Source organism: Mesoplodon mirus (assembly GCF_964341445.2).
Source record: "Mesoplodon mirus genome assembly, chromosome: 3".
NCBI classification, from domain to species: domain Eukaryota; kingdom Metazoa; phylum Chordata; class Mammalia; order Artiodactyla; family Ziphiidae; genus Mesoplodon; species Mesoplodon mirus.
This window is the reverse complement of record NC_138978.1, coordinates 150,722,777-150,863,215: the sequence shown is the minus strand read 5'-3', so window position 1 is coordinate 150,863,215 and position 140,439 is coordinate 150,722,777. Positions and strand designations below refer to the sequence as shown.

General features: G+C 48.7%; 5 protein-coding genes across 12 annotated transcripts in view; all 5 read right to left on the bottom strand.

Annotated features, from left to right (window-relative positions):
- The window catches only part of NUCKS1 (nuclear casein kinase and cyclin dependent kinase substrate 1), a 26,353-nt gene extending 25,076 nt beyond the window's left edge, over nt 1–1,277 (bottom strand). Inside the window, exon 1 of one of the 2 annotated variants that reach the window (XM_082615429.1) lies at nt 1,047–1,277. In XM_082615429.1, coding sequence (XP_082471555.1) covers nt 1,047–1,063 — 17 coding nt within the window. In that variant the 5' untranslated portion in view covers nt 1,064–1,277. The remainder of the gene's footprint in view (nt 1–1,046) is intronic. The other variant, XM_082615428.1, reaches the window with a different exon arrangement.
- A 9,731-nt stretch (nt 1,278–11,008) lies between these two features.
- Nucleotides 11,009–17,653, bottom strand: RAB29 (RAB29, member RAS oncogene family). Of its 4 annotated transcripts, none has more exons than XM_082616013.1 (6): nt 16,904–17,653; nt 16,368–16,493; nt 14,373–14,444; nt 13,502–13,683; nt 13,108–13,229; nt 11,009–12,824 (listed from the first exon to the last, which is right to left on the bottom strand). In XM_082616013.1, the coding sequence occupies exons 2-6, from the start codon at nt 16,489–16,491 to the stop codon at nt 12,713–12,715; spliced, it is 612 nt and encodes a 203-aa protein (XP_082472139.1). In that variant the 5' UTR covers nt 16,492–16,493; nt 16,904–17,653; the 3' UTR covers nt 11,009–12,712. The 4 variants fall into 4 exon arrangements, with proteins under 4 accessions (XP_082472139.1, XP_082472138.1, XP_082472137.1 ...); XM_082616012.1 differs by having other exon boundaries at nt 16,368–16,617; nt 16,904–17,652; XM_082616011.1 differs by having other exon boundaries at nt 16,368–17,652.
- Nucleotides 17,654–27,558: 9,905 nt separating this feature from the next.
- SLC41A1 (solute carrier family 41 member 1) lies at nt 27,559–50,049 on the bottom strand. Of its 2 annotated transcripts, none has more exons than XM_082613499.1 (11): nt 49,831–50,049; nt 46,277–47,299; nt 38,507–38,614; nt 37,310–37,381; nt 36,521–36,665; nt 36,236–36,382; nt 35,474–35,621; nt 34,548–34,627; nt 33,898–34,032; nt 33,441–33,589; nt 27,559–30,140 (listed from the first exon to the last, which is right to left on the bottom strand). In XM_082613499.1, exons 2-11 carry the CDS (start codon nt 46,649–46,651, stop codon nt 29,955–29,957), a joined length of 1,545 nt encoding a protein of 514 aa, XP_082469625.1. In that variant the 5' UTR covers nt 46,652–47,299; nt 49,831–50,049; the 3' UTR covers nt 27,559–29,954. The 2 variants fall into 2 exon arrangements, with proteins under 2 accessions (XP_082469625.1, XP_082469624.1); XM_082613498.1 differs by lacking the exon at nt 49,831–50,049 and adding an exon at nt 48,986–49,375.
- A 9,486-nt stretch (nt 50,050–59,535) lies between these two features.
- PM20D1 (peptidase M20 domain containing 1) lies at nt 59,536–83,893 on the bottom strand. Of its 3 annotated transcripts, XR_014293374.1 has the most exons (14): nt 83,638–83,893; nt 80,978–81,064; nt 78,997–79,229; nt 78,461–78,547; nt 77,287–77,420; nt 76,875–76,994; nt 76,017–76,092; nt 75,583–75,644; nt 75,268–75,346; nt 72,961–73,032; nt 67,236–67,404; nt 65,010–65,109; nt 64,064–64,498; nt 59,537–63,139 (listed from the first exon to the last, which is right to left on the bottom strand). XR_014293374.1 is itself a non-coding variant. In XM_082613500.1 (13 exons), exons 1-13 carry the CDS (start codon nt 83,804–83,806, stop codon nt 64,375–64,377), a joined length of 1,512 nt encoding a protein of 503 aa, XP_082469626.1. In that variant the 5' UTR covers nt 83,807–83,893; the 3' UTR covers nt 59,536–64,374. The 3 variants fall into 3 exon arrangements, 2 of the variants coding, with proteins under 2 accessions (XP_082469626.1, XP_082469627.1); XM_082613500.1 differs by having other exon boundaries at nt 59,536–64,498; XM_082613501.1 differs by lacking the exons at nt 59,537–63,139; nt 64,064–64,498 and adding an exon at nt 64,532–64,779.
- A 5,984-nt stretch (nt 83,894–89,877) lies between these two features.
- On the bottom strand, nt 89,878–109,283 carry SLC26A9 (solute carrier family 26 member 9). Its single transcript, XM_082614599.1, has 20 exons — nt 109,106–109,283; nt 106,260–106,399; nt 106,043–106,153; nt 105,220–105,395; nt 103,503–103,667; nt 102,849–103,001; nt 102,430–102,512; nt 101,536–101,683; nt 101,144–101,257; nt 100,870–100,947; nt 100,211–100,306; nt 98,359–98,465; nt 97,205–97,274; nt 96,991–97,083; nt 96,739–96,852; nt 95,596–95,865; nt 94,453–94,507; nt 93,125–93,270; nt 91,639–91,710; nt 89,878–90,393 (listed from the first exon to the last, which is right to left on the bottom strand). The coding sequence occupies exons 1-20, from the start codon at nt 109,228–109,230 to the stop codon at nt 90,346–90,348; spliced, it is 2,364 nt and encodes a 787-aa protein (XP_082470725.1). The 5' UTR covers nt 109,231–109,283; the 3' UTR covers nt 89,878–90,345.
- Nucleotides 109,284–140,439: the final 31,156 nt, after the last annotated feature.

The following is a 140,439-nucleotide window of genomic DNA, read 5'->3' as shown; positions in this document are numbered from 1 at the left end:
CACATTCCATACGATAGCCGGGAGGACGGCCAAGGGCGATTCCACCGTCCGCTGGGGAACAGCAAACTTGTTGAAATTCTCAGAATAAAGTCTTAACGATTAACCGAATCTAGCCCGTTTATTATTAAACTTATTCGAGGTAAAGATAAGATTACAAAAACATCCGAGACGTGTACGCCGAGGAAGAGGAGAGAGAGGTAGCGGGAACGAGAACCACACGGGATTTAGGTCGTGCAGTTAACCCACACCTCCCTGAGTAGGGACATTTCCGAGGAAGGACATTTCTAGTCGGAGGCAAAGAACGAACTCGAGGCGGGGAGAGCGGGGGTTAACCAGCTCAAAACTCCGAGTTGGGGGAGACACAGCAGTCATTTTCCAGGGCCTAGTCCCGAACTCTCTCTGCTGCGGAGGGAAACAGAACGCGTCCCGCCCACGCCCGGCCCGATCCGAGAGGCGGGGCTCTGCAGCGACCCGGAGGACGGAGGCGGGGCCCGGCGGCAGAGCTGCCCCTCCTGCTTTGCATGGAACACCCCCGTCCGCTAGAGAAAAAGGGCTGAGTCCCCCCCCCACCCCCACGCAAGCCGAGGGGGGAAGGGGCAATACGGCGTCTCCGCCCTCCCCCCACCCAATTAAGGTGGGGTCCGAGACCCAGTCCGCTGGTCCCCGCGGCCGGCTCCAAGGGGCCGGGCCGGAGGAGGTGGGGCCTGGGTGGGGGCGCTGACTTCACACCCCTCCCCCTCCGACCGCTGGCGGTTCGGGGAACACCCCGCCCGCTCCAGTGCGGCGAGTGGGGGAGGCAGCAAAGCAGCCCAGAGCCCTGCAACGGCGCGGGGCGGGGAAGGGCGCGCGCATGGGCGCGCGGCCGCTACCCCCGCGCAGCCCCGCGGGCCAGGAAGGCCCCCCACGCTCAAGGGCGCGCGCGGGCCCCGAAAGGGAGGAGGCCGCGCGTGGCACAGGAGGGCCGACTCTAGGCTTCTGTCCCCCACTCCTTCACCACTCACCCCAACCCCCTCCAACCCGTTCCAGGCCTCGGACTCCGCACTGACCTGACAGGCCGAGACATGTTCGCTGTCGAAACAGGACCGAGTCGAGAAGCCAAAGACCAGGACCCCCCCCACCCCGCGCGCTCGGCGCCCCACCCCCCCAACTTCGGCCGAGGGGGCCGCTGCCGCCGAGCCCCGAGCTGCTGGCTTCTCAAACTCCGCCGCTCCTAGGTTCAGGGCCCCTTAATCAGACGAGCCCCCCGCTCCCCTGTCTCTTCAAAATGGATGAATCAAACCAGCCGAAAATGCGCCAAAGCCGCCGTACAACCAAAGCCACTAGGGCCTGTGGGCTCCGCCCCAACACGACCGGTCATTGGCGGCTTCTGCCAGATGCGCAGAGCTCATTCGTCCGTTTGAATCATCACGTCTCCCAGGTTCCGCCCCTCTCACTGATAGGCTCCGCCTCCTCCGTGAGGTCCTGTTAGTCAAGGTGCTCTGAGAGCGCACGGCCGCAAAACAAAAATGGTCGCTGCTCGGCCCGCCCCCTGGTTTCCACTTCAGAGTTGCAGATTCGTCTTGGGTTGCGTCTTAGGATGACTAGGAAAAAAGATTTATTAAGAGTTTAATGTCATTTAATGTTAGCTTAATGATGTATCATTTCGCCTGCCTTGATCATCTAGAAACTCCACTGATAGCAAAACCCGTGGGATAGGCAGCTGATTCGTCAGTAAGGGACTGCTTCTGAATTGGAGGGAAATTCCATAGGTTCAAAAATTTTGACCTTAAACCCACAAGCCCCTTCTCCTTGCTTAAGCATTAGACCTCAGGAGCCCAACCGCTGCTGGAGCAGGGAGGCAGGATCACAGTCAAGGAATAACTTAACCACCAATTTCCATTCTCCATTCTGGACCTTGAGATCACTTCAGGGTCATTAAAGCCCCAGACATGGACCTTCGGGGCCTAATGATTAGGAGCATGAGCGCTGGGCCAGAAGGTTTTTCAGTTTGAACCTTAGGTCCACCACTTAACAGTTGTATAGCTTTACCTCTTTGTGCCTGCCTCAGTTTTCTCATGTGTAAAATGGGGAACAATAGTACTTAATTCATAGGATTATTAGTATTAAATGAGTTGATATATGAAAAGGCTTTTGGACAGTCTCTGGCAGACAGTAAGTGCAATGTAAGTATTTGTTAAATTCAATCCCTTATCCCTGGGTGGGGATGGGGGAGGGGCTGCCTCAAGACTCAAGTCAAATAACTGAGGGTAACTCAGATCATTCCATTTAAATCCATGAATATTTGTTGGATGCATAAAACTCTCAGAGGCAGAGCTCAGGATCCCTATGGGAAGGCCAAGGTTTACCTGACCATTGTAAAATAGACTTCAATCCCTATCACAGGCAGCCTGTTAATAACCAACTGAAGCTACACTCCATAAACAAACAAACCAACCCATCACTATTGCCTCCTGAAAGTCTCCCCTTGTAAAATCTGGCTTCCCTAAGGGAAGAGAATAGCACAGTCCACCAGTAAAGCATTAAACAAGTTATATATCTCCTCTTCCATGTCACTCCACCCTTTCGCCCCTGAATAGCAAAAAAGAATAGCAAAAAAGAAATGCATAACACAGAATTCACCATTTTTACATGTGTAGTTCAGTGGCATTAAGTACATTCACATCTCCAGAACTTTTTCGTCTTCCCCAGCTGAACTCTATACTCATTAAACACTAATTCCCCATTCCCTCTCTCCCCAGCCCCTGGTACCCACCATTCTACTTCCTGTCTACATGAATTTGACTACTCAAGGAACCACATATAAGTGGAATCATACAGTATTTGTCCTTTTGTGATTTTGTGATTGGCTTATTTCACTCAGCATAATGTCCAAGTTCATTCATGTTGTAGTATGTATCAAAATTTTCTACCTTTTAAAGGCTGAATAATATATCATTGTATGTATATACCACATTTGGTGTATCCATTCAACTGTCAGTGGATACTTGGGTCATTTCCAGATTTTGGCTATTGTGAATAATTTCTGCTATGAATGTGGTGTATAAATCTCTCTTCCAGCCCCTGATTTCAATTCTTTGGAGCATATACCCAGAAGTGGATTTGCTAGATCATATAGTAATTGTATTTTTAATTTTTTGAGGAATCTCCATACTATTTTCCATAGCAGGTGCACCATTTAACATTCCCACCATCAGTGCACGAGTGTTCCAGTTTCTCCATATCTTGTCAACATTTATTTTGCTTTTTTTGATGGAGCATAATGGGTGCTGGAATCTGTTTTGACTAAGTGTATTGTCATCCATATTATTGTCAAAATGCCAGTGCAGAGGCTGGAGTGATCATGAGTGACTTTGTTGGAGGCTCTTTTATTAGGTCAGATTGCCATTATTTAGCAAATACCAGTATTTGTTATCGTGAGATGAGGCAGAGGAATTCTTGTTACTTACTTATTAGGTAATGAAAGGAACTGGCCATAGTCTACATGTCCAGGCAGGTGGAAAGTTCAGAACAGATCTTCCAGGCCTTGGCATTGTAGTTTACTTCAAGGCCTATATATAGATGGCCACTGAAGGAAGGCTCTTCGTCTTCCAAGGTGAGGGTCGTATCCTATCTCTCTCCTCATCTCAGCTCTGGCTAACGTCTTCCCTCTATTTGCTTGTTTATTCGCTCAGTATTTCAACAAACACTGTCTCTTAGGAAGGAAGTAACGTAAGACTTGAACTTCTAGTTTACTTTTTAGTGGGCAAGTACAGAGTTATGCCTACAAGAGCCCTGGCACTGTTTCCCTGCCTGTCAGGAGAACCTGGAGTGCAACCTCCAAGGTCAGATCCTTCCAGTGCATCCCCAGAGAATCTTCAATGGACACGTCTCAAGCACAGCCAGTGTGTAGGAAACTGAAGAAAGACACTGATCATATGACAGGTTATATCTTAGATGCATGTCGGTTAACCTTGAAGAGACAATACATGTAATAAAACTATGAGAAACTGTGAAAACGAAACAGGCTCAGGAGACAGAAAAGACAGTTATTCTTTCTCCCTGGAAATGAGATTTAATGGGCTTTGAAACCCAATGCTTAATTTCTCCTATGATTTTAGTTATATTTTGAGAAGTAGCCTTTTCCTTCTCCCCTGCATATGTTAAAGACAGTAAGAAGTGGCAGGGACTTCTCTGGTGGCGCAGTGGTTAAGACTCTGAGCTCCCAGTGCAGGGAGCCGGGTTCAATCCATGGTCAGGGAGCTAGATCCTACATGCATGCCGCAACTAAGGAGCCCGCCTGCTGCAAATAAGACCTGGCACAACCAAATAAATAAATAAAAACAAAAAATACCTGGCAGCGTATGGGTGATGGGCCTGATGGCTCTTCCCTATCCCTATCAAAGACTCACTTCTGGGCTTCTCTGGTGGCGCAGTGGTTGAGAGTCCGCCTGCCAATGCAGGCGACGCGGGTTTGTGCCCTGGTCTGGGAGGATCTCACATGCCACGGAGCGCCTGGGCCCGTGAGCCATGGCCGCTGAGCCTGCGCATCCAGAGCCTGTGCTCTGCAACAGGAGAGGCCACAACAGTGAGAGGCCCGCGTACCGCCCAAAAATAAAAAAAAAAGGACCCACTTCCTTCAAGGCTATACTATAGTTGCCAGGAGCTTCGTAAAACTTTTCGAGCACTTACTCTGTGCTGGGCATTTCCAATTCTGTGGCCTCATGAAAAACAGCCAACCAGGTCTAAAGATAGACACTGCTTCTACTGACCACAGGAGCTCAGAAAGGGACCTGTCTTTGAAGACTCTGCCAGGAAGTTAAAGATTCTCCTGGCTTTTTTTCTTTTTTACTCTTCTATCTCCAACCTGCTGACTCTCTGCCCCATCACAACACTCACAAGAAAGGGTGGGATAGAAGAGCTGTGTGTCTGGTTAGTCTTTCTGTAACCCCAGAGGCCAAAAACCTGCTTGGAGATAGGTGCGTGGTTAAAGAGGACGCTCCCTTGCCTCAGGTCACAGCCAGAAAAAAACTGGGCCAAAGTCAATTTTAACTTTTAGTTATTTATTTTCATTTTATTAAAACAATTATTTATTTATTTGGTTGTGCTGGGTCTTAGTAGTGGCAGGCGGGCTTGTTAGTTGTGGCAGGTGGGCTCCTCAGTTGCGTCACATGGGCTCCTTAGTTGTGGCATGTGAACTCTTAGTTGCGGCATGCATGTGGGATCTAGTTCCCTGAACAGGGATCAAACCCGGGCCCCCTGTGTTGGGAGCGTGGAGTCTTAACCACTGCGCCACCAGGGAAGTCCCCAGTTTTAACTTTTACATTCATTTTCTCAAGTGTGTATTTCTTCTGCTCCAGACTTCCATCTTCCTCTCTACTTTTAGAATGTTAAGAGCTAAGTTTAGATGGGTTTCTACCACTGAAATAAAAAGGATGTACAACTTGACATCCAGTATAAATTGAAGAAGAAACCCCAGAAGACTAACACTTGTTGCTTTGCTCAACACCAATAAAATCCATAGAAAACTTGCCCTTGTAACATTGAAGAAGACAGAGCCTTATCCATCTAAACCACCAACAAATACTTTTAAGTGAACAGCACTGAAAGGGGAGACCCCAAGGTATAACAAAAAAGAGCACTGAACTTGTAATGAAAACTACTGGCCTTGAGCACTGTGATTTACTACCTAGGTGACCTTCAGCAAAGTTTAAACTCCTGTGCCTCTGCTCCTTCACCTGTAAAATGGGGATAATTATATTGGTCCTCACAGCCTTCACAAGATTGGCATAACAGTAACAACCAAAAGGGCTCCCTTGTGAAGGTATAATAGTTTGGACACTGTGAAGCACTCTGGGAGGCAGCATGGATCACACTGTCTTCACTGAAGGAAAAACCCCAAATCCAACAGCTGGTTTGTTCCTCCACTAGAACATAACAATCCCTGAGCCCTGGGAACAGAGTTAACGAACACTGCCCGCAGCATACAGATGGAGAAAAGGTGACAGTGAGAAGTGATGACAGTCACCTTTGACCACGGTGAATGTCCAAAGCGTTGTCGCTCTTTCTCCACTCTCTCTTAACCATTCCTAGGAGAACTGATGTATTCCGACCATGCCCAGTATGGGCATCATTCTACCAACTACTGCCAGCCCCTCTGCTTCTGAGTTCCAGCGAGTATCCTGACTGCCTAACAGATATTTCCACTTGAATACCCACAAGCTCAATTTATCTATGCCAAACAAATTATCTCCCCTACCCACATTCTTTTCCTGACTCTTGCACCTCTGCCAGCCGCACCTTCTTCTTAATCACCTGAGCTCAACCCCTTGGTGCCACTGACTCCACCCCAAGCCCTCATTGTCTTCAGTGTAGAGACCTCTTGATTCTTTCTTCATTGCATTTCTCAAATTCACTTTTCACTCACCATGTCCCTTGTCACCAGTTCACGCTTAAACTACTGCGACAGCTTCTCTTCTCTTTTTGGAATATGTGGTAGATACAACAGACAATGCTACCTTCCTGAAGCACAGCACTCATGGCATTCCTATACTCAAATTTTCAATATGTCCTTACAGCTCCCATGATAAAGTCTGAATGCTCTTCCCCAGGCCTCATCCCGTGCTTCTAATAAAGTACCTGGCACATGGCAGGTGTGCCACTATTGCTTAATTAATGACCTATATAATCTGTCCACAGTTTTTCTAACCTTATTTCCCACTGCTCTACAACATGAGCCCTTTGGTCTACTGGCTACTTCTCAAACCTGTGTAAAAATTCGAAACCCCCTTTCTTCCCAACCTGAAATCCTATCCCACCTCCTTCTCGATTGGTGTCCATCTCCTGTCCTACTTCCCTTTAAGAAACCTTTCTTGCCCTCTTTCTTTGAAGTTCTATGGCATAGATCTCTATATCCCCCACAACTCCTACTGCAATACTGGATACATAAAAGGTATGTAATCAGAAATGATTTAAGTGTAAATACAAATACATGACAAAAAAAATCTCTGCATTAAAAACAATGGACTGAACACAAATTTATCAAAATGTAAATAGAGGTTTTGTTTGGGTTGTGGGTCTGTAGTGGTTTGGATTTTCCTTCTTTTCTCCATTTTCCTTAATGAGTAGATTTAAATTTTTCATCATAAAAGTATTTGAAAACCTGTATATCCATTTAATAAATTACTCTTTGTTCCCACCTTACTGAATATTTATGTGGGAAAACTTCAAGGATGCCACCATCAAAACATACACATACAAAATGGTAGGCAGTGTATTATAGTAAAGGGAGTTTCTGGAGTCACACTGCTTAAGGTTAAAAATCAGTTTGCCAGGGACTTCCCTGGTGGCGCAGTGGTTAAGAATCCGCCTGCCAATGCAGGGGACACGGGTTCGTGCCCTGGTCCGGGAAGAGCCCACGTGCCGCGGAGCAACTAAGCCCGTGCGCCACAACTACTGAACCTGAGCTCTAGGGCCCGTGAGCCACAACTACTGAAGCCCGCGCACCTTAGGGCCTGTGTGCCACAACAACTGAGCCTGTGTGCTGCAACTACTGAAGCCCGCGTGCCTAGAGCCCGTGCTCTGCAACAAGAGAAGCCACCGCAATGAGAAGCCCGCACACAACGAAGAGTAGCCCCTGATCGCCGCAACTAGAGAAAGCCCACACGCAGCAACAAAGACCCACGCAGCCAAAAATAAACACACTTATATTTAAAAAAAACAGAAGCAATATTAAAAAACTATCAGTTTGTCACTCCCTGTCTAACCTTGAGCAGTTTTAATTTTTGTGCCTTAAATGTCTATATATGTAGAATCATAGGGTCATTGTGAAAATAAAAATAATCCATGTGAAGTGCTTAGAAGAATATGTATTTGGCTTACAGAAACACTCAGATGTCAGCTACTGGCAACAATAGTCAAAAATGGAATGGCTGTTAAAATCCTTGTACTTGTATATAAAAAATAAAAAACAAGGTTCTACTGTGTAGCACAGGGAACTATACTCAATATCTTGTAATAAACTACAATGGAAAAGAATAAAAAAATTTTAATCCCTGTATTTCCAAACAAGAAAGCTTATGTTCAAAATTAAATGACAGTCACTGCACTTGGGTGACATATCTTAGTAAGTGGAACTTGTCAAACATCTCAGGACATATCTGTGCTGCATGCTATTCAACCTGCGCTTAATTTGGCTCCAAATTTAATTACACGTCTCTATTCCACACATGAACATGGTCTCAAAGTCTATATAACACAAACTAAGAGTTTCAAACCCAAAAGGGGCCAGTTCTGTTTCTCTAAATGTCTGGGCTTATTTTCTAAAATAGGTTTTTCAGGTCAAATTCTTCACAGAAACCTAAATGACAGAATGGAGATGGGGAATTTGAAGATTTGCAGTTATGTCTTGGCTTTATTACGAATTCAACCGGCTGCCTTTCAGTTAGTCAAATTTTGAGATATTTGTTCCCTCAAACATAAAATGAGAACTATCTGCTTTCTTATTTCCAAGATAGTGTAAGAAGCATACACAACTCACAGAGCTGAGGGAAGAGTTTATACCAAGTCAGATATTGGTATCCAGTGCTACTGGGCTGCCCTTCTCATATCATGATAAATCATAAAATGTCTATCTTATTGTCTTCCTTTCCTATCTGCTTTCTCTTCTTTACTCCCATTAATATGTAGTTAGTTCCTAATCAGATGAGTGTGAATCAAATTAAAGTTGAGTGTGAAGAAAAGTTATCAAAACAGCACCATCACATAGTAAAGTACTGTTAAGTGCAAGTAATGGTTAATTTTGTGTATCAATTGAACTGGGCCATGGGGTGCCCAGATACTTGGTCAAACATTATTCTGGGTGTTTCTGTGAGGGTGTTTTTGGATGAGATTAACCCTTAAATTGGTAGATGTAGTAAAGTAGTTTCCTCTCCCTAACGTGGGCCTCATCCAATCATTGAAGGACCAAACAGAACAAAAGGTTGACCCTGTCCCGAGTAAGAGAGAATTCTCCTGCCTGGTGGCCTTTGAACTGGAATATCAGCTCTTCCAGTCTGCCAGCCTTGGGACTTTAACTGGGACATCAGCTCCATAAGTTTTAGATTTGCCAGCCTCCATAATCACGAGTCAAATTCTTGTAATAAATCCCTTTACATACACACACACACACACACACACATATACATATATCTTATTAGTTCTGTTTCCCTGGAGAGCCCTAAACAGAGCAATACCAGTATTATACTGAAACTCTGCAGATAAAACTGAACAGAATTCAGATTATGCTTGAAAGCCAAAGAGAAGGCAGGGTTTTCTAACAACAACAAAGGTCATATGTAGATATACTCTCAAGTCTCTGGTATTTATGGCTGAATCAAAAATACATGTAGAGTTCTTTCCAATGCACATTTTTTTTTATCATTGTTTTTGGCTGCGTTGGGTCTTCATTGCTGTGCGCGGGCTTTCTCTAGTTGCAGCGAGTGGGGGCTAATCTTCATTGTGGTGCATGGAATTCTCATTGCAGTGGCTTCTCTTGTTGCAGAGCACAGGCTCTAGGCACGCGAGCTTCAGTAGTTGCAGCACACAGGCTCAGTAGTTGCGACATGCAGGCCCTAGGGCGTGCGGGCTTCAGTAGTTGTGGCTTGTGGGCTCTAGAGCGCAGGCTCAGTAGTTGTGGCGTACGGGCTTAGTTGCTCCGCGGCATGTGGGATCTTCCCAGACCAGGGATTGAACCCGTGTCCCCTGCACTGGCAGGCGGATTCTTAACCACTGTACCACCAGGGAAGTCCCCAATGCACATTTTCTAGTGGCTTCCTATCCATTCCAACTTGGGGGTTATTTGGTTTTAATAAATGAGTCATGTACACAGCTGAGGCCTCTTCTTATACATAGTGAACCAAGCGGGGTGAAGGAGAAAAGGGCACTGAGTTTTATTTCCCTGAGCAATCTAGTCACTAGATTTTACAGAATACCTACTATGGAGATTTTTACATCTTCTGACCATGGCCTTAGATCATGTCAAAAGCAGGCCACTGCCTACAAAAGGACGACAGGCAGGAAGAGCCTCCTGTTAGATGGGACAGTGTCCTGAGGACAGAAGACAGACCACCTAAAGAAAACAGTTAAATCTGGAGATAAGAGGGAAAAATAAGGAACCAAATATTCCCTAGCAATAGGAAAGGAAAGTAACAGCATCTTGGAGCAATTCCGGCTCATTAGAAGTACAAAACAGCAAACCATCACTTATGCTGAGGGGCCCCCCTTGACTTAGGGTTCCTTTCCTGGCTTGTTTGATCACTCAGCTATTCTGTTCAAAGTTGAAAGCCAGGGCAGTCACAATCCCACAGCTCTGTTCTCAGCCCTTCCTTGGGTCTCTTAGAACAGTCTGCAGGGAATGCTTATGTTTTCTCTTTGGCCACAGACCAGCTGGATGGTTGAAGGGGTATATTGTCTCAAATATGTAAATTTCTCTAGGAAAGGGCTACAATGATATTGATGTTCCAAACAATTTTTACCCAAGCGGTAGCATCCAAATGATAGGATCTAATTATTTTTAGTATAATCACATTTCTAACCATGTAAATATTTTCTTCTTCCTTATCTTAATTGCTTTCCCTTTTATTTATAGATAGGGACATAAAGAGAAATATTTCACTTTCTTCTTTAATTAGTTTCAGGGCCATAACGTTGACCAACTGGGACAGAAAATCCAGAAGGGCTGGCAGGCCAGCCTCTAGCAATGCTTGAAAAGGCAGGAATATCCTGAGTCAGCAAGTGGGAAAAGAAAGCATATTCAAGTTTTTTAAATGGTCACCAATGCAGTATTTGAGAAGTTGCATCAAGTACTGAATTGGAATGAGGCAATCAGTACTGGTAAATTAACAGATAAACAGAATAACATTTACCTTCATTTTTAAAGAAGGTATTTAAAAAATAACCTTCATTTTTAAAGAAGGTATTTAAAAAATAAAGTCTCCATTTCCACAATACTCTATCAGCATAAAATAACAAAGTCACACTGAAGGCCAATAACTACCATCAATACAATACTTATTTCCCGTTTATTTGTGATTTTTCAGGGGTTCAAACCAGTGAATAAAAATCAATTTTATTTTCACAGAGAACTTGTTATTCCACTATTATTTTCAGAATCATTGTAATAAAAACCCTACCTGGAAAGAGTAATACAAAGGAGAACCTGAAGGTCTCAGAAGACTGTGCAAAATTTATAACAACTGGCATTTAAAACAAACAAACCACCGAAGGCTCTGATATTTGGCCTCTGATCTCTCTTAGGACAGTGTTTTTCAAAGTCTAGTGTGTGTCAAAATCACCTGGAGAATTAACGGAGCCTACAGAAGCCCAGGGTCTCTGCATCTTTACCACGTTCTCCAGCAAGGGTTTTCCAAACCAGGCTGATCAGAATTGCCTGGGAAACCCTGAAAAACAACAACAAATCCCCAAGCTTCATCCCTGGACATTTTGGTTCAGTAGGTTTGAGGTTGGGAAACAGAAATCTTAAAACATTTTATTTTAAAATCGTTAAACAAACTTCCCAGGTGGTTCTCATTAGTCAGATTTGGGAACCACCGACTTAGAACACTTATTTAGGTAAGTGTCTCTCAAAGAGCTCTAAGCCTGAGCTAAGAATATTCATAACTTTGGGCAGGTTATAAATCACCATCCTGTGAGAATTTAACAAATTAAACTGTCTAGAAGTGATTTGATACTAAAAACTCTACCCAATTTAGCACTTAAATTACCTAATGATTTTCTGTCTATCCACTCTCCACCCCCAGGCAAAGGTCTATACATAATATTTATTTTCTATGGCTGTTAACTGCTAGCCACCCAGAGTGCTCCTAAGCAAGTTGCCCCATAGGATTTTGTTCTGTTAACCTGACCCTCTTCTTCCATTCAGACTCCCAGAGCTGTGAGGAATAGACCTAGTTCAGGGTACCACGGCCAACTGATGTCACTTGCAGCATTACGTGGCAAGACATCAACCTGCAAACCCTGTCCCCATCCCGCTGGGAGAGAGACACTAGAAAACCTTAAAGTGAGAATTAATTTTGGGGGGAAAGAATCGCTCTAACCAAAGACAGATCATTTAAAAGCTTAACTATTTTTAAAACCAAGACAAAAGAAAGCTAATATGACTTGAGAAGCTTAAAAAAATAGTGATTTTTGGTTTACCTCCAGTAGCCCTAAACCCATAGATATCCAGCCTCACGTCTCCTGTATCTCAGAATCAGGTGTTTAAATTCAGAGTCCAAGACAGAAAGAATCTGAAAGCAATGATCAACAAGGAATTTGGGAAATGACCTTTGATCTCATTTTCCTTGCAATCTGAAGTCCTATCAGACAGAGATATCAATATACACCAAATGGAAACATATGCTCAAAAGTAGGTGAGAATTATGATCTGTAAAACACAGATGCTGATTTCTAATCCTTCCCACAAAATCCCAGATCACAAATTGAGAGACGAGATGATCTTTTTTGGACAGAAGGCACTGACTGGGCCCCGTGAGCCAGCAGCAAGTGACAGGCAACTTGCAGGAGAGGCACCAGAAACGCCCATGGGTCCCACGTGTCTCTTCTTAGTGATGATGGCCCTCCTTACTGGACAGTCAGCAGCAGACAGTTCGAATGTACTTAGTAAAACTGCTCGGTGGGCAACCAAAGGGAAGAGAAGGATCTCCTAGAACTGGGAGGGAAAACAAGCCAAACGCTACTAGCAGCAGGCCCAGCTGGAAGAGGGCTTGGTCTGCAGGTTGATGTAGTTCCCTTGGGTGGACAAAGACATATCTTCTCTGGAATTGCTCATCATCTTTTCAATGAGGACTCTAAAAAACAAATAAAAAACAAGCCTGAGAAGCTGGATGGAGAAACGGCAGATATTGTCTGTCTTGTTACCAGATGGCATTCAGTAAAGCCACAAGGTTTAAATGCCCCTTTGTCCCCAATTATCTCAGGAGAGAAGACAGCATCCCTGACCTTCAGGAGCTGGCATTCCAGTGGCTCAGTCTGTTCTTGTTTGCTCAGAAACAAGGAAAGAAGGTCCAAGGGGCTGCAGTGGAAGATGGGTAAATCTGCGTGCCTATCCCTAGAACAGCATGAGCTACTCACCTCATGGCCTCATTAATATTTTTGTTCTCCTTGACTGATGTTTCTGTCCAACCTGTGAAACCATTCTCTTTACTGAACCGGTCAACCTGGTCTCGGCTCACTGCCCAAGGAGACAGATCACACTGGCAAAGAAAATCAATAAACGGCAACACCATAAACTTCCTGGGAGTAGAAACATTGCTCAGATACGTGTGGATTTAAAACAGTTCCACCCATGGCTAAAACAGCAGCATCTGAAATCTACAGCCAACATTCTTCCCAAAGAAAGTCTCAACATCTCTTGAAAGGAGGTAGAGAAGGGCAAGTGGACACCCACAATCAGAGTGCATTTTAGACACGCTTACTCTGACCACGGATTGAGGCCAGGGGCCATTTTCCAAGATTGACCACATACCTTGTTGGCTAAGAGCAGGCAGGGCACCGGCTCTCCATTAGGCAGTGTGAGCTTGCTGTCCAGGTCCTGTTTCCATCTTTGGCTGTTGCTGAAGGTAGTGGCGTTGGTAACATCAAACATAATAACACAGGCAGAGGCATCCCGATAGTAAAGTCGGGTCATAGAGGTGAAGCGCTCCTGCCCTGGGAAGAAAGGAGACGGTTCTTGAGAAGGTGATCCTGAGAGCCAGCCTTGGAACCCTCCCTGACACCCTGCCCTCTCCATCTTCATTGTGGGAAAGAGGGCAGTATGCGTAGTGGGTGAGTCCAGATTCTGCGCCCAGATCACCCAATTCCAAATCCCTGCTCTGTCATTTACTATCTGTGTGACTTTAGACAAGTCAAGCTTTCGGTGCTTCAGATTGCGCATCTGTAAAGTGGGGAAACAAGCAGTAGCTTTTTATCATAGGATGGTTGTAAGGATTAATGAGTCAGTGAATCTAAAATGCTCAGAAAAGTGCTTGGCACATAATAAATAAGGACTAGCTATTATTATTATTGTCTTCTCTTGTTTCTCACCAAGGTCAGCTGAAAACCCACAAAGAGCACGCCCTCCCCCTGCTGTGGGAGCATCTACCGAAGGTCTGGACAGTTCACTACTTTGCCAGCCCCTCCACCCACAAAGAGACTGCTCTACATTTATTCAGGGCAAAACATCTACAGAAAACATCTACAAAAGCTCTACATCTATTCAGCTTATATGTCCTCAGAGCAGTTCAATCATTCCAGCTTCAGGAAAAAACTTCTGGTTTCCCTGTCCCACTTTTTCTCTGAGAGATTGTTGGTTAAACCAAAATGTCTTCCTTGTTCTTGTCCAGTCTTGTCCATCCTACCTGCAATATCCCACAGCTGGAGGCGCACCATCTCTGAGTCAGACCACTGGAGAACCTTCAGAGCAAAATCCACTGAAAATATATGTATAATATACTTGAATTAAATTTACCTTAAAAAATCCACAGTCATATCAAATATGCAATTACAACCCTAGAGACACACAACTCCAATCCCATTCATTCATTATTTATTTGTTTGGTTATTTTTAAGCCCTCAATGGACTGAGATGAGCCCACACTCATGTATTAAGTGTGGGACAAGTAATCCACATGCATCTCCGAAGGCATCTCCAGCTTTTACTCTCTCGTCAAACCAATGTATTTGATCCTACTTGTCTCTAAGGCTGGGGATAGGACGATGGGAGTAATTATAAAAACAACTCCTAATCTCAGGTTAAACGGTTTCTGGGAGATTTAGGGGGTTTTCTCAGGGAAGGGATGATGGGGTAGAAGAGGGAAATGAGGTAAGTGGGTTGGCTTTTGCATCTTCCACATTTCAGTGTTGGTTTCTAGTCCAATTGTATTATGAGAAAAACACACCCTCAGGGAATTCTACATTCTCCATAAGGCTGTAGGAATTATCTTGGGCAGGAATGGGATAAAGTGAAAAGGTCCCAGAGGATTCACCAGGAAGAAGATACTCCATGGATGATGCTTAAGAGCAGTGCTGAATCTACTGCTGCATCTGTAGATGCTGAGAGTCCATGAGTTAAGGCTGTGGGGGAGAGCTTTAGATAAGGACAGCAACAGGATAATTTCTGAGATTTGGAAATACATTTCTCCACGTCTATGACAGAAATAAAAGCTAGGGGAAATTAAGAGTAAACACTGAACAAAAATTAGCCAGTCAATTATATTCTCTACTAAAGGAAAACTACAACAATTGCTAAAAATTAGTGGGATACTTCCATGAAATAGGGACCCTCATATTATTGAGCAGTGTGGGGCAGAATGGTCAGGAAACAATCTTTGAAACTTTTGTTTGTTTGTTTGAAACTTTAAGCCCTTAATTTTGATGAATGTTCCTAAGGAGGGTGTTTTAACTGCAATGTAAATAAATGCATGTTAATTTAAAAAAATTCCAGAATGAACACTAGCACACATTTTCAAAATTTACATTACTGCAATTTTTTTTCCTTAAAAAAGTTCTTTTAATGGAGATAAATAAATGTTTGTTACTTTCCCTCTTCACCAGCTCTTCCCATCAAAACTTCTAATTATAAGGCATTTTTCTACTTCTGAAAAGACAGTTGAGTCCAAAGGTCAAACCTGGAAAGAAATGAATTAACTCTTGGTCTTCCCTGCTTCCTTCATCTCCCCAGTCTGAGAGAAAAAGGTGTGTGTGTGGGGAAGATAGGTCAGAAAAGTGGTATATTTTACACTAGGAAGAATTCCTAGTCTTTATTGAAGCAATCGATGGACAAAAAACACACAGCTCGTCAGCCCTGATAAGCATCTGATTGTGTGGCCAAGGAGCCCTCCCATGCAGGTATTTCCATAACAAAGCTAGGCTCCATGAGGCCAGGTTAAACACCTTTCTGTTCCTTCAACAGCTGTCTGTAACTCCCGTGAGAGGTAGGACAACATCCCCAGCTGGTACCTAACCAGGCGCTCCAGAGGGTCTCAGCTGCTTCTGCTGATCGCAGAGATGTGCCTGTGACCGCTAGGAAGGCTGCAGGAGGAGACTTGAGTTCCCTAGCGAAACGCAGCAATTGCTCATTTTCTCATCCACCCGCCCCCATTTCCCATCGTCACAGCTTTGCTCTCTTTCCAGACAATCAGCTCAGGCTGGGAAAACTTAATTGGGGGGAACCCAAGAGAGGCATGCAAATCAAACACCAGCATGCCTCCCTTCAGGATCCCAGACACCTATTTCCAGGCCCGGGGAAGGACCCAAAGACACCAAATCCCCCGTTCCCCACCCCACTTGAGTCCACGGCTCGAGTCCCGTGATCCCGGTCTCTCGTCTACCCCGCCCCCGCAGCGACGTCTCACCTCCCACCGTGGACTTGTAGTGTTTGCTGAAGCTGTCCTGGGAATATCGCTGCACCAAGGACGTCTTGCCCACTGCGGCGTCCCCCACCACCAGCACTTTGAACAGGTGATCGCGGCTGCCCATGGCTAGCGGGATGGACGTTATACGGCGGCGGGAAGTGGGGGGAGTAACTTATTTTAAACCCTTTGGCTCGGGACCCCGCTCAAACTGAAGTTTGGCATTCCCGCCGAACCGCCCGTTGGGCCTTCTCTGACGAGAAAGCAAAAAAGGAAACTTCGCACTCAACCTATACGCGCTTCCTCCCCGGGCGGCCACAGTCTGGGTGGGGCGCAGGGCGCAAGCTGCGAGCCCCCGGCTGTTCTCACCATCTCCCCCTCCCCGCCCGGCTACCGAGAAACGGGATGAGGACCGGGACTTCCCCGGAGCTGCTCCGGCGGGCAAATGAACCCGGGCCAGCTCATTTCACGGTCAGGGAGAAGATGGGGGCCCTCCCCGCACTGCGCAAACCAAATTCTGGGGAAAAAGAGGTTCACACCTAGACTCTCCGGACCCTGTACCGCACCAGGCGGCGCAGTCCCTCTCGCCTTCCTCCGCGTGCGTCACGTGCAGCGCTTCTTGGAGCACTACATTTCCCAGCTTACCTCGCGGTGAAGAGAAGTAGACGAGTGAGGAGACTCTCCCGCCTGGCCTCCTGGGAAGTGTAGTTAATGCACTATTTTTCTTTTTAAAAAAACTACGCAAAGTTTCAAATCCTTTCAACCGTTTGGAATCTTATTTTTAAATAATTCTGGAATAGAAAAGATCCTTCAGAAGCGATTTGTTCGACATGATTTCACCTGCCTAAATCCGTCCCCAGATAGATTTCTCACTATCTTTAAAATTTTTATGGAGCTAAGATTAAAAATTATTCCATAGATGCCATACATTATTCCACTAATAAAAGCTCAAGCCTCATCCCTCATGCTCCAAATCTATTTCCTATTCTTTCAGTTGGATGGACATATCCAGGATCTTGTGAACATGATGAAGGCTAGCTCTTATATTTTTCCCAAAAGACCCAATATCAGTCAAATTCAAGGACAGATTAAAAGGCTGACTCTTAGGAAAACCCATGTCGTTAAATGTTAGTTATTAATATTTAATAACTAGCTACTGCAGTAAAGATAGACAGAAAACAACAGACGGTTCCTCATCTTCACTTCCACAATCTCTAGTCATCACATCATTTGGGCTGGAAGCTAATTGGAGTACACCGGCAGTCCTCCTCCAGTTGCTGTTGCTGTTGCTCATGAATAACGATTAAACTACAGTTTTGCAAATACTTTTAATTTTTTAGCCTGTAACTTTTCTGACCTTTCTGCCCTTTAGGTAGCAGTTAAGGGGACATGAGCTTCACGGCAAACAAAATAAGTTCCATTTTCTATACTTTTCCCAGGAATAGAAGAAAAAGCAACAGGGCAATGGGAAAACAGCCCTGGTTAGATCTCTTGATAGGCTACCTCTAACGTTGTGTGAGGAGAGAACATCAGCACGGTTCACAATGAATGTATTTAGCCCAAAATATTTGTTACCCAGGTAAGGAAGTTCAGGCTAGGCTACTCATCTTTTCCGAATGTCTCAGTTCCCTTTCCAATGGTCTCTTCTCAATTCCCATTGGCTTTAACATAGTTGACATCTCCTTGAAATTTGTTTCTCACACGGCTTCTGTGACACTGTTTTTCTTGTTTATCCTCCTACTTCTGTGATGATCGCCTTTTTTTTCATGGTTTCCTTCCATCCCGTCACTCCCTAAGAATTTCCTAAGGCTTGAGTCTTGGTCCCTGAGCTGATCATTCTTTAAACTTTTTACTTTAGTGAATTGCCTTGGCTTCAAATTTCTCTTTGTCTACATTTTATGTATATCTTTATCTCCAACCAGTTCTGTTCAACTGCTATAAAGGTGCCTCCATTTGGCTGTCCTGCCAGAGCCTCCCTCTCACTGCATCACCACAAAAACAGCTATTTCTGTCACTGGCCTCATCATTTCTTCCTTTCACTCAGGCTTCAGACCTGAACATTTTTATTTTATTGTGGTAGGAACACTTAACATGAGATCTACCTCTTAAGTTTTAAAGTATTCAATACAATACAAAAAATACAAAATTTGAAGTGTGCCATAGAGGTACAGTGTTGTACAGCAGATCTCTAGAACTTATTCATCTTGCTTAACTGAACCTTAAGCCCATTGATTAGTAACTCCCCATTTCCCCCTCCCCCCAGCTCTTAGCAACCACTATTTATTCCACTCTTTGACTCTCTAAATTTGACTATTTTAGATACCTCGTATGAGTGGAATCATGCAGTAGTTGTCTTTCTGTGACTTGGGTATTACACTTAGCATAATGTCTTTAAGGTTCATCTATGTTGTCGCTTATTGCAGAATTTCCTTCTCTGTAATGGCTGAATAATATTCTATTGTAATGCATATACTACTTTTTAAACTCATCATTTGATGGACATTTAGGTTGCTTCCTTATCCTGGCTATTGTAAGTAGTGCTGCCATGAACATGGGAGTGCCAACATCTCTTTGAGATCCTGATTTCAATTCTCTTGGATAAATGCCCAGAAATAGGATTGTTGGATCATATGATAGTTCTATTTTTAGTTTTTTGAGGAAACTTCATACTGTTTTCCATAGTGGCTGCAACATTTTGCATTCCAGCCAACAGTGTACAAGGGTTCCAATTTCTCCACATCCTCGCCAACACTTGTTGTCTTTTTTTTTTTTAGTAATAGCCATCCTGATAGGTGTGAAGTGATATCTCATTGTGGTTTTGATTTGTATTTCCCTGATGATTAGTGACATTGAACATTTTTTCATGTATTTTTTGGCCATTTGTATGTCTTCTTTGGAGAAAAATCTATTCAACTCCTTAGCCAATTTTAAAACTATGTTATTAGGTTTTTGTTTTTGTTTGTAGACCTTGAGCATTTAAAAAATTTTTTATTGGAGTATAGTTGATTTACAGTGTTGTGTTAGTTTCAGGTGCACAGCAAAGTGAATCAGTTATACATATACACATATCTACTCTTTTTAAGATTCTTTTCCCATATAGGTCATTACAGAGTACTGAGTAGAGTTCCCTGTGCTATACAGTAGGTCCTTATTAGTTACCTATTTTATATATAGTAGTGTGTAGTAGTGAGCATTATTAATATTTCCTCTTACACACATTCCTCTACAGCCCCTCCCTTTTAAAAAGTCAGTCACTACATCCTACTGATCCTTCCTTCAAAGACATTTCTCCCACCCATCCTTTATGCTTTGTATCCAGTGCCACTTTCATGTTCAGGCTTTCATTCTTCACACCTGGATCATCTTCAGAAACCTGTTTATTGATCTCCCTGACTTTAGTTTTTTAAAATCTTCAGTGCATCCTGCACAACCAGCCAGGATGATTTTCCTAAAACATCATTGTTCCTTCATTGTCTACCAATTATCCAAAAATTGTCCAACCTTCCTGAATTGGTGTCCAAAGCCCCACCCTACCTAACAACTCTATCTCACCTGATCTCAAACGGGAATCTTCCCCGTCCAAAAGGTGATGTTCCTTCTGCTCTTTAAAAGCCCAATTTCATTTTTGACTTTGTATCTTTGCTCAGGGCGCTTCACCTATCAGAATACCCTTCAGGCTTCTTTTCACACACCTAAGTCTTACCATACTTTGGGTTCTCAAACTTTAGTGTGCATAAGAATTACTTGGGGATGCTTGTTAAATATGAACATTCTGACTCTGCAGGGCTGTGGTAGGACCCAGGGGAATCTGCCTTTTTGTCAAGTACTAAGGTGATACCCAGACCAGATTCCACTTTGAGAAATGCTGCTTTAAAGCCTGACTTATGCATCAACCGATTTAGGAATATTTCCCTTATTCTTGCAGCCCTTCTTCATCACCCATCGGTTTGATCTGTGTTCCTTTAACTGTGTGACCAAGTTAAAATTATTTAACTTATATGCAAAGAGTACATTGCAAGTAAACAAGCATTTCAAATACAACATTTTGGCTTTGGCCTTGGTTGTCTGTAAGAGGAACTACTTTAAGTTTGCCAAATCAGAAGTGTGAAGAGTGGGGATTTAAGAGGGAAGATTAGCAAGTTCCTGGTATCCCCCCAAGTCACAGAGTTTCTATAAAAGGAGTGACAATTCCTTTGGTGGGGGTAGGGGTATTGTATTTCTTCGATAGTAAGCTGCAGTCTCCCAGATAGACAGTCATAAATAAGAGAAAGGGAAAGCACATTCAGAGTGCCAACAACAGATTTACATGTACATGTTTGGAACACAGCTTTTTGGAAGCTGGGGAAGTGGTCAGCCTTGCTCTGTTACTATCACACTTCCAATTGGTGCCTGCTTCTCTCCTTTTTACTTCCCACTTTTTAAAAAAAAATTTCAAACCCATAGAAATGTTAAAAGAAGAGTATAATGTACATCAGTATGTCCTAAAGCTGGATTTTCAATTACTGACATTTTGCCTCATCTGCTTTCTCTCTTTGTGTACACATATCAAACCTTTTGAAAGTAAGTAGCACATACTTCATCCCTAAATACTTTAGTACACAGGCCCTAGTAATTAAATTCTCCTATAAAACCAAAATACTGTAATAGGGAAGAACAAATCTGACTCCATATTAGATCTGTTTCTTTTACTTTAACCTTTGTATTCTGTTACTTTTGCTGTAAGTTAAGAATGTTGCCTATCACCGAAATATACAAGATAGTGCATTCTCAAGGCTCAGACCTTTATTTATTTATTTTTAAAATAAATTTATTTATTTATTTTTGGCTGCATTGGGTCTTTGTTGCTGCGTGCGGGCTTTCTCTAGTTTTGGTGAGTGGGGGCTACTCTTCGTTGTGGTGCATAGACTTCTCATTGCAGTGGCTTCTCTTGTTGCACAGCACGGGCTCTAGGTGCATGGGCTTCAGTAGTTGTGGCATGCGGGCTCAATAGTTGTGGCTCGCGGGCTCTAGAGCACAGGCTCTGTAGTTGTGGTGCATGGGCTTAGTTGCTCGGCGGCATGTGGGATCTTCCCGGACCAGGGCTTGAATCCGTGTCCCCTGCATTGGCAGGCAGATTCTTAACCACTTCTGCCACCAGGGAAGCCCAAGCTCTGGCCTTTAAAAGCAAGTATAACACTTTTCCATTCATATAGAGATAAAAAGTTGCAGAACAGAGAATAACATTTGTCCTGTTGGAGGTTTATAGAAACATGGTGATCTGACCTATGTGGATGGCTGCAAGCACAAAGGATTACATCACCAACACCAAGACATTTACAACAACCAACCACACCACTTTCCCTTTTAGTATAAAAGAAGCCTGAATTCTAACTAGGGTAAGATGGTTCTTTGGAACACTAGTCCATCATCTTCTTGGTCATCTGGTTTTCCAAATATAGTCGCTATTCCTTGCCCCAAGAATTCAGCTCTCCATTTATTGGCCTGTTGTGCTGCGAGCAGTAGGAGTTTGGACTCGGTAACAATACCATTACCATTATCACACCTAAAAAAATTAACTTTAGCTCAATAATATCATAAAAAATTTACATTTATCTATATCCCTTGAAATATTTTTTTTCTCATTCCCCCCCCCCCCGATCCAGGATACAATAAAAGTTCATGCATTGCATTTGGTTGTTTTGTTTGTTTAGTCTTTTTTTAATGTAGAACAATGCTGGGCCAATACAGGAGCCAGTAGCCTTGTGTGGTTATTTATATTCAAATTAATTGAAATTAAATAAATTTAAAATCGGCTCATCAGTCACACTGGCCACATTTCATGTGCTCAGTTGCCACATGTAATAGTGGCTACTACATTGAACAACTCAGACATGGACTGTTTTCCTTATCACTGACAGTTCTATTGGACAGCTTTAATCTACAGTAATCCCTTGCCATTTTTTTTTTTGCTTTTCATAACACTGACTTGCTTTTTAAAGAGTTGTATTGTAGAGAGTCTGGGTTGTCTGGTTGTTTTCTCAAGATTAGATTCTGGAAAGACGTTTTTGGCAAGAGCCCTACCTAAAAGATGTGGTGTATAGCTTATTACATCACTAATTTCAGGTTGGTGATGACTACAATATGCTTTCAATAAATATTTATTAAAGAAGTGACCCAGCACTAGGAAATCGCCTAAGAACTTGGGAGCTTGACTTCAAATAGAAGCGAAAGAGTTTAGGGAATTCCCTGGTGATCCAGTGGTTAGGACTTGGCACTCTCACTGCTGTGGCCTGTGTTCAGTCCCTGGTTGGGGAACTAAGAGATCCTGCAAGCTGCATTGCGTGGCAAAAAAAAAAAAAGAAGAGAAAGTTTATATAATCTTCATAGCCTCCACCCCGTGCTAGGAAGAAAGTGGAAAAATGCTTTGTAACATGAAATGGAGACTGAAGTGATACAGCAAGTGGCCCAGGAGCACGGATGAGAGGGATGGACCCAGAGAAGGGTCAGGCCATGAAGCTGCAGCTGTCCCTAAGCCCCAAACTCCAGATGCACTTAAGTAAGCATAACTTTTTGGTGATTGCTTTGGGCACAGGAAGCAGAAGCACAGGAATGCCTGTGACCCAGCTAAGCATTCAACCAGAAGTTTCCGCAGCAAGGTGCCCTAGGAAACCCTCTAGAGAGAGGCTGGTGGGCTCAAAGGGCAATGTGTCAATCACTCCTCTGCGGGCTTGTACCCAAGAGTCTGCAGCTAGCTTTGAGCCTGGGAGTATCCAGGGAAAACATTATACCCTAGTTTTTACTGCTTTTGTTGCCACATTTGCCTTCCTCCATGGATGCCCTCCCATCCACCCCAAATAAAACCAGGGAAAGAAGATAGGAAAAGGGGTAGAGGAGAATTTTTGGTTTAAAGAGCTGAGTGTGTGGCCCCAACTGTCAACGTGTTACTGAGAAAGTCGCATGTATATAATGAAGGCATTCCCTTCGAACACAGATGATTCTAATTTTCTATGACCTTTCAACTCTGTAAGAGGGGAGCAAGGCAGAGACTATTGTACCCATAGGCCACCCTTAGTTACCCACTGACCACCCCCCACCCCTCCACCAAGAACTTGGAAATACTGTGTTAAACTCTAAAATCAACATGTAATGAGAGGTTCCTAGGCAGAAGACTAGATTGATTGGAGTATGAACGTATCTAAAGAAGAAATGTGTTGATCTGAAGGGAAGTTGGTCAGTCTTAGAAGTAAAGAAAGGAGACACTGAGAGAAGAGTGGCTACACGTCTCTGGCTTCTGTCTGGCAGACACCTTGGTTTTAAGGGAATATCTGGCTGGCTGTCAGGTGTCCCTATTGTGGAGACTCTGCAGCTGACTAACAAGGCCTGACACCATTATATTTTCAAGTTATAAAACAAACTTCTCTGTTAAGATTCCCAACTCTCTGAGTACCTTCTGATCACCTTTTTCCTGGGTAGCTTCCTTCCAGGGAGGGAATGTGCTGGTCAGGCTTACATGTGTGTCAGGCCCACTGACCATCTGGTCTTATGCACAGGCCTCTGTGAGTCTGTGGGCCTAAGTCAGCCTCCCTGAGATGCCTTCTGGATGGGATTGAGTTTTCGGGCCACTGAAGATGAAGCCGGGTCAGGGTCGCAGTGCACTTACCCAGCGGAGACCTAGGAACCTGGCTGGTCCACCACACTGCACAACTTTGTCCAACTTCAACTGCACCCACGGCACAAATGAGCAGAATCCAGGGTGGGTCCGGGTCTATTAACTTCTCAATTCACTAGTTCCTTCATATCATCCCAAACTCTATATTCTGAGTATTTCTCTTCTCTTTTTAATCAACATTGTATAATAATAATAAAAGCTTCTGTTTATTGAAACTACTGTGTGCTCAACAGCCCCCACAGAGAAGGCATTGCTGTCCCATTCTACAGAAGGGACAACTGGGGATCAAAAGAGCTGAGATAGCTGGGATTCAAACCTATGTCTACCTCTAAAGCTTGTGCTTGTTTATTATATTTAAAATTGAGCTGTGTGAGGAAAGTAAGGTGACTTCTCAGAAGAAGAGTATAGCATCCTCAGCATGTTTTCCAAGAGTTGCCTCATTCCCAAAGTGGACATGATGACTCTTACTTATTGAGCTCAAAAAATAAGAATCTGCCTTGATTGGAGAAGGCAGCTGGCAGTTGTGCCTCACTGGAGGAGTAGGAGAATTCTAGTGATGCCCTGGGGTATCCCAGAGGATTCTGGCCACCATCTTTGACCCTGATAACCTGGATGCTAAGCAAAGCAAAAGATAGAGAATGTAGAAGCCTAGGTGGGCACGTGACGTGCTGTTCTGTCCTCCATAGCATGGGAGTCCCAAGGGAGAAGATCAGTGGCTGTGTTCCAGGCTTGGGATTGGGTCCCCTGAGAATACCTCAGGCAATGGTGACATCTCTCCCCTGCACCTTCCTGAACCTGTATCGAAGGCTGGTTTGATATTTGGTCTGGTAATCTTAGTTAATATTTCATATTTGACTTAGTTACTTTTCCCACAGATTTCTAACTCCTAAAAACCAGATACATACTTGATTTCTGAGTAATCTGTGAGGTAGTCAACAACTTAGGTAAGGTACTTGGAAGTCACACATGTGACAGTCTGTGTAGAGTCAAGGACGGATAAACATGTGGGTGTCCCAGGCAGGTCACAATTTGGAGCTCCCTTAAAGCAAGGTTTTCTATCTACTTGCTCAACATTTCTTTGATAGGAGCTAAGAGAAAATAATTTCTGTAATGTTCAAAATAAGAAATTTGTTCTAGTATGTTCAAAATAAGGAACTTATACTATGCTCTGAATATGACATAGTATTTACTTATTTGGGATTATTTTCATTTAATTTTTAAAAGAAAACACCAATAACTAAACAGTATTAGTCAACCCAACCTAACTAAACATTAATATAGCCATAAAGTCTTTCAAATTATGTTTAGGATTTTTTTTCTCTCTGGCCAATCGGTTCTCACATTCCTGCATTTTGTTTCTGTTTTTTCGATTTTTTTGGTCACGCTGCACAGCTTGCAGGATCTCAGTTCCCCGACCAGGGATTGAACCCGGGCCACAGCAGTGAAAGCCGGGAATGCTAACCACTAGGGCACCAGGGAACTCCCTGCAATTGGTTTTCTTACTAGCTTTTTAAAAAATTTTTTTATCAAGCCATATATTTTCTTGGGAGTCATATTAAAATATTTTATCTTTAGATAATGTAATAAAATATAGTGCAGTAAACAGCACTATACTGTGCATTGTTCAGTTACTGAATTTTAGCTGGAGACAGCGGGATTTCAGGAGACTGTCAGCTCAGGGTTTGTGGTGTTGCCTGTAATTATGTTGCAAAAATATCATCAGGGATAGGCTGGCGCCTGGGAGGCTTGTTTTTAAATGTCCACTGGAAGATATTGTCTATTTCTGTAGACAATTATCATTTTGCAGCAATACAAGGTGTCTCAAGGGCAAAACTGAGATAACAGGCACCATATTTTTGACCATTTCAGTACGTTTTAATGTTCTCTACACAGGGACATCTTGGCCCCCTCTTTCATCTGGCTCCAGGCATGGTGGGAAGGCACTGGGCTGAGAGAATCCTGGGTGTGAATCTATGACCTTGGGCAAGAAGACACTTAACCCCTCTGGGCCTCAGTTTCTCGCTTGTAAAATGGTGATAATATCTTTTTTGCAAAGTTACGAGAGATAATATTGAAGTTGTAAATGAGGCTATTATTTAAAAGTATATCATAGAGTATAATATGCTATATATTAAATATTATACAAATAGTAATTAACAAGCAATTATCCTCTTTCCACTAACCCTTAATGGCCTTACTAGCATATTGCTGCTTTGAAGAGTTAGTCCCAGAGTCCAGGCCCGTTATAAAAGGCTGATTTCTTAAATGTTTTCACTAGAAAAAAAAGGGTAACTATGTGACATGATAGATGTGTTAACTCAATGGGGGGAATCCTTTCACAATGTATTCATATATTAAATCATGTTATATACTTTAAATATATTACAACTTTGTCAATTATATCTCAAAGCTGAAAAAAAAAGGGCTGATCACCAAGCTGGGTAATGCTCAGCACTCTGTGCTATATACCATTGTCAAGGATCCTTGGGGGAACGTGTCCTGCTCGGGCAGTGGTTCCCAGCAGAGGCTTTGGAGTCAGGCAGATCTGGGTGGGACTGCACTGTGACTCTGCCCTTCCCTATCTGCCATCTCAGAAAAACTGCTTCGTCACAACCGTGTGTCTCAGAGGGTTGTGTTATCACCCCCTGCCTTCCAAACTCCAGTCATGCGAACCATTTGTAGTTCCCCAAAGCACCAGGCTCACTTCTCTGCTTAGCTTACTGTTTCCTCTCCAGCATGGTTCTCTCCTCCTGCATGCTGCTCCTATTCTTGTTGGCTTCCTCTAAGACTTCCCTGTCCCTCAAGACTTGGTTAGGTGTCCTTTCTGTCTGCCTGTTCCCCAGCCACCCTCGGTTTACCCCTATGGTCAGAGTATTGACATTGTCTAGTCATTGGCCCACCTCCCCCTCACTTCAGAGTTGACTAGTATGCTGGGGTTTAGTGTATGCCAGGCACAGTGTCTAGTCCTTTACGTCAATTATCTTACTGAAGTTGCTTAATAACCCTAGGAAATACGTATTAGTACAGATGAGGAAACTGAAGCTCAGAGAGGGTAAATGGTTTGCTCAAGGTCACACAGATCAATGCAGAAGATCTGGGATTTGAATTCACGCCTGACTCTAAACCCTTTGCAGTCAATTGTAAATTTTAAGAGTTTACAGGGTTGAGCACAGTGAAAGCATGTGCAACTACTCAGCAAAGAATGGCTATTATTATTTGACCCAAGCAGATTATAAACCTCTGGCGGGAAGGAATCTTAACCCATAGGTGCTTGCACCCTTTGCACAATACCCCAACCGAGGCTGAGTCAGTGTGTGGACAGCAAGGGCAGAGTAAGGCTTCTGGAATATGTCCCAGAGCAGCACTGATTGCTTCTCAATAAGTGGCTGATGTTTTCTATCATGCATCTCTGTATTTAAGAAATATTTCTTGTTGCACTCTGGCCCCTTTCCACTTCCATGCGAGGAGGGGGTGGGACTACAGAGGGGGCCCAAAGCAACAGTGGAAGCTGCTTTTTTATGAGACACACAGGAACCACCAGCCACCTAAATAAACGTCCTCTTTATTTTACCAAATATAATTTATCAGTTACGTTGACATTTGTCAATTCAGTTATAGTCACTATAAATAACTGTCGTAGGACACAGTTCTGTAACTTTTTAAGGATAGAAGAGTAAACCAATGTTGCTCCTCACAGCCGGGCCACAAGTCCATGCAGTTTGTGCAATCGGGGGAAAAGAAATGGATCTTCCATGAAAGTCATGAAGTCCCCTTTCTTTCCCTCTCACCCCACAGTCCTCCCTCTGCTCACACACTCAGGGCTTGGGGCACGCCTACCTTCTTGCTTTTGTGGCAAAGGACACTCCGGAATCCCCCAGGGCAGCCTGGCTGAACTCCAGAGATGAGGAAGTGGTGAGTGACTGGGGCAGGGGTGACTGCACACCACAGGGACACAGCCTCAGGGGCGGAAGAGTTGGTTTTGGTGCCTGTATAAGAGTCTGTGTGCAAATGGGTTTGGAGGTGGAGGACAAGACGAAAGAAGGCCTGAGGAAGAGCAGGAACAAGGCCAGGCTGGTGTTAATAAACTCTGCTGGACACACCCCCAGCTAGATAACCTCTACGATTCCAATTCTAAAGTTCTAGGCTCTGGAAGGTGGCCTGGGTGGGAATGGAGGGAGAGGAAAGTCTCTGGAGGTAAAGGGCAAGTTCCTGGGATGAGGCATGGTAGTGGTAAAAGTCAGGGTCACTGCCTAGTCTTGCCCTGGAGATGGGCCCTTTAGGCTACAGAGCGGAGGGCTTAAGGGAAAGCTGTGGATAAACAGGCTAGAAAAAACCTGCATCCAAATGCCCAGATTTGTACATGTGAGTGTGGACAACAGAATCCTGATCTGTTCACGGTAACGTGTGGGAAAGGTGCAGAGACTCCAGTGTTCTCCCAGTCGTGCTGGGCAGAGAAAAGTGGAAGCAGTCAGTTGATATCCAGCCTTCTAGTTCTGAATCCTCTTTTGGGTGGCTGGTGAGGAGATGGAGGGAAGGGAGGGTGAGGAAGGGGAGTTTAGGGAAATCAGCAGTGGCTGAGCAATGGGGCCAGGGGCTCTAGCTGTGGTCAGTGTTGTACGGAAGTGGGATCCAGGAGTGGAATCTAGAGGCGGAACCTGGCTCGGTGACAAAGATGGAAATACAGCGAGGAAACTTTCTCTGCCAGGTTGAAAAGGGCACATGGCCTTTATGTCTAGGAACGAGGCGAGGTTAGAACTGTGTTTCCCTTACTGCTGGCTAGTCAGGGCCTGTGCAAACAGGACCTAACACATAGTAGGCACTCAATAAATAGCGCTCAACAAATGTTTCAGACCGTGCCTGCAGAAGAGCTCCTCTTGGGGAGGCTGTGTATTTGCTGAATGAATGAATGAATGAATGAGTGAATGAATGATGTAGGTGGGCAGAAGCCAAGAGAGAGGAAAACTGACCTCCATGGCATGAAAGAATGAGCGATTTCAGGAAGTGACAGGGTCTAAGGTGACCACGTGATCATGTCTTCAGGAGAAACAGCAGCAGTGAAACACCCCTGGTTGCCCTCAACCTCCTAACCATTTTCCACATACCCATTCTCCGTCCCTCATCTTGGAACCCAACCCGGCAAGCTCTGGGAAAGGTCGTGCTTAGAAACAATTAGAGAGAAAGGTTGAACAGAGATAATCAGTTCTCTGGGCCCAGGGAGGATGTAGATCTTGGCAAACCATGGGTAGACGTGGGTCAACAGGCAGACCAGGCCACTGCTCATTTCTTCCTGGATGAGACAATCAATTGGAAAAAAGATCAAAGGGAGGGGTTGGTGGTATTTACCAGGCAATTGGGTAAGGAGCATGTACACAATTTAAGTTCACCTCATTCTTTTTGAGAGCAGGGTAGAGAATAGGGCTAGGATTATTTGGGGCCAGGAGCAGCTGTCTCCTGCTTAGTGCTCTGAAGTTGGTCCATTTCTAGAAAAAGTATGTGTGTGTGGGAGGGGAAGGGAGAGTGACACTTATCCCTCTGTTCAACCGAAAAGAAAAAAAGAAAACAAAGACAAACCCCCAAAACCAGAGCCCACTCACAGAGGCTGAGTTTGCTAAAGCTAAACCAAATGTCCCCAGATCCCAGATGGAAACCCCTGCTCCAATCCACTGCACCTGGAGGCACCCACCATGAAATTGCACTTGGTGATTGTCTCAAAAATCTACTTGTACTATTCATCTCAGTCCATCTGTCCTGCCTGAATTCTTGCTCTACAAACTTGGCTCAATGTATAAAAATTCCCATTGAAAATAATGAGAATTCGGTATCAAAGTGAAGTCCTAGAAAGAGGTGGGAGTGTCAAGTGGGGTGGGGTGGGGGAAGAGAAACCAAAAAAAAATTTCACACAGAAAGTGCAGAGAGGTGGAGAGAAGGCTGAGTGACCAGGCTTAGTCCCCGACATCTGTGTCTCGGTCCCCAATGAGCCAGAGGACATGGAAGCTGAGTGCTAGGAGCCCAGTGCCAAGCAGGTCCCCCAGGGCTGTCAAGTACGGGATGGAGAAGTTGTCCGGGTCCAGGCCCCGGCCCCACATCCAGTGCACCATCCAGTCTGCGATGTACAGGAGAATCAGCACCTGGAGAAACAGAAGGGCCCAGCCTGCAGCCATCCCCTCTCTCCAGGGGGAGACAGAGGCCACGCGATCAACCCATTCATTGCATCACAAGGCTTGGCTATCCACAGTCCTTAAGCTGGGACCGCTCATCTCTCCGCCCCAGCAACCCCTCTAATGTTCCTTCACCCCACAGTGACCACCTTGAACAGATGACAGGGGTAATTTGAGTTCTTTGGGAAGGAAGATGCCCCTACTCCCTGGAGTTTCCCACATCAGCACCCAAATTTACCAAACAAGAGGCTTCCTAATCGACATCCTACTGGTTGCAGGAATTCAGCCCTCTTGCCTCTAATTCTGGGTCATCCTATCCTCAGGTCACTCCAATTGTTGCCATGTTGGCCTCTTTGGGAGCCCGGCAGGGGGCTGGGGGTTGGAGTTTGCTTTTCATACAGGGATTTGTCCTCAGAGCAGAGTGGAATAAGGACGGCGTTTGAGGCTGCTGCCGGCACAGCTGTCTGAGTAACAGTTGATTATCCCAAGCTGCCTTCCTCCTGACCCTTCCCATTCTGCTGTTGTGGGCTCAGAGAATGCAAGTTTATTTTAACATTAGTCCTAGCAAAACAGAATTAAGAATAAGTCGGCTAAATACAAAGCAGACAGTGCGTACCAATTCCAAAGACATTTTGGATTATCTGCTGCTTTGATTTATCTGTGCCCTTGCTTTTCTTCCATTACTACAGAAAATTAAGAATGATCTAGATTAGAACCTTGCTAGTGGGCCCAGGACCAGTAGCATCAACAACAGCTGGGAACTTCTGAAAAATGCAGAATCTCAGGCCTCAGGCTGGATCTCCTAAATCAGAATCTGCATTTTAACAAGATTCACACGCACTTTTACGTTGGTGATGAACCCGGTCTAAAATATTCTGGTGGAGTGGGCTGGCCTGCATCTTTTATATAGTCTGCATGATTCCTGACATTTGGGGATCCCCAAATGACTGCATCTGTGTGAGAACGAAACGGTTTCTAACGGTAAAGCTCCAACACAGTCATTTGGGAGGTTTTACTCCTGACTGTACTTTGTAAATACTGTGGTATGCAAATTCTGCCCTGAGGGGCTCAGATGCCGGAACCAGGGCCACTGGGGGATCCAGAAGCCAGAAGTGATACCTATTTTTAGGCAAACTTGGTTGCTCTCCTGTCTTCTCTCCAAGGAAGCCAGAGGTTACAGTTCCAGCACCTTCACGTTCCACCTTGCCCCACATACAGCTGCTTTGGACTCCTGTGGCCCTGGCCCCAGCCCTGGGTGAGGGCCAGCCCCCCATAACTTCACACCCTTGCCAGCAGCTGCAGAAGCATCCCAAATAAAGAGCGTGGCCAGAAGGGCTTCGGGACGTATCCCACGAAGGGAATGGCAGCAGCTGTCCCCACATTCCAGCCTCCCGAGCAGGCCCTGGGACACATGGCTGGGAGGGGGCAGCGAGGGGATCAGGAAGAACGTTTAGAGGGGATCAAGAGCCATGCTCAGGCCCTGCACAGGCTAGAGAAGACAGCAGAGGTGAGAGTGTCCCCCAGCGTGTTCACAATGGGGAATGAAGCCGGGCTCATCCTTCCCGACGTGGCCAAGGGCTACCCTCCAGCTACAGACCCTCGGCACACACACCTTCCCTTTTCCCACCGAGTGTGCTTCACCCCAACTCACAATGGAACGTGGCAACGTGGGTAACTGCCGCGGGGAAACTGCATGTGGTTGGCCCAGCCCTTGCTAAGATGTCCTAACACACAACATTTCTAAAGTTGGGGATGAGGGGTTGGAGCTATGGATAAGGGCTTACCAATAGGGGACTGGTTAAATGAAACTATGGCACGTCCATACAACAGGAGAGAATGCAGCCATAAAAGTCAGGGTGTTCTGCTCCTCACATATGGGTGTGGAATGATCTCTAAGATAAATTGTTAAGTGAAAAAAGCAGGGTGTGGACAGCATGTATAGTGTGCTACATGTGTGTTTAAAAAAAGGAGAAAAATAAGAAAAATATGTACGTTTGCTTGCATAAATATAGAATAAACTTGAAGGATACATAAGAAACAGATATAGATAAACAACAAGGTCCTATTGTATAGCATAGGGAACTATATTCAGTATCTTGTAATAAACCATAATGGAAAAGAATATATATATTCTTATATATATATATTCTTATATATATATTCATATTCATATATATATATATATATATATATATAAAACTGAGTCACTTTGCTGTACACCAGAAACTAACACAACACTGTAAATCAACTATACTTCAAAAAAAAAAAAAAAAGAAACAGATAACACCAATGGCCTGTGAGGAATAGAACTGGATGGCTGGAAAAAGGGGAGAAAAGACTTTTCACTGAGGTTTCACTATGAACCTTACAAATTTTTTGAACTATGTGACTGTTATTACCTATTCAAAAAGCAAATCTGTAGAAATTGAAAATGTGATACTAAGGGTGAGTTTGGCTATAAAGGGGTTGCATAAGGGAGGCTTGTGGTGATGGAACTGTTCTGTATCTTGACTGTGGTGGTGGTTGCATGAATGTACATGTGATAGAATTGCAGAGAACCACACACACACACACACACACACACACACACATACACACGAGTGCATGTTAAAACTGGTGCAATGTGAATAGCTTTGTGCATTGTACCAACACTGATTTCCTGGTCTTGATGTGCTATAATTATGCAAGATGTTACCACTGCAGGGAACTGGGTGATCGGTACATGGGATCTCTCTACATTTTTGGGGGCAACTTCTTGAGAATATATAATTATTTCAAAACAAAAAGTTGAAAAAAAAGGTAATAAAAAGCCAGGAGAAAGCATCCTAGTATTACAGAATGGCAAGCCTGGATGGGATCCAACAGATTATCTAGTGCAGTGGTTTTGACATGTTTTCAAGCTGTGAAACCCTTTATTCAAATGAAATCTCCCAAGGAACCCCAGCATGTGAACAGAACCACATGGAGCTGTGTGGCCAGGCTAGTGGGGGTGGCACCTGCCTGAAGTCCACCACCTCTGGTCCACTCCTCTCAATTTACAAATGTATCACTGAGCCTCAGAGAAGTAAAACAACTGAGCAAAAGTCACACAGCATGTTAGTGACTTTGCTGGAACTACAGTCTGTTCTCCTGAGCCCCTGTCCAGGGTTTACTGGCCACACAGTCACAGAGAAAGAGTTGGAAGACTCTTTCTGGGCCAAGCCTGGACCTCCCCTCCCATCCCTGCAGGGCAGTCCTGGCCCCCGCCCCCGTGCCCCTGCCAGTCCGTACCTGGAGCAGTGCAGCTGTCATGTAGAAGATGATGAAGATGAGTGTGAGAGTGGTGTGCCCGCCCTGCAAACAGCTGATGGTGTAGAGGAATACCAGGTGTCCTGGGACCACGAGGAGAAAGAGGACCCGGGCCGAGCGAGAATTCACATCTGGAACCAGGGGTGAGACGGTGTGAGGAGGAGTAGGGGAGGAGGAGAACTGGCTCCAAGAGGCCTTTCAAAGTCAGGAGGTACCACGCTACACTCCAGGGCAGCAGACAGCTGACTATCTCTCTGTCTCCATCCCATGGTCCCCAGCCCTCAGGGTGTCCCAGGAAAGGACAGCCTTCCTGCCTGGGCTCTGCCCTCCAGAACAGCTGGTACATACAGCCCAACAGAGAAGGAGAACCTACATATGCAGGCCCCAGCTGTTTCTGAAGTGATGGAGTGAACCTAGGAGGTGGGGACTCTGGAATTACCGGGACTGAAGAAGGTGGTACAAGGGCTGGGGCAGCGGCGAGGGGCTTGCCCAGTGTTCTCCCCTGGCATCCCGTTCATGTGGAGGAAGGTGGAGATGCGGCTGGCCTGCACAGCCACCAGATTGCCCCCAACACCTGTGGAGACACATAAGACCTGAGACGTGGGGGTGGGGAGTGGGGAGGGCATGATCCATTCACCAGACCCCAGGAAAAGAGTGAGACACTAAGAAGGAAGACAAAAGACACCCTTCCTTCCAGGGAGTCTTCCAGGCTCCTCCCATCCTCCATGCTATGGAGATGCGGCAGTCCTACGTACTACTAACACGGCTGAGAGTGCAGGAAGGGACACAGGTGGATCTGCAGACTCAGGGAGCCTGCCTTCTCCATCAATGCAGAGTGTGCACCTGTGGTCAGACACAGCCGAGGGGACAAGGCCCTGCCTGGCTCAGCCCCTCTCCAAAGCTCTGCGTTGACCCAGGCATCCAATGCTCATGCGCTGGTTCCAGTAACCAGTTTCAAGTAGCAGTTCAAGTCGTGAACTATCTGAGCTGGACTCTCTTGCCTCCTGGAACCCTGACTGATACAAAGCCCCCCAAATCCTCTGATCCCGCCCTCTTGTTTCCCCTAGGCAGCTAATGCCAAGACCTCACCATTAATCACAGGTGTGAAGACAGCCATCCCTGCAAAGTTGGGGTCTGAGACAGTCTTGTCCAAGATGAGGCCTCCCACACTACACAGACACAAAGACAAGACACAAAGACCACTGAAGGCTTCTGTTCCGGTCCCTGGGATGAGAGGTACAGGTCCATCTGGATGTGGGCAGCAAGGTGGCTCCCAGGAGTCCCTTGTCCTTCCAGTCCTCGCCTCCCCTCGCCAGACCAGCTGATGCTCCTGACATACACACTGGCGCAGCACCCCGAGCAAGCTGGGGCAGGCAGCTGTCTCCTTTACCCACCTCCCAAGTTGGCTAGAGGAGCCGCCTGCTGTTCTGCCTGCTCAGTGTGATTTCTCCTTCTGGTAACAGTGCTGGGCTTTTCCTCAGGGAACCACCTCTCTCAAACTCAGTCACTGTGGTTCGAGTGACACTGCTCCAATGATGGCAAGGCCCCAGGCCCATCCAATCAGAGCAGCACATCCCTAAGGCCACAGTGATTGGTTCAGGGATAGCCACATGACTGGATGACAGGCAATGACATTCTATAATGGGATTCTGCAGAACTGTTGAGAGAAAGAATCCCTGCTGGAATTAGTAAGCGTAAGGAAGTGCAAACCTGAAGCTGCAGGCCAACACAGAGAAAAGCAGAGCTGAGACATGGAGAATACTGGGGCCCTAATGATATCATCTATGTCCCTGAATCCAGCTGTGCCTCTTTAGTTCTCTAAGCCAGTGTGTTCTGCTTTCTAATGAAACCCATTTCAGATGGCTTCTGTCACTTGCACCAGAAGGACACGTGACTGATCCACTGTTGAAGGCATTTCTAGGGTCTGTGCCACACTTCCTCTTTCCGGGGCTTAAAAGTGAGTCTGTGGAAGGGAGAGGGGAGGGTGAGGGTGGGCATCAAGGGCCCGAGCCTACCTGCTGATGGCCATGGCAATGATGACAGGCTCCCAGCCTGAGTACAACACCTCCCTTGTGACTGGGCTCTGTCGAGCCAGCACCACCCAGACAGGGAGCAGGGCCACGAAGAAGGCACACACCAGGGGGTAGATATATTGCCAGACATCTGAGAGAGGCAGAGATGGGAGGGAGGTGAGCATTGCGGCTCCCTGCTCCCAGCCTCCCCTTGGCTCAGCCTGCAAATGCCCCAACAGATCAACAGTAACACCACGCTAAATGCCAGAAAATGTATTACCTCATTTGATGCTCACTGTAAACCCGGGAGGTAGATGGGGCCAGCCTTTTCCATTTGTAGATAAGGAAACCAAGGTGAAACCTCCTCAGACGTTGAACTTATTAGGGGCACAGACCAGATCCTAGGTTTCTTGCTTTGATTCCCCAGAAATCCCTATCTCCCCTCCTCTTCTTCATTTTGCAAGCAGATTCCAGCCTTTAGTTCCTTTCCTTTGCCCTTTCCCCCTTACCCCTCCAAGATGAGTAAGAATATACAGCACCAAGCATATTTCTCAAATACTTTCACCCCTGCTCCTGCTGCCTGCATGAATTTGAGATAAGTACTTAGCCTCATCTCTCTAAGGCAGGGAGTTATTACAAACTGTGCTCCAACCAAATAGTTAAGAACATACAAGAAATCCTTACACATGTGCAAGCCCACTACCATCTCTCCCAATCCCACCCAGGAGTCCACCCTGGTCACACCCTTGATTGCCTCAGCCTCACCCTGCTCCAGGTAGAGTCCCCAGCTGATGCCTGAGAGCAGTGCCAAGGTGATGAGGTCTCCCAGGCTGGCAGCAATGGGCGTGGCCACATTGTCTGGGTTGATTCCAATCTTGCGAGAGCCAATGATGACTCCAATCATGATCATGCCTGGGGAGGAAGGAGAGGGGCCAGGCAGGGTAAGAAGAGATAATGGGGTATCAACCAACAAAAAGAGAGATTGGAGGTTTAGTTGACACCTCTGGGGCAGCCCTTCCTACGCCCCTGCCCCTCCCTTCCCTTCCTTACCCAGTACCAGGGAGGCAATGAAGGCCGTGGCCACGCTGCTGGCACAGAGCAGGAAGGCATGTGGGATACTGAAGTGGCCGTCAGGGATCCAGCCAAAGATGACGGCTGCGAGGGACGCCAGGAAGCCCACCACCGTGGCCTGCACCTGAGGAGGGGAGTGGTAACTCAGAGAGCAGAGCGCGTCTTAGCTGAGGTCACTGAGCACTTAGCCAGACCTCTTCTTGCCCTCAGCAGCCCCAGGAGGCAGGCGGGGCTGGCCTGTCCAGTCCTCCCAGGCTGGAATGATGTCTTTATTTATTTAGTTTCACACCAGACACCAGTACTGGGTAGTGCACCCTGCAGGAACCCAGGACATGTTACTGGCTGAATGAGTGTTCCTCTGGGGATTGGGGGAGGTTCAAAAGAGCCTGAGACTTCAGTCCAGACACAAGGCCTGGGACTCAACGGGGAAGACTCCCAGTTCGGAACCTGTGTGGCCTCATGGGGAGATGGGACCACAGCAGTCAAGGACCGTCAGCACTCCTGAGTCTCCTCCTGAGTCTGATCTGTGGGGACACAAGTCCTCTGCACCACTGGAAGCCAAGGACTGACAGTGGAGATACTGGGGTCCCCCCCATCCTGGCTGGTTTTCTGGGAAACCTGGTTACCTCCTGGAGTCCCTTTGGGAGAAGCCAGCTCAGCAGGATGCTGGAGCTTTACTCAGGAGCCGGCAGGGGCTGACTTAAGCCTTTCAAATTCCTGACCAGGGAGGAAGCTTAGCCCCACCGTCTCTGGTCCCTGCTCTCTTACCTGGATGAGGGCCATATTCCCAGTGATCATCCGCCAGAGCTCCTTGGGTGTGTCCATGTGCCCGACGTTGGCCTGGGAGAGGGAGGACAAGGGTCTGGAGCTCCAGGCTGGAAAAGGTCTGCAGCTCCATCCATTAGGACCTTGCCTGGATCAGCAGGCAGTGCACGTGACCTAAGACTCTGGGACCAGGACATGACCCCCAGGGAAAGTGAAGCAGGGTCGAGGGGCTGGGGTGAGAGGGAAGGAGCAAAAGAGCCTTGAGCTCCTGCCTCTGGCTGGGGTTGGGAAGGGGGCTCCCAAGGCAGCCTCTTCTCCCCTCCTCTCAGGACGGCCACTGAGCAGAGGCCGATTCCATGCTCTGCCCTGCTCACCTGGGCAGCTCATTCCCACATGGGTTAAAATGACCTGATCCTTCCCTGGCTCTGAAGCCAGCTTGACATCTTAGGGGAGAAAGGTCAGCTGCTGGTGCAGGACGGAGGCCACGGGAGTGTTTGGGAAGGAGTGAGGCGGCATGGGAATAGGCCAGGAGGGCAAGCTGGGGAGGGCTAGGCTGGCTGCCACTTCTCTCTGCTGCCTTCTCCAGGCTCATGGCCATGCAGGGACACCCCTGTCACTTGGCTCCCCTGGCCTCCTGAGTTTTACTGCTTTCTGCCTCCCACCCCATGGGGCCTGTATCGGGTGCAGTCTCCGAACCATGACGGCCGATCCGATCTAAGAGTTTGGGGAGGTGGGAGTGATGAGGAGCCCCTCTTCATCTATTCCCTTACAGAAGGGCAGCCTGCCATGGGGGAAAGGGAATGGGATTGGAGGGGGGCTGGGGAGGCCTGGCTCTGCTCCTGCCCAGCTGCAGAGTAGGGCTGGAGATCAGAGGAGGCCCCCATCTGTGCAGGTGGAGGGACCAGCATGATGCTCGCCTGTCAAAGCTGCACAAACAGTCACGAGGTGGGTTGTGAAGCAGGGGGTGGGGCAGGAGTCCAAGGATGGCTGGGACATCCAGAAACCGAGCCTGGGAACCACTCTGGGCAGGGAGCTCCTGCCCAGGAGCAGGACAACCAGCCTGGGGTCTCCCTACTCCTTTCCACCCCAGACCCACACTGCAGACCTGGACAGTTGAGAAAGGCCTGTGGTGATCTAGTCAGGCTCTGTGCTGCCCCCGAGTCCACTGTGTGCCCCATTCCTCCCAGCCAGGACACTCACTGCGGTGGAAAGCCTTGATGCCAGGGTCATTTCCAGGTTCCCCTTAAGCCCCAGCAGTGCAGGCACCAGGATGAAGACCTCTGTCACTTTCTGGAAGACTTCCCAGTGCTGCAAGGTGAAAACAGAACCCAGGCATTTCAGGGCCCCAAAGGGCTGGCATCGAGGTTGAATGTGAAACTGAGTCCCCCTAAAAGTGAGTTCCTGTTCCAAGGTTATGACTAATGGCTTTACCCAAAACGTTAATCCCTTTCTTGTCCCTTCTGACCTCAATCCTGTGTTAACTGAACACCCATCAGCCAGAGTCAGATGACTAAGATTGCTGAGGTCAATCATAACATCATTAACGTACAGACTCAGGCTGTTTCTCTAGGTCAAAATGAGCTAACAGACCCTTGGGTCATGGACCACCAGACCATAGACTCTTAAAAGGCAGGCATCCTGAGTCCCAAAAGTACAATTAAGAAATGTCACAAGATGATGATTAACCCCAGCTTCTTTGTTCTTCCCCTTTAAATCCCCCTCACTCAGAGACCAAGTGGGAGTGGATCTGAGGCTTTTCTCCCACTCCCTTGCTTGGTGCCCTGCAGTAAGCCCTTACTTTGCTGCAAACCTGCTGTCAGAGTTTGGCTTTCTGTGCTGTGGGCACACGAGCCCTTGTTCGGTTACAACTGGATAGTCTGGGAGCAGGGGCTTGAGGAGGAAATGGAATCGGCAGGGAGTGAGCACGTCAGAAGCCTTTCCCCCAGGAACTCTGGAAGCAAACCAAGTCCATGGTACTCCAAACAACAAAGCCCCCCCTCCTGCCACCCAGAACAGGGGAGACGTAGAGGGTCCCTTCCAGTCAGGAGGCCCTAGCCCGTCTCTGCTTCTTCTGCCTGCTTTGTGGAGCTGGGGGAGAAGATGGCAGGGACCCACACAGCTGAGTCACCCCGGGCTGGCTTACACCCCAGAACTCCTTTGCGATCTCCCTTCAAATTGTCTTCAGTCTGGTTTCTCTGTGGCCTCAGCCTTGAGCGGTGTTGTCTCAGCTGTTGAGCACTGGGCTCCATGGGGCTGGGGTTGAGGAGATTACAGAGTTTGTTTGGTTTCTATCTATCTCCAAGGGCTTTGGGCCTCAGCCACAGCAGCTCTCCTTTAGAACAGGCTCTGTATGAAGACCGTGGCCCCCAAACCTCAGAGTGTTGGTCTGCAAGAGGTTTTTCATTCCTCCTCTGCATTCTCTCACCCTACAGACCTGCCCCAATCTCTCAGTTAGGAAAGGTAAGTGTACCCCTGCAAGGAAGAGCACTGGACTGGGAGTCAGGAGACATGGATTCCAGCCCTGAGACCATCAGGCCTGGCTCTCCTACCTATTTCTTCAGCTAACATCTTTTAAGTCTGCACCATGTGCCAGCCTAAGGCTCTATGTGCATTTTCTCATTATATCCTATCAACGACCCAGTGAGGTAGGAGCTATGTTTATCCCACTTTGTAAATGAGGAAACTGAGGTTCAGAGAGCACTGCACTCCTTAGTGCTAAGAAGGAAAAATGTAGGAGCCAGGATTGGTTATTTGAAGGCTACTTTAGTTGCAACTGAAACTGAAGACTTGCAAAAAAAGGCTGGGACTGTGTTACCCCGAGGGCAATGTGGATTCCCTTCCCTGTGCCTTTATCTGTTTTAAGAATGGAAAGCCTCCAGGTTTGGAGAGGGGAGGGGTCAGGAGGCCAGACAGAGGTATGTAGGCTGATCAGAGCATCAAGGTCAGGAGGCAAAGTGCTCTAATGAGCAAAGGCGCTGGACTGGGAGTCTTGGGTCTCCCACAAGAGACCACAAGGATAGGCTTCATGCTGTGTCCCCAACATGCTCCCACAGAGACCAGCAGGGGTACCTTAGACAAGTTATAAGGGCCTTGAGCTCTTGACTATAGAAGGTACCCTTCAGGGACCAGATCAGATGGTCCCTAAAGGCAATTCCAGCACTGACAACTATAGTTAATGATGAGCAAGGCTGCAAATCAGACCCACAATGAGATATCACCTCATACTCATTAGGATGGCAACCATTAAAAAACAAAACAAAATAGAAAATAACAAGTGTTGGTGAGGATGTGGAGAAACTGGAACACTTGTGCACTGTCGATGGAATGTAAAATTGTACAACCACTATGGAAAACAATATGGCAGTTCCTTAAAAAATTAAGAAGAGAGCTACTATATGATCCAGCAATCTCACGTCTGGTATATACCCAAAATAACTTAAAGCGGGGTCTCGAAGAGATATTTGCACATCCATGTTCATAGCAATATTATTCACAATAGCCAAGAGGTAGAAGCAACCCAAGTGTCCACTGACAGATGAATGAATAAACAAAACATGATCTATACATACAAGGGAATATTATTCAGCCCTAAAAGGATGGAAATCCTGTTACATGCAACAACATGGATGAACCTTAAGGACATTATATTAAGTGAAATAAGCCAGTCACAAAAAGACAAATATTATATGATTCCACTTATATGAGGTATCTAAAGTATTCAAATTCCTAGAAATAGAAGTAGCATGGTGGTTACCAGGGGCTAGGAGGAGCGGGAAAAGGGAAGTTAATGTTTAATGGGTGTAGAGTTTCAGTTTTGCAAGATAAAAAAGTTCTGGAGATCTGTTTTGCAACAATGTGAACATACTTCACAGCATTGAACTATACATTAAAAATGGTTGAGATGATAAGTTTTATGTGTTTGTTACCACAGTTAAAAAAAAAAAAAAAAGAGGAGCACGGAAATCAGAGGGGGCTAAGGCCAGGATTAGAGTCCAGGGGAGGCTGGACGCTGGGGAGTCTTATAAAGGCAAGGACCTCTCTTTTCTTTTTCTTTTTTTTTTGCGGTACGTGGCATGCCACTGCTGTGGCATCTCCCGTTGCGGAGCACAGGCTCCGGACTCGCAGGCTCAGCAGCCATGGCTCACGGGCCCAGCCGCTCTGCGGCATGTGGGATTTTCCCGGACCGGGGCACGAACCTGTGTCCCCTGCATCGGCAGGCGGACTCTCAACCACTGCGCCACCAGGGAAGCCCGGACCTCTCTTTTCTTGTCAGAGTTCTTTCTGTGGGTGTGTGTGGGGTGTTAATGGCAGGGGGAGTCCTTACCAGGACCCAGGGGAAGGGCTCATCTCACTAGGGCTGGAGCGTATCTGTACCTGAGCTCCTGGCCTAGCTCCTCATTGGTGGAAGGCGCAGGACTTTTTTAGGGAAGGCTCTTTCTGGAAACTAAGGATGGGAAAGAAACCGCCTGTCCCCCAGCCACAGTTGCTGAGCTTTCAGGCACCCACAGGAAGAGCCAGGAGGGATGCAAATCCCTTTTCATCCCTGGGCCCCCAAAGAGAAGGCAGCCCCAGTGAGCCCCGTCTACGCTGGAGGAACTCGGGGATTGTTGCTCTTGGACAAGGCCAGCACATAGCTCTGGGGCGCCAGCTCCCAGCAGGCAAGGACTTGCTCAGCTCTGCCTCCTCCTCCCTCACCTCAACTGGACACGCAGCTCCAGAGACGAAGAATTCTCTCTGCTCCCCTCTCCGCCCCTCATAAGGGGGGCTGACCCATAAGGGTGGTTTGGAAGCTCCGCTCAAGAGCCCAGCCTCGTATCCCCTCCTCACTGCATAACACCTGCCCCTCCCAGCTTCCAAGCCGCAGACTCTGTGAAAAGCTTTGATCTCCAGGTAGGCGTATGTAAAATATGCGTACTTATTGGCAGAGTGAAGGAGCACGGAAAAAAATACTCCAAGTGCATGCCAGCAATATTTTCTGAATTGTTTGTAAGGTATATTGTTTGTCTTTACGATTAAGAAAAAAAAAATGTATGAAGCTCAGCTAAGCCCCTTCAGCTGCCACTATAAATACTCCCAAATCCCTGCGTCTCCCAGCTCACTCGCACCCTCTCCTTCCAGCTACACAAGGACCTAGAAGGGATAGGGTTTTAGCAGCTTTAAGTTTCGGGCCAGACAGGAAAGGAGAACCAGTGGCTGCAATGACAGCCCTATGCAGAAGTCTTCCAGGCCAGCCAGGATACAGCCCGGAACCTCACAGCCCCTGCGCCCCTACCCAGCAACGCCCTGAGCTGGCACTCGGGTCAGAGTAGCCAATGCCTACACACATACTTTCTTCACCCACCAAAGCCTCTCAAAGACGCAGCTCAGGCAGGGGAGCCTCTGGGGTAGAATGGGCAGGGGCCAACAGTGTCTCTTCTTCCTCCTTTGGCCTAATTCAGGCCCATCCTGTTCATCCTGGCTGGAAGTGCCTGCCCCTGAGGTCAAACCAGTCAGCCAAGCCTTCACCCACACCTTCCTGCTCTGCTGGGGATGGAAAAGGGCACGTTTCAGGAAGCACTTGGCGGGAAGTGGGGACAGAACACATCGACACTGCTTCTCAGAAATGCAGCTCTTCTTCGCTTTCCTTCTCTGTCCGTGGATACAGGGGAGTGAGGGCTCACTGGGCCCTGATATTTTGGGGGTCAGGGATGAGACAGTTCCCTTCACACTCAGAAATAATCCCAATTCAGAGCAATCACCCTAAGTCTCGCACCTCAGTGGCCCTGCTGCTACTTCATCCTGATACTTCCATCTTGCCTCTTCCATCCCTCACCTCTTCTGGCCTCAAAGACATAGACCCCTGCCTGCCTTTGAGTGGTCTGCCCTGAGCCTTCTTCCCCTCCAGGGAGACAGCAGCAGGGAAGAAAGTCACAGCCTGGAAAAGCTGGAGTCAAGGACATGAAGAAGACTAAGATCCCTAGCAGCTCTGGGACCCAGGCTGTGGGAGAACCTGGCAAGTTGGGCTGGAGTTTACCTTTCAGGGTGAGGACTGGGTCAGCTCAGATTAGAGTAAACCCAACCTTCACCTGAGGCTTTCCCCCACCACCTGCAGACATCCTCTAGGTGTCCAAGGAGAAGGGCCTCAGGACAGCACCTGGGTACAGAGGGCTGTATAAAGTGTGGTAAAAGGGGTGGACGTGCAGAACCGGAGTGTCCTACCCAGGAATGCCAGCAGCCACGGGAGCAGGACGACCGTGAGAGGAACGCTGCTTTCCCAGTCCACTCCCCTAAGCCCATGCTTGCCATCCACTTTCATCTTTGTAGACTCTTCTGTATACACAGCAGGAAAGAAAAGCCAGAGGAGGAGGTATTTCGGGGAGGGGGGTGTCTCCTTTCCTTGGGATCCTCAGCAAGTGAGTAGTGAGTCAGGATAAGGAGCTGGGAGTCTCACCTGTTTTTAACACAGCTGGGGATTCCAGTGAAGGTTGGCACACCACCTCCTGCCACCCCCATCCCTCAAAAGGCTGACAGAAGAGGGGAGTGAGATGCTCTGCAGCCGCCTAGGACCAAACCAGGAGGTGGGGCAGGGCATCTGCAGCATGGAGACTGCCAGAGCCCAACCCCCTTCAATTCCAACACTGGGCCCAGTCCTGCTTTCCTTCCCAAATGCTATGGGAACTTTCAGCCACGGTGGGGAAGTTGCAGCAGACTGCAGTCCACTTAAACTTTTCCTACTTTTGGCCAGTACGCCAGCCCCTTATCTCACTGCAGAGGCTGGCTCTACAGGCTGAGTGGAGAGGAGGGCAGATAAGAGGAGAGAGAAATGGGCCTGGGGAAGAGACTGGGGCTTCTGCAGCAGTGGGGAAAAAAGGTGGGGGGGCCCTGGACCAAGGAGACATCTGCACCAACACGGCCTTCTGCTCAGATGCTCTGAGACATTGGGGACACTCTACAGCCAGCTCCTCCTGATGGCCCCAGCCTCTTAGGGCCCCAGATTCTGTCCCACTGAAGGTCACCTTAGCTTGTGAAGGGGGAATGCGGTGTGAATCCTTAGAAATTGTCCTGCTTTTCCTGAATCCGAGATTGTCAGACACCACTTTCGCCCCCTTAGATATGGAATAAGAATCTCCCTGTGGTCCCTGATCTTTCTGCTCCCACCCCTGCCATGATATCACTGCAGCCATCTGCAGGGCCTGCTCCAGACCAGCTGTGGCGGGAGGCTGGGGGAAGGGGGACAAGGACAAACCAGCCATTGTCTTCCATACCAACTGGACCTTAGCTTTGGGGCGAGCCTAGGTGCCACACTGAGGGCAAATGTTGGCCCTCTGTGGGCACACTGGTCAGGCTCCAAAGATTCCCTACCTGGGTTTCTCAATGTCTCAGGACCATGGGTGAGGGGTGGAGGTGGGCAAGGTGTCAGAAGATTTTTCCAGCTCTAGAACTCTTCTCAATGTGTGAGATGGGGGGAGGGAGGGGCCCTCTAAGAACTTTTGTTCTTGCTCATTTTAGAATGTAACTCCAGCTGTTCCAGATTCCAGTCTACCTTGTTCTTCGGGGAAAGACAAAGAGAGCAGACTCCTCCCAGAGTCTTTAACCAGTTGGCGAACCACAGCCACGGTGAAGACCATAGAGGTTAATGGCATAGGTTCTGAGTCAGGTGACCAGGGACAAGTTACCTAATCCCTCTGAGCCACAGGTTCCCTATCTACACAATGGAGATGGTTATGGTTCCTACCTCATGGGCCCACAGAAGAGGCCAACAGATGTTCCCCACTACCGTTCTTACTATCCAGGAAATAAAGCAAACCCTTTCCAGGTCACCACCAGATCCTGGTTCTATACCCTTTGGAGGCACCAAACCAGAACTGGAAAACTCTTAGAATGAAAACCAAGGCCACTGGAAAGGGATGGAAGAGGTGGAGAACTGCTACCCTGGTCTCATTTCTCCTTCTCCCATTACCTCCACTCACTGCCTTAGGAGAAGGAGCAGCTACCAGGGGGAGGAATCCAAAGCCCGCCTTCCTAGCTCCTGACATGAGGAACAATCCCCAAGATAACAGGTTAGGGGAGAGAGCAGGAATGACATAAACACCATCCTCATTAGCAACCGAAGGTGCAGTGTTCTCCTAAGGACTCAAGTCAAAGTGGTCCAGGTAGACACCATTGAAAGAACCCCCTAGAACCTACACCCTGTTTCCTGGGACAAGGGCATGGTGAGACTTGCCAGCAGGACTCTCTGTATTACCACATGTATCATTGGTAGGGTTGGATGGGAAAAGGGGAGGGGATGCTGAACTCCATGTCCTCCTGAGAGATTCCATGAGAGATTATATTTTGTCCCCATATATGTCACATAATTAGCACTTCTATGTCTCATCACACCAACACCGCCCCCCCCAAATCATGTATCAGACAGCATGTGCCCGCCCCCATTCCCCAGCAAGATCCTGCCAAGGTTACAGGCAGACAAGCAACACAAAATGCCTTTAAGAACCTTCCCACTTAATTTGAGACCCTCTTGGCAGCTGGACAAATTCCTGCCCAGCAGGGGGATGAAGGGGAGACTTGAAACTGAGCTTTCTCCTGTGGGTATCCTTGAAACCCCAAAGTAAAGGGAAAAGAAAGTATAAACAGGAGACCTATCTAAATGTCTCCTACTGAGCTGGGCTCAGCAGAAATGCCCAGGAGGGACGGCAGGCAACAACCCTATTCCATCTCTCTTCTTCCAAGCCTGAGCTCTGGAACCGATTCTGCTTCTGTTAAGCAATACTGCCCTGACCACCTCCCTGGGACTACTGAGCTTCCTCAAGGCTTCTGTAGAAACTAACTAGACGAAGAAGAAGCCAAGGACATGATCCAAAGGGAAAAGTACTCCAGGAAGCAGCAGCTGCTTCTGACAGGGAGGTGGAAGAAAAGCTCCAAGAGACAGTTTCCCGGGAGGAAAAGGTGGCTCCGGGCTCAGGGTCAAGAGCTGCCCTCCCCAGGTCCTACCTGTACGACGTCCAGCACCATGCCGGCAGCCACAGTCCCAAAGCCTGCCAGAAGGAAGGGAAACAGCACTTGCAGCCCGATGGAAAAGGAGGTCTCCTTGAGCGGCGAGGGTGGTGCGGGGCCATGGTCTGTGCTGACGTCGTCACTTTCATTGCTCTGGCTCCCGTTCTCCAGCAGGGCATCCTCCTCCCGAACCCCCTTGGCGTTGGCCCGAGACTCAATCACCACCACCTCTACCCCAGCCCCATCAGGCCCCAGGAACTCTGAGGTCCCGGCCAAGGGCTCTCGCCCGGGGCCATCTGAAGGGCAGGGTGAGGCAGGAGGGCCAGTCCCATTCAGCTGGTGGACGTCCTTCGGCTCCGGCTTAGAGGACATGACGGGAAGGGAGGAGGAGAAGGGGGAACTCTTCTCTCTTTCTTTGCTTTCTCTCCCTTTCTAACTCGGGAAAGAACTTAGTCTTGGGGTGAACCCAGGCTTGGTCGCCGCGGGACCTCTTCCCACGGCTCTCCGCTCCTATCAGGCGCTGCAAAAACTAATCCACCAACAGGCAGCCCCATCAAGCACTGAAGCCACGAGCTGGAGGGGAGCAAGAAACTCCTCACCAGACTCTGCAGCCAGCCACTAGGGGTGCAGATGCCTGACCCAGCTGGCCAGCGCTGTGCTTGGGGGAAGCTTCTCTGGCCTCTTAACTTCTTTGGTTCTCAGTGCAGGCTTCTCAGAGCAAGGGGCATCCAGAGTAGAAGAGCCCAGCTAAGTTTGGGGTGCCCTCTGAGGTGGCCCTTCTTTCATTAAAGTAGCTTGAGTTCAGATCTTTCAGAAGGCAGCCTCGGCCTGGGGCTGTGGCTCCTACCCCTGCCTCTGGTTGGGCTCCTTCAGCTTCCCACAGCTCCTCGGGCTCTGCTGGTCCCAGGGCACTGTCTGCTGTCTCTCTCCTTTTTTCCAGAGATGTCCTTCCTTCCTGGGAAGACCTTGCACCTTCCCAAATGCCTGGTCCTTAAAGTCACAAGAATCTGTATGGAACACCTTATGTAGGAAGAAAGAAGACAAGAAAAAGAGAATGTTACGATACAGCAAAGGACAGCTCCTACTGGGAGAATCCTCCCACAAGGCAGGCATAAAGAGTTTGCTATTTGCCTTCCTTTTTTCATTAAATCACCCATTCCTGCCCTGTGACATCTGGATGCCCAGAGGGCACTACCCCTGCCATGCTCCCAACAGGCAACCCACTGCCTCACAGGGACCACCACTGTGGTCAACAGCAATGAGATGTGGCCAGCCTGGGATTAGGAAGATGCTGTGCAGGAGACCCTGGCATTGCCTTCTCAGCGACCGGGGATGGGAAGGGATGTCCTGGGGGAGATCCCTTCTTGAATGCCCATTAAGAACCCAAGCATTATTAAGGTGTGGTCTCCCAGTGGGGTCAGTTACAAGTTCAGTCACAAGCTCCCTGTAGCCACCCTGCTGTAGAAAGTGATTGTTTACAGCCACACAGGGCAAATAAGCAGGGAGAATTTGATCACTGAGTGAAGGTCCCCAGACCCCTAAAAGCCCCAGCCCCTGAGGAACAAAAACCAACAACTGGGAGGACTTCCTGGGCAATGGGGCAAGGCTGCCAGACCAAGGCCAAGAGCCAGAGGCCTACCCACTCCTGCCCTTGAGAGTCAACAGTGTTACAGAAAGCTCAGACACTGACTTGGATCCAGGCCTCTGTTCCTACTTTTCTCCCCCTGCTCTTGGCCTTGTGAGCTTGTCAGATAGGACAAGGGTGTTATCTCAGTTTGAAGGGAAAGACGGTAAAACTATTGGTTATTATGCACACATTTCAGTTCTCTAGGTTCACCCTGTTCCCCAGGGTTATTGAGAGTTGGATATAATGTAATTCTTAAAAAACAAAAACAAAAAACAAAAGCACCATCCAAATAAATAAGTAAATAAAACAAAGCAAAATAAAAAGCAAAGCAGCATAAGCCAAAATGCACTTGCTCCCAAATGCATGTCTCTTTAGCTTTAATGGCCCCACTTTTCTTGCCTAAAGGAATTCCCAGGCCTTGATCCCCACCCTATTCCAGCTAACCAGAATAGCTCTCACAAGTAAAAAATAAATTTAAAGAGAATTTCCTAGGAAAGATGAATAGGTCCTTAAGTATTCCAAACACACACAATTAGTCAACTCCTGTTTGGGAAAGGGTGGATCAAACTCCAGTAACTGGCCCATGGGAACTGTTTTCTCTTTCTAGTCACTCACGTCACCAGGACTCCCTTTTCCAGTCTCCTGAAACACTGTCCTGTGGTTCTTTCAAAAACCCTCATTAGAGATCCAGGAGGAAACCTCTGAGCAAGAGAGTCCACTGCCCCTTGCCAGAAAAGTTTCTGAGTCCGCTAAAACTTGACCCTCCCTCCTCCTCCCGTCTTCCTGGCAGGTCACCTAACCTGAAAGGGGGGCTCGGAGGAAGAGAAGCCAGTCCCTCACCCCACTCCTTCCAGTAACGGAGACTTCAGATGGGCCTAAGGCCATGGGATGAAAGAAGCAAAAGTGACCCAGGATGCCCTGAGGAGGGGACAAAAAAGACCGTCTTAATATCCCCAAACCCCGGGAGGGAGAGGTATCTGGGTGGCCCTCCCGCCTCTCCCCGATTCAGACTCAGCAAATGCGCTGCGCTCCAAGTCTCCCGCCCTCGCCACCCACCCCCTAGACCCAACAGGACTGACCTGCCCCTCGCTGGGGAGGAAGGGGGGCGCCTGGCTTGTGGCAGCAGGGACCCGTGGTCTTGGGGGGTGCAGGGATCCCCCTCTTCTCATCACTCCTCCTCGGCAGTCCTCCTCGGCCTCCGGCGTGCCCCCCACACCCCCAGCCAAGGCGAGCGTCCGGCCGCGACACCCGGCTCGCTACATTTCGCCTCTGCGTTACTGCGAGGCCGCCGCTCCGCTTCCACGAAGGGGAGGTGGTCAGGGAGTGCAGGATATACCGCCTCGCTCCCGGGCGGGGGCTGGGGGACCCGGACGGGGGACCGTTGGGCCGAGCTCACTCGCCCCCAATCGCTTCTTGCCCGGGGACTTGGGCCCGACTGGTTGGCTGCTAGGGGCAAACGTGATCTGGGGCAGACTGGGTGGCACCCCCCCATCAAAAATAGATTCTGGATGGACAACTGCAGCAGCCAATCGGGGGCGGGGGAGGGGGCGGGCTCAGACTCGGCCTGGCCCCTTTCCTTCGCTTCGAGCCGCGGAGGCGGGGCGCCAACAAAACGCAGTGTGAGGAGTGACTGGAGCCCGAGGCTGGCTCGCGGGTCCCAGCGCCCATCCGCCGGCTGTCCGAGGTTCCCGCTCCAGGCGCCTTGCCACCTCCCTCGGGCCTGCCCCGCCGCGCTGGGACCTTCTCTTGCCTTTTAAAGCCGTGTGCGCCTGTGCACGTCTATCCCTGCCTCTTGAATGTTTCCTTGAGCCGGGGAGACTGGGAAACCTCCCCGTGGAGCCTGCCAGCTCTGACCTCCGGGCCTCAAGCAGCCATCCCCGTGCTCTAAACCCCGCGCTTGGTTCCCGGAGAGAACCGTCCCTACCTTGTTCTTGGACACAGCTCCTCTCCTGCTGGCTAGTCTCCTCGCGCTTCCGCCAGATTCCGCATTCTTCCAAGCGCGTGGCTCAGCCTGATAGAACCGGCCTTAATAAAGTCCCAGCCTTGAAAGGGGAGGGAGGAGAGGTCAGACTCACCGCTGTGGTCCCACACGCAGCACCTGAGGTAGGGGCGGAGGGGAGCCTGGCTTCCTCTGACCCACTGATCCTGGTGGCAGCATGGGAAGAGATGTCTCCGTCCCTGCCTAAACGAAGTCCAACTTTCCCTGACGCACCTTATGGGATCAAAGAGGGGTGTTCCCGTTTCGCCGTTTGCCACTTCCTCCCTGGGGTATCTCCACCTCTCTAACGCAATCTCAGTACAGGTTCTTTTGGGGATGTTTTTGTGCAGGGGGTGTGACCTCCCCCATAAAGGAACCGCCTCCCCCATAAAGGAACCGCCACCCCCAGGTTTTCCCCTCTTGTCAGTGGAACCTGTGACCAGTGGTTGCTTCCTGTCATTTTCCTCCCGGAAAGTGGCTAAGGGGTGCATTCGAGCATGACTCTAGACCCCTGGATGGGTTTTGGAGTAGAGGAGTGCCTGGGGAGAGAACACAGTGCTGGGTATGAAGCTTTTGGCCGTGCCTTCCTCTTTCCGAAGTACACACACACCCCAGCACACACAGCAACAGAAGCAGGTAATTCCCTTGGGCAAGGATGGCAAACGTGTACAACCTAACTCCTCACCTCCCACTCTAGTACTCAGGATTATTACAGTTTAGCTGCTGCGAATTTGCATCAAGGCCTGAAGTCTCACAGCACCCAGTAGAGGAAAGTCAGTGTCAAAACTGGGGTTCTAATTTTGGCCACAAACACTGAGTCTCTCCGCCTGGAGACAGAAGTAACTGCTAGACTAGGAAACATTGGGTTTCTTCCAAAGGATCAGTTTTTCAATAGGTGGTGTAGGGATGGGTGGGGAATTAAGGTTGATGTATCTGGAGACTTTTCAATCAGGGGCTGGAAACAATTCCTGCTCCATTCAACAGTCTTCCCTGCTCCCTTTTCATCTTGCCGCAGCTAAGCCACCTGTATGTAAAATCTTGATCTGCCTTCTGTTCCCTTCCCACCTTCTTTTTTTTTATCTCCCTGAAACAGTTCCCCCTTTCCTGTGAGTTTTTTTTTCAATTGAAGTATACCAGACCTATGGGAAAGTGCACAAATCCTAACTGTGCAGATCAACAAATTACGACACAGTGAACATACCTGTATAATGGCCACCCAGATCAGGAATTCGACCATTACTGGTACCCCCAAAGCCCTCCGCATGTCTCCTCCCAGTCACTGTGCCACCTTCCTTCCTAAATTAACCTCTATCTAATCCCATGTTAGTTTTATCCGCTTTTGAACTTTATATAAATGAAACCATTCAGTTGGTACTATTGTTTTAATTAATTAATTAATTAATTTTTGGTTACGTTGCGTCTTCGTTGCTGCACACGGGCTTTCTCTAGTTGCGGTGAGTGGGGGCTGCTCTTCATTGCGGTGCATGGGCTTCTCATTGCGGTGGCTTCTCTTGTTGCGGAGCACGGGCTCTAGGTGCACGAGCTTCAGTAGTTGTGGCATGCAGGCTCAGTAGTTGTGGCATGGGCTCAGTAGTTGTGGCTCACAGGCTCTAGAGCACAGGCTCAGTAGTTGTGGCCCACAGGCCTTGGTTGCTCCGCGGCATGTGGGATCTTCTCGGCCCACGGCTCGAACCTGTGTCTTCTGCATTGGCAGGCAGATTCTTAACCACTGTGCCACCAGGGAAGTCCCTCAGTTGGTACTATTTTGTGTCTGGCTTCTCTCACTCAGTATGATGTTTGTGAAATTCATGCATATTGTTGTGGTAGCAGTAGCTCATTTATTTTCATTGCTGTATGGTGTGCCATTGCAGATGTTGATGAAAAAATTAATCAATAGTCAATCTAAGAAAGAAATAGAAAATTTTATTCGAGACAATCGGAGGATTATAACTCAGGAGACAGTTTTTCAGAAACCTCTGAGGACTGTTCTGCCCATTAAAGGTCAAAGCACAGTTATATACATTTTTGAGACAAAGGTTTATACACCAAATGACATATTGACAGTTTATGCAATCCAGATCTGCAGTGTAAAGTAAGTAGTGGGTCATCATGACCCCTTACAGGATTGAGAAGGAATATTATCTCCTAAGGAGGTCTGGTTAATACAGATGCACAATACACACTAAAGGGGAAGGAGGAGGCCCAAATGGGAGAGAAAACTTTTTTGTTTAAATTTTTCCTGTCTTGTAATAAAATATGAATTTTATTTTATCACCATTAAATGCATATACCACAATTTATTTTTCTACTATTCTGGTGGACATTTGGGTTGTTCTCAGTTTGGGATTGTTATCGATAATGCTGCTATAACAGTTTTGTTTCTGTTCTTTGGTACACTTATGTTTCTATTTCTGTTGGATATATACCTAGGAACAGACTTACTGGGTCATAGGATATGTTTATATGTTTAGTGTCAATAAATGCTACTAAATAATTTTCCAAAGTGCTCATGTTAGTTTACACTCCTGCTGGCAGTGTCTTAGAATTCCAGTTGCTCCACATCATCATCAACACTTTGTACTGTCAATCTATAAAGATTTAAAAATGTTAGCCATTCTGGTGGGTGTGCAGTGGTATCTCATTGTGGTTCAGATTTGCATTTCCTTGGTAACCAGTGAGATTAAGCATCTTTTCATATATTTATTTACTATTTGGATATCTGTTAAGTACTTTGTCTATTTCTTTGTCCACTTTCTATTAGGCTTTCTGTCTTATTGCTTTATAGGATTTTTTAAAAAAATTATTTATTTTATTTATTTATTTTTGGCTGTGTTGGGTCTTCATTGCTGTGTGCAGGCTTTCTCTAGTTGCGGTGAGTGGGGGCTACTCTTCATTGTGGTGCGTGGGCTTCTCATTGCGGTGGCTTCTCTTGTTGTGGAGCATGGGCTCTAGGCACATGGGCTTCAGTAGTTGTGGCTCAGGGGCTCTAGGGCACAGGCTCAGTAGCTGTGGCACACGGGCTTAGTTGCTTCGCGGCATGTGGGATCTTCTCGGACCAGGGCTTGAACCCATGTCCCCTGCATTGGCAGGCGGATTCTTAACCACTGCACCACCAGGGAAGCTCTATAGGATTTCTTTATACATTTCAGATATGAGTTCTTTGTTGGTTACGGGTACTGCAAATATTTCTATGAGTATATAAATACAGAAGGCCCCAGTTTTGGGGTCTTCCGAAGCCTCAGGGCCACTGGGACAGACTATATTTTGATCACTAGTGTACTCCCAGCTCCTAGCACTTAGTAGGTACTAAATAAATATGTGGAATGAAGGATGGATGAGATGGATGAGACTCATTCAGGTAGTCTGTCCTGTGCTGCGCTGATTTCTAGGGCCAAACACTGAAAGGGGATGGAGGGAGCAGATTTCCTTCCAGCCCAGCCAGCGGTGACCTTGGGAAGGGGAAGACACCCAGCCCTTGCCTACTGAAAAAAGCAGAAATAGCTACAGTCTGTGAAGAGAGAAGCAGGGATGTAGGGAGCAGAGGTCACAGTTGAAAAGACAGGAATTACAAGCAGGTAGCAAGCCAGCCAGATACTTCAGAAGGAGAGACTCGGAGGGGGAGGGGGAGGTGGTGTCAAGGAGACAGTAAGGGTCTCTGAACATCACAGTGGACCTTTGTATGACAAGAGCCTTCAAGGTCACGCAGGCGCTACTCCTGCTTACTCTTTTTTTTCTTTTGGCCGAGCTGCTAGGCATGCGGGATCTTAGTTCCCCCATCAGGGCTTGAACTGGGGCCCTGGCAGTGAAAGCACTGAGACCTAACTACTGGACTGCCAGGGAATTCTCTCCTGCTTACTCTTTTTTAAAAAATATCTTTATTGGGGTATAATTGCTTTCCTCCTGCTTACTCTTTTTTTTTTTTTTTTTTTGCGGTACGCGGGCCTCTCACTGTTGTGGCCTCTCCTGTTGTGGAGAACAGGCTCCAGACGTGCAGCCTCAGTGGCCATGGCTCATGGGCCCAGCCGCTCCGCGGCATGTGGGATCCTCCTGGACCGGGGCACGAACCCGTGTCCCCTGAATCGGCAGGCGGACTCTCAACCACTGCGCCACCAGGGAATCCCCTCCTCCTGCTTACTCTTAAAGCTTGTTAGTTGAGAGAGCTCTTTTACACTTTTCCTTTCCAAAGGAGATGCCTTGAGACTGGTTGTGGGGTCTCATTCCTACCTCCCCAATAAGGAACTTTCTTCTTCAGATCTGGCTTTAACTTCGTTATGGCTGTAATATCCATCCTGAAGATGAAAGACCACTGAGTCCCTGCCAGCCCCTTCATCTCCAGGAAGTCTTTCCCCAGGCCTGTTGTGTTCTCTCGCAGTGTTCTGTCACTGTCTTTCTCTCCACTGTCCTCTCCTTCCCCTCCTTCAGCTATAGCTGATACCAGGTCAGGTCAGAAGTCTGACCAACTCCCATGACTACAGAAGAGAAATTGCTCCCTTGCAACACTGCAAAAAACTCACAGCATCCCCTCCCTCCAGAAGACAATGAGGCTAGAAGCTGCTCCAGAATTTTCTATACAGGATAAGCTTGGGGGCTTAGCAGTTTAGCCGGAGAGGGGTTGATGAAGTGTCATGAAATGGCACTTGTATAGCAGGCACAGCGTTTCACTTAGAGTATGAGATTGTTGGTGGGGGTGGAGGAGGATTCGGGGGAAGGAGGAGGTGTTGATCACTGGCCAGGGGCCAGTGGAGGAGCCTGTGAGGGAAGTACCTCCGTGGGCGGCCCTCTTCAGTCTTGCCTGGCACTTTTCTAATATATGGTTCATTTAGCTTCTATCCTGAGGTCCTCCAGGTCCCTTGGCCTTCTTTCAGGAACAGCTGCTATCTACCAGTGGCTTCTCCATGAACCACCTGGATGCTTATCCTGAAACATTATAAAATTCCAGAGCCCTGTAAATCCTGGATCCCCTAACTAGCATGGTATAGTCACAAGACTAGCCTGACATGGCTGGAAAGTTTTCTGTCTTTTGTTTCTGCTGGGGAAGGGATGCCCCCTCCCATTTTTCCCTTTGCTATAACCCCTCCCCAGCTACCTCCCTCCCAGAGGTCAACTTCTTTCCTGCTGCCCTGAGCTAAGGTGATATCCCCTTCCGGCTTTATTCAGTTCTAGGAGGATGTAGTGATGGGGGTGGATGGGGAAGTGTGGCCATCTGTGCTCAAAGCTAGTTGCTCTCACCATCCCCTTTTCTTCTAACTGAGCTCTCCTTTCCCAAAGCCCCCTGGGTACTCTCTCCCTGGATTCCTTTAGGCTGGATGGTTCCAGGTATTTTGGAACTGCAGTTCTGAAATTACTGGGTATAACTGGGAAGAGTTAGCAGCAAGCAAAATAGTCTGGTGAGCTATAACTGGGGAGATGAAGTAATCTGTGAGAGAGGCAGAGTTGCGGAGTGGAATGTGCCACAGCTTTGCAATCACATGGGTTTGAATCCATGCTCAGTCATATATTAGGTATGTGACCTTGAGCAAACTCCTTTATGTCTCTGAGCCATTATCTAAAAAATGGAGACACTACTCTCTTTCTTAGAGATGCTGTGAAGATTAGTGATACCATAGCATTTGGAACATTTCCCACACACGGTAGGACTAGTATGATTTCACCAAAGAGGAAGAGCCACAAACAAGAATTAGGCATCTGGAAGGGGCAGCTCAGGCTCTCTCTGGGACTCACACTGAGGTCTAGACTTCACAGAGTGTGAGGGCACTCCTAACTGCAAAGTGTTAAAGATGGACCATCTCTGTCACATGGACGTGGGTGGGGAGATAGTCTGGGGGGACAGCACTCCTGCAGTAAGTTATCGGCCAAAGATGAGTAAGCTTGATCTTTCCAGAGACAGGATGCAAGAAGATCATATTTTGCAAACCAGATTATCTAGTTTCAAAATGCCCTCTGTGTTTACTGCCCTTTGATTGTCTGCTAGCCCAGGGTTTCCTAAACAGGCTTGGTCATAGGAATCTCCTGTGGGCACTTCTTTTAAAATATAGATTTCCAGGCTTCTCTCCTGGAAATTCTGTTTCCAAAGATCTGGTGCCAGGCCAGGAAATCCACCCTTTTAATTAGTGCACGAGATGACTCCCATGATCTGACCAGTTTGGGGAACAGTGCCCCAACCCTGTGGTTCTCAATCAAGGCTACATATTAGAACAATATGCCTTTGTCATAAGAGGAAACACTGAACACTTGGAAGGCTCTGGAAGTCTTCAAAGACATGGAGATGCTTCAGCTGAATCTTCCTGTGTGGATTTACATATTGACTTATTTAATCCTAATAATAACTCTATGAAGTAGGCTGTTGCAACATAACAGCTCAAAACGAAGTCAGTGGATTGGAGAAAAGTAGGTGTATTCAAAAGTTATTTAGGTTAGTGATTAGGGAAATGCAAATCAAAACCACAAGGGAGGGTTTCTCTGGTGGTGCAATGGTTAAGAATCCGCCTGCCAATGCAGGGGACATGGGTTCGAGCCCTGGTCTGGGAAGATCCCACATGCCGCGAAGCAGCTAAGCCCATGAGCCACAACTACTGAGCCCACGTGCCACAACTACTGAAGCCCATGTGCCTAGAGCCAGTGCTCTGCAACAAGAGAAGCCACCGCAATGAGAAGCCCGCGCACCGCAACGAAGAGTAGCCCTCGCTTGCCGCAACTAGAGAAAGCCCATGCACAGCAACGAAGACCCAACGCAGCCAAATAAATAAATTTTAAAAAAGCAAACAAAAAACCTACAAGGGATACCATTTCACAGTCACTAGGTTGCTCATAAAAAAAAGAGGAGCAAAACCCAGAAAATATAACAAGTGTTGGTGAGGATGTGGAGAAATGGGAACCCTTGTCCGTTTGCTGGTGGGAATGTAAAATGGGGCAGCTGTTGTGGACACAGTTCAATGTTTCCTCAAAAAGCTTAACGCAGAATTACCATATCACCCAGCAATTCCAGTGCTAAGTATATGCCCAGAAGGATTGAAAACAGAGGAGAAAAGCATTCTAGTTAGAGGAAACAGAGTGACATGGCAGGTAGGCAAGGGAGACTGTGGCATTTTCAGGAACAGCAGAGTTTTCAACGTGTAGAGAAATGGGGGGTGAAAGATGAAATGTAGTCTTTGATGATTAAGTTACACAACTTAAGACGTATTGTTTGATGTGTTGGTTTTGTTTTCCCAACTAGGCTACAAAGTCCTTGAACATAGAGGCTTTATGTTTTAAAATTTATATTAATTTTTAATGCCTTGGCTGACACCGTCTACTATTTTAAAGACTATTTTCTTTTTGGCCACACCACGCGGCTTATGGAATCTTAGTTCCCTGACCTAGGATTCAACCTGGGCCCACGGCAGTGAAAGCACCGAGTCCTAACCGCTGGTCCACCAGGGAATTCCCTAAAGATTATTTTTTAAGGGCAGTTTTAAGTTTACAATAAAGTTGAGAGAATGATACAGAGATTTTCCATATACCCCTTGTCCCCATATGTGCATAGCCTCCCCTGTTATCAACACCACTCATTAGAGTGGTACATTTTTCTCCGAGGATGAACCAACGTCGACATCATAATCGCCCAAAGTCCATAGTTTACCTTAGGGTTCACTCTCGGTGTTGTACATCCTATGGGTTTGGACAAATGTATAATGATACATCTCTCTCACTATACTATCATACAGAGTATTTTCACTGCCCTAAAAACCCTCTGTGCTCTGCCTATTCATTTCTTTTTAGCACTAAATAATATACCATTGGCTGGATGTACCAGAGTTATTTATCCATTCATCTACTGAAGGATGTCTTGGTTGCTTCCAAGTTTTGGCAATTATGAATGAAGCTGTTGTAAACATACACGTGAAGGTTTTTGTGTAGATATAATTTTCCAACGCCTTTGGGTAAATATCGAGGAACACGATTGTTGGGTCACGTGGTAAGAGTTTGTTTAGTTTCATGAGAAACTACCAAACTGTCTTCCAAAGTGACTACTATTTTGTATTTCCACCAGCAATGGAAGAGAGTTCTGTTGCTCCACATCCCCAATACCATTTGATGTCGTCAGTGTTCTGGATTTTGGCCTACAATTATAACAGGTGGCTAGTGGTACCTCACTGTTTCAATTTGTATTTCCCTGATAACATATGATGTGGAGCATCTTTTCACCTGCTTATTTGCCATCTGTGGATCTTTGGTGAGCTGTCTGTTAAGGTCTTTGGCCCCCTTTTTTTTTTTTTTTTTTTTTTTTTGTGGTACGCAGGCCTCTCACTGCTGTGACCTCTCCCGTTGTGGAGCACAGGCTCCGGATGCGCAGGCTCAGCAGCCATGGCTCACGGGCCCAGCCGCTCTGCGGCATGTGGGATCTTCCCAGACCGGGGCATGAACCCGTGTCCCCTGCCTCGGCAGGCAGACTCTCAACCACTGCGCCACCAGGGAAGCCCTTTGGCCCATTTTTTAACTGGGTTGTTTGGGTTCTTATTGTTCAGTTTTAAGAGTTCTTTGTATGTTTTGGATAACAGTCCCTTATCAGATGTGTCTTTTTTTTTTTTTTTTTTTTTTTTTTTTTTTTGCGGTATGCGGAGCACAGGCTCCGGATGCGCAGGCCCAGCGGCCATGGCTCACGGGCCCAGCCGCTCCGCGGCATATGGGATCCTCCCAGACCGGGGCACGAACCCGTATCCCCTGCATCGGCAGGCGGACTCTCAACCACTGCGCCACCAGGGAGGCCCTCAGATGTGTCTTTTAACATGCTAATTTAAATTTACAAACTTGGTTCTTCTTCCTTGATCATACCCTTAGATATTGAGTCTCATTTATTCTTGTAGTGTTAATTTATGGTGCTATGTTGATGACTCCCAAATATCTTTGTCTTAGACTTTTCTTCTTAGCTCTGGACTTGGGTGCCTCAACACTTCCCACTTGTCATATCCGAAATGGAGCTTGTCATCTCCTAGATATCTACTCCTTCTTCAGTCTTCCCCTTCTCAGTAAATGTAATCACTCTCCTATTTGCTCAGGTCAGCTGGCTGGGAGTCATTCTTGACTCCTTCCTCTATTTCTCCATTTCCCTACCATCCATCAATCACCAAGTGCCATCCATTGGCTCCACCTCCTAAGGACTTTTTTTTGGATTAATTTTTTTAATTGAGGTAAAATTCACATTACATAAAATCAATCATTTAAAAGCATACAATTCACTTGTTAATGGATAAACAGCAAGGTCCTACTGTAAAGCACAGAGAACTATATTCAGTATCCTATGATAAACCATAATGGAAAAGAATATTTAAAAAAAGAATGTATATATAACTGAATCACTTTGTTGTACTGCAGAAATTAACACAACTTTGTAAATCAACTATACTTCAATAAATAAAATAAAAGCATACAATTCACCAACATAGAAAACAAACTTATGATCACCAAAGGGGAAGCGGGGGAGATAAATTAGGAATTTGGGTTTAACAGATACACACTACTATATATAAAATAAATAAACAATGAGTATAGCAGAGGGAACTATATTCAATATCTTGTAATAACCTATAACGGAAAAGAATCTGAAAAAAAAAAGAATAACCTAAAATGAAAGAAAAATGTTTCACGTGTACACTTTTCTGTACACGTGAAACATTTTAAATCCAGTATACTTCAATTTAAAAAAATACGATCCGGTTAGCATTTAGTACATTTACAATATTGTGTAACTATTACCTCTATTTAGTTACATTTTCATCACACCAAAAGGAAACCACTTAATCATTAATTACTCCCCACTCCCCCCTCCCCCTAGCTCCTGGCAATCACTAGCCTGATTTCTGTCTCTATGGATTTTCCTATTTTGGACGTTTCATAAAAGTGGAACCATGTAATATGTGACCTTTTGTGTCTGGCTTCTTTCTCTCAGCATAATGAGTTCAAGGTTCATCCATGTTGGAGCATGTGTCATTGCTTTTCATGGCCGACTAATAGTCCACAGTATGGATACAATGTATTTTGTTTATCCATTCACCTGTTGACGGACATTTGGTTTGTTTCCACCTTTTGGCTATTGTGAATAGTACTGCTAGGAGTACAAACTTTTGTTTGAATACATGTGTTCAGTTCTTTTGAGTATATGCTTAGGAGTAGAATTGCTGTGTGATATGGTAATTCTATGTTTAACTTTTGGAGGAAACAATAAACAGTTTTCCACAGCAGCGGCACCATTTTGCATTCCTGCCAGCAAAGGCACCAGGGTTCCAATTGCCCCACATCCTCACCAACACTTGTTGTTTTCCTCTTTTTTAACTATGGCTAATCTAGTAGATGTGAAGGGGTATCCCTTGTGGTTTTGATTTGCATTTCCCTAATGACTAACCTAAATAACTTTTTAATACACCTACCTTTCTCCAATCCACTGACTCGATTTTTCAACTGTTACATTGCAACAGCCTACTTCCTAGGGTAATTATTAGTATTAAATGATTATACACACAAATCTATCTATATCTAGATATCTAGATATAGATAGATATAATTATTTAGAACAGTGCCTGGAATAGAGTAATCACTGTGTAAGTGTTAGAAAGAAGGAAGAAAAGGAAGAAAAGAAGGATGGAAAGATGGAAGGAAGGAAAAATAACCTCTTAACTATTCTTCCCTTTCCCATTGTCCCTAAGTCAAGCTCCAAAATTCCTATCCTGACTTACAAGGCCCAAACAGGCCTCCTTTCAGTTTCCTGAAGGCAGCAGGCTCTCATTTGCACACTCTATTCTGTCTGGCACATCTTCCACCGCTCCCCCCACCCCATTCTCCCCAATTCTTTGCTTTGTTAACTCTTATTCAATCTTGAAGTCTTAGCTTATTCATGACCTCCTTACCACAGAGGCCTTCCTGATTTCCCTGACTGGGCACCATGGGGTATATGAAATAAGACCTTATCTCTTAGACCTGGGCAAGAGAGCTCCTTGCCCTGGGCTTCATGCTTTAGAAGGTACCATAGATTACAGCCATAAAAGAACTAAATCTATTAAAAACCTAGAGGTGTTTCTGTCACTTGGGATTCAGCACTCAGTGCTGGCCCAGAGCACCTGTCACCCTAAACACATATTTCTAAGACTAACGTAGTTCAGGCCCCAGAGAAACGCTTTTCTCCATAAATTGCCCTGTGTCTTCAGAAAAAAAAAAAAATTACATCTGAAATGCCCTGAAGATTTGTGTGTTGTGTCACTGTGAACTTTGGAGACAGACGTAGCTTTGGAGTGCAGGGAGGAATTCAGCTGTCAAAGTGCTTAGCTAAGGGAAAAGAAAATTGACTTGTCAAGTCCTTCCTGTCATATAGCATGACGGTAATAGATTCCTGCGCGACATGTTATTTCCCAGGAGTGCTGAGCGACCATTATCTTGATCCTCTTTGAGTCCCAATTTCTGGTTTTGGAGGAACTCATGAATTAGTGTAATATTTGCAACATTGCACATGGTGGCTGAGGAACGTTTTGTAGTATTAAATAATTTATAGCATTCTTACATTTGTAGGTCTAGATGTCACATATATGAAATGATACTTATCCTTTTTATTGATAGCCTCATGGACACTGAACACAAAAATTGCAAATAGTTTCATTGTTATTAAAATATTTAATTAGGTTTAGCATTTGAAAAAATTAATGAAGTGTCCAACTCTTCAGTAGGAACTTTGTCTCTCTTATTTCCTCTGGGAGAAAAGAATACTGGGTCTAGAATGGCCAAGTTTTCAGCAACTCAGGCCCCAAATCAAGGGACTTCAGCCAAAATTTACTCCTTTCCTTTCCCACTTTCTTTGCTTATGAATATTTTGTCTTCCTTCCAACCTTAGGGAGGTGTGAGTGAGAAGCTTGAGCTAAGTCCTTGATGGGGGTGTGTGGTGTACTTGTGATTATCTGCTGGAGCTCTTTCATGTGGATTTGGGGAGTGGCAGATGGATGAAGGCAGGGGAGGAGGAAAGTCCCAGATTCATTGTACCATCCTGCCCGGAATCTTAGGGCTCACGTTGTTCTGGCCAGCACTTTCAGCTGCTCTTTCTGGAAAACTTCAGGGGACACAGGGCTGGAATTTCTGTGTTCTCAGAGCCAGGATTTGGAGCAGTTCCTTCTCAAGGCTTTCCTTCCCACTCCAGGGGCTCAGAAGACTATTGCTTCTGATGCTCGAAGAGAGTGGTGAGACCAGACAGGGACAGGGTTCCCTGCTCACTCTTCTCCCAGTTATCCCACAGATCATTAGAGACCTGGCTGTCCCCAAACTCAAGAAGGGGGAAGAGCTGAACCCAGAAGCAGGGGGTGGGTGTGTAAGGAATGCTGGCAGACGGACGGAGAGGTGTGACTAGGGAGAGGTCAGCCAGGGGAACAGAGAGCTTGAGCTAAGAACCAAATCCAACAGTAGAACAGCCTTTGTCCTTGAGATCTCCCTGGGTCAGAATGAATGAGCCAGACACCACAGGTTCTTGGGGCAGGCAGTGTGGTGTGACTGAAAAAGCACTGGACTTGGGGATTTTTGAGCTGCATTTGAAGGCTGCCCCTTAAGAACTGTGTAATCTGGGCAAATGACTTCTCCGAGCCTCAGTTTCCTCTTCAGTACTATTAGCACAGGCTTTGGATGCAGACAGACTCTGCCCCTAACACCTGCATGACAAATTACTTAACCTCTGAGCCTTAGTTGCCTCATCTGTTAAAAACAGGGGCAATAACACCTTTGGGGTGATTGTCGGTATTAAATAACATAATCAATGGGAAGTAGATTTCATCAGTCACATAGGATCATGGAATAACAATGAGCTTGGGGCCAAGTGACATGGGTTTGAATCTGCCTCCAGCTAGATGCGTAACTTCTCTGAGAACCAACTCCTCCTCTGTAAGAAAAATGACTGCCTTCTTCACGGGGGTTCTTATGTGGCTCCGATGAGATAAGGTGTTGTGAAAGCACTTTGTACAGCTCTGCACAAATGTGAAGAATCCTTTTTGTTCTTCAGCTCACCCTCTAACAAAGGCTGAATAAGTACTGAATTGGCCAAGAAAGGGAGGGCGAGGGAAGGAATGTGAATCTTAGGGGGAGTAGCAGAAAACCTCAAATAATTCCTGCACTGTGTTTCTAACACTTTCCATTAGGCCCCAGCTCCTAAGAACAGCTCACATCCACAGGCAGGCAGGAGGGGCCGGGCGTTGTGAGGAGGGAAAAGGAGCCCACTGCCATCAAACCCCAGGAAGGCATGGAAGGTCCTTGTCTGGAGAGGAAAAAAAGAGGGAGTCTCTCAGGTCTCAGCTTCCTCTGTGTCTCCCTCCATGACCTTGACTCCCTTGTGATCCACAAGCACCGCTCCCAGCCTTGAGCCAAGAAATGCTGCCTTTCAATGCCCCCCACCTGACAGCTACTGAGCAGATTCCAATATGCTCAGGCTTAGATTCCAGAGAAAAAAGACAGGAGCTCTGCAGTCCCCTAAGGGAGGGCAGCTCGCCCCTCCCCCTGCCCCACCAGCCAGAGCAGAGCCCCTCCAGGCAGTCCCCCCACCCCATGTCCTCCACTTCTCTTTGATAAGTCTGAATTAGGACATGATGCCAGCGTCCTGCTGGTCCTGGGCTCCAGAGAGAGGCTGCCCTTCTCCTGGGAGCTCAGCCCGTGGGACGTGCAAGGGAAATGTTTCCACAGATTAGTGCCTCCTGGGGTGGGACAGCAGCAGCAGGTGGCAGGAACAGGGCAGGGGAGGGAGCAAAGCCCAGGGAGCCCTTGGGAGGAGCCCAAGGACAGAGGCTTTCTTCTCCAGGCTCCAGCCTCCAGAACCAGGAGGTCTGGGGTTCCTTCAAAGCCCCCTGCCTCTGTTTTACCCCCCAGCTGATGCGGCATAGACCATTTTATTTGACCAATTGTTGTGGTAATTATGGGAGTATCTATCATAGTTTGACTAAGTCTTGCTCCAGGTGTAGAATAAAAGGGAGGATAAGGGGAGAGATGCAGGGGCAGGAGAGGAGAGATGAAGAGCCAGCTAAACAATCCAAGAACAGGGAGTGGGGGAGGAAAGGAAATTACAGCAAGAAGAAATATATAAGCCATGGAAAAGGCAGCCCAACAAGCGTGCCCTAAATTAAACACTTGTAGGAGGTCAAATCTGGTTGATATTTTTCAAATCTGCATTTGTTCAGTCAGGACTTACCAAGGAGCAGTTAAATAACCAGCGTGAGACAGACAGGCCAGATACCTTCTAAGGCAGGGACAAGAAGGCAGTAAATGCTGGTCAGCTGAGGGATGGAGTTGCCGGGAGGAAGGGAGAAGCCGGGTTCCTGCTGGCCTTCCCCTTCTCCCTGGCCTTGTTCTTGAGCGTTGAGTGAGTTTAGGAGTGAGCAAGGCAGGTGGGTGAGGTCATTATAATGTGACTTTGACCCAAAGATTCATCAACACTGGCTTCCCCCTTGGGTTAGTCCTGGCCCAGCATCAGCCATCCCTAATCCAGCTGGCTCCCCGACCTCACAGTTCGTGCAGGTGAGGAACTGGCCTTGGGTCTGCGTCAGCGTTCTGGATGAACTCGAAGATGAATTTCACCTGGGTCTCGTAGGCTTGGACTGAGATTTTCTCATTGATTCCGTGGATGCTGAGGGAAAGAGATTTGGGGGGAGAGTCCATTGCTCTAGTACAAGTGTTATTACAGAGCACCCCCCACCCTACATCCCCTGAAGCCATTGGCCTTTGACCCTCCAGGGGTAGGAAGTGGGCAAGGTGGGAGCAGCCCTTTGTAGGAAGCGAGGTTTCATATGACATGTTGGTCATCTCTCCAGGATCCGTGTCCATGGCGAAGAACAGTGGGGGCAGATGATAAACTCCTGGGGACTGCAAATCATCTCCTGCTCTGGAATCCATTTGATAATTTCTCCTCTGAGGGAAAGTTATCTTTTAATTCTAAGGCCAGAATTCCAGCTAGACTTATCTCTAAGCCAGCCACCCCCCACCCCACATTACTAGGGGCACAATATCTTTATTTTAGTTTGTGCAAACCCTGGGTTTCTCCCATTCTGTGGACTGTCAGAAGAACGGCGTGGGAAAGGGACAGGTCAGATGTATCTCCTCTCTCCACCAAGCTGTCCAAACCTGTTCCATTCACTCACCTGCTGAAGCTCTGAGGCTGCAGGTAGATGGGGTTGAACCGGTAGATGCCAGTGGTCAGGTTCGTATAGTGTCTGCTGTCTGTGTTGCCAATACAAGTACCTAGAAAGGAAGAATCAAGAGGAATGGGGCTTTATGTGAGCAGCCAAGCCAAGGAAGTGGTGGCAGGTGGGCTACCTGGGAATTTGGGACCCCTGTGTCACCACAGAAGATGTCTGGCCCTTCCTTGGAAGGCTGAGGCTATGAATTTTTGTCCTCAGGCTACCCATTCTCAAGACCTTTCTAAAACACCACTTCAGCCAGGAACATGGGATATCTTCCCAAAGACATTAATGAGACATCCCTTGAATGGTCCGAAGTGCCCTCTCTCCGTGATGACCGTGGAGGCCAACAGCATCATTTCATACCCATAGCCAGGTTACTCTAGAAATCTAGATATCCAGAAATCTAAGTACCTCTTCCTTGTTGCCTGAGTTTTCTCGTATATCACCCAGGTCAGAAATAAACACTCTCTGGGGGAATTTTACTGCTATAAAATGCAATCGTCTTCAAGTAGAACCTAATTTCCTGTTATTCTTGTCCTCTGAAGGATGACTCTGTCTTCCTAGAGTCAAACTTCAGGTTTGGAAAGTCCCAGGATACTCTCTAGTGTCCCACTCTCCTGAAGGTAGCAGGTCACCCCATTCCCCAGTAGGAGTGTTCTTTGAAAAAAGACCCCCTGGAACATCAGTTAAAGTGTGGTGGGAGGACGTGGGATGGTAATCTGTGTTTTGTTCGACTTTCCACTCCTGGTTTTAAATGGATAATCAGCCCCTTCACAATTCCTGGCTTTGGGGATTTCTGCCAGTTGATGCCTGCCTATCTTTATTCTGTAAAAGCCCAACTCTGTTGATGGGATTATGGCAGATGCCCCAGAAAGGAGAGGGTAAGATAGGGAGCCTTTGAGGGCCAAGAGAGGAGAATCTGGGAGTGTGCAAGCCAGGGTTCCTAGATGGTGGGGACCCAGGCCCTGCTCTGTGGCTAGAGTCCAAGCAGGTGGCAAATCTCAGAGGGTATATTCAGGGTATGTTCTTGGGTCTAGAGTCCAAGATCTCACCCCCTAGACAGGCCAGGGAATCCGAGAAAATCTGCAACCTGAAGTGACCTTGTGGCCCGGACAATGGATGTCTCAGAGGCAACCACAAGGACCGGCTGACCACAGACTAAGGGATCCTGATGCTATGCTGTCGCATAAGACCCCAAGGGCCTGACTCAAGGTGGTGGTGGTGGTGCTTGGAGGCTTCTATAATGTCTGAGGTTGAAATTCTGAGGAGTGGATCTGATTTAAGTTGATTAAAAAAACAAAGCTGCTCTTTTTCCCCACACCCAAGGAGCTTATGGGTGCAGAATTTCACGGTAATAATCTCTTTAAGGGCCCATGCCTAGCAGAGGGGCAGGTCCTAAGTATTAATATTAGCTTAGAAAATGAGAGAATCCATGATTAAAGCTAGATAAAAGGAAAGTGAACACAGGTCTTCACATCAGAGCATCTCTTCCTCACATCACAGACCACAGATTCTCAAACTGTGGTCAGTCATCATCCCGGTGTCAGAATCCCCTGGGGTATTTGTTAAAAAGGCAGATTCCAGGGTCCTCTCCAGAGCTGGTTAACCTGAATCCTTGGGAGTGGGTCCAGGTAATCTGCATTTTAATAAATTCCCTAGGTGATTCTCTTCTCCTCTTAAATTTGAGAACCACTGTTTATACGGCATAGACTTGGAAGGTACGCCAGAAGACTGGGAAAGGGGCGTAGAGGCACTGCTACCGGGAGAGGTGAAGGGGGTTACTTCAGATGGTACAGCCAGGAGGAGTTTCTGGGCTGCGGATTTTGAGCTCTGTTGCTGAACTGCTATCCTAGAATGGATCAGAACCAGATGGGGAACCTGGCCCCCTCTGTGGCTCCTCCAGAGGAGGGGGAATCGGAGCTGATCCTCTCCTCCATGCCAGACTGGCTGGCCTAGGTTAAGCAAGGACCCAGGCTTGGCTGACCTAATTTATTGTTTCTGATCCTTTCCTGTTTGCTTTTTCACTTCTAGTCAGAGGGGAAAATACAGTTCCAGTCCCATCAGGAGAGGAAGCAGCCAGCTGTTTCCAGGCTGAACAGCTGGGGTGGGGGTGGGGCAGTGGATATTAGACAGGATACAGTTCCAGCCCCCCCTCCCCCCAGCCACAGATGATGAAGTCATTACCTGGGGCAACAATGTTGACTTCCGGGAAGACAGACTGTATGGTCTGGCGGAGCAGCTGGTAGCCCAAGGCCTGATCATCAGAGGGGCTGACAGGCAGGGGGTCAAAGGCATTCAACACGTGGAACTGGATCCGGTCGTCAGCCACAATGTCCTTGGCTAGTTTTAGGACCTTGAGGGAGGAAACAAAGGGAGTTCGATTTATTAATCTGCTATCCAAGTACTGTATGAATTTAAACAGTCTTGATTTCTCTCCAGCAAGGCAGAGCCCTGGAGTTTACAGAGGAGACTCATTTTGGCACTGGGACCTCAATTTCAGCCGACTGGTTGGAGGAGATAGAAGGGCTGGTCTTCCTGGAAATCTACAGCATGGTAGATTTAGGTTAAATGTTTGGGAGGTTGCCTTACAGCCACGAGGCAGGTGGGGGATTGGAAAATCAGGAAATTGGGTCCTTTCCCTTGGGTTGAGAACCATGGGCTGGGTGAAAATGTAGAAGAGACAGCACAGTGGAAATCTCAACCGTCTCGAGACAGGGGGATAGATGTGATGACCTCACTTCAGCCTGGGAGAGTCTCTGACAGGTGGTGACAGGGTCATATACTTTCTTTCTTTCTTCTCTCTGGGCATCCCTGCTTCCTCTTTGCAACCAACTGCACTGGAGCCAGGAAGATGAGCTCAACAGACAAGAAGTCAGGAGTTGGGGGACTGATATTCAAGTTTTCTCTCTGTGCCTCCTTTCCTCAGGAAGGAACCTGAGGAAGCTTCTAGAAAATTCAGTCTGAAATGACTAGAGCTGAACTCAGCAAAAGTCCTGGTCCCAGGCAGGATGTAGACCAGACCCTGAGGATCAGGTCATGTGGAGCCATGTGGGAATGGACCAGGCAGTTGACTTAGGGTGGCCCCCCAAACCCACTCAGCCACCCAGGGAAAGCCCCAGCACTAGTCTCAACCCATCTGATCAACAGTTGTTTTAGAACTGTCTCTGACCTAGAAAGGGGAGTGTCTGTCTCATAACTGGGGGGCATTATCTCAAGAGGACCACTTTTAGGTCAGTGTCCCCTAGAAGCATGCTATGAGCTGAGTCTGGGAAGAAAATGAGGGTTCCTACTTCTGGCTTAGAAACCACCATTTAAACCAAACCAAATTCCCTGCTGTTGGATTAGGGGGAGGAGCCAACTCACTTGTCAGAGCTTATTTTCACTCTAGCACCTATGTTCCTAATACTCTGCTACAAGAATTAATATACAGTCTGGATATATTCTTGACCCACTGGAAGGTTCCTGAAATCATCCCCAGAAGTGTCTGCTGCTCCCTGTCCCAACTTACTTTAAGGTTCCTGCCTCCAGAAATTGAAGACGGCACACAGATTGGACCACCCTCAATGAGCACAAGAGCCCAGGTGTCCCACCAGCTGTTAGGATAGGTCCTGACTCAAACACCTCATTTCTATATTTCCAGTACGAAGAACATAAAAGGCATGCAATGAATGCTTGATACACATATTTTAAAAGATGTGAACCAATAAAAATAATAATGGGAGTTGTCTCATTAAGGAGCTTGCCCAAGGTTTATCCAGTTAGTATGGCTGGGCTGGGTATCCGAACGTGGTCTGACTTCACAGCGATGATGCTTTACTGCTTCCAAAGTACCTACAGGTTGAGGTGGCGTGGGGTAGAGCCAGAAAGAGGGTGGTGTTCATTTAAGATGGATTCCTTTGTGGTATGAGTTTTGAGCCAGAATTTGAAGGAAGGATACGAAACTGATGGAGAAGAGGCAAGAGGCAGTCTGAGCATGGAGAGGGGCATGTACAAAAACTGAGGAGTAACACCAGGCTTTGTGCCACAGACAGCCACTTATTGCTGTGTGATGTTTGGCAAGCTCCTTAACCTCTGTGTCTCAGCTTGCTCACCTGTTAACAGAAGGAGGATAGTAGCACCTACCTGGTAAGGTGGTTGCTACCACTGCTGGAATATATGTAACGTGCTTAGGCTGGTTCCTGGCACTCAGTGTATGTTAGCTGTTATTTGCCTGTTTAGAATAGAGGGACCACCCTGGGCAATAATCAGAAACACAAGGATGGGACTAAGAGAAGGGACTCATCAATGGTAAGAGGGACCTCAAAGGTCACTGGAGAGCACCTCGATCCCTCATTTCTCTGAGCTCTTTTCTATTTTATGCGAAGCTGTATTTTCCTCTCAAGTGAATGATAAATTCGTTGAAGGCAAGGACAATGTGTACTTAAAATTGGTAAGGTCTTTAGAGTTAGCAAGACCAGCTTCTATCCTACTGAAAGGCTGTTCATTAGAACGTCTATGACAGGCTGTCATCAGCTTGTCCTTGAATATTTCCGGGGGTGGAAAGCTCACCGTCATGTGTTTTAATATATTCCACCTTTGCACAACCCTGTTATGAATGTCTTCCTAATAATGAACTGAGATATGGCTTCCTGTAGCATCTAACCTCCCCCCACTTCTTTTTATTTATTTTTAAATATTCTGTAGAGTCCACAGGATAAAATAGTACAAGACACGTCAGCAGGATTTCACCTCTGCTGAGATCAGAGGCCTGTGCTCTTGCTGCCTGAATGCTGCCCCCAGGTCTTTGCTCCTTCTTGGGTTTCAGTGTAAATGCCCCCTGAGAGAGGACTGACCACTGTATTAAAGCTGCTCACTGTCCCACTCCTACCTCACGACTGCTTTGTGACACATCATCCTATGATTTCCTTTGTGGTACCTACTTCTTCTATTTGTTCATTTATTTGATTGCTTGCTTATTGCTGTCTCTACCCACTAGTACCTAAGCCCCTTTAGAATGGGAATCTTGGCTCGTTCACCATTTTCCCAAGTGCTTGGAAGAATGTCTAGCCCATAGTGGCCACTCAGTAAACACTTGGTGAATGAATAAATGAAGGAAGAAAGGAATTTTCTGTAAAACACTCTAGATAGGTGGACATCCAGCCTCTGAGAAGCTCATTACCATCCAAGGTGCCATACTCCAAAACTCTCCTTTACGTGGGGGCTCCCTGAAGTATCTCCCAGTGGCCTTATTTCTACTCCCTGAGGCCCACGCAGAACAAACTTTCCTTTCTACATGGTAGCCTGTTACATTTCTGAAGGCTCTTGTTCCTCACAGATGGGTGCCGGAGATCTATCTACATCCACGACATGGGAGAGACCAGCTAAAGATGGAGGAAGAGGGCTCTGGGAGCCATTTATGTTTCCATCGGATCCAGCGCAAGGCTCTGCACCCTCGGCCCTCAGACCAGCAGGGAGTGTCCCTGATGCATGGAATTGGGGCACGAGGGAGAGGAGTGACCAGGACAAAGAGGTGCTGTGTGCTTTGGGGATGACAGGGGCTTTGCATTCCTCCCTGGGGCAGGTGAGCAGGATGGGCCTAAGGATTCCAGAGATTTCACGAGATAGGCCGGGAAGGAAGGCCACTGTGGCAGGGGACTGGAGAGGAGGGAAGAGTGCCAGAACCTGGGGAGATGAAAGCCCCAGCTGGTGGAAAACAGCCCATGGAAAGGGCATAGAGTTGGAATGAGGATGGAAAAAAACTGGTGGAAAGAAGCTCAGTGAGGGGAATTCACTGATTTCCTGGTCCCATGAGTCCCCAGGGAGAGGACAAAGGTTGGCACTGGATGAAAAGCAGCAGAGCCCAGGGCTTACACTGCCCCAGATCCCTGCCAATGCTGGGTGACTCTGGGCAGGCTGTCAACTCATCCCTCCAACCCCTGCAATGAGGGGTGTGCCTCCCACCCTGTGTGAGGACACACAACATCCTCCATAGGGAAGGCCCCAGGGAGAAAGGACCACAGAAGTCTAAATGTGGCAGACCCTCGATGACCTGACCCTTACGTTGCTTAATCCTGGAACATATTATTCATCTGACAGTTGTTAGGTTGCTTTTGTTGATCCTTTTCAGAAGGATCAGATTTACCTTCTAAATTCTTTTTAGCTCAACCTGATGTTTAAATAAGCTAGCCTTTCCTACAGATGTCAAACATTCTGTCTATTTCTTTTCACCCTTTAGCTTTCAGTTCAAATATCACATCCTTAGGGAAGCCTTGCCTGACTCCACAGACAAGGTCTAGTTCCTTGTTATATTCTGTGATAGCACCCGGCCCCCTTTCCTCATAGCACTCATCATGGTTTGCAGTTATACATTCATTTTTATAATTTTAAAATTGATGTTCATAGCAGAACATTGCAAGGCGCTGTCCGCAGCCCTCTCCTCTCCAAACTTCACACACCCCTCCCACGGGATTTTGTTGGCTGTACAGGTTTCAATTAATAATACTCCAGCCTCTATCTCTAGTTCATTCTTTCTCTAGATCTGAGGTATTTATACTTGCCTATCAATAAATTAGAAACTTCTCAAATTTCTAAACCCTTATATTTCTCTGTGAACTTGCTCTTCTTCCTGAATTCCCAATCTTGGTTAAAGGCATCAGCACCTGGCCAACTACCCAGGTTTAAAACCGTGGGGCCGTCCTGCCTTTCACTCACCCCACATCCATTACACACAGCATCCTGCTGAACCCCACTCTCACACCCACCTCTGGTGGGTACCTTCTTCACCCCATGACCACAGCCTTAGTTCAAACCTCTATACCCACTGCCTGAGATGTTGCAACAGCTTAACTGTTTCTTCTTACTCCAGGGCTTCCTCAGCATCACCACTAGAACTGTCTCCCTAAAAAAGAATCTGAGTCTATCACAGCCCTGTTTGAAGACCTCTGACAGTTCCCTTTTGTCCACAGATTAGAGCCCAAACTCCCCGGCATGGCATACAAGGCCTTCATCCCCAAACTACAACTCCATTTGCATCTTCCATTACTTCTCCCCCAAGTTATCCAACTCTTTAGACTTTATTTTAGCTGTATTCTGAATGGCTTACTTCTAGCGAAGTCCTATTTGTCTTTAAGTCCCAGTTCAAATGTCTAGTGATCACAAAAGACTTTCTTGATCCTCAGAGGTAGCATCAGCCCCCTTCTTTGCACTGGTCCTGTGGTAATTTGTTCAGCTCTATTTGTTATAATCCAAGTATAGTATAGTGGCTACAAGCACAGACTCCGGAACTAGTGCTGGATGTATAATCCTGGGCATGTTATTTACCTCCTCTGTTGATCTGTGCCTCTGTTTTCCCTGTTAAATGAGGATAATACATTTCCTACTTCATAGAGTGGTTGTAGGGATTAAATGAGTATGTGTCTACCTGAGAGCAGTGCCAAGAGCACAGAAAGTTCACTGCCTGGGTTTGCTACTATTTTTTTTTTTTTTTTTTTTTGCGGTACGCGGGCCTCTCACCGCTGCGGCCTCTCCCGTTGCGGAGCACAGGCTCCGGACGCGCAGGCTCAGCGGCCATGGCTCACGGGCCCAACCTCTCCGCGGCATGTGGGATCTTCCCGGACTGGGGCACGAACCCATGTCCCCTGCATCGGTAGGCGGGCTCTCAACCACTGCGCCACCAGGGAAGCCCCTGCTACTATTGTTATCATTTCCTATTTGTCACTTATTATTATCATTCATCTCCCACCCCCAGACTCCAAGTTCCCCCAAGCCAGAGATCTCCTATCCCAGCCAAGCACCTGGCACATAGGAAGGCTTTGAAACATCATTGAACAAATGAGAGCCTGGGCCAGCCCTGGGATTGCAGCTCCACCCCAGTCCCGACAGACACATCTCCCCGAGGCTGACTCAGTGGTCAGGAACACATGGTACGTACCTCCTGGACTGTCTGTGCAGGGTGAATTCGGAAGTTGACAGTGGCCCGGGCCACAGGGGGGATGACATTCACCTAGAGAGAGAACCACAAATCCTGGCTGAGCCGACCTCAAGCCCCCTACACCTGACCCCTGCCCAGGAAGTGCCAATTACCACCTGCGGGGGGAGAGGAAGCTGATTTGATTGAAAAATCCAAGGCTTAATTTTTTCAGTCAGCCCCTGTCTTCTCTGGGCCCTTGACATGTGTTCAACACTAGAGGTGTGTCTCTGCTTCAGGCCAGACTTTCATGCTTCTTGGTCTTAGAGGGGGTCACAGAGAGATGCTCAGAGCAAGATTGCTTTCTCTGGGACTGCACGGACACCTCTGCTTTGGCCCCGTGCAGAGCCACTGGCAGTCTACTGTGTGTGCTCTTTCCCTGGGCACCCAGGACATTTCTGCAGCGGTCAGCATTAGTCCTTACTCAAGATAGGGCACCCAGAGCATCTGAGGCCCCATCATGGCCCTGAGGGGGTTGATCATGATAATGGTGGTGGTGATGGTGATGGTGATTTCCCACATCCAACTGAAAAATTTGACTCTGTTCTCTGTTTGACCAGGAAAAACCCAAGACTAATTGGAGAAGAGAGTTAAGCCATGGAGGGAATTTTTCCCCAGAGGCCATGAGAGAACAGATTTCCCAATTGCGTATCTTTCTTTGAACTGGTATGGTGCAAAAAAGCACCAGACCAGGGACAGGAGAACTGGCTGTTATAAATTAGCCATGTGATTTTGAATAATGACAACCTCTTTGTGTCTCTGTCTTTCAACTGGCAATTGGGGCAATAATCCTCTGTGAGGAGGACCAAATGGAATAACAAATGTGAAAGTATTCTGGACAGATAAAAACACCATTCAAATGCAAGGACACAGTACTCTTATTTTGGTGAACTCTCTAGGCAGCTGGTGAAGCCAGCTCGGGCCTGGCTGACACGCCAGACACACTCGGGCCTGGCTGACACACACAGTTACGTCAGGAGTGAATTCTGAGGCACCATTCACTTACACTCAAGCCGGGCTGCACAGTACCAGGGCTCCACAAGGCCACACTGTATTCTAGGTGAATGGTGCTCCTTGAATTTGTGCTGGTGGTATTGGTAGAAACTGGAATGGTCTAACTCCTTTCCAGATTTCAGAAAGGCCTCAGCCCAGGCGAGCTAGCATGGCTAGTTCAAACAGACAAGCCCCTTAGTGGCTGGTCCAACTGGAAGTAGACCAATTTGCTGTAAAGTAGTTCTTGGAAAAAAAATTATCAAAGTATTGGTTCACCTGAAACGTATTTCTATAAAATGTAAACCTCGGGAGTTCCCTGGTGGTCCAGTGGTTAGGACTCCACGTTCTCACTGCTGAGGGCCCAGGGTTTGATCCCTGGTTGGGGATCTAGGATCCCACAAGCCTCGCTGCGTGGCCAAAAAAAAAGTAAACCTCATAGAATTTACGTTTGCAAAGGCCACCCAATATTTACTGTATTTGGGGGAATGACAGTGTATGTATTTTAAGTGTTATGTATATCACAAATGTTATAGATTTTTATTTATTTTTTATTTTTTTGCGGTACGCAGGCCTCTCACTGTTGTGGCCTCTCCCGCTGCGGAGCACAGGCTCCAGACGCGCAGGCTCAGCGGCCATGGCTCACGGGCCCAGCCGCTCCGCGGCATGTGGGATCTTCCCGGACCGGGGCACGAACCCGTGTCCCCTGCCTCAACAGGCGGACTCTCAACCACTGCACCACCAGGGAAGCCCGACAAATGTTATAGATTTTTTAAATGGCAGGTGAGTTTCTCTCATTCAATTCAGGGTAACACTAGGGGAAAATATACTCATCACTCATTAAATTTGTGAGGTGAATAAATCTTCCAAAATATGAGGAAGAATAATAAAAAGGTGGTAGGGAGGTTGGGAGTCTTTAGCCTATGTGACCAAAATGCTAAATTAATATATTACATGTTGAATGAGTATAGGTCACAAGAATTAACTCCCAAATAATGCCTCTTCATACCAGTGTAACGGTTGTCTTTTTGAAGGGGTACAGACCCAGAGAACCTGAGGGGGGCCCCTGAAATGCACATATATGAAACTTGGCCAGCAATTTCACAGAGTATGCAGACGTCAGCTAGAACCCTTGCTCTTGAGGCTTACCCATCTGATGACACAGGACAGTTCAGCCATTGGGCCTTCCTACTATTCAAATTGTAACCAGAGAAGGAAGGAGAAGCCAGGAGATAAAGCCAAGGGATGGAGGGGTGTGTGGGAGGAATCAGGTGGTGTTACCTTGACCCCTGCATTGAACATGGTGAGTGCCGTGGTGGTCCTGACCAGCGCATTGGTTATGTAATTCCTCTCCATCAACCTAAAGCAGAAGGACTAAGGTAAGACATTGTACAATAGAAAGAAAGAATGGGTTGTTGTATTATTCCTGAACCTTGGAGATCTTTAAGACAAGGGGGGATGTCCTATGTACGAATTAGAGGTAGTGTCTGGTGGCTGAGGGATGGTTAGTCAGGCCCAGTTAAGCCAAAGAGAGGGGACTGGGAAGTGGGTAGGTTTGGGGTGGGGGATATGAGGGACAGAAAGATAAAACTTTACCTGCTTACAAGGGGCTGAAATAGCCACAGGTTGCTCAAGACTATGTTGGTAGGGAAGGAAAACTGAAAGGGAAAGAAGCAGGTCAGCAGGATTTCAGAGGGGTCAGCATAACAGGCTCACTGTTCTGGGGCCTGGGTCTCTCCCTACTTTAGATCTGCCTTGAGGGCACTTGGCAGTAGCCTCAAGGATGAGTGGGAACCAGCTCCCTCAGGCTGCCCGGTGTTAGGTCTCAGGTTCTCAGCCTGAGCACCAACAGCCCCAAAGAACAAGCTGGATCCCTGCATCTTGGGCTCAGCCACAGGCTGGGAACAGGGGCGTATGGGCAGAGCCCTGGCCAGCAGTAGGGCCCCTTTATTACTCGAAAGGCAACTTCTCCGCCACCCTTTCTTCCTCTTCCACAGCTGACAAGGGGTCTGCGAGTCTCCTTCTCACACCTCATTTGCCAGCTGCTGTAATGCCATCTTCAATGGCCCGTCTCCAAACATGTTCGGCATGGGTGTCTGCTCCAGTCTGGAAGAGAAATGGAGCTCTCAAGACTCACTCAACTCAGTCTAAGACCAGCAGTCTGAAGAGAAGGAGAGAGATAGGATGTTTCAACAGGCCTGGCCAGGAGGTCTCCCACTCACCTCCCCATCACCTCCACCAATCCAACCGTTCCAAGATCTCAAAGCACAAGTGGGGCTACCTCTGCTCCACCAGCAGGAGCTGTCCCTGTCTACCAAGCCCAAGGTAGGCACCCCCAGTCTCATTGCACCTACCACACTGCAGCAAAATTGTCAGTCTCTTCCACTGACTGCTGAGTTCCTAGAGGAAAGGGACTGTCTGTATGCCCATCACTGGGCACAAAGTCTTGAACATGGTAGATAGTTAAATATTTAACTGAATGAATATAATTCTTCTTCCTACTCTGCAAGAAAACCGGCCAGAGGTAAGCTCTGCTGTTACAGACGCTGCTGTCCTCACCCACAGCCAGCAGCCTTTATTTACCTTAGTTATCTTGCCAGGGCAGGTGGAGAATTTAGACAGTTCTTTTCCAGCTTGTGAGCTCTAACTTCAGGCCCGGACTTTGGACTATTCCAGCTACCTAACGTAGCTTTTGTCTGCTGGCCCTTACTTGCCATAATGGATAGATCCTCTTCTGATGTCTAACCCACTGTCCTTCCTGCAGCCCCCATGGCGGCTTCTCAGCCCAGCTTCAGGACAAGAAGCTTAGCTTCCTTAAACTCAAAGTGGGAAAGTGCCAGGTCTTCCAGCCTGAGTCTGGCAAGGGAGCAGGGCCAGGAATTGCTTACCGGCTGACAGCAGCTGCGAGGATGCCAATGCTTGTTTCCTTTGGAGGAGCTGAAGAATGGCCTGGAGTCATGTTTACTTGCAGCATGAGGTTAATTGCACCCTTCTCAGAGACTGAAATCCTGTAGGAGAGGGTCAGAGAGGGCCCTCCTCCCACCCTGAATGATCCCATAGGCCCCAGGCCCATCTGTTCAGTGCCTGGTGGGCCAGGAGGTCAGCTTCATGCTGCTTAACAAAATTTACTCTAGAGGAGGAAGGGAAAGGGAAGCCCAGACCTGGTCGAAGATCGGGGTGATTAAAGTAAGAGGAGTAAAATAAAGAGTTGTTTCAGCATGGCCTAGAGACACCAGGCTGAGGTCAACTCTAATGGGGTGAGAACGCCTTCCAAGCTGGGGGCTGGGGTGCTTTACTCACATGGCAAAGGGCTTCTGGAGGTTGGGAATGAAACCATCCAAGATGGAGCTCCCCTCATCCACAATGAAGGCCAGCTGGATGCCCCTTGCCTGTAGCAGGGCTGAGATCTTCAGAGCCCCATTTAGCCCTGATACCTGCAGAGATTGAAACCAGAGCCACAGTCCTTCTCAGCCAGACCTCCAGAGGTAGCTCACAGAGACCCATTCAGCATAGCTGGGGGCTCCAGAGCCTCCCCACCCAGGCTCCTTCCTGGGGGGCAGGGCCCTCAACAATCCTGCCTCACAGAATCCTGGAGTGTCAGAGCTGGAAGGGCCCAACGTCCCTCATTTCACAAGTGAAGAAACTGGGACCCAGAGTGTGAAGTGATTTGCCCAGGGTCAAAGTAAGTGGCATCACTGGAAATAAAACACATTCGTTGATCTCCCTGTTATTTCTCTTCCCATCACACCAGTCCTTCTCTAGGTGTAGTTGATGGATTATGTGCCTGCCTCAGGTATTACCAGGGAGTTTGTTAAAAATTCAGATCTATGCGTGTCACTAAGCGAAAGAAGCCAATCTGAAAAGACTATATACTGTATAATTCCAACTATATAACATTCTAGAAAAGACAAAATTATAGAGACAGTAAAAAGATCAGTGGTTGCCAGGGTTTGGGGGAAGGAGAGAGGGATCAATTGGCAGAACACAGAGGCTTCTTAGGGCAGTGAAAATATGTATGACACCATCATGATACCATATATGTTAGTATACATTTGTCCAAACCCATAGAATGTACAACACCAAGAGTGAACCCTGATGTAAACTATAGCTTTGGGTGATTATGATGTGTAGGTTCATCATTTGTAACTAATGTACCACTCTGGTGGGGGATGTTGATATTGGCGGAGGCTGTGCATTCGTGTGAATAAGGGAAAGCTCTGTATCTTCTCATTTCTGCTGTGAACCTAAAACTGCTCTTAAGAAAAAAAAAGCCTTTAAAAAACAACAAATTCAGATCTATGGCACAGAGCCCAGGCATCTGCATTTTGGTCAAAGTCCTTACACAGAGAAGTTGGCAAATTACCACGCCATATCCTGGAAACGGTGCAGCCGGGGAGCAAACCAGACCAGGGTGAAGCATACTCCCTCCCCCAATAGGGGACCCAGAGATAGGTATAGGATGAGGGAGTTCTACCTCCTCATCATGGCCCAGAGCAATGAAGAAAGATCTTCGGGGGATGTAGTTTCTGATCAGCAGAAGCTCCAAGGCCTGCAGGATTGCCTGGGAGACAGAAGGACAATGGAAGAGGAGAAAGGCTTATTCTCTGAGGTGTGGCACCAACGGGGCATCAGGGACATTTGGCTGCTGGCAATAGGGCTGATGGGACTTGGATGTGATAGACTCTCTTTGGAGAGAACAAATTAAAATGGTCCCAGGGGATGGGAGGTAGGGAAGCAGAGCTCTGCATGAAACGTTTACCACCTGGAGAAAAGCATAAATTTATCAACGTCAGAGCTGAAAGGGTACCTGGGGATCATCTACTCTAATCCCCATTTCACACTTGAGAAATCGGGGCCCAGGGAAGTGACACACTGATGACTGGAACCGAGGTATCCTGAAGCCAAGGTTCTTTCTACCATAGCCTCCTGCCTCCCAGGGGTTAGCCAAGCACCCCCCTCCTGGGTTAATCTTTAGGACTCCAAGGCAGAGGGAACATAGCGTTTCAAGACCATAAGAGAGTTCTTGTTGTCCAGTGTGCCTCGACCATAGATGAAGCCATTACTCTCCAAGCCAGAGAACGGGGGCACGTCCCAGCCTTCGTCAGGGGCAGGCACCACATCGATGTGAGCGAGGAGCATGTAGGGCTGCAGGCTGGGGTCCGAGCCTTGGACAGTGAACAGGTGGCTGTACTCTCCCACAGCTTCATGCCGGATAAAGCTGGTTTTGAACACAGTAGGAAAGACTAGAAGCGGAGAGATGAAAAGCAATGAGAGAAAGCCAGATTCAACAGTTGCCTTTGGTTTTCCTACCATTTGATTCTCCCTGCTTTTTTTTTTTTCCCTTTAAAACATGCAGCCCCCTTTAGGAAGCCTTCTGGTACAAAGCCAGTCTGATTCCTGATTTGCCCAATCTCTGAAATACCTCTTCCCTATATTATAATGTGCTATTACTGTGTAATAACCTGCATATCAAGACCCCACCATTATGACAGATAAGAGCTCAAGGTTTGGCTTGGTCTGACCTCTAATGTTGTCACAAAACACGTTACAGGATGACGGAGACGAAGACTATGTTAAATTTTAAATAATAGGCCCCAGTATCCAAATTACTTGGAACCAAACATGACCACTATATATATATTAAAAAAATCAGAGATATTTTTCTTTTACAAAACAATACTTTTAATGTTTGTGTTATATGGAGATAAAAGATTATTCTGTCTAGCATATGGCCACAATTTTGTGTGCAGGTATGGGTGTTCCCAGGGTCAACTATTCCGATTACAGATAAGTATTAACACAGGTGGCCTTAGAAACATGGGAGAAAGAACTTTGCTCTCCCTCTGGGCTGTGTTGGAAGAATCCATATATACCTCTTTGGATACTTAAAAACAAACAAACAAACAAACAAACAAAAATGAAGAATATGATTTTTTCTTGTCAGCCAGCTTATCTAGTCTACTGTTATTATACATTTCTTTCCTGATTTTTTTTTTTTTTTTTTTTTTTTTTTTTTTTTTTTGTGGTACGCTGGCCTCATCACTGTTGTGGCCTCTCCCGTTGCGGAGCACAGGCTCCGGACGCGCAGGCTCAGCAGCCATGGCTCACGGGTCCAGCCGCTCCGCGGCATGTGGGATCCTCCTGGACCAGGGCACGAACCCGTGTCCCCTGCATCACCAGGCCGACTCTCAACCACTGCACCACCAGGGAAGCCCCTCTTTCCTGATTCTTATCTCCTATTTAGTGAAGACTTTCAGCCTGTTGGATTGATCCCAGATCCACCCGTCCCCAGAGTGTTAGAGAGGGGGCTACTTGCCGTGCCTTTGCCAGCTCCTCCCACCTGAGACTTGAGGGGGGCTGTTTTTTACTTGATTTAGGAAAGTGGCCTCACTAGCTTCCATGAGCTTTTTCTATGCGGAGGGGGAGCTCCAAGTCTCCTTTTTTCCGTTGACCCATATTTCTTTAGCTCATGGGCAGTGGGGTAGGGGGAGAGGACTGATGTGATAGTTCAAAGCTGTTGACTGCCTAGAAGCTCAGAAATGTGCTAGTAATGAATCTGGAGTAGGGCTTGGGTAGGTGGTATGTGCGCATGTGTGGGCTGTAGGTATGTGTATGGTGGTAGGGGTGGGAGGAGCATGGAGCATAGTTCTGGCAACTATGGGAGAAGGAATTCCTAGTCCCACCTTTTGATTAGATTATATTTATTGACTGACATATTTAGGGCAAAGATTGGGAGAGTTCAAACTCCAACCCAACAGCTATGTGCCTTGGTTCTTCAAAGGGCAAATCTATAGTCTCTACTCTGTGTCCACTCTAACTCCTGGACTCTCCCTTCTATCGCTCCCCACTGTGTACAAACTTTGGTCAAAAGAGGCCCATACAAATTAGGTTGCCCTTGGTCAGTCACAAATTAAACTTCTTTATCACTCTGTAAAAGCACCGTGTCTCCAGCACTCCCTCTCCTACTTCTTTTGCACAGTTTGTGGCTGACCTTTATGAATGTATTCTCCAAACTCAGCCAGGGCTGTCGTGTTGAGCTCCTCGGGGCTGAAAGACACTGTTGGAATCTGGATGGCACCTATCAGAGATGGAAGATGATAACAACCATTGATTTTTCCACAGCCCTCTGTACATAAAAAGTTCTCCTGCCTTCATTATCTTATTGTGGAGGGCAAAACAATCCTTTGAGGTAGGCACTGTTGTTTTCCCTTATTCGAAACTGAGGAAACAAGCTTACAGGCATTAGGTGAGCTCTCAAGATTGTCCAGAAACAAGCAGTAGAACTGGGATTTAAACTCAAGTTCTTTGAATTTATTTAGGCTAATATGGTTCTTAAAGGAAAATAAAGTCCAAGATGGGATGGGGTTGGGGAGGTCAGACAGGAGTAGATTTTATATCCTGACCCTAAGTGGGAAGCTGCTATAAATTGCTTCTAAGGTCTCACTCTGCCTCTGAAGTCACCATCCCTTCAATGAATCTAAGGAGCCGGTTGTCCTGGGTCCCTACAAGGATGAAGCTTTGTGTGCTTTTCTGTACAGAGAGTAGGCTTATTCCTCATAGACTGGCTCACCCAGAGTCTCACTGTTCTCTCAGCCAAGGCCAGCTTTTTGGGCACATGATGCCTGGGAAGGGGTGGATTTAGAAGCTCCCAAACAAGCTCTTCAATCATAAACAATCTCATCCACTCTACCCAGAAGTCTCAGTTGCTGAATTGCCACTAGGTTGATCCCTTGGTGAAGGCTTTACATTCTTAAAGAGTTCCACTATCAAATGCAAACAGCGGGGGTGGGGGGGGGAGGGGCGCAGAAACACCTGGATCATGAAAATATTTGATTAGATGGCTGTCCGAAAACACTGGGAACAAATGCACCCAGGGCAGCTTGATGTCAAAGGAGGGCCTCTGACTTCTGTACTGTTTTCTAAGAGTCAACCCTGCGTCATAGCCTACCACATAGGTGGGGAAGCCAGGTTCAAAAAGACTAAACAAACTGCCTACATGAGATTGAGAGGCAGACTCAAGATCTGAACTCAGGTGTTTTGTCCCCTGCTCAGTATTCTAAGCCCTGTTGCTATGAGGCCCCCTTTTTAGGTTCTAATCTAGCTTTTGCTTTCTTTTGTGCAGGGAGACTCTGGTGAGCTGCTGCCCAACGCCCTTCAGAGAACTATTTATACTATGATGCTTTGGGAAAGCCCTGATGCCTCCCAGGCCTATCGCTCCAGCACAAACACAATTTATACTTAACAATGAGGGTTAACTTTGGCATCTGCCGGCACATGTTTACGTAGGCAGTTTCTTTTAATCCATGACTTAATGGAAGGGAAAAGACGGGCGTTAAGCCGAATAGTGAGGAAGGATCTCATTATACCACAGGATCTAGCACTCAACAGAAACTTTCTTCTCTTCTCCTGGAAAACGCAGACTGGGAAGGTAAATAAATTTTTAGCCTTGGTTTGCTGTCTAGGGGAGAGATGTCCTTTAGGAGAAGAAATTAGGAACATCTCACACCCCGGCAACACTCTCACACCCCTTTTTGGAGCCATCTAGAAACTACAGGCACTGGACGTTGTCACCCAGTACTTACTCTGAGGTGCGGGGTGCTGGGGAAGATCATTTAACTGACCTAAACTTCAATTTCCCTCATCTGTAGATAAGATTCAGATCATTTAGTCTTAAGTGATTTAACAAGTGAAAACTCTCAAAGGTTAAAAGCTGGGGTTTTTTTTGTTTTTTTTTTTACTCATTACACATTTATTGTACATTTTCACAATCTGGATTTGCCACAGAATTGGGGGCATGGGGTGAGGGAAGGGGGGGCAGGGGATACTGGGATAATATGGGGGGTCTAGAACACAGCACCCTCACCCCCAGCATCTCTCCCTACCCTTTCACACCACAGCTTAGATCTCCCTTATCCCCCTCCACACAGAAACCTCGAGTGTGGGGGGAAGAGTTTAGGGGGTCCCATCCAGTGTCAGGTTAAGGGACTGCACCCTCAGACCCCTAAAACTGTGCCATTTAAAAAGACATTAGACCCTTCCTTTATCACTTCACCTAAGGAGGAGACCTGGAGAGGGGCAAGAATCCCCATCTTCCAGCAAGTCCTACATTGGCAGCGACCAGTACCCCCGGCCTGAATTCAAGGGGGCAGTCAGAGGAGCTGGGCAGTGATGGGGCAACACCCCCCAAATGAGGGAGCAGGGTATTTAGTCCAACCTCCAGCAGGGGTGGGGCCAGAGATTTCAGGCAGGAATTGGAGGGATTCTTTGCCCTGCCCCGTCCTCCCCAAGGCAGTGATGACCCCCCGACACACTGGCAGCCACCTCTTCCAAAAGAGATCAGATTGTGGCCAACCCCCATGCTCCAGGCAAGCGGAGGTGGGGGTGGGGTAGTGTGGATAAGGGCAAAGTTGAAGCTTCCAGGGTAGGTAGGGAACGCTGCAGTCCCCAGAAGCCAGGTCTAGGAGAAGAAAAGCTTGGGCTCCCCAAGCCGGGCACGAGGTGCCGTGAATGGGGCCAGGGCTCGGAGGTGGGGTGTTGCGGAGCTCGAGCTCGAGTAGCTGACCTCTGTGGCGGGAGAAGGGAGTCGCGGGGTGGCCCGAGGAGACAGCGACCTATATACGAGAATAAGTGGTGAAGGGGACCCAGGTTCACCTTTCAGAGCCTCCTTCATTGCGACGCGCTCCTCTTGGCTGAACTGAGAAGGGATTCGCGGCGCCCTCTGATGCCCCTTGCCCCGCAGGCCCTTCGATCTGGAGACAGCGGCGATACCTAGCAGTAGCACAGCCGCCAGGGCCAGCAGGCAAACGTACGGCCGAGCCATGTTTCTCTCAATTCCTCGCTGCCAGTTGGCGGGCTGGAGTTCGGACCTAAACAGCCAGCCCACGATCTTTGCCCTGTCACTGCTCTAATTCCCTCAACTGCCTTAGTCCCACCCCATTCCCAGGGATGGCCAATCATCCCACGCCTGGAGATGTAGGACAACCAATCCACGGGACGGCCCCGCCCCAGGCCCGCAAGGCCTTTTGGGGGTTGTGGTTTCTCGCCCTGTAGCTCGTAGCGGTAGAGCAGAGATGAAGTAGGGTTCCAGGCAAGTTAGTGCAAGGTATTGCCTGCACTTGATCTTCTGCTTGGAGATACTCGTCAATCCCTTTCTAGATGACAACAGACCAAATAAAAGGGGGAAAAGGCAAATAAATGAAAAAAGTTTATCAGACCTTTATCTACTTCTTGCTTCCTCTGAAGCTTAGGGCTTGACTACCATTCCCTTATATTCCATTGAGGAAGCTCTGCAACCCCTGGCTTGATTTCATTTGAATTGGAACAATATTGCTCTGTCTATAGACATTGTTTTGAAGTATTAGATGAGAGTGTTTGCTTCTGTTTAGGAATTCGCTGAAAGTGTTTTTTTCTTTCTTTCTTTTTTTTTTTTTTTGCGGTGCGCAGGCCTCTCACTGTTGTGGCCTCTCCCGTTGCGGAGCACAGGCTCCGGACGCGCAGGCTCAGCGGCCATGGCTCACGGGCCCAGCCGCTCCGCGGCATGTGGGATCTTTCCGGACCAGGGCACGAACCCATGTCCCCTGCACCGGCAGGTGGACTCTCAACCACTGCGCCACCAGGGAAGCCCTATATGACTTTCTGATCCTAGTCATCCTAGTGGATGTGAAGTGGTACCTCACTGTGGTTTTTTTTTTTTTTTTTAATTGAAGTAGAGTTGATTTACAATGTTGTGCCAATCTCTGCTGTATAGGAAAGTGACTCAGTTATACACACATATAAACAAAAAGGTCTTACTGTATAGCCCAGGGAACTATACTCAATCTCCTGGGATAAACCATAATGGAAAATAATATTTAAAAAAGAATGTGTATATGTGTATAAATCATTGTGGTTTTGATTTGCATTTCCCAGGTGACAAATGATGTTGATGATATTTACATGTGCTTATTGGCTATTTGAATATCTTCCTTGGAGAAATGTCTATTTGGATATTTTGCCCATTTTAAAATTGGGTTATTTGTATTTTTATTTTTGAGTTGCAAGGGTTCTTTATATATTCTAGAGACCAGATGTATGATTTGCAAATATTTTATCCCATTCTGTGGGTTGTCTTTTTATTTTCTTGATGGTGTCCTTTGAAGCATAAAAGTTTTAAGTTGTGATGAGTCCAATGTACCTGTGTTTTCTTTTCTTGCTCATGCATTTGGTGTCATATCTAAGAATTTTTTTTGCCAAATCCTAGGTCATGAAAATTTACCTGTGTTTTCTTCTAATATCTTATATCTATATTCTTCTAATAGCTATTTCTTGAATAGATATTTCTTCATATGTTGTTTGCCCTTAGGACCATATCTAGAGGCTTAAATTTTTGAAAAAATTGTTACCAGTTTCACTGGGGAGCTGATCAGTGTAGCTCCTCACACTGTCATGTCAGATGTTGGTTGTTCTACATCCTTTTGTGACAAAAGTCTTAAAATGATAAAATATATTTTCCAGTACTAAAGCCAGAATCATGTTTAATGAGAAAAAAGCAGAAACTTTAGCATTAAAGTCAGAGATAAGAAAAGGATGTCTACTATCACCACTATTATTTAATATTATTTTTGCAGGTACTAGTCAAGACAAGTAAACAAGAAAAAGAGATTAGCAGTATAAAGATTTGAAAAGGAGATAAATTTATAATGTTTATTATTTGTACACATAGGATGTATAGCTGGCAAACTTGAAACAATCAACTGCCAAACTACTACAAAACTATTAGTACTGTAAGAGAATTCAGCAGGTAATCTGGGTACAGAGTTAATATATAAAAATCAATAGCCTTTGTATATGCAATCACCAATGAGTTAGAAAATATAAGAAAAGATTCTGTTTATAATGGAAAAGGCAATAAAAAAGGTAAAAAATAACTAGGAATATACTTGAGAAATGTGTAAGATCTATATGAGAAGACACTATTTAGATTATCAAAAGGAGATTAAAATGGAAAGGAATATTATATCCTTGAATAAGAAAACTGTATCATAAAAGTGTTATAGGTGGGGACTAAACCTTCCAGATGTTACAAAATACTACAAATCCTCTACAATTATCTTCTATCTATCTATCTATCTATCTAGTATTGGTATAGAATCAATTCTTGTTTTTATTGGTTTAAAATTCATCATTGTGTTTGTTTTGGTGCCCAAATTACCCTACATTCAGTTAGTAGAAGGTGCTTGAATCTGGTCCTTGTGATATGCCTCCATCTTTTTTCTTTTTTTTAACAATTCCTTGCCTTCTGGCATAAAAAGTTGTTTCAGACTCATTTTGTGCCTACCCTACCCTGGCCCTGGAACCAGCCATTGCTCTGAGGGGCCCTGGTTCTTCTTAACAAGGAGTTGTATTAGAAACTATGTTTAGGAAGGCAGAGTCTTAAAATACTCCATTCCATTGTAGAATGAGGAGATGATCATCTTATAGAATTTTAAAAATTGAGATATAATTGACATATAACATTATCTTAGTTTCAGGTGTACAACATAATGATTTGATATTTATATATATTGTAAAATGATCACCACAATGTCTAGTTAACATAGAAGTTTTTTTTTTACATATTTATTGGAGTATAATTGCTTTATAATGGTGTGTTAGTTTCTGCTTTATAACAAAACATAGAAGTTTTGACACTACTCCCCCAAAGACTGCTAAAGCCATGCTGTAGTTTTACAACTAAAGGTAAAAATGTGTTTTAAAGATAAGTTAAAGAAATGCATCTGATTTAGATGCCACTTTTATGCCACTCAAAACTCTCCTACAAAGCCTCTTTTGGGGTGACAGTTCTGAGCAGTCTTACCTGCTGGTCTTTCCCTGGAGCCATGCACACCTCTTCCTTCCTGTCCTGGGGGGCTTCCTTGATGCCACAGCATGGGACCCCTTGGGAACTGCTCTGTGCTCACGTCCATGCAACCCATAATTGTTGGAGAGTTAATATCCAAGGGATCACCCTTGACCAACAGAAGATGGGAATGATGGTTAAATGTTTCTCCAGGACAGTTTAGAGACGCATTTTGCAGAGCTCCTAGGATGGCCCAGGAGGCTGGAGCTCCAGTTGCCCTCCACAGGGGCTACCTCAGTAACTCATTCTTTTGTTGGCTTTCCCTCCCTCCTTGTTTCACTCCTCCTGCCTTTCACTCCCACTTGCTGGGATCACCTCCCAAATACCTGTATGGAAGCTTTTGTCTCATGTTCTACTTTGGCGGGGGGAGGGGTTCAGGCTAAAATAGCATCATTAAAAGCATATATAAAATTCAAAGTGGAGGGATGCTAATTGCCAGTTTACTCAGATCTTGCAGGGCAGTTGAATAGCACGATAAAGCAAGATTAGTTTATTTTACATAAATTATCATTTTGGAACTCAGTGACTTCTCTGCCCCTGCAATATATCCTCTTCCTCCTTCACCTGTTTCTCCCTTTTCTAGCTCTCCTGATCTCTTTGTTTCCATGCATCTATCCCGCTGATCTTTCTTATCTCTAGTCCCCCATCTCTTTCCACTTCATTCTATTTCTGTCTCCCCCAAGCCTTTGCTCTTTTTCTGTGATTCCTCTTATTTCCTCCCATTTCCTACAGTTAGCAAACAAAGCTGAGAATCAGCCTAGCTCGCTGGACACTTGAGTCCTTTGGCCTTTTGCTCCTTACATTGTCTCACAAACAGGGGAGGGAAATGTCGGAGATTGTGTGCTCCTCCAAACCAAGATTCTGAAAGCTTTGCTGAGTATTGATGGGATTGGCCCTTAACAGACATCTCATGAATGTTGAAGAATTAGCACGTGAAACATATACAGAAGAGATGGTGGAAGTTTGACTTCCCTGATAGCCACGGAAGTCACAGGGTTGGCTCTGGGAATTGGTCCTGAGTATGGGGATCCCTTAGTCCAGGTGTCATGCCCCAATCTCTGCTCTTCACCTGGATCGTGGACGTTTATTCATTCTCAGGAGTGGAAAACCGGAACCTGGAGAGCAGCTGGGAGATTCAAGAAGTCTTAGCTTTCTGTTTCTTTTCCCCAGGACAGGGCAAAGCAAGCCACCTCTTCCTGGAGGTGACTTATTTTGCCTCTCTGTAAAACCACCCGAACACATGCATTTGTTCACGTTTCAAAACCACTTTATTAGCAAAATGAACAAAAGGAGAATGGCGTTTAAATTAAATAAATTACACAGATATCTCAAGAGTCCCGGTCTTCTCCAGGAACCACATCATTGCTGGTCAGTATAACTAAGAACATTCAGAAGTATTGAAATTCTGGATTATTTGACTATCTTGTTCTCCTTTCCTGCCTCAGTCATGTCCAGTGAGTGGTCTGTGTGAATTTATGTTCTTTCCAAAGTATTCTAACAGTGAAGTTCTCTTCAAGGCCTCCTTCCACCCCAGGGGTTTCCGATCTTACATCCATTGTGGTCTCTGTGAGTACTTACACCCCTGGACATAGTTCAGGATCCCTCCTTGAGTCCCCAACTCCAGGCCACTGTGAGTCAGCAATCACCTTTTGGTCTGGGGCTGGCCTGGGGGTTAACAGTCACTTTATCAAGTCCTCAAGAGTTCTAGACACTTGGTTCACAAGGCACCTCTAACTTGGGAAGTCCTGAGGCTCTGTGATTTTCCCACACCTCTTGGGCCTGAGCTGGACTTTGCAGGAGGTGGAGCAGGGGAGGGTGAGTTTTCATTGGCTACGGTTCTCGTCCTCTCGAAATCTGGCACTTCGGGTGCTGGGCACGGTAAATCCCAGATAACATTGTCTTCTGCCTTCCAAGTTTTGAGTTCCATTGGCAGCCAGATGGCATAATGAATTCACAAAGAAGCAATGCTTGTAGGCCAAGAATCTGTTGGCTCTTCACCAGCACCCCCTCCTTTAACTGTGAGAAGACTTGCTAGCTGACCAGCTCACTCAGTGCACAGGCACACAGTGCAGGTCAGGCTGAAGTTAGGAATTCGGACATTTTTCCAGGCTGGGCCAGCCCATCCTGTTGGGCAGGGATCATTCATTGAAAGAACTTGGGAGAATCAGTGGGGAGAGGCCAAAATGTTTTTGGTGCACGTCCATGGAAAATTTCCCAAACACTTGCACATGGAACCTATTTATTTTCAAGTCAACAGTGGGGTTTCTCTACCTTCTTATATATAGAGAGAACTTAACCCCTCTTCTCATCTCTCCTAGAAGGAGATGGCCTCAGGTCCTGAGTTTGTTAAGGAATCCCTGTGGAGGAAGACCCAGTCTGGATCAGCCCTTCTCCATGCTTGGTACCCAGTTGGGATATGCCCTTGGTGGGGTGTCCTCCCTTGCCTGGATGAACGATTCAGGCCCCAAGCTGATAAGGGAGAGTTAAAATCATTGGCTCTTTGCCAAACGAAGAGGACAAGGCAGATTTCCCAAGTTGGGGAGGCATTTCTAAGGTCAGGGAGACTGTCGGGGCCCAGGTCCCACCAGTTTGCCCTGGATTGGTACTAGCGCCCCCTGCCCCTCCACATCTCCGGTACAAAGAGGGAAAGCTTTTGTGCAGAATAACTAGTATCTGTTGCTGGCTTGCCAGAGGATTCTGCCAGCTACCCCCCTGTCCCTTTTGGGTTCCTACCTGGTCTCAAGTAAAAGGAAGCAGCCCTTGAGGGCAGGGGGAGTGATAATGTTTCAGGAGGCTGATGTGGCTACCTTGGTGGGCTGCCCCTGGGGAGGTAGCTCTGGTAGCCACTCCCCAGGCTAGAGTCTGACGTGCTAAATAGTAGTGGAGGTCTCAGCAGCCTTGAGATGAGGAGGAAGGGGACATAGTCACCAAGACAGAGATACCTGGGTTGTGGGAACACATGGTCCCAGGGGCACAGAGCTGCCAGAGACAGACTGGGCAGCTGGAGACGGCAAGCCACAGAGTCCTAAGCAAGTTTGTCTCTGTGTCCTGTGACAGTTTGACACCATCTGACACCAAGCCATGCTGGCGCCAGGACACTTTCGAAGCTTGCACTCTACGTCAGCACACGGCTTCCTCTCTGTTCCTGGCTCAGTCTTAAAGTCCAGCAGTCGGGGGTCCTGTCAGTTGCCACAGGCAGGGTGTGGGTGGGAGCGGTGGAGTGAGCAGGAGGCTTGCTTGTTGCTGGCTGGGGCCCTGAGGGACAGCAGAAGGATGAAGAGGTGTCTCTCCCTGCCATTGAGATTGGCTTGCTCTCGAGATGCCGGGAGGGGAATGAGAGAGGAGGAGGAGGACGGAGAGGTACTGGAGTCCTGGTGGATGTGTTCTCCTCTACCCGCCACTCTCCATGATCCCAGGCTCATCCTTCATGGGAGTCCCAGGTGCCAGGTGCTCTGCAGGCAGCACGGGAACCGGCTGGGCCCTCACAGGGCGGTCAGGTTCTCTGTGTGAAACATGCTGCCAAACATCTCCTGCAGGGCCACAGGGAGGAAGTGGGAGGGGGAGAGACAGCATGAGACCTGTTGGGTTCAGAGGGGTGGCAATCGCCAGGTGACCCTATGAACCCCTGGCCAGAAAGAGGCATTTTGAGGAAGTGTGTGTGAGTGTGTGCATGTGTGTATGTGAACCGGGGAGAGGCAGGGTCAGCCTAAGAGGTGACCTGGTACAGAGGTGACAAGAGAAGATGCTTGAAGTCTCATTTTGAATCACCTCTGGTGTGCTGTGTGACTCTCACAGGTCCTGCCCTCCTTTTTCTTTCCACTTTCTTCATTAGGTAAAATGAGGGTTGAGATCAGACAAGTTCTGAAGTCCTTTCTTGCTCTGATAAGCTATCTTGGTCCTACCCAGGCTTTTGGAATGTGCTGGAGATTCCATGGAGACCCAGAAATCCATCCGCTAAATCTTTGTGGCCCCGGCTCTCTTTCCTAATGCCTCCCGCATGCCCTCAGCACTCCCAGAGACATGTTTAGAGGACCATGGAACTCATACCCAAAAAGAATGGGAAGAAGCACAAAGTGAGACGTTACTTCTAATAGACCCAGAGCCAAATTTCTCTAAACCTAGTGATCTGGTTTCTTTTAATTCAGGGCATTGGGGTGGGGCTACTTTTCATGTCAGGATCATAGGGCTCTATGTGAAGTAAGACTTCACACCTGCATAGCTCTTAGCTCTTAAAGCCCATCCACGTGCAGTAATATTTGTATCCCTCATGTATCCCTAGAATTCATCTGATCCTACCAGAATGTAAGTTTTCTAAGGGCAGGGGTCTTTGTTTTGTTCACTGCTGTGTGCCCACCCTGGGCTAGTGTCAGGCAAGTAGTAGGCACTCCATAAATACCAGTTGAATTAACAAGAGAACAAAAGCATCCCCTGCTAATCTTGTTAGGTAGATGGGACAAGGTATTCCCCATATTTCCCTTATTTTACAATGATAAACACTGGGGCCTGTGGCCTTGCCGAAGATCAAGTAGCCTGTACGATGGAGAGTTAACAATAGATATTAGTTATCCAGGACTTGGTCCAGTGACTCTCCCTTCCCCCATGATGCATTTCAGGGAGTGAGAAGAATTAAGATCTGCTATTAAAAGAAAGATGAGAAAGAAACATTGTTGCCTTCAAGGTGACTGCTCTGGCTTGGAGATGCGAGAGGCCAGCCAACACTTTGGGTTTGAGAAGGTCTCCTTCCTTTTCCTCCTGACCCCCAGCCTTCAGCTTACCTGCTCTAAGTCCCAGCAGCTGGGACTGTCCTCCTCCGAATCACACAAAGAGAGCTCGGGGTCCACTGGAGCCTGGATGGGGGAAACAAGTGCAAAGTGAGCTGCAGTGACTGAATGACGGTCTGGCACAAATGGCAGGCTCCGGGGTGGGGGGTGGGGCACCATGTGTTCTGATGCATAACTTGCCCTCTTGACCTTTCCCTCACCTCCCTCATTTGCCTCTCAAAATACAGCACAGCTGCGGTTTTCCTCCTCACAGCAGACAGGTGTACATCAGGGTGGGCTTCCTTGGTGGGCATTTCAGAGGCAGGGAAGGTTTACCTAGCTTACAAGGATGACTGGCTAGCTGCCTGACCTGCGAATCCATTTCCCTTCTCTGGGAATCTGATTCCTCATCTGTAAAAGTAGGATAATCAGACTCATTTAGCTGGCTCTCTACCTCACCATGCTGTTGAAAAGGGTGTGTGTGTGTATAATTTATAGATATGAATATATTCTGTAATCGTTAAATATACAATACATATAATATACATTTTAAAGAATATGTAAACTGTAAATAGTGGACATTATTTGTGCAATAACGGATGATGAGGATTCTTCTGGAATCTCCCTCTCTTTGCTCTGGTGGCAAGGTGCATGAGGCTAGAAAGGCCGCTGCTCTCACAGTTTCCCTCTGTGTGGTAGGCAGGCGCCAGGCCTCGTGTTTCCCTGGGCAGGCTTTCAGCGCTTAGAACAGATGGCTTCACCTTCATCAGTCTCTTAAAGCAAAGAGCTCTAGGGCCAGAAAAGCCTTTCTTATGACCCACAGAGGGCAGAAGAGGTTTGTTTCATGGACTGGCGCACAGAGTCTTGGGAGGCCAAGGGCAGAAGCTGAGCTGGCAGGGGAGCCTGGGAGGTGGCGTCGGCTGGGGATGCCTGGGCAGGGACCCCAATGGGATGGGCTTTTTCTGCCTCCCAGCTTTCTGGAGTGTTATTTGTAGACAGTGTTATTTGTAGCTCATTTGCATACCACTTACTGAGCTAGTAAATTAAATGTCAAGAAGCTGAGACAAAACTCTGATCCACACTCTTCATCCATCACCAGCCTGAAATCTCCAAGCTCTGCTAAATTAAAACAGGCAGGCTTACTCCCCTCCCTTTCCCAAAGCCTCTTGTAGAAAGAGTGAAGGAATAGCAGGGGTGAGCAATGCCAGAATACCAGGCATAACCTGCTATGCTTTGGGTGTTTGTGTGATCTGGAAATTGACATTAATAAGGATTTTGTAATATACAAAGCTCTTTCAAGTGACCTAAAAGATACAATTATCAATTAATCTTAAAACCAAAACAAAAGAAAAATCCCGTGGTAGATAATGTTACCTTAGAGTACCCATTCCACAGATAAGAAAACTGAGATTCAGAAAAGTTAATTGACAGAATTGGTGTTGGAACCCAAACCGTCCTGCTACTTCAGTGACCTAGGATTCCTCAGGTGCAGGGACCTTACCCCTTGGAGGTTGCGTCCTGGGGCCACTTCCCTGGCCTTTGCCTGGGCAAACAGGACTGCATCGTGTATGCTGGGAAAGACGTGGTTGCGCTCTAGACACCCATCTTCGAAGACGCCACCATGGTTAATGTCATTGTACACCTGGGCTGGAAGGAGGGAAAGATCACCTTCAAAAGGTTAACACCGCCGTGGACAGGAGCTGGGGTTGGGGGAAAATGGTGAGAGGGCCTGAGGGAGATGGAGAGAGAGGCCTGAGGGTTGTGCTCTTGCTATGTCCTAGGGCCTTCTCATTGGCTTTGCAGTATCATTTTTGGACAGCAGAGGGCAACATGAGCTTGAGGATGCTGAGCCTTCACCCCAGGGCAGAAGGAAGCAGTTTGATTCAGGGAGTTGGTACTTCGCGGTGATTCGAGTGGGAAAGGCTAAAACGTTTGCCCATTCTGTCCCTTGAAGGTCCGTCCTTCCTACTGTTTACCCAGACCTTTCCTACAATGTCCAGTGTGTGGAAGAGCCCTTATTCCTACCCAATCCTGGACATGATTTCCTGAGGAGTGTCTAGTGAGGGTCGGCGGGAGCCTCTGATTCTAACTCTGGAGCACACACAGAGCAGGTCACTGCCAGTGAAGACTCTCTTCCTGAACGGAGCCTGCACAGAGCCTGGGCTGTGCTCAGGCCAGCGCTGAAGCTGACTAGGCCTGCTGGAAGTTGCTGACCCTCCGCGGGAAACGGGGTGTGCAAGTATGTGCCCCTTCCCTTTCTCCTGTGTGTCTGTGCGCTCTTGCTGTGTGTCCGTGTCCTTGCACCCTGCACACATGCCGATGAGGTGAAAGTCCACTGCGATGTGGACATGGTTTGGGGCTGTGTATGTGGACCCTGGAGACTGCGTGCATATAAAACTGTGTATCTGTGTCTTCCCTGGATAGTTATGGTATATCTATGCTTTGTGCTTATTCATAGACTTTTGGACTTGGAGAAAATTCCCAAATTTATCTAGTCAGCCTCATTTTATGTAGGTGGCAATCGATCCCTAGACAGATGAAGTGACTTGGCCAAAGATACATGGCAAATTAGTGGTGGGCAAATTAGAATCCTACTTGTCATTTCTTAACTCCATGATCCTCCCACTCTCTGAGACCCCTAGGATGTCATCTAACCCAGCTGCAGTCTCTTCTAACTTGTGCCCAAAACGCTTATGAACAGCCAGTAGTTTAGGGGAATATTTGGCTGTTCTCATTTCTACCCCACTCACTATTCAGCTTCCCACCCACCTATTCCCACCTCAGCCCCTTGCCAGCCTTCCAGTCGCCTAAACGTCCTCCGTCTCTTACCATGAATGTTCACCAAGAAGACCTTCACACCGATCCTCCCATAGGTGGAGCTCAGCTAGAGGAGTCAGGAGGGTGTTGGGTAGGGAGACAAAAGGAAAGGAATGTTCTGAGTGGGCCTGAAAACTGATTCACAAAAGGCACATCAGAGGGGAAGCCAAACAAATAAGCAGCCCCGAGAGCCCTGGCAGCCAAAGATAAAAACAGCAGCAAAGCACACCACTTCTCCCTGGAGTGCTGGCTGACTGCTCCTCTGGAAAGCGGGGTGGACATGGGGCTTTGCCAATGAGGCAGCCACTTAAAGTCCCCATGACCCCTTCTTATGGGGCCAGATCTTTTCTTTCAGTAGCTTAGAGTCCTGGACTCCACCTCTTTCCTGACTTTGTGGCTTCAGGCAGAAACCGCAGGGGAGGACCGAGGCCCAGAGAGGCTACTGCTTTGCCCAGCTTCATGCCAGGTCCAGGCTAGGGAAGCAGGTTGAGCCCAGGGCTGGGAATGGAGCCTTCTGTGCACCTGGCTGATGATGCCATCAGCCTATGTGCTCTCTGTACCCCTCGGTTTCTCTGGGCTTCTTCTCTCTGGGCCAGCCTCTGAGGTTTACTGACTCCTTGTCATCAGAAGTGGCTGCTGAAAATTTATCAGATGGATACATTTATTCAAGGTATCCTGTGAGCTGTGTGTTTGGTCTAAGGATGTGGGGCACTGATATTATGTCTTCTTTCCTCTGTTGGCCAGAACCGGCTGACGCTAGAGTGTCTGGGTGAGTGTGGGAAGGAACGGCAGACCACGAACCAGGGCCAAGCTGAACTCTACTCAGAGGACCCTGGGGTGGGTTCCTGGCAGCCTGAGAGGGAACTTGGGGTGGACTCTGTTACAGAGGGGTGCTAGGACAGGGTGGACCAGCGGGGCCTGGCTTTTGTATCCCTCCCCAGGCAGGCATTGCCTTGTGCTATCTGGGCCTGCTCTGTAGAGAGCATTCTGTGCTGGTAGCATCTGGGGAAAAGGGATCTTAGGAGCTGTTAGGTTCCTTGGTGAGTTATCTCGCTCAGTTGGTTCAAATGAGGGCTCCAAGGAAAGGGAGTGTAGGAGGGCAGGGGTGACGGTTAGGGGTGGGGTGTGGGCTGGCACTCCACCCGAGGGCCTCACCTTGGCCAGGGCTTTGATGCCCATCAAGTCCACAAAGCTGACCCCACTCATGTCGAAGATGAGGGTGTGGAAGGTGACAAAGGGTGGGACGCTGGCCAGGATGTCACTGGGCTCAGCAGAGGCCGGGGGCTCACAGCTGGCAGCTGTGGAGCTGTCAGGGCTGAAGGTGATGTAGGACACGCTGGTACCATTAGCAGGCGTCTGGTTGTTGTTGGGGTCAGTTGGGGAGCCGTTCTCAAAGTCCTGCTGAAGCTCCTGCAGGGAGACAGTCTAGAGGGCGGGAGTAGGAGGGCAGAGTCAGGGATCATCACACTCAGTCGGACTTTGCTGTGGCTGAAGCTGGGGCAAGGAGTGTGCAGGTGGAGGTAACTGAACCTGGCGGTGGTGAATATAAGCCCCCAAAAGCCCATAGGACCGGCGTCTCCCAAAGCCCCTTCCTTAGGCGGGGCCTGCACGTTTGGTCTCCCACAACCCTTCCAAGAGAGGCACTGAAGCCTCAGCCCACTCTGCTCTGAGAGAAAGGCCCTTTGGAAACAATTGAGCTCCTTTTTTTTTTTTTTTTTTTTTTTTTTTTTTTGCGGTACACAGGCCTCTCACTGTTGTGGCCTCTCCCGTTGCGGAGCACAGGCTCTGGACGCGCAGGCTCAGCAGCCATGGCTCACGGGCCCAGCCGCTCCACGACATGTGGGATCCTCCCGGACTGGGGCACGAACCCACGTCCCCTGCATCGGCAGGCGGACTCCCAACCACTGCGCCACCAGGGAAGCCCTGAGCTCCTTTTTTGCATTTATCCATGTCTGCCTTCTCCTCAGAACTCCCACACCTACATCCACCTTGCTAGATCTAGGTTGGCTGGGTACCCCAGGAAATTCCCTGCTGCTCCCCATATGGGGTTGCTCATAAGTCCATGGGCATATCCTATCTTAGCCAGAAAATGAGGACGGGCTGTGGGAGTTCAGTGGTTACCCTAAGAGCTGACAGCTCCTCATCTAAGGAGAAGATATCCACCAGGCAATACCCACCAGGCAGTGGCCACAGAGACTTGATGTCTTTGACTTCAAGGGTACTGGGAGGTGGGGTACCAGATAACAAGATCAGAGAGGGCAGGGGAGAGGGCATGGGCTGTTTCTAGCCTCAGTTCACCTTGTTTTTCATAAATAGGGACTTCCTCTGTTGCTTGGACACCGTTCTCCCCTTCTCCTGCTTCTTGAGGTATTTTTGCTTGGCCAGCAATACTTTCTGGGGGTCCACACCTGTCTGTAGGGAGAGAGCAGAGAGCAGTCTTAACCTCCACCCTCTTTGGAAGTGGCCTGCTGTCAGCTCCCAGCTCCTTTGCTTGCATCTTCCAGGCACACTCTGTCCAGCCCCTCTGGTCACCAGAGGACTGAGCCTTACCTTGGCAGTGACCTTTTGCCGGAAGATTTCCGAGTTGGCAAAGTAGAGAGGGGAGCAGTAAGTGATGATCTTTATCCCTTGGATTTCCTGGACCTGTGACAGGAAGACTCAGCTCAGTTAGCAGCAATATCTTTATTGGCTTTTTTTTTTTTAACCCTTTTATTTGGGGTGGGGGTAGGGCAAAAGAGGGAGGTCACAAGCTTGGATTACCCACCCTATTATAGGTCTTGGGATTCACATAAATGTCAGTGTCCATGACTTGGGCCAAAGTATAGCCATTTCGACTGGATGAAGAAGGAAAAGAAAAACATAAGAGAATGCTATTAGCGGATGGGCCTGGAGGGACACTGGGGCTGGGGGCTGGGCAGAGGCAGGCCAGGAGAGGGTCCCTTCCTCACCCTGGGGTTTTTGTGTTTGTCTTTCTGCACTGGAGACATATGCCTGATAGCCTGTGTCTGGGCTATAATTAGAGGGTTGACAGATAGCTCCTTGACATAGCTCCCAGGCTGGGGCTCAGGGGGGAGAAAGGGTGGGGAGTAAACAAGGTGACATGCTTAAGTGGCCCTAAAGTCACCACTTCCTGGTTCTGAGTTCTCAAGAAGAGAAGACCGGGTTTCCCGGATATTCAGCATCCTTCCTGCGCTGACCTGGACCCCCCGGTCTGTTTCGCTTAATTTTTTTTTTAATAAGTAAATAAATAAATAAATTAATTAATTTATGGCTGCATGGGGTCTTTGTTGCTGCGGGCAGGCTTTCTTTTTATTGGCGGCCAGCGGGGGCTACTCTTCATTGCGGTGCTCAGGCCTCTCATTAAGGTGGCTTCTCTTGTTGTGGAGCATGGGCTCTAGGTCCGCGGGCTTCAGTAGTTGTGGCTCGAGAGCTCTAGAGCGCAGCTGTGGGATCTTCCCATACCAGGGCTCGAACCCGTGTCCCCTGCATTGGCAGGTGGATTCTTAACCACTGCGCCACCAGAGAAGCCCACTTAGTGTTTTTATAGCAAGAACGTAGCTGTTCTCTGACTTGCTGCTCCCTTGGGGTGGGGTTCCATTTGGTCTGGGGTCTAGTAGCGCCCTTGAAAGGACACTGAGTCTCACCCACTTGCTTGACTCCTACTTCCTCTGGTCCCCCAGCCCTCCAAGACTGTGATGGCTTCCCCTGGGTTTTCAGGATAGGGGAAGTCAGGCAGCCCAGCCTGTGCCGAAAGTCCTGGCTGGGCCAGGCTCTCCTTGGGCCTGGCAGCCCCTCTCCAGTGCCAGGCCCAGAAGGTGACAGTATGCAGTGGGCTGGGCCAGGCCTCACATGGGAGCCCTTGGCAGACCGGCCCAGGGGCCCCACCGCTGTGCCTTGGGAGGAGGGGCTGTTACTTACAATTGGGTCTGGAAGATCACAACCAGGATGGAGAAAGCGACACCCACTGCCACACCATACGGCAGACTCAGGAAGAAGGCAGAGAGGAAGCTCACCACCCAGACGCACTGTGAAGAGAGAGACGTCAAAGCAGCCCTGGGGAGAAAACTGCCCCTTTGGGGATGTCTTCCTGGATCAGCCAAGTTCATTCTCTGCTAGCACAACCTCAGACCCACCCTTCCCTTTTCATGGCATTTTTGCACTGTCTTATGTAACTGAGCTTCGGTTACACTTGCCCATTTCCCTTAGATTGAGTGTGGCTCCCTGATCTTGTCTGGTTGTTAAAAGACAACCCCAGCATACACAGGGAGTCAGGATGGCTCAGTGAGAAGAGTATGAGTCTTGGGTCAGATACGCCTGCTTTCCAAATTTCATTCTCCTACTTACTAGCTGTGTGATCCTTAGTTGCCTAATTCACACAGGGGGAATAATAATACCAGCTTCACGAAAGGATTAAAGAGTTAAGGAAGATAAGGTCCTGGCCTAGTGATGGACGCCCAGTGAGTGCTCAGTAAACCTGAGTTCCATTCCTCCATCTGATAGTAAGCTGTGTGCCGGACACGTGCTCAGCTACATTTCCTGATCTGATCGCCTGGGGCCTGGTTGTGTGCGTTGGGGGACAGGATTGGATGCAGTTTTGACAGTTGCCTCCTGTGGTGTTTTAGAGTTCCCCATGTTCCTCTGAAGGAAATAAATCTGCCCATACTCTTGTAGAGAATTGTCAAGATCAGATGGGAACCCAAAGCACTATGTAAATATCACGAACTATTGTCATAGTGGGGGGGGTTGTTGGGATGCGATAAAAGCAGATCTCTCGGGGTGGGAACTGGGACATCATTTTTCTCCCTATCCTCATCCCTCACTCCCTGGGGGACCCCAGATAGACCACTCTCTTCTCTGGCTTTAAGGATTTCCTTCTCATACTGTTCAAGTGTACCTTCTTCCCTAGAGACAGTCCAGTCCAGAGGTTTGGAGTCTAAGATTTGGGGTTCCAGTCCTGACTCTACCACTTACTACTTCTGTGGCCTTCGATGTGTTACTAAACCTCTCTGAGGCTTGGTTTCTTCATCTTGAAAGGAGGTTAGTAAATCCTTTCTCACAGCTTATGGTGGGGCTTAAGTGGGAATGAGGCAGTGTCATCAATATATGGTAACCTAATTTCAACTGCCCGGTGGAAGATGCGTTGGGAATGTGACTAATCAAAACAATAATTCATGTTTGCTGATTGTTTTATGGTTACATGGTGCTTTCCCATTATGATCTCATTTAATCCTCAGAGCCAGTGTGTGACGCAGCCATGACCATCACCCTCATTACAGATGAAGAAACAGAACTCCAGAGAAGTCTGGTAACCTGCTCAAGATCCCGGTCCACTGGCTTTATGTTCTAGGTTTTTTTGTTTTTTAAAATGATTTCATTTAGCTTTCTTTGGAACTATAAATCATAAAAATAATAATAGCTAAATTTTATTGAACACAAGATACAATTCGACAATGTGCTCCTTACTTGTATTATCTCATTTCATAAGCATCCTGAGGTGGGGGGTAGAGAGTATAAGATACCCATTTCACAGATGAGAAAGCCAAGACTCAGAGAGGTTAAGGGACTCGTCATTGGTCATAAAGCCAGTGAACAGCTGAGTTAGGATTTGAACATTAGATGTCTCACTCCAAAACCTGAGCTCTTAGCACTCGGTTATGCTAATCAGCGAGCAGCCGACCAGAGGGATCACTGACAGAAGAAATGACAGGGCTCTGGGGTTGGAGGAGGTGGCAAGGGCACAATGGGTACCCAGAAGCCGCCCAATACCTACACAGTCCAGCTTGTTCTTCCTCCACAGGTAGTAGGGGTCGGCGAGTTGCTTGAGGGAGTTCTTAAGGTTGACAGCAATCAGGGCTCCTAGAACAGCCTGGGGAAGCAGAACATTGTTCCTTGTCACCTGGGGTGTCCCCTTTTTCCTGCCCTTCCTGCAAACACCTGACCCTGAAAAACTGGTAGGACAGAGTTGCAGTTCTAGAATATGTCTGCTGGCAGAGACCCCAAATCTTTGCATTCAATCTTAGGGTTGGAGTGCAGGTGCTAGAGTCATAGGGCCCCTGGCCCCATCTTTGCCCGTCCTCTTTTCCCTCATCCCCACACGGCCCGTGCCTATAGCCCTCCTAGCCAGGCGCCCACACTGACTTGTAAACACTGACTTGGGTGTGGGCTCTGAGGTCAGAAGTCTGGAGTTTGTGACCAGCTCTGCACTTGTGAGCCTTGTCACCACAGGCAGATCACCTAGACCCTCTCAGCCTCAGTTTCCCTCACCTGTACAATGGGGAGAGTAAAACTTGCATTACTACTTCACAGGTTGTGACTAGGACAAAGTGTGACAATGATGGCACTTTGTAATCTGTGAAGTGCCACACAGCTCTTAGGGCCTGCTCTTACTGGAGTCTCTCGCTGGCCTCTGCTCTCGTGCTGGGCTCTTACCTTGGGGAGAGGGTAGAGATAGGACCCCAGGACCAGCATCGTGACCATCACCACCAGGGAGACGCACAGGCTTGAAATCTATTCAGAGAAAGAGTTTGGAAACAGGGCATAGGTGTGAAATTCTCGCTCTTGTTTTGTTTCCAGTAGATGCCTTTGGTGGACTGGAGGCTAAGGAGGGGAGAGGAAGGTTGGAGAAGCAGGTGGCCTGGCTTCTCCGGGGCAATTGTTCTGCTACTCCCCCATCCCTCCCACACTCCCCTGGTCCAGTGCTCACCTGGGATTTTCCTCCAGCTCCATCCACAGCCAAAGTGACAGACAGAGCACAGCAAATGACATGGATTTTAAAGAAGGAGCCGAAGAAGTTGCTGCAGCCCAGGGCGATCATCTCCTGTGGGCACAGGATTGGAAGCTGGGGCTGGGGTGCAGGGTACAGACCAAACACGGTTGTCCTTGCAAGCTGGATCTTGAACTTGAGAGTGACCCTACTGCTATAAAGCCACATACTCCCCATCAAGTAGAAGTCAGCCTCTTGGTGTTAGAGTCCCCCCCCTCCCCACTAGCAGGCAGCCTTCCTCACCTAAGCCCAGAGCCCCAAAACATCTCTTGCCAGGCCTCTGTGGGCCCTGGCCCATCCCGCTCAGCCCTGCTGGGGGTGGCTGGACCTACCTGGTTAGAATCCACATCATAGCCGTGCTTGCTGGCCAGGGTCCGGCCCACAGCCAAGTTGATGACATAGCCCACGATGGCCAGGGAGAAGGCTGTGCCAATCATGTCCTTCCACTGTGAAACCACAGGCAACACGGGAGTGGGGAACCTGCCAAGGAGCCAGAAAGGAGGCAGGGCCCAAGGGTGTGAGGAGAGGGAGGGCACCGCGATCTTCATCAACCCACAGGGCCCGGCTGGGCCCCACTCTGTGCCAGGGCCTTTACTGAATTATCCCTTCCAGTTTGAATCCTCAGTACTACGCTGCAGGGCCGCTACCGTCACTCCCCTTGACAAAGCAAAAATCCGAGGCTTAGAGAACATAACTTGCCTGAGGTCACAGAGCTAGTAAGCCTTCCTTGTTCACATCCAGATTCTGGACTCTTTACGCGCACTCGTCCGCATATCCGCAGCCCCCAGTGCTGTGGGCCTTTTCTCCATTGCCTGCTCCAACCCTGCAGCATAAGCACCACCCCCCACCCCCAAGGCCCAGTGTGGTGCCTGGCACAGAGTAGACGCTCAGTGAATTTTGTTAGTCCTAACGGCTTCCTTTCCACGTGGATAAAAGAGCCAATGTATTAGAGCAAGGCAAAGAACCAGAGAAGGGCTGATCAGAGCGGCTTTGCTTTAACAGCATCCATCAGTTGGGACTTTCGCGGGGAGTGTTTCATGACTCACCGTCAGGAAACAGCCAGCATTGTGTGGCTCTTCTCCATAATAAGTAATAGCAATAATTCATAGCTGGGCAGTGTCACAGAGTTTATAATGTACTTTCATAGAGTTCATTTCATCTCTGACTCTGAACCTGGGGGCGGTGCAGTGCGGGTGGGGTCAGGCTTCCCAGCCACCTGGACTCACCCTCGTTGGATCTCTCCCACGATCTGCATGTGATACTTTTTGGGCATCTTGCAGCCCCCAGAGATAGCTGTTGCCACCACTACCTGCAAACCCCAAAGTGGAGAATTGGGATTGGCTCTAAGTTGGGGCCAGGGCAGGGGTCCCTCTCAAGCCTTCCCTTTTCTTTGGGGACCCCAGATCCCACTCCCCTGCCTCCTTGAGCGGGGGGCAACCTGAGGATCAGGGGGAGTGGGAGCCATATACAGGGGGAAGGAGTGGACTCACCCCTGACTTCTGTCCTACTGGCTCACAGTGGGCGAGTGGGCGGGGGGCCGGATGGGTAGAGGGGCTCCCCTGGCTCTGACTGGAGCTGGATTCCTTTTTTTCCACAGCCTCTCTTGCCTGGGCCCCAGCCCTCCACCCCTGGGCAAGGTCCTTACCACGATCATTTCTGTAGGGATGGGGAAGCGGATCTTGTGCATGAAGCGGGTGTTGAGCTCCTTCACCAGCACCAGGAACACGCTGCTGATGAGGGCGAAGACGAGCGAGGCGATGTTGGTGTGGGGGAGGTTTTTGCAAATGTCAATGAAGGTCTGTGGGAGAGAGCATCGTGCTCATGGGCTCCCACCCCTTCCTCCCATACCACTCCCACCCAGCATCTGAGCCAGTGAAGGGATGTCATCAGCTCTCAGCAAAGCAGAATCCAGATCCTGCTCAGGATTCCACTTTCCACCACGCTCTCCCAAAGGGCATGTCTGGAGCTCATACTGGGATGGGAATGCAGATTCCCTTCCTCTTTCTCTAGAAAGAGTTCAAGCTAAAGGAGGAGGGATGGAGATTAGATATAAGGAAGGACTTCCCAGGCAGGGAGGGGTTGAGGCACTGGAATGGGGAACTGATGGAGAGTGTACCTCTGCTTTTCTGCAGGGTTTAACCACAGAGAACCTCAGCAAGCCCTCAAGGTCACGTGTTTGACACTCCCTCCCAAAGCGGAAACTTCTTGGAATCCTCTCTGAACTTCTTAAGACAGTGAACTTGGCTCATGTGTCTGCTCAAGCCCCTCTCTATTCACAGGGGTGTGTTCCTAGACTCACAAAGACGATGGACCCTGGGCCTGTGTAGGAGGGGATGGTCAGTCCGAAGATGTACTTGAGCACGGAGATCAGGATCTGCAGGCCAGCAGCTGTCATGAAGCCCCGGATGAAGGACTCAGAGAGGTAGATGGCCACAAAACCGAACTGCACGAAGCCCAGGCCCATCTGAGAGGAGAGAGGTGGTGGGGGGGAGACCAAGATGGGTCAGCAGCTCCCATAGCTGCCTGGCTCAAACCCAGGGCTGGAGTTCCGTGCAGCCCTGGGATAGCAGCAGCTCTAGGGAAATGAGTCCATCATGACCTTGTCTCGCCCGCTCCTGCCAGCAGACCTTTAGTCTCTCAGGGCACAGGCCTCTGACACTTCACCTCTTTGGCTCCAGTTTCCTCGTCTGTGAAATGAACCTGGTACTCGCCAGTGTTCCTCTCTCAGTAATTGACACCCCTGCCCACCCAGCTGGCCAACCAAAAACTCGGGAGCCATCATCCCTCACCCCCCATCTCCAATCTGTCACCAAGCCCTGTTCATTTTGTTCCTGGCAAAATGTTCCGCAAGTCTACCCCCTCATCTCCTTGGCTGCCACCCTGGTCTAGGCCCTTATCACCCTTGCCTGGACCTCTGCATAGTCTCCCAACAGGTCCCCTGCCTTGATTCTCATCTACCTCCCGTCCGTCATCTTCTCCATAGTCTGAGTGGTCCAAACTGACTGCCAATCAGACCCAAAGCCACTGCTTAGGGGACGGACTTCAGACTTCATTGTCTGGCTCCTGCCTACCTTTCTAGCCTCTTCTCTGGTCCGTTCCCCAAAGGCCCCCTCCCTCTGGCCATACCAAACTCCTTGTCTTGCCATTCCCTGGTCCGTTCACACTCTCTTAGGCTTCAGTGCCTTGGAGGTGCTGTTTCCCCTGCCTGGACTGTCCCTTCCATGCCTTGTTCATTTGGTTACTGGTCAACTTCTACTCATCCTTTTAGACTGAGCTCAGATGTCACCTCCTCTCTTTGAGGAGAGGCCTTCCCTGACTTTCTCTTTGGGGTTCCTGAAGCTATTTGTACATAACTCCATTATGTTGCTGACCTCACTGCCTATATACATTTATCTGTTGATATGGCTACTTCCTCTGCTGGGCTGTGAGCTCCCTGAGAACTGGGCCTCTTTCTTACTTATCTTTTATCCCCAGAGCCTAGCCCAGTTCCTGGCACAGTGAAACAGCCAAAAAACATTAACTGAATGAATCAATGAATGAAACCTCTAAGGTTGCTTCCTGCTCTTACATTCTGTGCTGCTGCGTTTGCCTTCATAAAACCTAGCAGAGTCCTTTGCACGTGGTGGAAATTTATGTCATGCAGGTGATGCTGTGGCTTGGAGCAGAAGAAGCTCCAAGGAGGGGGATAAGTGATGTTAGAGAAGCTGGAAGACTGTGCTGGCAGAGAGCTGGGCATTGGAAAGGGTAGTGGAGAGAGGCCAGAAGTCCTTTAGACAGTCATTAGCTCAGGACAGTTTTATTAGGTGTAGATGCTGGTCTTACGCACCTGCTGGAGACAGGTGAGGAGAGATGCTCTGAATTTTCAAGGTCATTTGTAGCCTCGAAGTGGGGAAGAGGGAGGACGTAGAGCCCTAAGTCAGCTTTAATGTCAAAACTGGGACTCTGAGGCAGGGGCAGGGTGGGCTGGTGCCTTCCTGAGGTGGGGCCCCGGCAGAGATGGAGGCCGCCCCCCTCACCTGGATGACGGCAGTCAGGCAGGCTAGCGTTGCCGACACGTGCAGCCTCTCGGCCTCCATGGCCACTGTGTCCACATGGCTCTCATTGGTGGCATTGTTGAAGACCCGGAATTTCGACTCTGGGGCCAGCTGCAGACAGATGTTACCCACCAGGATGCTGATAACGGCAAATGTACCTGTGGTGCCCCACCCAGCCAGCAAAAGTCAGAGGTTTGGACCACACCCGTGGAAACCAGAAAGGGGCCCAGGAGTGCTTCCCGACCCCCATGGGGGTGGAGCCCCAGGCCTCCAAGTCTCCTCTCCAGCATAACGGTAACCATACACATCTAACCATGATCTACAACTCTTCAATGTGCTTTCACCCCAACTGTTAATATTATGACACATGAGGAGATGGGCTTGGAAATATAAGCAGAGCCTGCGCCAGAAACAGGCCTTGTGATCAGGCCCTTTTTCTCCATCTCACTTAGCACCGGAGAACTCCATATGTCCCTGAAGTGGTCTGCTGGGGCCAGTCCGGGAGTTAGATGGTAATTTCCCACATCTGTTCAGCACTTTATGGCATATCTTGTTCCACCAAGACTTCCCCACATTCCAGGGAGGGAGACCCAACAGGTCATGCTAACTGTGCTCACGGGAGCTAAGTGGCTTCTCCAAGGTCACAGAAGACCTGGGACTGACACGCACAGTGATAGTCCCTCCAGGACCAAGCAGCACCAGCTAGAGGAGAATGCAGATGGGAAATCACCCTAACCCCCTTTGCCACCCACCACCCATCCTCGTGGTCCAGGTCGGCTGCCTGCTGAGAGGAGAGAGGCCTTACCTGGCACCATCTGGTGGATACCCCCCAGGAAGAAGTAGGTCAGGAGGGGGAAGAAGGAGGAGTAGAGGCCGTTGACTGCAGGAAGGTTGGCCAGAAGAGCAAATGCCATGCCTGCAGAAGACCGAGACAGTGAACGCCCAGGGGCATGGTTGGGTTATGGAGGTCACAGAGGGTGGGGTGGGGAGAGAAATAGGCTTGGCTGAGGGGATCCCCTCACCTTGTGGGACCTGGATGGATCCACCGCTGATGCCGCCAAGAAGGTCAGGGATGATGTAATCTTTGATCTTGTACTTGGGGAGCCAAGAGAGCACGGGGAGCAGCCTGAACACTGCGGTTTTGATTTTGGCCGAGGAACATCTGGAGGGGAAGAGGGCAGTTTTCCGGTCAAGCACTGCACAGCTTGGACACTCTGAGTCAGGAATAGATTATAATATCCTGTTCTTGGTCATTCATCCATTCGTTCACTCATTCATGCAAAATTCAGTGAGCACCCACACCATGTGTCAGGACTTTCTCTTGAGAGCCATCACCATGCCCTGGGCACTAGCTGGAAGGCTTCTGATTGCTGACTGCTCACCTGGGAAGTCTATAAGACTTGGCTTAAAGGCATGGATTTTGCGGTGGCTGAGCCTGCCGAGGTGTCAAGTCCAGCCTCCACCTCAGATGGCCTTTCTCTGGTCTGACTGAACACAGGCCCGGGCACCCTCTTCTGGGCTCCTGCAGCATTGTGTGTACCTTGTGTTGTAATTTCTTGCTTTTCATCTATCTCTCCCACTACACAGTAAACCCAACATGGAGAGAAGTCTGGCTCTCTTGTTCAGCTTTGTATACTTCGTGCATTACACTGGGGTGCTTAGTAAATATCTGTTGAAGAAATGAATGAATGAATAAGTGAAAGAATGGGCCTGAATTGAAACTCAGTCTGAGTGGGGGCTGCTGCCATATTTCTTGGAACTTCTCCCCAAAGGAAGGCTCCACTGTCCCTGCAGGGTGCACCTCTGCTGACCTACCATCCTTTATGTGTGATGACTTGAGTGCTGGAGTTCTTTCCCCTGTTAATTCATCAGAAGAGGGAAGAATGGGGAAACTGTTGGTTAACGCAGGGTGGGGAGAGTTGATCCCTGCCCTGTTTGCTGAACACCTTGAGGTCCTTTCATTAGAAACTCAGGAGTGGTAAAAACAAGGGCCTTCAATCTCAAGGGTGACAGCTGGTGGATTGATGACTAGAAGTGGGTGGGAGGCATTTGCTTTTCTTCTCCCAGCTAAGGGAACTCAAATACTCAGGGCCCATCGGGTGACTCACTGGCCTTCACTGATTAGGCCTTCTTTCCTGCCCAGCACCAATTCCTGCTCTTTGCTGTTGCTAAACAATAGTTTCCCTGACACTGGGTCCCCTGGATGTCACCCAAAACTGAAATCAACACAGGCAATGCTTTGTACACTGTAAAGTCTGGGTAGATTTTCTGTCCCAACCAGCGCTTCATGGAACAGCATCACCATCACCATCTGACTCCCCGGCCTCCTCTGCGATGGGTAGTGCCTCTCCCATCCCTGGGATGGTGGATGGGGAGCTGGACTGGTAGTAGATAGCTTAAAGTATCTCTAAAGGCTTGTCCTAAGAGAAAATCAGACCTGCAGGAACTCTCTCATGTTTGTTTGTGGCAGGGAAAACTGGACTCGTGAATGGAGAGCTGGCTGGGGAAGAAAAACAACCTGCTAGAGGGCTTGTACATGCCCAGCCTTACTTGCAAGCCTGCCATATATTGAGCAAAGCAATCTGAAGCCTGAGAGAAGAACTGGGAACAGAGGCCAAACACCCATACAGAGGTTCCAGAAGCCAGGCGGGAAGTGGACAGAGAGAGATTAGTTTTCTAGACATTCATTCATTCAACAAATATTTACTGGAGCACCTTCTGTGTGCCAGGCACTGTTCAAGGCTCTCCTGCCAGCCACATGGGAATTGTTAGCTCCCTGCATCGCCTTATGGTATCCATCATCCCAATCTTTTAGGACAACAGCAGATACCCTCATCCCTCCAATACAGTAACAACCCAAACTTAAACTCTTTGGGCACAAAGACTGGCAGAGCCCACCTGCCTGAGGGACACAGCTGTGACTATGGTGCCTGGATGCTGGCACCCAAGGTCTTGACTGTAACCGGGCAGAGATGGAGCCTCCCAGGAGAGGTAGGGTTGGACTGGGGCTTTTAGTGAAGACTCAACTGGGTGATTCCCCCAGTCTGAACCAGTTCCACCTGCATCTCTACTTCAGCCATTGCCAGTGACCTCAATTCAGGTAACTGAATCAGCTGTTTCCCCAGGGGAGTGAGGAAGAGCAAACCAGACCCCGGTGAAGCCTGAGGGAGGTCTGCCAGACGTCTGGGAAGGGGGAAGATAAAGCTCGTAGCCTCAGGCTCCTGGAGTGTGGGTATAGATCCCCTTGTGGAGCCCCCTCCTCATAGGCATGGTTTCACTACCCGCCAGCACAGTTCCAGGGATCTGAGAGAGGAAAGAGCCCAGGGGCTGGTGAGATCACATCCTGGTAGGTACCCTTTAGGAGAGCCCAGGAATTTAGGGGCTGTCTTTGGGCATTGTCTGGACCAGGAGAAGGAAGGAGCATCCAGGAGGGAAAGAGGACAAAGTGCACAGGGGTGGGGGAGGCTTCAGATTTTTCTTGATAAGGATAGGACAGGAGAGGGGACAGGAGCAGTGAAGGCTCTGCAGCTCCCCACCCGCATAGGGTAGCATGCCCTTCTCCAGCTCCCTTAAGATCCCAGGAGAGACTTGAGTGGACTGAGAATATGGTGAGACCTCATGCAGAGTGTCGGGGATGGTTTACAACCCTTCTGAGCCTGTGGATGGTCCTTGCTTCCACTCCCCATCCTCCTTGGGGGTCTCAGGAGAGATGAGGTGTAGGATCTCAAATTCAGGGTTCAGAATCTCACCTCCTCGAGGCTTCCCCATGTCCTGTCTTAGGGACACTGGTACTGGAGTCACGCCCTGGTACAGGAAGATTTTGGTGGAGAGTAGAAGAGAGAGGAGTCTGGGCTCTGGGCCACATTACCTGAAGGCATTGCGAAGTTTTTCTCCCAGTGGGTACGTCCGATCCTTCTTCTCAAACTCATCATCGAAGAGGGTGAGGGAGTAGGTAGCTCTGTCTACCACGTAGCGGGGCCTGGGCTGGCTCATGTCTGGGGCATTTACAAGCTTTGGGAGAAGCAGAGTAGGGAAGAACGAGGGGCATCCCTTCCCAGCGCGGACCTGGGCATTCTCTCTCTAATCCTAGCTTTTATTCTGTCTTCCCCGCCCCCAGCCAGCAAGGTGCCTCCCTTCCCTCTTTCAAGTCTTTCCACCAGGCTCACTTCTTTTGGTGGCCTTCCTTCCCAGACACGGATGATGCATACACTCACCCTGGCTGTTTTGCTTGGCGCCCAGCAAGTGGCTGGCACTCCACACCTGTTACGTCACCGTCACCCCCGCTGAACACCAGGCAAAAAGGAGGTGGGAGGGCAAGGGCAGGAGTCACAGCTGGGATTCAGCAGGTTGATCCTCTCCCCCTCCCCCTTACCACCCTCCCCACATCGTCCCCTGGTGTCCTCACAAGCCCCTCTGCCTCCCTAGACCTCAGTTTCCCTGGCAGAAAGTCTCATACCACTCAGCCGGTCAGCTTGGAAGAAAGAGAGAAAACAGCCTGCCTGGGGGCGGGAGATGACTGAGGTGACCTCAAGAAGACCCTTCTTAAAGGAACCGCCTAGGACTTCACCAACAGATTTCCCCAGGGGGACAATGGTGTGTTTGGGGAAATCAAGATGGTCTGAGGCAGCTAGCTCTCCCACGGCTTCCTGTGTCTAACCTTTCCTCCACCCTTGTGTACTGGAGCCTCTCCTCCTAGCTTTTTGCGCAATCCTGCTGACGTTCCAGGAGCTGAGCAGGGCAGGACTAAGTGCCAGGGCCCCTGAGGCCCAGAGGAGCTCCCTGCAGGTATCTTTCCCTCCTCCATCCTCAAACTGCTGGTCCGCTCTCCTGTCCCCTGCCCCCCAGAGCTGGGAGAAGCCCACCTGGAGGACATCAGAGGAAGAAGGAGGGTGAGAAAAGAGATGGGACAGGCTTAGAGGGAGATTACGTCTGCGAGGTGGGGAGTGTAGGATGGCCGTGGCCAGTCTGGCAAAAGATTCAAGATGGAGTTAAGAGTGAGAAACCACACGGGGGTCTCAGGATGCTCCCCCACTGGCTTCCTAGGGGAGAACCTGGGTGAATGAGAGGTTATCAGAGGGGAGCAGGCTGGTTGATGCCTTTTGTAAAAGAGAATACCGGGGAAGAGGTGGAAAATGCATTAACTGAGGGCCCAGAAATCTGGGTTCTAGTGCTGGCTTTACTGGTGAGGTGGAAGGGGCAACACTGCCTTTCTGAACCTCAGATTCCTCATCAGTAAAACTGGGGTACCATATCCACCTCACAAGGTTTTTTGAGGATCAAATGAATAAATGGACAAGAAAGGCTTGTGTAAAATGTAAAGAGTGATGCAAACGTGAGTTGCTCTTGTGGATAAGACTGTGCCCGGGTGGATGAAGGTCAGGCTGGTGCATTCCACTCGGGGGGTCGCAGGACCCTGAGGCCCACCAGGACCTGTAAGCTTGGGCTGGGTGTGTGGCAAAACCCCACGGATGCTACCCAACTGGCAGGGAAGTGGGGGAATGAGGCTGCCCACAGTGTCTGTGCCCAGGCCCTTGCCTGGGCATTTAATATGCACTCAACAAATGCTTGCTGAGTGAATCAATAAATGCTGTTTCAGAGAAGACATGGGCAGAAAAGAATTAGAGCAATGGCACGTGAGACACTTCAATGGGAGAGGTGAGAGACTGAGCGGCCTAAGGTAAACAGCACAAGCTTTGGAGCCAGAGAGACCTGGGTTCAAAGATTCAGTTTCGTCATCTGTAAATGGGGATAATAACAGTCCCAGGTGTTTGCCATGAGGATTCAATGAGATCATGTCTGTGAAGTGGCTGGTCTTCCAAGGGCACCCAGTAAATCGGAACGGCGATGATTACTATGATTAAGATAGGAGGGTGCTTCCTTCCTCTTGGGAGAGACTATTCAGAGGCTTCCAGTCCTTTAAGGCAGGATGGCCTCGCACCTCCTTCCCCTCCCCACCCTCTCATCGGATCAGGAAGGGTCTGACTTTCTAGGTGCTTTGCCTGGTGGGCCCTATGGGAGCAATGAGTGGGGATCGTGACCCTTTGGAGGAATCCAGAGCTCCAGCCCGGCTTCAGAGGAAGACTCATCATTTGGGGAGTCAATGCCTGGCCACCAAACAGACCACTTGTAAAGGAATAGCCAGAATTGTCAAGGGGTCTGAAGTAGAAGAGGGAAGAGGAGGCAATGGGAGATCTTGTTTCCTTGCTAAGCAGCAGGCAGTGATACCCGAAGCCCCTTCCCAGGCTACTTTCAAAGGCTCCGAGTTCTAGTGGTGTGTTTGTGGGGAGAGGGGTACTAAACCTCCTCACCCGGCTCACACCCCCATTCTCCCATTTCCTCAGTGGCACCTTTCCCCACCCCGCACACTTCTCCCTGCCTTTTCCCTCCCGCCAGCCTCCACATTCAGTAGTTCATCAAATCCCATTGCTATTTCCTTCCGGTGTCTCTCTCAGGTCTTATCTCACACTGGACTACTGCATTAGCCTTCTGACCAATTCCCCAGCCCACACCCCCTGCTCAGAAAACCTCAGCTTCCTCATTTCCAGGAGGATCAAGCCCAGACTCCTTATTTTGGCATGTTCGTCCTTACACCACCTGGCCTTGTTTTGGTGGACTCAGTAGATTTGTAGGTTGGGTCTGCCCACTCCATCCGATCCGTCCACTCAGAATCCCCTGAGCAAACTTCCTCGGTTTTCCCTTAGGGGCTCTGTCCACTCTTTCCTCCTTACCTGAGATGCCCTGACTCATTTTGCCTTTTTAGCCCTGCCCCTCCTTAAGACCTGCTAGGTTCCTCCTCCTCCCCGCTCCTCCCTCTCTTCCTTCTCCCTGCCCACCTGTTCCTCTTCTATGAAGACTTTCCTGACCACTCTGGCCTGGGATCTCTTTCTCCTTGAATCTCCTTTATTGGGACCTGTCCAGCCTGTGCACCGCTGTTGGCTTCCAGGGAAGGGAGGCAAGAAAGGGGGTGACGGTGTTGGAAATTCTTCTGAGAGCACAGATGAATTTGGATGACGCAGGACTGTTTCTGCCCCTGTGGGCAGGCTTTATACAAATGGGGTGAGATGCTAAGGGAGTTCCCTCTTACCCAGGCTGACAGAGGAGAGAAGATCCCTTGCTTTACTGGAATGCAAAATCTGCCCCTTTTCCCATACGCTCCTCATCTTATTCCAGAAATAGGGTGTTGAAGGGGAGAAGGCTCTGGGAGCTTTCCTAATCCTGAATGTGCACCATGTACAAAAATGAGAGCCCAGCAGCCTGTCAGCCTCAGAAAGCTTGGCCCAGAGGGAAACTGAGGACTAGGCAAGTCCAGTTCTCTCATTCTGTGGATGAGGAAACTGAGTCTTAGAGGCAGGATGGGAACTGAACCAGGCCTTTGACTCCAACTCAAGTGCTCCTGTTGGAAGGGGCCCAGACCTTCCAGAGACAACCCTGATCCTGCCCTCTGGCCTCCCTGAGTGGCATCAGACAACCCTGGTGACCTTCCATCCCAGCCAGTGATACAGGACTTTCATGAGGGCTCTGCTGGGGGTTCTGACTCCTCTCCTGGCCTTGGCTTTCCCAGGATAGGGACAGACAGAGTGGCAAATCTGCAACCACGCAAGCTGCCCCAGCTCCTGGTGAGGAGGTGCCCTCGTCATACTTCCTAATTCCAAGAATAGAGGTTGAGGCAGGGTGGGGCTTAGGCGGGGAGGTTACTTCATCCCCAGCCAGTCCTTCAGGTCTAGGAGGAGAGGGGGATGGGAGGGAGAGGCGGATAATGGTGAGCTGGCGGCAAGGTGGGGGCACCGCCTCTCCTAGATGTTCCCCGTGTTCTCAGAGAGTTCAGGGGCTCCCAGGGACCCCCAGAGAGGGCTCCTACAATGCTAGGTTAGGGGTGGGAAGGTGAAAGAGGGGGCAATAAAGGGAGAGAGGTATAGGGAGCGTGAAGACTTGATCCCTAGTTAAACAAACACACAGCCTTGCCAAATGATGTCAGCATGGCTGAAAACAGTTGAGTGCTCTATTGCCATAGGTGTGTATATCACCGGGTCTGGCCTCCCATCAAACGGTGTCAGCCCCTCCACCGCTTCCCATCCCCCACCGTATCGGGGATAAATAGCAGGTGCCATGTGACAATATTGAGGAACAAAAGGGTGCCCCTGCCCCCTCCCCCACTGTGGAGGTAAGGAGGGCGGGTCCTGAGTTGCTGGAGAGACCTAGAGGGGGGCCGTGAGGCTTAGGGGAAGTAGAAGGTGAGAAGGGAAGAGGAGAGGTGGGTGTATGGACAATTCCCCAGACTTGGCAGGGGAATGGGGTCACATCTGGGGCAAGGGGGATCTGGAAGTCTTGCAGAGCTAAGGAGCTGGGGGTGGGAACAAGAGGAAATGGACTCTGTGGGGAGGGCACAGACCAGAGCAGACCCCCCTCTTGGGCTTCATCAAAATCTTAATTTCCCCACAGTGAACTCATTCAATAGAAAGCCCACTGGAATCTCCTCCAAGTCATATTTCTGACTAGGTCTGTCACATTGCCCATGAGAATACAGTGGGCAGAGATGGGCTTGGGCATAGTGCCCAAGTTAATGCATAGAAAGTCTTGGAATGGTGCCTGGCCACAGTACGTGAGCAACACATTCAGACTGTTATTATTACTCCAGTTATTCTGGAGGGGTCTCTTCCTTTTTCCTCTGCAACCTCAGGCAAGTCACTCTGACTTTCTTGGCCTTCCTTTTCCCATCTGCTTCTACAGGCCACCCACCCTGCCTTCCCCATGCCCTTGTTCCTCCAAAATTTCCCAGGACTGGTGGGAGGAACAGCAGAAAATCTTTGTAGAAGAGACAGGACATCTGGGGAGCAGGGAGGTGAGGAACCCTTCTGTGGGGTTTCAGTAGGTCTGGAGGTGATCCTGTCCTTGTGGCCCAGGTTGGCTTCCTCCTCAGCCTTGCCGGGTGAGTGAGTGTGTGTGTGTGTGTGTCTGTGTGTGTGTGTGTGATTGGGGGGTGTTCTTTGATGTGCACATGTGCCAGGCACGGGAGCAATCCCAACTCGGCCAAGGCAGCTCGGGCTTCTTATCACTGGTCCCTACCTTGGCGATCTCTGTGTTCTGGGCAGAGGAAAGGTCACTTTCAGGTTTCCCCTTTGCTCTAGCTGCTGGTTCCTCCCCGCCTCATCCAGGGTGGGAACCAGAGGGAAAGGGCCACCTCTGAGTGACAGCGTGGGTGGGATGAGAGCTGGGGATAGGAGAGGAGAGCTGGTGACCACATCCCTGGCAGGAAGGAGTGAGGGTATAGAGGCCTGTGAGTTTCCAAGGCATTTTATCACTGCTCCTTTTATTTCTACTGTCCCCATGTTTCTTGGGGAAATTTCCCACCCCCTCTTCACCCCAGCCTAATTCAGTAATGTGAGGGGGGGGCATAAGATGTTCCTGAGTTGCCTTCCTGCTCTCTGGCTGTTCTAGGGACTGGTATCCCCTGTAGGGGAGAGAGTCACTGCTACCTGCCCAAATCCCCACTCTTTATCTCTAAGCCTGCTCACCCCTTCCTCTCTGCTTTCCCTGCTGGGAATGGCTGCTGGGCTGAGGAAATAAGCTCCAGCAGAAAGGCACTTTCCAGCAGTGAGACCTGACCAAGGTCATGGGTCCCTGAAATGGACATTTAAGGTTAGATTCCTAGAAGTCTGTAAGGAGACTAGGGCCAGTCTCACTTGGAAGTAGGCCAGTGTACAAGGACCCCAGTAATGGGCCCGCTCTGGTTCAAAGAATGAAGAGCTTGCTCAGTGCTGAGCTGGCCCCCCATTCCCTCAGGGAGCTCCTTGGGATCAGATTTGGGTTGTTTGAGTCAGTTCAGCACATGCTCACTAAGTGCCTGGTATGTGCCCATCCCTGGGAAGACTCTGGACATCAAGAGATTAAAAAAAGAGTCTACCGCTACCCCCAGGCTTTATATAGTTGAGCATTCTGGACAGTCAACCAGGCTCTGGGAGGTGCCCGGGAAGCCCATCCTGGTGGTGAAGGAGCCATGTGTGCTGGTCTCGGTGCTGCCCAAGGAGGGTCCTGCCAGGTTCTGAAAGCCAGGGCCAAGGGAGGGCTGGGGAGGGCCGTGGGGCTCTGGGAGAGGGGTGTCCATGTGAGTGAAGCCATCGGGGGGATAGCCCCCTCTTGGTCTGCCTGACTTGGGATGCTGTTCCACCCTGAGGGGCATGGTCTTAAAGCTGGTCTTCCTCCCGGTGCTCAGACCCAGTGGAGTCAAGTGTCATGGCAGGGGTGGGGTGGGGTGGGTTGTGCTAGAATGATAGAAGATTTGCTTGGCCTAGCCTGGGGAGCCCATGGGCTGATTTTGAGGAGTGGGGGCACTGCCTGAGGGTGATTTGGGGCCTTCAGAGCTGCAGGATGAGGAGTTAGGAGGCTGGGAGCCAGAGGAGCTGGTCCCACCCCTCCTGAGTTGAAGCATGCACCTGGGAGTCAGGTCCCTGGGTCCTGGGTCCTGCTCCTGCCTGCCTGATGGAGCCAGTCCCTTGCTCACCCTCTCCTAATCCTTACTTTCCCCTCCTTCCACCTCCTCCAACCTCTCAGGACTCATGGAGACACTGGGGACACATGCAGCCCATGCAGGGGCCTCGAGCTGGTGGAGAAGCGAACGAGTGAAAGAGGACGTCTGGGGGGCAGAAGGAGGGGGTAGACAGCCACACAGAGCAAGCCAGTGAGCCAAGCATTAAGAGCTTTTGGCTTCCAAGACTTGAAAAGAAAGGGAGAGGTGCAGCCAGCAGCTTCAAAGGCTGGCGCCCGAGGAAGTTCCAATATTTTTGTTGTTTCCTCTGCATAGGAAAGAAGCCCTTGCAAAGGAGCTGGCTGTTTCTCCTCACCCCATTTGGGGGTCCAGCAGACCTCCTCCACAGGACCTTCCATCCCACAAGCTCCCTTCGGCCCCCTGCCCTGCAGCTGAGGTCCTGACATGGGAGTGAGGACCCAATGGGCTTCTCCGAGGTGAAGGGCTGGGGGCTGCTCTCAGACCCAGGAGGCCCAGAGCCTCCTTCCCACTTGTGCCCAGGTTGGCAAACAGCCACCGCCATGATCGGCTGGTTCCTGTCATCCCTCCTCTCACTGCCCCCGGTGCCCGCCCTCTTCCAGGGATGACCCCCAGCCCAAGGGGTGGGCTGGGTGGGGCTTACCAGTGGGTGAGCAGAGCCGGCCAGGCAGGGCTGCAGGTGTGTCTGGGGAGCGGGCAGCCGAAAGGTGTTCCAGAGGTGTGCGAAAGGGCTCTGCTCAAATAATCCAGGGAGGCGTTTATAAATAACTTTACCTCAGGGCCACAGGGTGAGCCCCGGCTTCCGATTGGCTCAGAGGGGAAGTGGTTTTGAACACTACACCATAGCTAAGCCTGAGGAGATAGGAAAAGGAGATAAGGGAAGAAAGGTCCCAAATGAACAGCCCTTTTTTTGTTTTACCTGAGGAGCAGGGCTGTTTGATGGGAGCTTGGCACTTCCTAAATCCACCCTGAAGACAATAGGTCACATTCAGCGGGGCCCCGGCCTCACAGGCTCCCCCAAGGCGGCCAGCCGAGGCTGAGCAGGGGACAAGGCAGACCCCTCTCCGAGCTTGCGTCCTGTTGCTTATGGGGCTGGGGTCAAGCCAAATAGTTTCTTGGACAATGGGACCCATTGAGGCCACCAGAGAGGTGGGGTCCTGGGGCTGCTTGCTTTGAACGTTGGAGAGAGGGGGGTGTTGAAGGGGGACAGTAGACCTCTGAACACCCCCGAGGAAGGCCACAAGTCATGTTCTGGAAGGCCCTGAGGGTCCTTGAGAGGTTTGGGGCTGTGGTGGAGACCTGGTTCCCAGCTCTGTCCTCAGCCTTAAGTCACTTGTAAGCTCTGTACCTTGATCTATCCACCAGTGCAATGGGGAAAGTATTCCTTGCCCTCCTAACTTCCCAGGTTGGGTTCAAGGGGTGCATGGGGGTTTGGGATATGGTAAAGGCGCTCAAGAAACTGGACTTACAACAATTATATGTAAGGCGACCTGAAGGCTAGCAAATCTCTAATTCATAGGCCTCTGTCACTTCCATGAATGATTGTCCACCTTGGTTGTGGTTCTGCTCAGGCTGCTGCCTGCCTTCTGGGTTAGAGCTGCCCACCCACCCCATGTCCATTGAGCACTGTGGGAGAACCTCAGAAAGGGCAGACAGCTGGGTTGGGGGAGTTTATTGACATATTTCCTGAGAAGGGGAGTCCCCAGCTGGTGCCAGGAGCCCCTTCCTTCATGCATCTGGGGCTGCACTGCCTTAGCCTGAATTGTCCTCCCACCTCTCCAGAAGACAACAGAGGCTCTGAGGTGGGCTGGAATCAGTACAGGGGGCTTCAGTAAGGCACCCTGGAAGTTAAGGAGAAAGTCCCACTGAGAAATGAGCTAGCTTCAGCCCATAATAGGGACTCAATAAATATTTGTTGAATGAATAAAAGAATGAATTGTCTGCAAGCCCAGCCCAAGGGAGAGTCTGTAGATGCATTTCTTGTGGGGACTAAGGAAACACCCAAGGTCACTCAGAGTTGTCAGGGTGTAGCTAGGGGCCTGACCATGACTGAAGAAAGCTGGAAGGCAAGCCACCCAAGCGTGTCCTGCCACCTGCTGAAGGCAGGTGGACACTTCCTCCAGCAGCCCTTCCCCAGGCCCCTGCACTGGCTTAGCTGCCATGTGCCCATGTCTCCCTCTGCTTCACCATGGTAATAGTACACTGATCACAATGGATGGAAGTTATGCGTTCAATTGTCAGTCTTTCTCCAAAGACTGTGAACTCCATGAGGAGGGCAGGGAAGCGCCTGTTTCGTTCACTTCCGTATGCTTACCACATAGCCGAGTACCTGGCACTTAGTAGAAGTTCAATATAGATTCATGGAATGGGTGAATGACTGTGTGATGGAATCTTCAAACAAAGTAGAGCCAGAGGGCCAGAATTTGCCCATGCATCTCTAGCACTGTCCAGTGGCATGGGTAGTGTGACCTGTTCTAAACTATGAGTGGACAAGTTATCAGATTCTTCCTATAGCCAGGTGACAGTGGCCACCAAGATCAAACAACTAAGATCCCTTGCTTGGATACCATGCCTGCCAGGGAAACCTTTTGGTTGTACTTTGGTTCCTTCAGGGCAGAGAATGCACTGCCCAATTACTGGAGCATCTGGGGATGCCTGCACTTACATTTATCTCTTTTAAATGACCCATGAACATTCTGGTCTACTGATTGGTCTAATGTGAGTTTTGTTAATGTGAATCAGTCTCCCCTGAGTCTGATTGACACTGGGCTTTCGCACAGGTTATATGGTTTAATTCTCATAGCAACCATGTGATGTAGGCATGTTACTCTCATTTTTCAGAGGAGGAAACTGGTTGACTAAAGTGAAATAGCTCACCCAAGGTCACAAAGACCTGGATGGAAGAGGCAGGAATCTAATTTGGATATTATGGCTTCAAATCCTATGCTTAGTCCATATTATCACTTTAGTCTTTGTACCCTCAAAGCAAAGGATGGCATCCACCTTATAAAACTCCACCTTTTAGACACTTTCAGCCTCCCCATCAGGTATATCTCCCAAGGTAACTTGGATGAAGATGGCAGAGGCCTCCAGAATATGTTCTGGGGCTGGGAACTTGTTCACTCTCCTCCCTAATCCTTCTCCAACTGTCTCAGCAAAGTTCTGGGCAGGTAGATCTTGTATAATAAAGACAGAAAGCATAGATGAGCCGCGAGCGTTCTCTGAGGTCACCAAGGGAGATGGGAAGGTGCCTCAGAGTCTGGGATAGTCATGGGAAGGAAGCCCAGGAAGGAGGAAGCCAGACCAGAGGCTGGAGAAGCAGAGGACAGGAGGGAGAGAGGCTGATGACTCAAAAGGGTATCTTAGGGGTATCTTGGATAGAATTAAATTATGGGACACAGTTAGGGCTGGTGGAGGGAAAACAAAGCTATGGAGAGATAGATAGACAGATGGCAGAAATGAAAACACAGAGAAGAAGAGGCAGACTCAGAAACCAAGAGCAAGGGGCAAAGAGCACATCAACATCCTAGCAGCTCACAGTCTTGGTTTTTGTTAAATCATTGCCTGTTTTTCATGGTGAAGGCATTTAAGCATCAACCCTATACCTTTCTCTGGAGCGTATAGATTCTCCTTTGGTAACAACCTACTCCAGCCTCACCCCTAGAGTTGAAAACTGTATTCGTTCATCCATTCATGCATTCACTTAAAAACCACTATCCAGTGCCAGGATGCTGCTCTGGGGATACTGAGATCCATAAGGCCCAACCCCTGCCCTGAGAAGATCCCACTCTGGGGGGAAGACAGGGAGCTGAAGAGACCATTGTCACATGGGAACACAGAGTGCCATGGCCATGCAGAGGAGAGGCTGAGGAGATGGGGTGGGGTTGGGAAAGGCTTTCCGCAGGAGGGGACACAGAAGGGCCTCTCATGTCCAGAGCCTGAGACCTGAGTTCTAAACTCCACTTGGCCACTCCCAGGAGGAAGTGGGATAGGGGCTGTCCTGGAAGCACTGTTTTTATAGGGAGAGTCCCAGCTTGTCCCCAAGACTCTGACTCCCAACTCCACGCCAGGTTCTCTCTTTAAAGCCCATCCCTGAGTTCCCGTCTGACCAGAGCTCCAGCCCTATTCTTCAACACATCTTAGAGCACGCACGTGTACAAACACACATACACTCATACCAAACAGATTTTGGGGATTTACTGAGTTACGCAGATAAAGCCAAAGTATTCATAAAATTCCCTCCTGACATATGTCACCTTTGAGCTGGCCCAGTTAAGGAACAGCTAGTTTTCAGATTGGCAAACTGAGGCTAGACCCCAAGAAGGAGATGAATCCTGCCATATCTGGCCTTATCTGCACCTGCTGGCTTCTTGCACCTGTGCCCTGCATGGGGCCTGGGCCAATGGTGTGGGCAGGATCATGTTTTGGGCAGAGCAGCCCAGTGGCTTAAGCAAACACCTCAAGGCTGGAGACAGAAAGATCTTCAGCACCTTGGCCTTCAGTGGCAGAATCTGACCTGGCCCTGTGGCTGCCAGTTTCCTGAGTGCACAGGATCTGGCAGGGCTGCAGAGATACCCAAGCAGAAGCCAGTTCTCACCTCTCTTCCCAGGGAAGCCAGGGGCTCAGTGCCCCAGCGATGAGCATCTTAGACCGGTCAGGAGACAGGGGAGGCGAGGTGAGTGGCAGTGACGCCAACCTGTGTTCGGTCTTTTAACTCAGAGAACCTGAGCTCCTGCCGTGTGCCTGGCACTGTGCTAGGTACTGGTGACCAAGACCCATGAAAGCCAGTCCTCGGGAGGCCAAGACTCTGAAAAGAGTAGGCAGAGGGAGGCTTCCCAGAATACACACGGTCACAGGGCTGGGGGACAGCATGTTGGAAGGAACCTAAGGGTGGACTCTGAAGGGTGGAGGGTAAGGACAGGACCTGTCTGGAGAAAGTCAGACCGGAGCTGGCCAAGACCCCCCAGCATGAGGCCAAAGGAACGGGAATGTCGCTGAACCATAGAACTGGGAGAAGAAGAATGGGTCTTAGGGTTCTGAGTCACCTCCCTCATTTTACAGAGGAGAGACCTGAGGCCCCAGAGACGGGAGGGACCTGCCCAAGGTCACCCAGAGAGGCAATGTCAGAGCCAAGTCAGGACTCGACCCAGGACCCCAGCCTAGCTCTCCAGCCTGGCCCTGAAGCCCGAACCAAGCTCTCTCCACAAAAGGGGTAGGAGATTTCTTGGTGACCCCTCCCCGTTCCTTCTCAGTATTGCTTAGTCACTCTCCAGAGACGCTGGCTATCCAGAGTGCTGGCTGCAGAGGGACTGCCCTGCTCGTCAGGCACCAGCCACTTTGTTAAGGGAGAGGTTTGGGGGAAACAGGTCTACAGTGTCGGGCCTGGGAGCCCGGGGGATGCGGCTCCCAGGTGCGCTGGTCCTGCAGCCTCTGCACGGAGACGATTCTGCTCAGAACCAGAAACTGGTGGACTGGGTGAAGGTGTTCAAGGCACTTCACGCTGCCCCGGGAATGCTGCAGACGAGGCTGGAGGTGAGGAGGGCGTGAGTTCCAGAATTGACTGCAATTCTGGCTTCGGGCCCGTAAGCCAAGCACATATCAACCTGGTGTAGGGGCTGCCTCCAAGGGTGGGGTATAGAGGAACTAAACCCCCAATTCTAGGAGAACTGAGATAGCTGGAGAAACATGGAATTGACAGTCTTGGTTCCAGGGCTCTGCCCTAGCTCCAGGGTCTAGCTTGGGCAGCAAGAGAATTCGGTCAAAGATGGAGTTCTGTTGACCTTGGAAAGTTATCGATAAAAATGATGCCTCCCCATCTCCCCTTTCCTATCCCGCATTCTCCAGAAGAGTGAAACTGGAAGGTATCTGTCACTCACCAGCCAGTCCAGTCCTCCCAAATCTTCCTTCCCATCACCCTTGACCACACAGGCCTCTCTTCTCTAAGTGCTGACAGCTGTGCTCCCTGAACCCCAACCAGCCAAAGGTGAGGTGTTCTATGTCTTCTAGGCGTTGTCCCCCTAACAGCTCTTTTAAGTCAGTGACTGTGTCACATGTACTTGAGAAGCATCAGGACATAGTGGGAAGAACAAAGACTTTAGGCTGAGATCCTGACTCTGGGTTTGCTGGTCATGTGATCTCGGGCAAAGTATTAACCTCTCTGAGGCTCAGTTTGTTCATCTGTAAAAGGGGACACATGGCAAAAAGGAAGTGCTTTTGTAAGGCAAGTTCCTTTCCTTCAGGCATGACCGCCTGGCCGTTTGCCCATCTCCACCATCAATCCACTACCCACTGCTCTCAGCCCTTTGGCCACACTCCAGCCAGGTGACAACCTTATCACCTTTGCACCATGAATGACCCTTGCTCCCTTGTCTCAAGAGCCAGGAGTGTTGAGCTCCCACTCGCAGGCCTTGCCCTCCCAGTCTCCCAGGGATGCAGCCAAGTGGCAGAATAGGTTCGAGAAGGCTCTTCTCCCAGGTTGCTGTCACAGAGCAAAACCATCAGGACATTATCTGCACCTGGGCCTTGGAGCTCCCACCCCTCTGCCCCTCCTGCCTCTGGGAGGTGCCAAGTGGAGAGTGTGTGAATGGGCATGTGGGTGTGTGTGTCCGTGATGTGGGTGTTTGTGTCCGTGATGTGGGTGCTGAACAAGAACAGGGATGCTTTCCTGAAAGGGAGTGGGACTCGGGGCATGTATACACCCTTGCTTTTGCTCCCTCCTCATCCCACATGTTCCCCGATGACCCTCTGCCTGTGGTGCTTTGCCTCGCCCTGCTGTAGCTGCGGGAGGGTGAGCTGGGGTGAGTCCCCTCACCCTCTGGGTCCTGGAGCCCTCCTGCCTAAGGAATAAACCAGACTCTCTAGGGCTGAACTGCACTAGGTGTGGGCAGCCCTTGCAAGAACAGAGTCTTGCAGCTGGGACTCCCCTCAGTTCATGTTGGAGAGAAGGGATGGTGGAGGGGAAGATGTCTACCCTGAGTTTTTCCCCAGGGGCTGTGTTTGGGGGACAAGTCCAGAAAATTATCCCCAAAGTAAGCCTCTTTTACTGTGTTTTTTTTCAACCCTCCAAGGTCAGGGCACCCAGCACCCTGATTCCTCCCTCTCCTTCCCCAGAACCACTGACAACGGGCTCAGGCTGAGGTAGGAGCATGGTCAGGGGTAGGTTTTCAGCCCTAAAGAAAGGGCTGGTCCATTCTGGGTGGGGGATTGGGACCAAGTCAGGGCTTCATCCTGGGACACATTCAGGGTTTCTCAGCCTGGTCAGTCCTGACCAGCCTGAACCCCATTCTCCCTCTGGGAGTCGGGGGCGGGGGTGGTGAGACGTTCATGGAGTTCCCTGAGAACGTGGTCCCAGCGTGATGGTGCAGGAGGGGACCAAGGGCCAGCCCGCCGGGACCTCAGCTGGGGGCACTTCTCTGGGTCTCCCAGCTTAACAGGCAGAGGTGGGTATGACGGAGGGTGGCTGCGTGGCTCTGGGGTCCAAGGCTCAAGAAGTACACATTCTAGCCCTGGAGTGCAGGGAACAGGCCACAGCATGAACGGGTTGTGTGGAGTCCTCAGGACAACTCAGTTGGCTGGGGCTGGTTCCTGTCAGCCCTCCAGGGCTGCGCTCCGGCCCGGGCTGCTCACAGAGCCGCATTGTTCTCCGGAAGCCTCTTGAGCATTTAGCTTGTTTTGTCCTGCTGGTACATTCGTTGGCTGTGATTCCCACTGAAGACATCTTCAGGGACAGGGAGGGCGCCAGGCTTGCGGGCAGGACCTGGACTGCTCCACCGAGAAGGGAGCTCAGAGCAGTGGGGTCTCGTCGGCCTTCCATGTGACCCTTGGGGCTGTTTGCCAAGCAGCAAGTCCGCCTGGGTGTTCTGACGCCACTGCTGGCCCTGGCAAGGAGGCTGAGAGCAGACTCTGCCACCAGAGTGTCCTGGGATTGGCTCTGGCTCCCTAAGAATAAGCGGTGTGATTATGGGCAAGTTACTGAACCTCTCTGAGCTCTCAGTTTCCTCATCTTCAGAATGCGAGGAATAACAACACCTACCTCAGTGATATCGGGAAGATTAAACAAGGTAACTCATGAAGTGCACTTAGCACAGGGTCTGGCAATTTCCAGAGGGCCCCTCCAACCACCTTGTCCTTTCTCTTATACGCTGTCCCCATCCAGCTTGAAATGTTCTCCCTTCCCTTCTCAGTTCTCCAGGTCTTCTGGCTCAGGCCACACCTCCTCCGCGAAGCCGGCCCTGTTTGCTCTGATGGCACTCACACTCCTGTAGTTCTCTCAGGTGATAACCGCAACTAGACACTTGACCACTTGACCCGGTGCTCTTAGGGATTTGGCTCTAATGGTTTACACGAGGCTACCTTCCTGGAGCATAGGATTTGGGTGTTTTGCTTCTGTTGTGTCCTTCACAGACCAAAATCTACTAAGCCTATTAATATGAGTACTTAGCTATTGACTGAGAGCCCATCCTGGGTCCTGCCCCAGGGCAACTTATAGAAGAACCATCATTTATTGTGGTTTCAGCCTTGCTCTGTGAAGGTCCAAGGGTTCCAAAGAGGTTCTTCATTTGCAGCTACACCCCACCAGCTGGTGAGCCCATAATATTGTGACTTACCCACATTTTGCCTGCTTGAGTCCCCTCCCTCTGACTCAGGGCCTGAATCCCCTCCTGGGCTGCAGTTTCCTGTGGGTAGGCTTGGGAGTCTCCTGGGGTCTCTGGGTGGCTTTTCCTGCTCCAAACTCATCCCTGCTGTCTATTGCCCCCTCACCATGGAGAGATGGTTCCTCCGGGGAGTTCTGCTCTGCTGCTTCCCAGAGCTCCTGCCTTCGAGGGTCCAATGTCTCAGTGCATGCTGTGTCTGGCAGCCACTCCATGTGTCCCACAGGAGCATGGGTGGTGGCTTCTCTCCAGCCTGTGTCACATTGTGTTGGCTCAACCCTGGTGATGCCGTGGTACAGACTGTTAGCCCTCTACTACCAGAGCCAGCATTACTGTGAGGCACACAGCTGCAAGCTGGACTCCATTTCCCAGCCTCCCTCACCATGTGACTGAGCCCTCACGGATGCAGCCTAGAATGAGGTGAGCGCCTTCCAGGTCTGGGCCTTAAGGTGCTGGGCGTGTCTTCTCCACGCTCTTTCTTCCTCTAGCCATACTGGTGACCTAGTACGTACCATGCATGATGATAAAGGTCTGGCAAGTGGGGAAGCAACAGATGGAAGGGATCTGAGCTCATGAATGACCTCATGAAGCTGAGGGCTCCAGTAGCCTGCTCACCCTGAGACTGCTGTAGGAGAGAAAAACTCCTATATTCTGCCGTCCACTGTGCTGGGGTTCTCTCTCCATTGCATGGCAGTTTAGTCTTTAACATACACATAGGCCCCGAGTGTGATGAGAACACAGTCCCTTCAGCCTCTGCCTGTAGTCCCGCACCCTGTCTGTGTAAGGGCTGGATTGATCCCCAGGGCTTGGCTCAGGAGAGAGGATGTAGAGGTCCATTTCCTGGGGTCTCCTTCTCTGCCCCAGAGACTTGACCACAGGAACTCTTCCTCTCCTGTAAATAGAGGACTGGAGGGCCTCTGATTCACCAGCTTATCAGACATACCCAGTCTCTGGATCCCAGTTTGGGGCAGCTGGGACTCCCAGCCCTGTGTTTCACCAACAGCAGAATCTTTTTTTTCCCTTTACCTTTCTCTCTTTTTTAAAAAATTTTTTATTGAATTATGGTTGATTTACAGTGTTATGTTAATTTCTGCTATACAGCAAAGTGATTCAGTTATATATATATATATATATATATATATATATATATATATATATATATTCTTTTTCATTTTCTTTTCCATTATGGTTTATCATAGGATATTGAATACAGTTCCCTGTGCTGTACAGTAGGACCTTGTTGTTTACCAATTCTTTATATAATAGTTTGCTAATCCCAAACTCCTAGTCCTTCCCTTCCCCACCCCACCTCCCCCTTGGCAACCATATGTCAGTTGTCTATGTCTCCAACAGCAGAATCTTTATAATTGATATCCCCAGTTAAGGAGAGCCTCCTTGGACGAGGGCTCAGCCCTCCTGCTTGCCTCACGTCTGTCTTCTGCTTAGAATGAGAAGATAGGGGAAGGGTTGGGAGTCTTTAGGGTCGAGAAAGAACCCTGTGGGTTGGTAGCTTCTAGTCTTGTAGCCTCCCTGGGACTAGCAAGTAGGTGAGAAATGGAGTTGTGTTACTAACTGAGATTAAGAAGAAATGGTGCTCGGGACTTCCCTGGTGGCGCAGTGGTTAAAAACCCGCCTGCCAATGCAGGGGACACGGGTTTGAGCCCTGGTCCAGGAAGATCCCACATGCAACGGAGCCACTAAGCCCATGAGCCACAACTACTGAGCCCATGTGCCACAAGTACTGAAGCCCACGTGTCTAAAGCCCGTGCTCCACAATAAGAGAAGCCACGGCAATGAGAAGCTCGCGAACTGCAATGAAGAGTAGCCCCCGTGTGTGGCATGCAAAGGTAACACATAATGGAGTTCAAATTCAAATCCAAGCAGTCTGTCTTAGAAGTCAGTCCTCTAACTACTTCATAATATTAACTTGCTAATTATATTAGACTACAACATTCACAAGCAAGACAGGTATACACAAATGCCATATTTTGCTTGTTTTCCTTATACTGTAAAATTATTACCACATGAATAATTAGCACCATCCTTTCTAATTTTCCTTCTAGTTTCCTCTAATTTTCTTTCTAATTTGTTCAAAATGAAACAAATGACAAATCAACTTATTTACAAAACAGAAACAGACTCACAGACATAGAAAACAAACTTACGGTTAGCAAAGGGGGAAGGGGAGGGGGAGGGATAAATTAGGAGTATGGGATTAATAGATACGCACCATATAGCACAGGGAACTATGTTCAGTGTCTTGTAATAACCTACGATGGAAAAGAATCTGAAGCTGCACACCTGAAACACAATATTGTAAAGCAGCTATAGTTAAATATAAAATAAAATAAAAAAATAAAGTGAGGTGCAGACATCAGTATCCATCTAGGCCAATACGTCAGTCAGCATCATATCATGAACAAGAGGTCAATATTTGTTGTAGTTATCTTTTTCTTTCGTGATAAGTTTTACACACAACGAAACGCACAAATCTCGTGTGCCAGAGATGAGTTCTGACAAACGCATATACCTGTGCAGCTCAAATCCATATCAAGCTACAGAACATGGTGATGACTCCAGAAAGTCCCCTCATGCCCCTTCCTAATAAGTGCCCCCCAAAACCAAAACCAAACAACTCTTCTGATTTCTTTCTACCATAGATTAGTTTGGCCTTTCTGTAACTTTATCCACTTAAATGAAATCATACAATAGGTACTCTTGGAAAGGCTTCTTTCCCTTAGCATAATGGGTCCTGCATTCTTTGTGAAACAGTCTGTTTTATATAAAGACAGACTTTTTTCCTAACCATCAGAAAACAAGTCCCCAAATCTAATCTTCATTACGGGCAGGGACACCGTGTTTACAAAGGCATGATCAACATCTCAGCGCCCATTCCGTGTGTCCTTGAACGGCTAAAGGTGAATAGGGCTTCCCCACCCCCCCACCCCCTCCGGAGACCTGAGCATTCGGTGGAGGGCGTGCAAGCTTTCTCAACCACAGCCTCCTCCTGAGGCTGCGAAGGAGCTGCCCTTTCGGGCACATCCACCCCTTACATCTTCCCACCCCAGGCACTGAGGACTCTGCCTTCTTCTCGCCCTCCCCCTCCTCCCTAACCCACACCAGGAGGATCTGATAACCAGTCATTTACACTAGATAACTGATAGTCCGGTTACACTGTAACTGGACCGCCTTCCACCGAGGTGCTGCCTCTATTGGTATTGACTTGTTCCGACTTTTATCTCCGAATGGGGCCGACAGGCTCCCAGCCCTGTGCCTCTCCGACTTCCACCGAGGCTCCCTAAGGACAGGGAGTCCTGACCGCGTCCCCGCAGGGGCCGATGTGCTCAGTGGGCGCAGCGTCTTTAAATACATGCCATAGATTTTTAGTCATTCTTAGAATTAATCATGGGTACAGCACGGAAACTTTGATGGGATACAGACAATGCTGTGACGGGAGAAAGATGCGCGGCGGGGCGGACTGATCTGTCGGGTGACGGTTCCCGCCCTTCCCTGAGGGGAGGTGTGTCACTATCCAGAGCTGACGTGCAAAAAACAGTCATACTAAATAAAGGTTTAAACATACTGAGAGACCTAAAGGCAGCCGCCAGAAGACTCAAAATAACAAAAGTTAGGAAAGGGGGGAGGGGGGACCCGAACAGGTTCAGGAGAAGTGTCAGTGAAACATTGTGTGTTTCCTCAAAAGCGCATGTGAATGAGGCATCCCACTACCCCCTGTGTTGAGGTTTGTTTGTAATATGCGCCTCCCGGCCCCCATCCCAGCCTAACACCCTGCAGAATCGCTGAGTAAACACAAGGCTCTGGGATCTGCCAGGTTTTCCCCTTGGCTTGGGTTCTCTGACTCCCCGACCCCTACCCCCAGCAGGCCCTGTGGTTGAGACTTGGGCAAAGGCATTTCAGGCACTGGCGGGAAATGGGAAGTGGGATCCGAGGGACCCAGAAAACCACTCTAAGTCCATTCTCCTGGCCCTGAAGGGAAATTCAAGTTGGCCCTTTTATCAGGCCGTTGGTTGTGGGAGAGGTTGCTAAGTGGGCTGGTCCCCTCTCTGCAAACCCCACTCCCATCCCCACCCCCTCCGCATCATCGCCTCTGCTTCTGGGGGTGCTGAATGAGCTGTGGGAAATTTCTTTCTGAAACAAGTCCAGGTTCATCTCAGCATCAGGAGGTCACCAGGAAGGGACACCGAACTCCCTCCTCCCTCCAGTCCTTCCCTTTCAGACCTGGCTCCCTTCCCGCTTCTTCCCTAACCCAGTGGTTCTTTCCCCCAGCCTCCACTCTCACTTTAACCACAGTTAGGTTTGTCCAACTTGGCTGTACTTTAGAACCACCTGGAGGGTTCAAAAAATAAATGTACAGATTCTTAGGCCTTGTTCCTAGATATTCAGAGTCCCTGTGTCTGGGGGGACCTGGTCATCAGTATTTTGTAAACTATTCAAACACACAGCTAGGTAAGGGAAGCCCCGCCTTACCCCTAATCCACCCTTCTTCCCTCAATAGCCTCCCAAGTATGTGTTTTGTCTCCAGGCACAAATGATGTGATCTTGATCGGTAATGGATGATTTTTCACATCATCACTTTTAAAATCAAATATTCTCTGAAACATCCCTCTGTCTCCTGTGCTGCTTCCACCCTGATGCTGAAACTTGTCACCTCTGTCATCAGCGATGTCCTTGAATAAGACATGTCCCTGTCTTCTGGAGCTGATCCTCATCTACTGAGGCTCTGAAGGCAGACCTCCCCTCAGGGGAGAGAGAGCAGTTCCACCTAGTTCTAACCAAAAGGGAAGTGATCGTACTGGCGACTGGCTCTGAACCAAGCTCCTCCTCTGAACAACTGACCTCTCTCATTCTTTTCTTGGGAGACTCTTCACAGTCCCCACTGGGAGGGGGGCGTGGGTAAGGCATACCAACCCGTACCCCCCTGATCTGTCCCCAGGCATCCTCTCCCTTCTGAGCTCTTTAAGCAGGGGAACCAATAATACCAATTTGGTCTGAGATCTCTGCAGAGAAAATATGCACCACCAACAAACCTGTGTTAAGCTGTTGAGATCTAACCTGAGCCTAACCTTCCTGGGCATTTGTAGCAGGGGGGAAGAAAAAGGAGAAGCTATAGGAAGAGGGTGAGCAGTACCTAAGCCTAAAATAAAATTCCAAACACCAGTGAAGGAAAGGTTATTCTGGATTGGAGACATTGTTGCAGCCACTTCCTACAGACCCTGCTGAATGGATGAAGGAACTGTAAGTGTATGGGTGTGTTTGAATGATATACCTGAGTTACAGCTTGCAAGTTATTTCCTCCTTCTCTGGCAAAGGACAAATAGAGAAAAAGCCTACTAATACTGAGGGTGTTAAAAAAAGTGATGTCTATAGAAAACTCCTTTGAAAGGTCAGTAAGATCAAAAATATTTTTTTGTTGTAAATGACCTTGTTTAAAGAGCTTCGGGCATTTTGTCCTTCACTGGTCTAGCCCAGTTCCAGGCTAGGGAGTGAGGTAGTGAAACAGAGACAGGGGCCAAGAGAAACACCCCGATTCGGAGCCTAGAACCCCTCATGCTACCAGTGGAAACACCTCTCCGCCTGAGCTCAGCACGGCTCCCAGCCTAAAGGAAAGTGGGAGCTTTAGCTGAGGGGCACCAGGACCCCAGGGATCTGCTTGCTCCCTGGAGCTCTAGCGGGAATACATCAGCTCCAGCTGCCCTGAGCCTTCTCAGGAAAGGACTCACCCAGTTACTGAGCACTCCAGGTAGTGCCTGCAGGCTAGAGTCAGGCCCGCTGCTGTTCCAGGCCTTGGGGACTTTTGGCAGCTCCCTGTACTTTCTCCTCCAATTTTACACTCCCCAAACACCGTGCTTTTTCAGATCTATCATACACAAAACATTCTTTCTTTGTGTGTTTTTTACTGCTTATGAAAGTAATTCCTGCTCACTGTAAAAATTTCAAACAAAATGGTAACGTGCAAATAAGAAAGCAAGAGGCTCCGTAATCTAATTTTCTGAGATAACCAGCCTTAGCAGTTGAGGATACACCCTTCCAGATCTTTCTCTAAGCATACACAAACAGCTTACACATGCCATGCTATTTGTTTCCCCACACCTTTGCTCATGCTGTCTGCACCCGCTTCCTGGAATGCCCTTTCTTTTCTCTTGCCAGGCTTACCTTTGCACATACTTCTGAATTCAGCCCACTTTCTCCATCTGTCATCCCCCAGCTTGGACCAGGTGCCTCTCCCTGGGCTCCTAGAGCCCCTGCACGGCCTTATCAGAGCACTTACCACAGTGAATAGTCAAGTCCTTGTTTATGTATCTGTCTCTCTCACTAGAATATAGGTTAATGGCCAAGAGGTGAGGACCGGGCAGGACCTCAGCCCCACTAGAAGCTCTGCTGACTGTCCTAGTCACTTGAGCAGCCTCAGCGCCAGCACACTGCCTGGCACGTGCTTGGCATTCAGTAGGTGTTTGTTGAATGAGCAAGTGAATGAATAAGTAGGTTCTGGGTCACAGCAGCTGTCCCTGCCATGGGACTTTTATGTACAGGTGGAGGACTACAGAGAGAGGCAACCACCCAAGAACAGAAGATCTCCATGTTGCCTGGTTCCAAGAGCTACCACTAACTTACAGGGGCTTTGTAACTTTGGGGACGGTCTCCTCAGGATATTGTGAGGGTAAGAATTTATGGCATGAGGTTTCCTCCCACCTCCTATAATGGCCACTCTCCCACTCCCACTTAGGAGGCAAAGGGTCCTTTTCCCTTAAGCCCAATGAAACAAAAGCGTTCAGGTCTCTAATAGAGCTTGCCATGATGGGCTCCAAGGACAGAGCTCCAGACGTGTCAGTTGTGTGACCTTAGGCAGGTACCATAACTGCTCTGAGCCTCCTTCCACAACAGTAAAATTAGAATGCTACTGATTATACCTACCTCACAGGTTAGAGGAGACTAAATGAAAGACAAATGTTAGAGTGCTTTGTACATTTCATAGCTCTTTAGCCTCTGTCCCTCCCGGTGGAGTTCAGAGTAAGACCAGAGTGCTAGGCAATCAAGACTTTTAGCTCTGTTCCTGTCTCCTGAGGTGACCTTGGGCCGGACACTCCCTGTTTCCTCAACTGTAAAGTGGAGGTGGGAGGGGCTGTGGGACCTGCTGGCCCCTAAGACTCCTTCCAGCTCTAACGTTCTATGTGCTCTGAAAAGTGAAGTAAAGTAAAATGCCCCATGTCCTCAGAGCCGGTCCATTTGGCTGTGAGCACAAAGGTCTTTGCCAGTGGCCAGCACTACCAGGGAGGGTCTCTTTCTTTCTCCAAAGCCTCCAAATAGGAATGGTGAACACTGATTGGCAGGCCACCAACTGGAATGCCCCCAACCCTGAATTTCTGTGCTGGGCCACCCACCATGAGATCACCTGATACTACAAAATCCTCAGCTAGGGCTTCCCTGGTGGCGCAGTGCTTGAGAGTCCGCCTGCCGATGCAGGGGACACGAGTTCGTGCCCCAGTCTGGGAAGATCCCACATGCCGCGGAGCGGCTGGGCCTGTGAGCCATGGCTGCTGAGCCTGCGCGTCCGGAGCCTGTGATCCGCAACGGGAGAGGCCACAACAGTGAGAGGCCTGCGTACTGCAAAACAAAAAAAAAAAGAAAAGAAAAAATCCTCAGCTAGTTTCCAGGTTCCTAGAGAGGGATGGATTTGGGGATGGTTTGTGTGATGTGTCTTTTATGACATTTGACTTCTTTGGAATCTGATCATTTAAGGTGGGATCAAACAGGCAAGTCGTAGAGTTTGCACTTGGGGAACATGGGGTCTAGGTGGGGAGAGGAGACTGACAGGTGACCCTGATTTGGGGAGCAATAGAAGAACTCCTTGCAGGCTGGAGTTTGCAGGCTTTGGGAGATGCTTAGGGTTTGGGTGTGTACAGGGAAGGTATGAGGGTGGTGTGGAGGGTAGGGTATCTGAGGAAGAGTGACGAGGCTGGGCCAGCCGAGGCTGAACAGGGGATGTCTAGTCAACAGAACGTGCATTTGACTGATAAATCACTCATTTGATCCTCACGGGCACTCTGGAGGTGGAGATTATTAGTCACTTTACAGATGAAGAAACTGGGGCTCAGAAATGCCGGGAGGCTGCCCCAGCTCGCACCGCTAGTTAGCGGGCCAGGCCTCCCAACTCTAAATCCACCAGGCTGCCCAGAAGGCAGCTCCCCTCGGGAGCAGTGGGTTTGCACAGAGACTGACAGAATCAAGGGTGGATCGGGACTGTGGGACTGTGGTGGGGGTCCTGAGACCGATGGGGTGAAGGGGCGATGGTGGGGCGTTTGCTGCTCATCTGTGGGCTGGTGGCCTGGAGGGGCAGTCAGGAAGCTCAGGAGCCTTGAGCTGGGCTGTCAGTTTCAGGGGTCAGAATGACTCCAAAAGACAGAGAGGCAGAGACTGGAGGGATAACTGGACAGCCTTACAGGTCACCAAGGGGTCACTCACTCTGGGTGGAGGTAGGCCATTGTCCCATCCTCCCCCATCACCCAGCAACCAGACTTCATCAACTAGGAAGCCAGTCTCTGCCCTCTCGTTGCCCTGGGATGGAGGAAAACCTTTGTCACTGCAGAAGCTGCACAGCATTTCTTCTCCTCTGAGGGCTTTCCTGCTCCTCCCTCCACTGGCTTCCTGATGCTCTGGGACCTGAGTTGAGGGATGGTGCGAGAGGGTTTCACTTTCCCAACGTGGCCAGCTCCAAGATCCTGGCTTCTATTTGGCCCCCAACTCGCCGTCTGCCTCTTGCCTGGCATGGGCAGCAAGACTAGGTCTCTGCCTCCTTGTAGGAGCTGTCCACCTCTCATTCGACCCTTTGGTCTCCTGGGGAGATGGTCCATGAGCGATATTCCTGGACCGTCAGCATCTGGGGGGCTTCCTAAAACGAAGCTGGTTGGGCGTCACCCTAGATCCTTGGAATCAGAATTTTTCAGGATGGGGCTTGGGAATCTGCATTCTAACAGGCTCCCTTGGGGAGTTCTTAGGAATGGTAAAGGGAGAGGGCCGAGAGCCAGGGCATGCGATCATCACACTGTACCCTGCCAGGGAGGGACTCATCTCCCAGGGTGCCGGGAAGGAGTCTGGGTTGGTGGCAGTTAGATAAGACCGGTTGAATGAGCAGAGTTTCAGAAACCCAGGCAGGGAGGCAATCCCCTGGCTGGAGGCCCTTGAAGCGGAAAATTGCTCTCACCTCCGGGTCCGTTCCCCCCACCCCACCCCAGGCTTCTTCACACAAGAGCTCTCTCCCTGGCAGAGCCAGCCAGGAACACTCAGGTTTGGGTCCAAGGAGGAAATCTGAGGAAGGGCTTGGAAATGGGCCAAGAGGAGAGCCAAGGAAGTGATGAAAGATATTTTTAGGATTACTTATTCCAAAGAAGTCCGAGGGGGCACCTTATCACCATCCAAGAACTTGGAGAGGCTTATTTATTAGACTCTTGACCCAACAATCAGAGATTAAACGGCAGCTGAAAGGACTGAGGTGAGATGAGAGGAAGGGACCTGTGAGGTCCTGACATCGGTCCAGGAAGAGGCTGTGGAAGCTTCTATCCCGGTGTTTTTTGAGGACAGTTCATTCAGTCATTCCTCAGGTATGTTTTGTTGTCTGCTGTATGCCTGGTACTTGCTTAGCATAGGGGGAAGCCACGAACAAGGACTTGTCCCCCTGAGCTGGAGGTCAAGTGGAGAGTCCCTTCTGTTTGGAAAGCCTTTCTCCTTGTGGAGCAAGCTTGCCCAGGGCAGACTCCTGGGTGGCGGTGCCCCATTCCCCGCCAACTACCCCCGTGCTCCTGCAGGGAAACATCTAGAGAGTTGACTGCTTGCCAGCTTTCAAGCATGCCGCCACATTTCCACAGGGGCCTCCTTCCATATGACTAAAGACCTGTCGGCAGGCTGAGCAGCCCAGGCTGCCCTCACCTCTGACATTCCTGTTGGGGAAATCTCCTGTCTCAGAACCAGTACCCCTGGCCCAACTTGCCAGGCCTGTCAGGTACCCTCCCTGAGCCTCTGCGGCTGGCAGAGTCATCTGGGCACTGCTGTCCACCGCTGGACATCTAGGCTCCCAGACACCCCTGGTGAGCAATGGGCTCCATAGTTCAGCTTCTCTGGGGAGTCTGGTGAGATGAGGGGATTTCTTCTGCTTTGCTGTCCGTCTCTCAATACATCAGCCATCCCACTATTTATTTTTCGAGGGTTTCTATATCCCAGCACTGCTAAGGGGGTAAGAGGGACACAGGAGGAACCTCTGTCGCTGACTCATAGGGTGGCCAGGACTAATAGACACGAAGTAATGGGAGAATTTTATTCAAGTCCGAAACCACAAGGAAATGGGAGTAGAAACTGGGACACCTTAGGTCTTTGTCCAACTCCCTTTCCTGAATCACTGTTATCTTCTAGTAAGTTCCGGTTCCAGCGGAACCTCTCTAGGTTCTCCCTCTGTAAAATGGGAGGATGATCTCTGTGCTTCCTTGAAACAAAGTGAGGGTGTGTACGGGGACAGACAGGAACAATGGCCTGTGTTTATGGAGCGAGCTTGTGAGGTACTGGAAGCAGTGCTCAATGCTTTATATAGTTAACTCATCTAAGCTTCTTAACAACCCTGTGAGGTAACACTGTTATTATTTCAGTTTTACAGAGGAGGAAACTGACGCAAAGAGAAATGAATAACTTGCCCATTAAGTGGCTGGATTCAGCCCCTGGCCCATCTGACCAGGCTTCTCACTTACAGTAACTGGGAGAGTGAAAGGGCAGGTGGAAAAGCAGGGCCAGCTGGCTTTCAGACTCCAGGGTTGCCTCCCGAGGTTCCCAAGAGGTGCACATGCCACCTTCAGACCTGGAAGCAGGACCCCGTGTCTCCAACCCAGCACCTGTTCCTGGGTGACAGCTGGGTGCCAACCTGAAAAACTGCTCTGTTTCCTCTCGTGAGGCGGTCCCCTCACCCCGAGCCAGGGTCCTTCCCGTCCCTTCAAGTAACGCTCGTGTATCAACTCATTTGCCGTTTTCAGAGCATTCTTCCACTTCACCTTCCCAGTGTTATTCTTCCCATTTGCCAGATGAGGGGACTGAGGCTCTGGTGAGATCAGAGACTTGCACAGTGTCTCCTGGTTGGTGGACTCAGTCCAGTGCCCTTCACTAAATGGAGGAGTCTCCGTAGAAAGTACTGAGAGATTCTTGGTCCTTCCCTCCCCAGGCCCCTTTATGGGGCTAAAACACCATTTTAGTCAGAATTCTGAGGACTCAAGGACCAGGCATAGCCCACACTTGATTGAATTCACTCAATCATTCATTTATTCAGCCATATTTACTTGCCATGCTCTAAGAGCTGTGCCACATGAGGGCGCAATGATGAGCTGCCCTGGGGACCTCAGAGGCCCGGGTGATGGAGGGACAAGGGAAGCAGAGAGTGAGCAGGCAGTTATAATACCAGGTGCAAGTACCGCGGAAGGACACCTAAATTTGGGAAGCAGGGATGGCTTCCTGGAAGAGGTGATGAGGCAAAATCTACGGTGAGACCAGATGGATGAATAAAACTAGCCCCTGAAAATTAGGCTGGGGAGAGGGAGGGAGGAATGTTCCAGGCGGAGGTGAAGCATCTGGGAGGGCCCAATGGCAGAGGAGCGCATGGTGCACCTGCTATGTCCTCAGTCCCACTCGAGTTTCTCTCGCCTCATATCTTTCCATCTCCCAACTGCCTGTGACCCCCTTTCACCCCCAGAATGCCCAGCTCCCCACTTCCCCTCTGATGGGCAAGCCTGGGAGTGAGTACCATTGCGTCTGCCTGCCCACTGCCTTGCGCAGGGATGCCTGGTGTGAATGTGGATTATTTCCCTTTGGGGGTAACTAGAGAAGAAGCAGCAGGTGAGGCAGTGGGTATAGTATTGAGGAACATCCTGGCACTGGCTCTGTCCTGGAGACCCGTGGGAAGCCTTTGTCCTGATGGCCTGTAATGGGGTTTCAGGAGAGAACTTCAATATTTGCAGCAAACAGTGGCACAAAGGATATGGAGGGCTATTGTGGACTCTCCAAAGAGGAGCTAATCCTCAGGCAAGGCTCCTGGGCCAGAAGGGGTTCAAGTGCTGGGCGGGCTGCTGGGGGGTGTTGTCATTTACGATCAATTGTAGGAGATAATAGCAGAGAGAGATAATCTCTATACAGGTGGAGGGAGGTGGTGAGAGGCACTCCCCACAGGGAAAGAAGGGGACAGCACCTGTCCTGAAAGCTCAGGGCACAGATGATACTTCCCCACCCCCACCCATCTGAGCTCTGTGCTTCCTCCAGGCGGCCTGGGCTGCCTTGTCAGCTGTCCTTTGCCCAGGACTCAGATGACTCTGGGGTGGGGGGTGTCAGCCAGGGCTCTCAGGCCTCTCTTTCTTCCCTTTCCTTCTCTCTAGCTCTCTCTCTGGGCCTCTTTTCGGTCCACTGCACATAGACAAGTCATTGCTTGGCTCCAGGGGCCAAGGAAAGAAAACCAACTGTATTTGCATATCATTAGCATAAAGAAGCTCTATTTGCATAAGTCTATTTTAAGCTCCTCCTTCCTTCAAAATTGCCCCATCATCTCTGAATATGGTACATAAATGTGCTGTCCAGCCACTAGGACAAGGGATGTCTTGGGGCCTGGGGGTTGGTAAAGGCTTTTTTCCTAGGTCCCTTCCAGGGATGCCTTATGGTCTGAGTGGAGGTAAACAGAACCAAAGTAAGGCTTTGTGATGACCTAGAGGGGTGGGATAGGGAGGGTGGGAGGGAGGCTTAAGAGGGGGGGGATATGGTGATATATGTATACATATAGCTGATTCACTTTGTTGTACAGCAGAAACTAACACAACATTGTAAAGCAATTATACTCCAATGAAGATGTATTAAAAAAAAAAAAAAAGAAATCTGCAGTCTGGGAGTGGGAGAAGTTGGAAAACTCAAACTGCAAGCTTTGCATCAGCACCGGGGGTTCTGCCAGGATCCCCTCACCCCAGACACCTCCAGGGGTACAAAGAGCTGAGATTGGAAATAGAGGAGGAAATGTGCCAGTACACTGATTTACATTACAATTCGCATAATCTTGTGTAATTTGCATGGGTGAGATTACTCAGTTGTCCAGAAATTTTCAAATTAGATCTTTTTGCTTCTTAAGATTCTTCTTTCTTGGAGCTTTCTTTCCTTTGCTTCTTGTCAGCTTCCTAAGATGTGGATCAGCTTCCTCTCCAGGAGGGCGAAGAGGACTGGGTAGGAGCATAGTAAAAGGGATGGGGTGGAGGAGACAGGCAGTGTAGACATCTGAACTGGAGAAAAGGGCTGGTGTAGACATCTGAGGCCTCTGCCAGGTCCCAGCAGTGCCATCTCCCCTTTCTGTTGTCCCTACTCTGTGGGATCTTCTTTCTACTCACAAATTCATGGGAGAAGAGCAGGGATGAGGCTGGGTTTGTCTGCCCATTTCCCAGAGGGCAGCCAAGCCTACACAATAAGAACCCAGAAGGCCTGACTCCCAGGCCACATTCTGGCCAAGACTGAACTGCATCTAGAAATCAATAGCCTTGCTCCTGGGGAGAAAGTGCTGGTCTTAAGAAGCATCCTCCAAACTTCTCCAGACAGCAGCAGATGGGTCCCCTCAGCCCTGGGGTTCTAGGCCACCTCTCTCCTTGGGGTAGGAAGAGAAAGGGGAAGAAACCTGATCCCTCTCACAGTGGAGCCCTGGAAATCTAGTGTTTTCCATTTACAGCCCATTATTAGTATACTGGATTGGCCAAAAAGTTCGTTTGGGTTTTTCCGCACAATCTTATGAAAAACCTGAACAAACTTTTGGCTAACCCATTATATAAGATAAAGGAGACTTAATTCTGCTGAAGCTCAGGTGAAGGGAAACACCTGCAAAAATCATTTGCTGAACGACTGTCCCTACTCCCCGCCTACGTCTGCCTTCCCTGACCTCTTCTTCCCTCTGTCTCTTGTCTTCTAAACATGTTTTTAAAAAAACATTGTTATAATTACTATTAGCAAACTCCAATGCCATTTAAACTAATAATAATAATAATAATAATATCTCTTCTAAAACATAATCACATTCAGATCACATTACTCTTCCGCCTGGGAGCCTCTGACAGTCCCCATGCTCCTTTCCACAGTCTATGAAGCCCTGCTCGGTGCAGATCCAGCCTTCCTTTCTTACTTCACCTCTTACCACTGTCCCCTTTCTCATGACTCTTCAGGCCCCCGGCTGCCCTACAGCTTGGAGAACATTCCTAGCTCATTCACACCTCAGCTTCTTTTCTTTGTTGGCTCTTCCTCCAAGGTCTTCTGAAAGCCAGATTCTTTTCGTTGCTCAGGGCTCGGCTCTGCAGTCTTCTCCTCACACAGGCCCTCCTTTGCCTCCCCACCTGGATAGGACTCCCACAGTATCAAAGCTGTGCCTCTCTTATTTATTTGTTAACTTACCGGTTCTGTCTTCCATATGGGCAGAGACCTCACCTGCCTCATCCGTCTCCATGTCTCCAGCACATGGTAAAGCACCTAGAACATTGCAGGTGCTCATTAAATATTTGCTGTGTCAAATGGGAACAATCTTTCAACTCCCAGATAATAACACCCAGTGACAGACTGGGGTTGGTCACAGATCATAGGTTTGGAGTCAGAGAGATGCAAGTTCGCATCCTGGTTTTGTCACTCACTGGTGAATGGCCGCAGGCAAGACACTCACCTCCCTGAGCCTCTGAGCCTCTTTCTGGGAACAGAGATAATAACATATATTGAAGGTGAAGTGTGTGGCACTAGTAGGGGCTCATTAAATAGAGATTATTGATATGGATAATTACATCTTTGTTTCATACTTACTTTGCACATGAGTCTGTTCTTGCCCTCAAAAATTCAGTTTATTGAGAGACACAGTGACCTGCATGGCCAACTATGAAACAATGGTGAACGTATTAAAACAGAGATATGAACCAAGTACCACAGGAACAGAGGCAATAACAACAAATTCTACAATTCCTGCATTGGAATAGCATTTTACAGTTTATGTACCATGTACACTTCTGTCATTTATTTGATTGGCTCCTAGACTGTTGGAGTAGGCAAGGCCTCAGCAGCTCCATTTTACAATAAGAGATCAGAGGCTCAAAGAGATGACATCATTGGCCCATGGTCACACTATATCTCCTTGCCCTGCTATTTGTATTCCCCCAAAATTCATATGCTGAATCCTAACCCCCAAGTTGATGGTACTAGGAGGTGGGGCCTTTGGGAGGTGATTAGGTCATGAGGGTGGAGCCTTCATGAATGGGATTAGTGCCCTTATAGAAGAGACCCCAGAGAACAAGCTTGTCCCTTCCACCCTGTGAGGACACAGTAGGAAGTTGGCCATCTGCAATCCACAAGAGGGTCCTTAGCAGAACCTGACCATACTGGCCTCCTGGTCTTGGACTTTCAGCCTCTAAAACTGTGAGAAATAAATTTCTGTTGTTTATTAGCCACCTAGCCTGGTATTCTGTTACAATAGCCTGAACAGCCCCAGACACCCACTCTATACTTCTTCCACTACACTCACTCCTCTGGACACCTTATGTGATTATCTGTGTATGTTCCATCTCCCAGGCTAGAATGCAAGCTCCTTAACAGTCTGTTTTGTTCACTGCTCCATCCCTAGTTCCTAGAACAGTGCCTGACACATAGTAGTCACTCAGTAAATATGTATGGAATGAATGAATGGAAGATAGAAGAAAGAATTAGTGAAAGGCAGGTGTAGGCTTCAAACCTCTCAAGCAGGAGGCAGAATAGCTGGCTAAGAGCTCAGCTTCTGGAGCCTGACAGCCTGAGTTTAGATCTCAGCTTTGCCACATACTAGTGTGCAACTTGGACAAGGGATTTAACCTCTCTGTGCCTCAGTTTCCCCATCTGTCTAATGGGGATGATAATATAACACCTAGTTCATAGGATTGTTGTGAGGACTAAATGAGTTAACATTCATAAAGTGCTCAGAACAGTGCCTGGTACATAATAAGCCTCAATATATATTTGGTAGCTTAAAAACAACCAACC

Excerpts from the sequence above, each read along its gene's own strand:
- SLC26A9 (XM_082614599.1), bottom strand. The coding sequence starts at position 109,230 with ATGAGCCAGCCCAGGCCCCGCTACGTGGTAGACAGAGCTACCTACTCC. Across the intron at positions 106,400-109,105 it reads AAACTTCGCAATGCCTTCAG|ATGTTCCTCGGCCAAAATCA; the intron begins GTAATGTGGCCC and ends CTTCCCCTCCAG. Across the intron at positions 100,948-101,143 it reads GAGCTGGAGGAAAATCCCAG|ATTTCAAGCCTGTGCGTCTC; the intron begins GTGAGCACTGGA and ends TTCTCTGAATAG.
- SLC41A1 (XM_082613499.1), bottom strand. The coding sequence starts at position 46,651 with ATGTCCTCTAAGCCGGAGCCGAAGGACGTCCACCAGCTGAATGGGACT. Across the intron at positions 36,666-37,309 it reads GGAATATGGCCCTCATCCAG|GTGCAGGCCACGGTGGTGGG; the intron begins GTAAGAGAGCAG and ends TCCCCTCCTCAG. Across the intron at positions 36,383-36,520 it reads CATTGCCTCCCTGGTACTGG|GCATGATCATGATTGGAGTC; the intron begins GTAAGGAAGGGA and ends CTTCCTCCCCAG.
- RAB29 (XM_082616013.1), bottom strand. The coding sequence starts at position 16,491 with ATGGGCAGCCGCGATCACCTGTTCAAAGTGCTGGTGGTGGGGGACGCC. Across the intron at positions 13,684-14,372 it reads CCAGCTGTGGGATATTGCAG|GGCAGGAGCGCTTCACCTCT; the intron begins GTAGGATGGACA and ends CTTTCTTCCCAG. Across the intron at positions 13,230-13,501 it reads GCCTGCTCTTAGCCAACAAG|TGTGATCTGTCTCCTTGGGC; the intron begins GTATGTGGTCAA and ends TTTCTTTGCCAG.
- PM20D1 (XM_082613500.1), bottom strand. The coding sequence starts at position 83,806 with ATGGCTCGGCCGTACGTTTGCCTGCTGGCCCTGGCGGCTGTGCTACTG. Across the intron at positions 65,110-67,235 it reads AGTCAACATTGTTGCCCCAG|GTACTTGTATTGGCAACACA; the intron begins GTAATGACTTCA and ends CTTCCTTTCTAG. Across the intron at positions 64,499-65,009 it reads CAGCCTCAGAGCTTCAGCAG|CATCCACGGAATCAATGAGA; the intron begins GTGAGTGAATGG and ends TCTTTCCCTCAG.